Raw genomic sequence first — 116,528 nt, 5'->3', positions numbered from 1 at the left:
TGAGATGCTGATCCAGCTTCCGGTATTCCCCAAACACACCGGGCGTGTCCCCACCTCTGCCTGGCTCATCGCTTCTGCCCAGGCTTTGAAACCCAGTCTCTCAGGCGCTCCCTCAGAAACTGCTCAGTGCCTCAGAATGAGTGACTGGCTCCTTCCTCATCCTGCCAAGGAGCTTGTCCACACATTCCTTTGTCAGGCACAGTGCTATTGTGCTCAGATGAAACGTGTGTCTGTCTCTCGCTCACTGCTGGCTCTCGCGCAGGGCAGGGCTGGGCTGACTCAGGGTTGCATTCTGAGCACCCAGCCCAGTGTCCGCCACACAATGAGTGCAATGAGTAGGTGACGACTGAAGTCTAGCTTTGGGCTCTCACCGCTCGCTTGCCTGTATCCATTCGGCTCCCAGGTCAGCACCAGCTGGGCACTTACCACGTGCGGAGTGCCGCGTTAGGTGATGGGGCCAGACGCCGTGTTTGGCTGTGTATGTAGCAGAGGAACAGATTTCCTTAACAAAGCTAGTACAAGTGAGAATGGTTAACACTCAGGGACTAGAAAGGGCTTGAGGAGTATATTAGTTTCTTTTTGCTGCTCGGACAAGAGATCACCTTAGGGGCCTAAAGATACATAATTACTCCATTCTGGGACTGGAAGATAGAAACCCAAATCAAGATGTCGTGATGGCTGCCTTTCTCTGGGGACCCTGAAAGAATCTGGTGCTTGTGTTTCCAGCTTCAGTGGGCTGCTGGGGTCCTCCACTCAAGTCCCTGAATCACTGACATCTGCTTTCGGATTTGCGCTGCCTGACTCTGCCTCCCAGGCCCTCCCAGATGAGGACACTAGTGACGACACTAGTGTCCCATCTGCAGTCTCTTTTGCTTTATTTACAAGGTATAGACCCCCAGGTTCTGGGGTTAGGACAGACACATGTTTGGGGTTCACAGACAAGGAGGCTCACCTTCCATGGCCCTAAGCCATCCTCATCACTGTAGAGTGCCTACCTGACATGGTCTTCATAGCCACATGGGCAATGGGTGGACAAGCCCAGCCTTCTTGTTCTGTACAAGATGGGGACTGGGGCAGAAAGAATGGGTTACCCGAGGCCACACTGAGCCCGGACTGGACATCATGCTCTTGGTCTCGGGGTCCAGAGCCTATTTCTTGTGTAATGCAGTCAGGATTATAGATCAGACCGTGTGTGAGGATGACGAGGGACCTGCTGTTCCTCAGAGCCTTGCTAGAGAAAGCATGTGCCTGTGGCACACTGATGACGAGACCCAGAGCTCTGGGCTGGAGGACTGGGGAAGGCAGCTGGGCTTCAGGGCTTGAGGGGTAGCAGTTGGGGGCAAGGGAGGCAGAGTGTTACACAAGCCTAGGATGTTGCAAAAGGCTGTCTTGTCCTCACCAAGCTCTTAAAAGAAGGCATGAGGCAGTGGCTTGTAGAGCCAGGGCCAGGCAGCCCTGAGTGCTAGCTCAGGAAAGTTTAACTTTTCCTTTTCCTCTTTTGGATCCTGGCCAAAGCCTAAGTGTGGTACCCCCCCCCTTCACATTGTGCCTTCTCACCGTATTTCTGAAGTGACCCTGCTTTTGGCATATGGCTGCTGCTGACCTCCATTGTTGAACATACAGCCAAAGTCCAACAGGATGGCTTTCTCCTTTCTCCCTTTCGTATCTCCATATCCCTTATCCCAGCGCTGTCAAGATTTACAGCTTGCCTGTCCTGTGGTCTTCCTGATTTGTCTTCCCTTGTTCTCATCCCCTGCCTCCTGTCCGAGGTCTGCCCTCAGTGCCCTTCCTAGGTCCTTTGGGTCATTTCAGCCTTCCCTGCTTGTGCTCCCTGTCAGAAAGGCTGGGGAGTCACAATGAGGTGGACTGGGGAGTCAGGAGCGGGTCAGTGGCTGTTACCCTGAGCTAGCGTCCACCTGGGGGTAGAAGCACCTGACACACCAGCCCTGGACAATGCCAGGTCTCGAGGTCCAAGGAGTTAGCAAGAACAAACTCATCCATCGTCAACGAAACTTCTCTTTGCAACAGACGAAGGTTACAGAAACCACAACCAATTAAAATGCAGAGTTGTGGAGTCCAGTTCAATGAATACACCTACAACATACCTCACCTCCCTCACCTACAGCTCAGGAAACACTGTGGAAGAGGGTGCAGAAAACCTGTGGGAGCCAGAGGAACAGGGAGTTGACCGTGAGATTGTGTCTCCTAGGAATGTCAGAGGCTACACCTAGAAAGTCTCACTAACATTGCTGCCTAAACATGAGCTAAAAAAGGATAACAATAGAGACGCTGATGTTGATGGGGGTCTTGTGGGAGTACAAGGAGGTGGGCCATGAAACCTCAGTCCTACACGAAGAACTAGTTACAGACAGCTAATGAATGTTGAGAGTGGGAGATACAGTCTTCCCCAGGGAAGAAAACACCGATTCATTATCCCATACCAAATGGTCAGCCCTGAAAACATACATACAAGTAACATTATGCAGACCAAGCAGGTTGTATTCATATAGTTACATAAATACACATATATGCAAATAATAGCAATTAATGAAAAGTAGAGGCCGTGAATTTGAAAGAGAGCAGCAAGAGGTAAATGGGAGGATTCGGAGGGAGGAAAGGGAAAAGGGAAATGATGTAATTATATTATAATGTAAAAAAAAAAGACATATGGGTGAGTGCCCCTGGTCATCAATGTCACTTTGGACCACCCAACATAATTCCTGGAGACTAGTTAGAGAGAGACGATGATGGTGGGAAGAGGCAGAGTCAACCCCCCTCCCCAGGGATCCTCCCGGTGACTCTGGAGTGTTCAGAGGCATTAGGGGACCCACTGTCCCTGCCTCTCCAAACTGAGAGCGACACAGGACACATGGCATGTCGTGGGCCCTAAGGAGGTGGAGGGTGTGGTTGCCTCTGGAGCAGCAGACAAATCATTAGTGGGTGGATCTGGGTGGGGCTGGACCTGGTACCGAGCCTGGAAACAGAACGGAGGAAGAAGAGGATTCCACCTGAGGGCGGGGCTGGCAGGTGTGGCTGGCTGGAAGGATGTACTCTGAGGGGTGCCTGACCAGGGATGGGTGAAGGTAGAGAATCTGTGAGTGCCTGGCTGCCCAGCCCATCCAACACCGGGCAAGGTGCTTCCTGGTGAAAGGGTCTCAGTGTCTAGGTTGGGTTGGAAGGAGCAGGTGGACCCCAATGACAAGGGCCTGGGAGTGAAGTGATAGCTTCTAGGTCTTTTTCTCATCTTCCAAGCCAAGGTTCCAGTAGGAGACAAACTAGATGGAACCTTTCTCACTCCCAACCACCCAATCCTAACCTCTGTCTTTGCTCAGGGAGGTTCCCTCCAGCCCAGTCACGTTAACAATTCTACAAGCACTTACTACATACAAGCCTTGATCTGATATAAGATGGGCCTCATCCTAGGGGTTGACCTTGGGGACCTACAGGAGCCAAGGTCAGCTGGGCAGATGTGGCATGACATCCACATCCAGAGCCTGCCATTCACGGAATGAAGTTAAGAAGGCCCAGTGTGAGGAGTCAGCCTTCCCTGGACCCCTGTGTTCAAGTCTGAGGCAGGCCTTCGACAGTTCACCCTGGAGTGTGCTGACTTTTCAGCAATCTTTGGAATGAGGCTGGGAGCCTTGGGTGGTAGTCCAGCTTGGAGTTGGCTCACAGGGTTCTGGGGAACATCCAGAGGTCTCCCATTCCCCCGGGACTTCCTCTAGACTGTGTTTCCACCTGGACTTGGCTCCAGCTACCTCAGTCTGGTGTGAAGGAAGCCCGTGGATCTTGCCCTCCTTCCTGCCCAGCTTCAGTGTGGGCCCAGCTGTTGACAGCTGCGGGGGCAGCAGGGGCCTCTCCCTGCTGGGGTGGAAGGCAGGCCCAGGCAGGAGACTCCCTGGGCCACAGGACTTCTATGGTCTTTAGATGCCTGGACGGGCTTCCTCCCCTAGCAGGGAGAGTGGAAGCTGCTAATGCTGTCACCAGGTTGACCCAACTGCTGCCACTCTGTCACCTCAGTTTCCTCCTAGTGTTGTTGTGAGGATCTGAGGAAGAAGGTCTTCTCACCCCTGTCCAGGATTGCAGAGGGGTGTGGAGAACTTCCTGGGACTCAGAGCCATCTTGTGTTGTCTTTATTTTTCTTCGTGTGAACGGGACTTAAGACCTAGACTAAAGTTCACCCTCTGAGTCACATCCCAAGCCCCTTTGGTGTTTATTTTATCTTTTACGTTTTAGTTTTTTCTTATTTTATGTACCTCAATGCTTTCCCTGCATATATGTCTGCACACCATGTATGTGGCTGGTCCTTCGGAGGTCAGAAGAGGGATTGGATTCCTTGGAACCAGTTACAGATGGCTGTCAGCTACTACGTACTAGAAATTGAACTCAGGTTCTCTGCAAAAGCACAGTTCTCTAAACTGCTGAGTCATCTCTCTAGCTCTTTATTTTGTTTCTTAAAACTTACATTTATGTCGAGCGTGGTGGCACAAGCCTTTAATCCCAGCACTATGGAGGCAGAGACAGGCTGATCTCAGTGAGTTCGAAGCCAGCCTGGTCTACAGAGCGAGTTCCAGGACAGCCAGAGTTGTTGTACAGAGAAACCATGTCTTGAAAAAGCAAAGCAAAGCAAAGCGAAGCAAACCAAACCAAAAAATTTATGTCTTGCATGGTGGCACATTCCTTTAAATCCCAGAATTTGGGAGGCAGAGGAGGGGGAAATTTCCGCCAGAGGTCAGTCTTGTTTATACAGTGAGTTACAGGATTGTCAGGACTGTGTAGGGATGCCCTGTCTTAAAAACAAGACAAAGAAACAACTCAAAATAAAAAACTGAAAACAACACCACCAAAAACACAAAAACAAATAAAAAAAATTCATTTACTTTGTGTGTATGAGTGTGTGTGAGTGTGCATGTGTGTGTGTGTGTGTGAGTGGTTCAAGCCTACCACAGTGCTTGGAGGTCAGAGGATGCCTGTAGGAGTTGACTCTCTCCTTCTACCATGTGGGCCATCAGAACTGGACTCAGGCAGGCCATCTTGTTTGGCGATAAATGCTTTTTACCTACCGAGTCTACCTTCTAGTCCTATGTTTTATTTACTTGTTATTTAAAATTTTGAGACAGTCTCACTAAGTTGCCCAGACTGGCTGTGCTCACTCTGTAGCCTAGGGCAGGCCATGCGTTTGTTATTCTCCTGTCTCTGCTTCTCAAGTAGCTGAAGCAATAGCTGTGCTCCACATCTTGCTCGTGTTGTCTTGATTTTGCCCGTTAGCTGGGTAGGGAGGGCTTGTCCTTCAGTGTGTAAGGCCTCTCTGTACTGTCGAGTTAGAACAGAAACTAAGAAACAGATGTGGCCTGGAAGAGTGGCCTGAAGCCTGCTATCAGGGATAAGGGATGCCGTGGTGCTAGTTGGCAGTTGGTGTGGTGGTGAGGGCGGGGGTGGGGGTGGGGTGGGGGGGGTGAGGTTTTGGATGGGATTTCATGGGGGGGCTAGTTGACTGTTTTTCCAGCTGGTCCCTTGAAGCTGAGGTCTGGGCCACTGGAGGTAGAAATTGGGGACTCTTCCTTCCTCCCAAGATCTTTGAAGGAACGTGGAGAGATGGGGATCTTAGCCAGGCTTTGAGAAAGCTGAAGGCTGGGTGGGCTTGGGTCTGGAGTCCAGGGATATGGTGACCTCCCACCATTGGGAAGCAGAGGAGCAGGAAGCCTGGGGAAGGGCTGCAGGAAGAGGCCTGGCGGACAAGGTTACCTGTGGCTTGGCAGGCCACTCCCCACTGTAATCCAGAGAGTAGCCAGTACAGGGAGACAGCCAGCTCCTAGAGGCGAGGGGGTCTTGGAAGTGTGTCTCTGCCAGGAATGTGGAAGGGCATCTGCTGTGGGCCTTTCCCTGGGAGCGTGGCTGGAGTAGAATCTGCTTCTGGGCCACTCAGGTGGATGCAGGTTCTGTGGGGTTCCTTTTCAACTCCAAAACAGTCTAGATTGCCAGGAAGTCCCTCTTGATGCCTAACCCTATGGCCACTTGACATTCCTCTCTAGTCTTGGCTCTGTGCATCCCCTACCAATAGCTTCTCAGGCCAGGCAGAAACATGATGAAGCCAGTGCCCTACCGTTCCCTCCCAGATAGCTTTTACAGATCTTCCCCTGGTGCTTTAGGTGAGGGGCATTTTCCCAGGAGAGCCCACCACTTCTAAGACAGAAGTCACTGCAGCAGTCTAACCTCTTTCCAGGAGCTCTGGGCCATATGGGAAACCCAGCTCCCTCCCTGTCCCTGAGTGTGGGCAAGGAGCCCAGGCCACCCACGTGCCTCCCTCCCATCTCTGCCTGAGCCCCGGGCCTTGGCCACCCCTGGAGGCTCCGCATTCAGACAGGCTCTGCTCAGACGCCAGTGTCCTGGCAGCGCCTAAATCATTAGCACCGCGGAGATTAGGCCACTAAGCTCCCTGTTGGGTGGAGTGGGTGCCAGGCTGTGGGACCATACCGCTCCCCTACAGGGGTGGCTGCTGGCTCCCAGGACTGGATGTGGCTTCTTTGGGGCACGACTCTCACTCAGGGTCACCCTGGCAACAGTCCTGCTTTTCTGTGGTTTGCCCTCCCCTGGTGCTATCTCTGGGAACCCTCTGGGTCGGCTTTCCTCAGTTGTGGGGCAAATGAGCACCAGGGGCGGGGCGGGGGGATGACACCCTCACTCTCTGGTCTCAAGCCCTGTCTCCATCCTCTGCACCCATTTTCCATTTTGTCACAGCTTTGCCTATGTCAAAAGACCTTGGGAAGTAGCAAGGATGATGATGACATGCACATGCCACGGTGTGCATGAGGAGGCCAGAGGCCAACTTTGTGGAGTCAGTTCTTCCTGTCTTTATGTGGGTCCTGGGGATTGGACTCAGGTCATCAAGCTTGTACACAGTAAATGCCTTTACCTGCTGAGCCATCTTGTCAACCCTGATTTCCTTTTATAGATGAAGAAACAGAGATACGTTTATTGGCTTCCTGAAAATCTGGGGTCTAAAGCTCCCCTTGGCCAGTGGCCATGCCTCTTCTTTGTTAGTCAGGGGTCCCAAAGTCTGAGGCTGTATCTTACCATGAAGGCTTGGAATAGTTTCAAGAGCACTGGGGGCTCCCCCAACTTTGACTGAGCGGCCCTACCAGGACCATCATCTACCAGGAGCAAGCATCCATATCTTTCTCCCTGAGATCGTGGAATGCCAGGTGGGGGGCCAGATCAGCCTCCTCGCTCCTGGGCCTGTGGAGCCTTGTTTGAGGCCCTTCCCTGCTCTTGGGCTAGATTCTTTGGACTCTCCCCCTTCCCTAAGAATGAGCTCAGCTGCCTAATTGAGGTTGAGGATGGAGGATCACCCCACCCTGGGGCTGCAGCTCTAATACCATCTTTGTTCTGAAACAGAACAATGGAACACTAAGAGGTCACTGATGCCCAGGCTGGACAGACACAGGAGGGGGCCTCAGGATACGGGGATGTGTTACACAGGTCAAGCCCAAGCCTCAGGCCCTGGGTGGCTGACTGGAACAGAGGCAAATTACAAGGTTGGGGTTTTGGCTTGAACTTCAAGGGCCAGGGGTTCAGTGTTCCTTCATCCTGGCTATAAAGGGTAGCCCACGGTCTCCATCCACTTCAGACCCTGCTACCTGACCTGCAGATACCATGGCTACCACTACCAGCATCCGCCAGTATTCAACCTCCAGCTCCATTAAGGGCCTTTGTGCTCCTGGCGGGGGCTTCTCCCGGATGTCCTCTGTCCGTGCTGGGGGTGTCTGCCGGGCTCCCAGCCTCTTGGGAGGTGGCAGCTGTGGCAATATGTCGGTCACATCCTCCCGCTTCTCAGCAGGCTTGGGAGGCGGCTTCGGTGGCGGCTACACCTGCAACCTGGGTGGGGGCTTTGGCTCCAGTCTTGGTGTGTCGGATGCCCTTCTAGGGGGCGGTGAGAAGGAGACCATGCAGAACCTCAATGACCGTCTGGCCACCTACTTGGACCGGGTGCACGCCCTGGAGGAGGCCAACACTGACCTGGAGGTGAAGATCCGAGACTGGTACAAGAAGCAGGGCCCTGGACCCGCCCGTGACTACAGCCACTACTTCAAGACCATAGAGGACCTGCGGAACAAGGTGGGACCCCCTACCTACTGTCTGCTGTCTGCCCAAGGTCCCGATCAGACCCACTCTGTCTCCACAGCAGAAGACATCCTCTCCATCACAGACCCCCATCACTTGGCCATTCATCTCTCTCTCTCTCTCTCTCTCTCTCTCTCTCTCTCTCTCTCTCTCTCTCTCTCTCTCTCTCTCTCTCTCTCTCTCTCTCATCTCTAGGAATAACCCTGAGTCTGTGGGGTATCCTGGGCTGTGGATTCTTTGGGAACTCTGCAAGGGGATGGAGGAGAACTCTTCTCTTCTCAGAGAGTTTATCTGGGGTGGGTGATGGAGGAAGGATGGAGCGGTTTCAGGACACTGAAGGCAGCTGCAGGCATTGAAGGGGCTGCAGGCCTTGCAGATATAGAGAGTAGCCTGGTAAAGGGTCTGGGAGGTGGGTGGTGTCTGGTACGGATGCTGAGACATGAGGCTAGGTACCTCTTTCCTCTGGAGCTACTCTCCTGCCCCTTGCCCCTCCTCCAGGTAGCCGTTCTCGGCGGATGGCTTGTCTTCTACCCCAGAATCCTGGTGTTCCTTCAACACTTTGATGTTCTGTCTATGTCCCGCTTCCTACGCTGACTTCAGAGTCTGGTTGTTCTCAAGACTGTGATAGTTGCGGGTCTCCCTTCTCCTCTGATGGCTACTTTGGGGTCTGTTTTTTAATTCAGACTAGCCTGACAAAAGAAGATCGCATCTCTTTCCCTCATGTATTTTCTTGATCTCTAAGAAAATGGCTTGGCATTCTGTAAATGTGGCTGCTCAGGTCTTAACACAAACATGCGCTGAGGGTCTTTCACTGAGTCCTAGTAGAAGGCAGGGATTGAGGGTCACTGAGAGACAGGCTGGCCCCAGTCTGGTCCCAGGCAGCTGTGAGGCCAAGCCAGGCTCTGGGGCAGAGAGCCTGCCCTACAGCGGGCCAGTGAGGGGCTTTGTCTACTCCTGCCCAGGTCCTCCACCTGGCAGGGGATTCTTGTAATCTCCCTTGGAAGCAGAGCTCCTAGCTGTGCCAGATCAGATTCCAGGCTTTGTTGGGGCAGCGGGGAGCCCAGGGGAGTCCTGGTGAGTCACTGCTCTGTGCCTTGGGGTTATCCAGCACCACCTCCTCCTCCTTAGAGCAGAGGCCCCCCTCCCCTGGGTGGGTTTCCAGACTGTACTCCCAATGTTCTGGTTAGGTTTCTGGGTACACAGGTGTGTGTGTGTGTGTGTGTGTGTGTGTGTGTGTGTGTGTGTGTGTGTGTGTACAGGTCTCTGCAGGCCACAGATGGGGAGGCAGAGGAGGGAAACTACCTGACCCTTAGACTTAGCCTGACTAGGTCACTGTATGGAACTTAGATTCCTTTAGGGGGGAGTTGAGATGACCCTAAACACAGGATAGTTCTGATGGGACATCTTCCTCCTGGGTCAGCCTTAAACCATGACAATTTCCACCTAGCTCCTGCTAACAGGTGAGTTTTCCTCTGTATTTCTCTCTTCCCCCAACCTCATGACTCTGACTTGGGATAGCCTTTGACATTTCCAGCAACATCGACAGCAGCAGTAATAGTACATGAACTTCCTGTATCTTCTTGGGCTCTGTCAGGCTCTGAGGAGGGGCTGGTCATAACCTCATCAATCAATTAATTAGTCACATAATTAGTTAGACAAATACACCCTGGGGGCTGACTCTGGGCCAGGCACTGTGCCCAGGCCTGGGGAGTCCGAAGAGAACCAGACATGTATGGCCTTGTTCCCTGAGTGTAGTGGGGGAGAATCTAATGAAAAATGTTGTGGAAAGTGGGATGAGGTTGTCTCAGAGATGGGGAAGTGTTGTGAGGGGATGGGGGAGGGGAACTGGCAGGGCTGAGCCTGGAGGTGAATCAGTTGGGGGTAAGGCCCAGGCATCTTAGACCCCATGATGACAGACGGATGCCCGTTTCTCCATTCATGCTGTCATGTCCCATCACTCGGTGAGAACCTGGGGGTCTGGGCAGCTCCTGAAAACCACAGCTGGGTGTTCAAAGGAGGTGGCCACAGGGACCCTCATTACCCTTCCTAAGCAAGGCTGCATGCAAGCAGGGTACAGCAGAGCCTCGTGGGGGTCTGGGGTGGGTGCTTACTCATGGAGCTCACTGTCACCTCCAGATCCTGGCAGCCACAATTGACAATGCTAGCATCGTGCTGCAGATCGACAATGCTCGCCTGGCGGCCGATGACTTCCGTACCAAGTGAGTCTGTGCCTACCGGCTGTCCCGGGAAACTGGTGGTGGGTTCCTGCTCTGCACAGAACGCAAACATGTGTGTGGACATGCCCCCTACCTTCAACCCTGCAGGTACGAGACAGAGTTGAACCTGCGCATGAGCGTGGAGGCTGACATCAATGGCCTGCGCCGGGTGCTGGATGAGCTGACCCTGTCCAGAGCCGACCTGGAGATGCAGATCGAGAGTCTCAAGGAGGAGCTGGCCTACCTGAAGAAGAACCACGAGGAGGTGAGTCCAGCTTTGGAGACATTGGAGAAGCCTGCTGTGGAGCTGGGACCACAGGGCTTCTGATGGCTGGGTCTGTGTGCTGGGTCCAGTCCTTATCACGGGTGGTATCACCAATGGGTTCCTAGCCTGATGCTGACCCTCAGTGAGCTCTTCCTCCAAAGAGACTTCCGCTCATCCTTGCAGGCTTGGCTGGCTGTGCGGGGACAGTTAATTCACTAATGAGGGAATCAGGCTAACACACAGTGCTAATTATTATAATTAATTATAACAAGGCACATTTGCCCAGCACTAAAACTGATTCATTGCAGTCACTGACAGCCTGGCTGGGAGGAAGAGGTTCTTGCCCTCCTCTTTTGGCAGCAAAGAAATGGAGGCCCAGAGAGGGTTAGAGACATATCCAGTGCCACACAGTGACCCCACCCTGTGCCTATCTGATTTATATCCGTCCACCCACAGGTCTGACCCCACATCTCCGCTACTTCCCGCCACTCCCCGCCCACTGACTCCCTTTTCTAGAGACTCCTGCGTTTTATGTCCACAGAGTGCAGTCCAAGAATGGAAGTCTGAGACCCCACTTGGGCACATGCAGCCGTCTAGTCCTGCCTTGGCGGCTTCCTTCCCAGATCAACACTGCCTATCCTGGGCTGCGGGAGCCTGATTCCCAAGTGTAGGACACCCAGAAAGGGCATCCCTTAACTTTGAGGCTAAGTGAAACATTGCATTTTTCCAGCAGACCAACATTGTTTAATAGGGTCTGACTTGGAGCGATGCCACCATAGGGCGGCTAACCCCTTGCTAATGCTATAGGGTTGATGGCTAAGGGACAAAGCCTGGGGTTAGGGAGCAGGGTGAGGTTGCCTTCTCCTCCCTCCCCCCTCACTGGAGAACTACCGTCTTTCTCTTATTTCATACAAACTGGAAAGGGGGTGGGAGACCGATGGAATCCACAGCTCTCTGAGAACGAGGCTAGTGGTTTGTCTCCAGCTTTCCATGGTCTGCTGGTCTGCCTGTCTGTTTCCCTGGGGAACAGGGTCTGGTCCCAGAATGGCCTTGAGTGATCTCCCACTGTCCTCTCTGCCCAGGAAATGAATGCCCTTCGTGGCCAGGTGGGCGGGGATGTCAGCGTGGAGATGGACGCAGCCCCGGGTGTGGACCTGAGCCGCATCCTGAATGAGATGCGAGACCAGTATGAGAAGATGGCCGAGAAGAACCGCAAGGATGCTGAGGAATGGTTCTTCACCAAGGTGGGTGGCCGTGTGGGGCAGGAGTGCTCACGTGTGGCTGCACACGCTACCTGCTGTTGTGGCCTGGGTCACTCTCAGACTCTCTGGAAACTGCTCAGACCAATGCTCAGGCTTTAAAGTAAATGTGAGGTCTGGAGGAGCTCAGACACCCAAGGTGCTCCCCTGTGGCTATGGCTGCGGCCTGGGGAACTGATCCAGGCCACCCAACCTGGCTCAGCTCCACCCACCACAGGTGTTTGCTGCATGTGTGTGCTTGGATATGTAGGTCATGCCTTGGGTAAACATCTACTGAATGAACAGTGGGTTCTGGGGACAGCCACCAGCACAACAATAATCTCCAGTGCCTGCTTTGGGGTGTTGTAGTTCAGCAAGGGTCCCTTGCAGGTGCTAAATCCACAGCACATGTTCCTTGTGGGCACAGACGGATGTGGGTACCTCTGAGCTCTTCTGAGGCCAGGGAGGGGTAATTCTGGGAGGATAGGGCTCAGGGACAGCTCCCATACCCTGTCCCCTCTGAAAGCCTCCTTTAGCCCCCGTGCTCACCCTACTTTCCAGACGGAGGAGCTGAACCGTGAGGTGGCCACTAACACGGAGGCCCTGCAGAGCAGCCGGACAGAGATCACGGAGCTCCGCCGCTCTGTGCAGAACCTGGAGATTGAGCTGCAGTCCCAGCTCAGCATGGTGGGTCACTGTCCCTGTCCTACCTGATTCTTGTCACTTCTGCTGAGCCTTGCTACACAGAAGCCCCCCTGGGAGAACCAGAAACAACATGTTCAGCCCATCCCGTGGGTCCCTCTACCCTCGTTACTGCCCAACTGTCCTGGAAGCACATATAAGCCACCCAGGTGGGACCACTCTCTGGGTGTCTTCTGTGGGGAAGGTCCAGTTCTTGTCTCACTGTCTATCTGTCCCCTGGGCCACAGAAAGCATCACTGGAGAACAGCCTGGCAGAGACAGAGGCACGCTATGGGGCACAGCTGGCGCAGCTGCAGGGCCTCATTAGCAGTGTGGAACAGCAGCTGTGTGAGCTGCGCTGTGACATGGAAAGACAGAACCATGAGTACCAGCTGCTGCTGGACGTGAAGACCCGGCTGGAGCAGGAGATCGCTACTTACCGCCGCCTGCTGGAGGGAGAGGACGCCCAGTGAGTGGGGGTCTAGGCACCTACCAGGCTGGGCTGGACACTGGGATGTCGCAGTCAGGTTTGAATTCAGAGGTGTGCAGGGGTGAAACAGAAAGGTGTGGTCCTGACCATGAGGATTGTCACCGAGTGCCAACAGGCAGCGTGTAGGCCAGGTCTTGTGGGCCAGGGGCAGCCACAGAGTGACACTGGGCAGAAGAGTGGTCACTTAGATCTTTGGGAGTATTTGCTTTGGCTATGGAGGGAGACATGGGTCAGAGTGGAAGAGGAGAGACATCAGGAGGCTGAGGCCAGCTGACAGAGTCTTGAGAGCTAGGGGTTAAGAGAGAACTCCCTAAAAAACAGCAGGATGATCCAGGCGTTGGTGGCGCATGCCTTTAATCCCAGCACTCGGGAGGCAGAGGCAGGCGGATCTCTGTGAGTTCGAGGCCAGCCTTGTCTACAGAGTCAGTTCCAGGACAACCTCCAAAACAATACAGAGAAACCCTGTCTTGAAAAACCAAACCAAACCAAACCAAACAATACAAAACAAAAACAAAAAAAACAAAAAACCAAAACCAACAACAACAAAACCCAGCAGGATGGAATGCCCGAGTGTGTGTGTGTGAGCATGGCTCACAGTTTTCACTCAATAAACACCGAGGGAGCGTGTGGAGGAGTGGGAATCAATGACCCTGGGTTTCTGGTTTGGATGACTAGCCTGGCGTGTTGGTGACATCACCAGCCAGGACAAGGTGAAGTGCAGGGCAAGTAACACTTTGCTTTGGAGTTGGGAATGTTGATCAAAGTCTCCACAGGAAGCCAAGAGTGTCCTGGGGTCTCCATGCTTAGCCACACATTCTAGCCCTCGTTTCCCAGTAATGGTGAATTTTGTCTACGGTCTAGACAGTCTCTCTTGCTTTAAATGGAGTCTTATTGGGCCCTTCAGGATACGGAAAATCCACCTGTGTAATGTCTCCTTGTAAACCCTGGTTTAGAAGCCACGATATAGCCACAGCATGCCCTTGGCTACTTCTTTTCTCCCTCCTGTTTTGGGGAGCCCGTGGCATTTGATCCTTGGTTTGTGCTGTTCTCTGTGAGCTCCTAGCTATGATTTCCCAGTGTCGGGGATCCCGCTCAACTCTCTTGGGGTCTCCCCAGCTGCTGATCCTCCTCAGCAGTGCTCCCAGGGCCCTGCTGGCTTGTGGCACCTCTGGGCTGACAGGTCCTCTTTCCCTGCAGCCTGGCTAGTCAGTACTCCTCCTCCATGGCCTCGCAGTCCTCCCGAGAAGGTAAGACCATCCTGCCTTGTGGTTCACTGGGGGAGACCAAGGGTGCTACAGGCTAGGTGGCCAGCGTGGTCGGGGGCTCCTGCCTGAGGCCCCCTCTGCCCCCTCCTCTGCCACCCACAGCCGTGGTGTCCAGCCGCCAGGTGCGCACCATTGTGGAGGAAGTCCAGGATGGCAAGGTGGTCTCCTCCCGAGAGCAGGTGCACCGCTCCACCCACTGAGGTCTCCTTCTTCACGTGACAGTGCAGCCTCAGAGGCCGAGGCTGCAGCTCCCTGCATCTGCTGCAGTGCCTGAGCTCCCATGAGCTAGCTGTTGCCACCTGTGTCTGCTTTGTGCTGCCCCTTACAGAGGGGGCCCCCTGGGTTTACCCCAGGGACTGCCAATAAAGCTTTGAAGAAGCCTGGTCCTTGAACTTGTCATTTGTCTCGTCATCGGCTCGGGCAGTGTGGGCTGAGGGGCCGGGGAGGGTTCATTAAGCGTCTGGTATCGCTTGTCACCTGTCTGCTTGCTCTGCCCACTCCATCCAGGCCTGGGGTGCCTTGGAAGTCAAGGGGAGGAGGTGGAAGGATTGAGGGTGGAGGTATGGAGCACCCTGTTTCTAAGAATCTGCCTCTGGGGCTGTCTCCTGGTGCTGGTCCCGGGGAGGGCCCGCAGGCTTTCTGGGTACCACACCTGTTACAGGACATCTGCATTAAAACAAAGGGGCGGGGGTCTGGCTGGGAAAGGTGCCTTTCCCAGAGTGGTCGAGGGCCTTGATGGATGAGGGGGTGGCAGCCTGGCAGTCTCAAAGCCAGCCCAAGAAGCCAGACCGGCTCTACCTGGCTCCCTGGGGGTGTGTGTGGGGTGGGGCAGCTGTGTTGTGCGTGCGGGGGGCGTCCTGTGTGCTTTGGTGACTTGGCAGCTCCTGGGCTGTTGGGGAAGTCTTTCCCAGCTGCCGATGGGGTCTGTCTAGACCTGTCTGGGTGGAGGAACCCACTGGCAGCCTGAAACAAGACCACATTCCGCCCAGCAGGCCTCCCAGGACCCTAGGACCTAGGGCTGGGTTTAGGATGTTAGGTGGTGCTAGGTGGAGCCATGGGGTGGTGTCGTGGTCTTTGTCATGGGGAACCTGGCAGGGGTGGGGTGGGGTAAGAGGGATATCTTTTAGTTTTTCTCTGGGCTGGGACCTGAGTTATCCCTTCCTCCTCTGAGATGTCTCAGGATACAGAAGAGGATAAGGGATATGGAAAGAGACAATCCCTTCATGGTTCCACAGATTTCCCTTCATGGTTCCACAGATTCCCCTTCATAAGGCGCCCTTTCCACACAAGTTCTGTTTTCTCCTGAACTGCAGCTGAATTCTACTCTGCCCAGCTAGTCCTGGAAGCTGTACTCTAGGAAGGAAGTAGGGAAAGATCTAGAAGAGAAGTCTGGCCTTCCTAGAGGACCCAGGGATGGGGGCTGATTCAGAAAACCGGCCAGGGGAAGCCTCGTCCCAGGATGTGTTCCTGGGCGTTGGGGTTGCTTAGAGGGTGACTTGGGTTGGGGGTGCTGTAGCTGAGTGAAGGGCAAGAAAGCCAGCCCACTCCCTGAGTGAGCTGGGCCTGTTTGGACACCGCATTCCTTGTTAAGCTCCGGTTTCCTGCCTGGGTTGGCAACTAGAGTGTTGAGGTAGTTTCTGTGTTGTGTGGTGGGCCTGGTGGGTTTAGGCCCAGATTTCAGGTCAGGATGGGTAACCCGTCTTTCTGATTCTCCAGTTCCCAGAGCCATGCTTTTCACATGTATGGGGTGGCATGTTGAGAAGGGAAGACACCTTGTGTGTGTGTGTGTGGGGGTGCCTAACTCCCCACTTCATTTTCCCATCAAGCTGGGGTGGCAGCTGCCTGGGAGGGCTGAGTGGAGGTGACGTCGCCAGCTCCTCTTGTCCGTATTAGGTCATGGGAAAGCGTAGCTGGAGGGCCTGCCTGAATCACAGGTGACAGGCCCGAGACCAGAGAGAGACACACACGCATATGATCATGACACCCAGCGCAGGGTTTGGTGAAATGAGGCAGAGCCCCAGTGGTGGGAGGGGAGGGGGCCCGTAGCCACCTGGGAGCTGGCGGGTGGCCAGTGGTGATGAAAGCCCAGGGGAATGGAAACAGCAGAGGACCTGTTGTAATCGCTACGCCCACTGGCTGCCCTATAAAGGAGGCGGGCGAGCCCCAGCGCAGCACGCACCCTGGCGCCTCTCTTCCTCCCAAGCCCTCCAGCTCCACATCCGCTGCCCGCTGCCACCATGACCACCACCATCCGCCAGTTCACCTCCTCCAGCTCCATCAAGGGCTCCTCTGGCCTGGGTGGCGGCTCATCCCGCACCTCCTGCCGGCTGTCTGGCAGCCTGGGTGCAGGCTCCTGCAGGCTGGGGTCAGCTAGCGGCCTGGCCAGTGCCCTTGGGAGCAACAGTTACTCCAGCTGCTACAGCTTTGGCACTGGCGGTGGCTATGGAGGCAGCTTTGGGGGTGTTGACGGGCTGCTGGCTGGAGGGGAGAAGGCCACCATGCAGAACCTCAATGACCGCCTGGCCTCCTACCTGGACAAGGTGCGCGCCCTGGAGGAGGCCAACACTGAGCTGGAGGTGAAGATCCGAGACTGGTACCAGAAGCAGGCCCCAGGGCCGGCCCGTGACTACAGCTCCTACTACCACACCATTGAGGATCTGAAGAACAAGGTAGGGTTGCTGGCAGGAGGGGCACGAACCACCCACTTCCTGCTCTCATCAAGGCCTGGGGTCCACGGGGGCTGCCATAGGGCAGCTAGGCTCTGATTTGACTTCTAGGAGCTTCTGTGACTCACATCCTCGCTCGTGGGGGCATCACAGGGTTCCTTTGGAGTGTCGGTTTCCTCCTTGGGCAGTCCGAAGGCCTCCTGTCAATGATGTCTAGGCCATGAGGGTATAGGTGGAGGGCTGGCTCTGCAGAGTGAAGTTGGGTTTGTGAGTGTCCCAGTGAGCAGGGGTTTGGATGGTGGGGCTGAGAGTGTGCTCCATAGCAGTCCTAAGGGAGGAAGTGGGAGGGGGTGGGGCACGAGCCTCTCTTGGGAACTCTTTTAGGGGATTTCTCTTTTCTGGCTTCCTTGGCTTTCCTTTGTCCTCCTCCAAGCTGGGGCTGAGGAGCAGAGCCCAGCTTTACCAGGGTGAATGATTTCTGGTGTGGAGTTCCTGCTGGCTAGGGCTCCTCTAAGCCACCTTTTTAGGGACACTCACAGTGATGGCTTCTGGGGTGTAGGAAAATAGGGGTTCCTCATAGCCTCTCCATGCTTTCTGAAGTTCAGGGACCGTTTTTGCCCCGAGGTTAATTCCAGTATTCTCTAGCTCTGTCCCCCTCCCAGCTCGAGGTCTCTTCAGGTCCCAGGCTGGCATACGAGGAGGGTCTGCACGAGCAGGCCAACACTAGGGTCAGCTCTCAAGTTTCAGCTCACTGCCTCCCTCCTGCCCACCTCTGTCAACAAGGGCAGCACTGTGTAGAGAGCAGGAAGAGTAGTGAATCCCAGCCTCCAGTCAGGAAGCCTGGCTCAGAGCATGGGCCTAGGCCCAGCCACCCTAAACTCAATGACCTAATGGTTCACTGTCTCTCCAGATCCTTGTGGCCACTGTGGACAATGCCAGCATCCTGCTGCAGATTGACAATGCCCGTCTGGCAGCTGATGACTTCCGCACCAAGTGAGTCCCAACCAGAGGGTTACAAACTGCAGGCGGGGGGGGGCACGACTCTGGGGTACCTTTCCTCATCCTGACTTCCCAGAAGACAGGGGTGAAAGGTCATGGGAGCTGGGAGCTGACCCCTTAGTTGGGTGAACAAAGACAGCAACTTCTGAAGAGGGTTGGGAGAGGAGGAGGCAGAGGAGTGTCAGGGCACCAGTGGGCATGGGGGTCTTGCCTTGTGGCAGTCCCTGGGCTCAGGGTTGCAACCTGCTTCCATTCCACCCTCAGATTCCCCCTCGTGAGTCCTTCCAGCTATGGCACAGGGAAGGCAAGGTTGACACCAGGACAGGGACCTGTGTGTTAGAGTAGCCTGGGCTGAAGTCTCTGGTTCTCACTGCAGGTTTGAGACGGAGCAGGCCCTGCGCATGAGCGTGGAGGCTGACATCAATGGCCTGCGCCGGGTGCTGGATGAGCTGACCCTGGCCAGAGCAGACCTGGAGATGCAGATCGAGAATCTCAAGGAGGAGCTGGCCTACCTGAAGAAGAACCACGAGGAGGTGAGGGGCAGGGTCAGCAGGTCAGAGAAGACGAGGAGTGGGTGTCAGAGCCCCGGGGCTGAGCTGTGCTTGAGGGCGTGGGAGGGAGGTCTTGTTGGGCTTAGTCATCCTGTAGGGCTGCCCTTTCTGTGGAACACTAGTTCCTGTGGTCCAGAGCTTCCCTGCATCCCTGCATCTTAGGGGCCTTCTGGGCCTCATAGAGGTTCTCTTCCCTGTCCTTGGATCACTCACAAAGACAGTAGAGGAGGGAGAGAAGAGGAGCCGCTCAGATGCTTGTTTTAATTCCAACCTTTAGCATGGCTTTTGGAGATTGGAAGGAAAGTTTTGGGGGGAAAGGCCTAGACTCAAATGTTCCTGGAAAGTCATTTGTTTAATGAGGGAGGCACAGTCTGATGGTGGGTGTAGAGTCCATGCAGAACACGTACACACACACATACACACACACACACACACACACACACACACACACCCATAGGAGAAGAGGCTGGACAGTTCAAAATGTCTTAGAGAGGGGGGTCAGGCCTAGTTGTGGGCTTGGAAGGCTTGGAGTGTAGGACCAACACTGGTCCAGAGGTCTGCATCATCATCCCCTCTTCTTACAGGAGATGAATGCTCTGAGAGGCCAGGTGGGCGGTGAAATCAACGTGGAGATGGACGCAGCTCCGGGTGTGGACCTGAGCCGCATCCTGTCAGAGATGCGTGACCAGTACGAGAAGATGGCTGAGAAGAACCGCAAAGATGCTGAGGACTGGTTCTTCAGCAAGGTGAGAGGTGTTGCAGTCCAGACAGGTCGCAGGGGCCTGAGCCCCGACAGCAGCATGTCATCTTAGGGGTGCCCTACCCTGGTCAAACTGTGTGGACTCTACAGAGTCAGGATCTCTCGTTGCATCAACAGAGCTGGTGTAATCTAGTCAGTCATTTGGGGGATGAGTGGGAGGTGCCTTGTTGAATCAAGGGGGAAGGGTAAAGACCTTGGGAATTTCCACCTTCACTTAAGAAGCCAGGGGCTGGGCTACATGTCCCGGCTGGTTCTTAAACGTCCTGTTCTATCACCTCCTGCTTGCAGAGATTAACCATAATGTTTCAGTGAACATGTTTCAGGGCTTGGGAAGTGGAGAGCTTGGGGGCAAGACCCATACAGGCTCAAGGGAGGTCAGGAAGGTAGTCACAGCTGAGGGGTGGAGTACGAATAGATCCAAGGTGCCTGCCTGGGCTCTGGACTCTGGGCTGAGCATATGGCATGGAAGCACGGAGCATCTGACTTGGAGAAGGGCCCAGGGTCATCCTTTCAGTCCTGTGTCCTGTTTGTAGACCGAGGAGCTGAACCGCGAGGTGGCCACCAACAGCGAGCTGGTGCAGAGCGGCAAGAGCGAGATCTCTGAGCTCCGGCGCACCATGCAGGCCCTGGAGATCGAGCTGCAGTCCCAGCTCAGCATGGTAGGGATGCTGCCGTTATGCACAGGGATGGGTCCAACCCCTGGGAGCAGGCCTGCCAATCTCACTGATGATCACCCGCTCTCCTGTAGAAAGCATCCCTGGAGGGCAGCCTGGCCGAGACAGAGAACCGCTACTGCGTGCAGCTGGCCCAGATCCAGGGTCTGATCGGCGGCGTGGAGGAGCAGCTGGCTCAGCTGCGCTGCGAGATGGAGCAGCAGAATCAGGAGTACAAGATCCTGCTGGACGTGAAGACTCGCCTGGAGCAGGAGATCGCCACTTACCGCCGTCTGCTGGAGGGAGAGGATGCCCAGTGAGTAGAAGCCATGGGGCTAGGGTTTTAGGGATAAGCAGGCGACTCTCAGACTTCATCTAATCTCTCCGATTTTTGTTTTCAGCCTGACTCAGTACAAGCCAAAAGAACGTAAGTATCTTGGTGACTGAAGGCTGGGGTAGTGGGATGTATGGGGCAGGAAAGCCACTAACACATTGCTGAGCCAGGTTCCCTAAGGAGTGTCAGGGACTGACGGCTAATCCTCAGTAGGCATAGGAGGAGTGAACCTGTTAGGGCTCAGAGCTGACGTCAGAGGAAAGATCAAAGGAGAAAGGCTGGTCTGATGAGGGCATGGAGAGAGGACTGGTTACCCTGGAGACGATAGTGTGATGAGTAGACATCATCTGATGGAGAGAACCTTTTTGTTCCTGATACCCTATAGATGGGCTAGAGCGGTTTGTCTCTGGCAACTCTTGCTTGGTGGGAGGTAGAGCTATTGTCCCAGACCTCCAGGTCTCGGTCTCCTGGGGGGCATTATTATAATTCTGGGGTGTCTAGTATAACAGAGATGATGAGCAACTAAATTTTGTCTTGGGCATCTCCACGTGGTGGAGGAGATGGGGGCACAGTCCAAGCCCTGGAGACTACCAAGGGGTGGATGGATATAGGACTTGTTTCATTCAGTCTGCCTAGCTACGCTCTTAAAGGAGAAAGTGAGTCAGAACCAAGCAGCCTGTCCAGGCGACCATGGCTCACATAGGGATCCCAGGAGAGTGTAGGGTGGCAGGGAGGCAACTGAGGGCAGCAGGGGTGTATGCAGTGTGGTGTTGAGAGATGAGCAGAGACATTGCAGTATCTGGGGTAGGATGCTGGCTTCCACGCAGGGCACTGAGGTCTGAGAGTGGCTTTCTTCACCTGCCCACGGCCCGAGTTTCTGTTTCTCTTGTAGCCGTGACCACTCGCCAGGTGCGTACCATTGTGGAAGAGGTCCAGGATGGCAAGGTCATCTCATCCCGGGAACAGGTTCACCAGACCACCCGCTAAGGACTCAGCTCCTTCTGGCCAGCTCCTTGAGACCAGCCAGAGAGGGGCAGCTTCCCTCTCTGCTTGGTAGCCCGTCACCTTCTCCAGCATCAGACTCCTGCTTTAGCCTCTTCTTGGCATTCCCCTGCTTGATACCATTAAAGCTTGTTGACCTGATGTGAACTGTGTCCTTTGTTCTGAACACTGAAATGACCATGGTGACACTGGGTGGACTGTGTGTGTGTGTGTGTGTGTGTGTGTGTGTGTGGTACAGGGGAAGCAGTCTGTGGATATCCATCAACATTCTTGTAGGTAAAGGTCACAGGTCAGCTTAGACTAGGCAAAGAGAGCTTAGCCTGCTTTGCACCCCCTGAAGTCATCTCCCCCTGATGGGATGGATGGTTCCGGCCAAGCCAGCCTTGGAGTAGAGTCAGCGTGTCACAGGTGACCTTACGTAGCTTTTTTTTTGTCCCGTGTGCAGTCTCATGACCTCGGGCAGTCACACAGTCCCTTCCTTCCAAGGAGTCTCATTTCTCACCCATAAATGGACCGGAAGATCTCAGGTGCAGGAACCTGATTCCCCAGGGATGACTCATCCAATCCCTGGCTCCTCGCTGAGAGAGGAGGTGGGCCAGGATGTGGAGAGGCATACCTACCCATGTGGGCAGGGTAGGTGGGTTGAGGGCTCAGGTTCCTATGGGAGTCTCATGAACCCACAAGAGGGGCTTTTATGTTCTTACTATGGGGATGAGTGGGAGGCCCCTGCTTCCTGGAAAAGGCAGGTTCCTAGCCAGGACGGGAGGAAAGAATGGGCTCTTTCTTTTAATGTCTCCTCACGTGAGCTGTCAGCTAAGAACAGGGGTGAGCTAGGGCCCAGCATAGGACCACGGCAGGGAGCATTGACCCTCTCCCTGGTGGTGGGTACCCTTGATTCCTTACCTGGAGTGGAGGTGAGGGACGGGAACTGAATCCTGGGGAAACAGAGGAGGGGCAGTTCCTGCCACATCTGTACCTAGGACTCCCAGAGTGCCACACCAGATTAATTCTGGTGGCAGCTGTGAGCAGCAGAGTAAGGGACACCTTTGGCACCTAGACGTCTTCTTCTGAGTAAAATCTGGAAGCCACTGAGCAAGACAGCTGCTTTCCTGGTTTTCTTCAAGGACTGGGGATGGCAGAAGAAGTTAATAAAAGGGATTCCCTGTCTAAATTCATGTAGGGTCTTGGGGGCAGGGAATCTTGAATTAGCACCCAGAGATACCTTTTCTCTCTCCCAGTGCCAGTGGTGAGGGTGGAACCTATGGGCAAGGGGTCAGAGTCCCAGAGGCCTGATGTGGTGGGAGCTTGAGGTCAGGGAAGGCTGGCATTGAGCAGCTGGGGATAGTGGCAAGAGCTGATGGACTTTGGATGGGTCACAGGCCCCTCATAGACCCCGGAGGGCCCAGTATGATGTGAGAGGCGACGCGTGGCGTGAGGATGTGGGGTGATGAGAGAGGTTATGCTGATGTGGGAATGCGAGTTTCCTCTTTGGGCTGCGGCAGCATCTGGGAGACTCGATGCTGCCCAGGCTCTATGCCATCAAGCTGGTGCTCTCAGCCGCCCGCCAGCAGGTACAGCTTGGAGGGGGGCAGGAGAGAGGCGTGTTCCCCCAGCTCCTGCTGGACATCTGGCCATAACCAGAAGAACCAGCCTGGGCCAGGATGGCTCACTCTGGAGGAGTGAGCTCATTTGTCTGAACCACAGTTCCAGGAAGCAAGGAGACTCTGGGGAGAGGTGCCCCATTGCGTGGATAGGGCCACTGAGGCTCTGACAAGCCGTGACTCAGCTAATTTCTTGGAGCCTGACTTATCAGGAAAGGACAAGGGGAGGACATGGTTCTGTTCTTCCCTCAGCTGTGAAACAGGAAGGGCTTTCACCATCTGGAGACTGGGGATTCCCTCTCACTGGAATGAGGAGGAGTCAGTGTGGGGAGGACTGTAGACAATCCTGGACTGTGGTCCTCCCCTGAGTGGGCAGATGGTGTGTTCTGTGGGGGACCCCCATGGAACAGCTGTGCCTACAGCGTGAGGTCACATGACCACACTGAGTGGCTCGCTTGGGGACTATGTAAAGAACTTTAGTGGCCCTGTCCCAGGGCACCTCAGACAGTTTGAGGTTACTGGGGATGAGTGCCAGAGCCTGGGTTGGGTACGGAGTGGTGAGCCTCCACGGAGGGTTCACTGTTTGTCCATACCCAGTCTGCCTACACCTCCAGATCCCACCATTCTAGTAGAAGCTATAGGCACATGACTGCTTCCGGCCCCCCTTTCCTGTGGTAGACACAGTCCCATGTCCCAGTAGCCAGGTCTAGCCTCTACTCCCACCACACTAACTCATGCTAGGTTTCTGCAGAGAGATAGATGTGGTGTTCACAGAGCAGTATGTGCCTAGTTCTGCACTTGGTCTAGGGGAAGAAGGGACACTGTCTGGCCTGTGGGGACTCAGGAGACTTCAGAGGTGCTCTTTCTAGTGGACTGCTGAACAGGGTACAGGGGTGGGGCCCTGACAATAAACTCGACCCTCATGCAGTGTGGGTCTCACGAGGAGTTGAGGGGAACAGAACCAGGGTGGCTCTGCCCTAGACCACATCCCGGATAGATAGAGCCCTAGGCTCCCTGGAGAGCTCCTTGCTTGTGACTGATGTGAGGGTCTTTAGCAGGCTTGCTCACAACAGCGGATATCAGCTGTGGAGGAGGGAGAGGAGTATAGAAAGGGCATGGCCCGTGTAAATTCCTTCCGACCCAGGACTAGTCACAGAACCAGGGTCTGGAGAAAGGGCATGGCCCGTGTAAATTCCTTCCGACCCAGGACTAGTCACAGAACCAGGGTCTGGAGAAAGGGCATGGCCCGTGTAAATTCCTTCCGACCCAGGACTAGTCACAGAACCAGGGTCTGGAGAAAGGGCATGGCCCATGTAAATTCCTTCCGACCCAGGACTAGTCACAGAACCAGGGTCTGGAGTGGACATTTGTCCATCCCTGAGGACCTTGCTGTCTCCTTTCATGATTGTGTAGCACCAAGACCTAAACACACAGTGCTAAACCCATCTTGACCAAATTTTCTCACCAGCCAGTACATTTGGAGGGCTTCTCTTTCCTGTGTTTTGAGTCAGTGCCTGGCACACAGTGGGTGTTTTATAGACCTATTGAATAACTGCCACAGTGCTTAGCAGTCTACTTGTTTGATTTCATCTCCACTCTGACAAGCGTGTGAGACAGCGGTGTGATTCCGTATCCCAGAGAGGAAAACTGAGGCTTCCAGAGATTGCCCCGACTCCAGGCTGCTCTCTTGTGGCTCACCACATTTCCACCAGGGGCTGGGGGCTCTGCAACTGCCCCTCTGTCTTATCAGGCACACAGCTCCCAGGACTGCCTCCTCCTTCTCCAGCCTGGGAATCCCTTGGGGAGCTTGTAAAAGAGCCCCAAGACCAGGCTTGTCCTGGGCAATGCTGAAGTAGGGGTTGGGGCAGGCAAGGAGTCTGTGTAGACAGTCTGATGATCTGTCGGGTTTGGGAACTGCTGTGAGATGAGGTGTGGCATTGGACAAAGATGTTCCCTGGCCAATTCAAGTGTGACATGACTTCATACCTGAGAAGGGGTGGGGTGAAGGGCAGGGATGGGGGAGGAGTTCATTGCCTGGAGGGATGCCAGCTTGACCAGACTCAGTGCATGTCACCCGTAGTTTAATAGTTCTGGTTCTGACAACTTTGGGATTAATGTGCATCAGTAGCCCAGAGGCAGTGTCCCCCACTCCTCTCCTATCTCTGACCACCTGAGACCCAGTCACAACTTGGCCCTGCCAAGACCCTCCAGAGGGTCAGGAACAACAGGGCAGCCTCTTCCTTTATAGTTGAGTCCCAAGGGGGGAGTCACACTTCTCCAGAAGTCTCCTGCAGTATATATGGTCTGGGAGTCAAGCACCACAGGACTTTATACCAGAAGAATGCTGTGTTCCTGACTCTGTGAGATATCTATCTGTCTGTCTGTCTATCTTATCTATCTATCTATCTATCTATCTATCTATCTATCTATCTATCTATCTACCTACCTACCTACCTACCTACCTACCTACCTACCTACCTATCTATCTATCTATCTATCTATCTATCTATCTATCTATCTATCTATCTATCGAGTTGGTATGGACCTTAGATTGGCAGCCGGCCCTGGGTTTGAGTCTGTCTCCTTTCATACTGCTAAACCTTGGGGAAATATTTCACCTTCTGCAGTTGGGGCTTGGTGTCCTTTGGTGACCATGATGCCCAGATCCAATCTTAAGGGAGATGGGTCTGTGGTTGAACAAGAATTCCATGTCCCTCCAGACATCAACAGACTGGTACCCACAAGATTCTGAGATCCTTTTGCAAATTTTTGGGTTGGGTGAGTAGTACTGGGTTCCCCCTTCTAGGTCTGCTCCTCCAAACACGTGTTTTAGCTTTGCTCTTACTAGGCAGGAAGCTTGCTCCAGAAGGGTCCAACTAAACAGGCTTCCCAAAGAGAGAACAGAAGGAGCATGGTGGGTCAGCTCAAGGCCCTGAAACAGGGTGTAAAGATAATGACAGTGGTTGACTCCAGATGAGCTAGCTCAGGCTCCCCCAAACAGATATAAGAGATAATGGGCGATGATGGGAGATGTAATTCTGTAAATCTGTCTCTTATTGGTTGTTGAATAAAGCACTGTTGGCCAATAGGGAAGCACATATAGTTGTCATGAGTGGGATTGAATTTCCATGTAGAATGACAAAAGCTTAAAAGGAATTTTAGAAACAAACAAACAAACAAACAAACAAGCAAAAAAAAAAACAGAGAGAAGCACAGCTTCTTGGTAGCAGCATTTTTCTCAGGTGGACTCTGTTTTGTTAGAGACAAGCAGAGACTCACATGGCTCGCTTAAGGGAGTCTTCCTGACTCAGCACAAGCAAAGCAAAACAAAACAAAACAACCATCAAGGTTCTTTTATGAGGCTCTGATAACAATTGAATGGTGTGCACGAGCATCTGGCAGTGGCAGTGACCACATCTCCAAGCCAGCACCATGCTGCTGGATGTCAGCATAGACTGAGGCAGTGAGCTGGAGTCAAACTTACGCCTGCCATCTTGGAAAAACCGCAGTTTAAACAGCCATGGTTTTTTAGCAGATAATACATGTGGCCAGAAAAACATAAAGATTTACAGTAAAGTCAGATTCAGATGAAGAAAAACCTCTAAAGGTTTATAGTGTGTTTAAAAATATACGTAGGATTGGGAGAGATAAAGAAACAGTATAGTGATAAATAAATAGAGAAGCTGGCTGTGGTGGCGCAGCCAGAGGCAGAGGCAGACAAATTAAAGTGCTGGGATTAAAGGCATGCACCACCAACACCTGACTGGTTTGTGTTTTTTATTACCTCTATTTAAAATTTTAAGTCTTGCTTCACCTATTTGATGTTTTGTTGTTGTTGGTATTCTGGGTAGTAACCTGGGTTTCTTCTCCTTCCTATAGTCCTATTATTCTTAAATTTGTTCTTTTCAGAACCGGGTGGGGGTAGTGCTCGCCTTTGGTCCAAGCATGTGGGAGGCAGAGGCAGGTGGATCTCTGTGAGTTCGAGGACAGCCTGTTATACAGAGTAAGATCCAAGACTGGCTGGACTACACATGGAAACCCTGTCTCAGAGAAATAAATAAATAAATAAAAGTAAAAGAAATAGAGTAATAATAATAGATAAATAAATAAGCCATGTAAAGATGGAAAATACACAGAGAGTCTGGATACTGTATGCTATTCTGTTTTTCAGTTTTTTGATTAATAAAGAAGGAAAAACTGCTAAAGTATACTTGATTATAAATGCTGCTGAATTAATCCAACTTATATATTTCAAAAATGCTTTGACTTCTAACTTTAAGTATAAGGACCAGTTACTTGAGAAAAGAGTTTTTGTTTATGTTTCCACAGAAAATGGAAAGCTGTGGAATCCTTCCAGGCTTCAGTGGTTTGATGAACCAAGACCCCCCGGAAGCAGTGGGCCAGGTGTTCCAACAATTAAGACAGCTAATGCAGCCTTACAGACCACAAAAATAAGGACTTACACAGGTTTCTGAATTTTGTCATGATCCCCATGGTATGAACAGCACCTCCATCCAGCAGGAAGCAGTTTGGAATGAGCAATGTCCAAATTCCCATATTGTTTATAAATCTTTGTTTCAATTTGAATGGGGTTGCTTATAATTGGTTAATGATAACAACCAATCTCTTTTTATTAGTAAGAGGGGTATTATGGTATGGAAATGAATACTTGGTATTGGTATGGTTTTTCACTTATTGATGCAAATTCAAGATCAATTTTGTGAGATGTATATTTCTCCTCTTGATTAAGTATTGTGTTTATGCTGATATTTTAAAACATAATGCATAATTAAGTACAGATTATAGATAGTTACCTATAATAGTCAGAACTTATAGTTAGGAAAGTTAGGTTTTCTCCATATACAGAGATATATTTGAGATAGATAGATAGTCTTCAAACCTTTCAAAGACCTTCAGAAAATGGCATTTAAAATGGTTTAGGGTTTTTCTTGACAATGAGAAATGTCTGCTCCTGGTAGCACCAATTATGTTTGAGAGGAAGATGGGCATCGAAGAAACTCGTTATGGAGTTTGCTTTCAACATGACAAGATTAGCCATTTGGGCAAGAAACTGCTCTTGCCTGGACTGCTTGATTCTTGCTGTATAAACTGGACATGTAGGACCCACAGGAAAGTGACTACTGAACTCAAAAAGTCCTTTAGGGTTCCTGCTTCATGGAAGAGTCTACGAGACTTTCTGCAGGACACAGAAAAATGGATGACAGACTGCCAATGCAGATGGACAGTTGGAAATTTCCTGCTTTGCTGAGAAGTCTTCCAGACACACTGTGGCCTATGGACTGAAGATGGATGCCCCACATTACAGAGGAACTTCAGGTGACTGTCCAGGCAGCAAGATGTCTCTGTCAATCCTAGTGTTTATATAATTATCCTTCTGTGGTCTTTGATGGAGTTGAAGGCAGATAGTTATAATCATAGTTTTTCTTAGTTATGATAAAAGATAAGCTATATATAAGACTTTAGGTTCACAAAGATAGGGTAGATGATACTTTCTTTAAATCTTACTAAATGTTAATGGACAAAATATTGTAACTATGTTCTTACTTGATAACTGTTCTTTATATATAATTTGACTGTTAAAGTTAAAAGCTTTCTTTTTATTTAGACAGAAAAGAGGAGATGATGGGAGATGTAATTCTGTAAATCTGTCTCTTATTGGTTGTTGAATAAAGCACTGTTGGCCAATAGGGAAGCAAGATAGGTGGGACTAGGAGTCAAAGAGGATTCTGGGAAAGAGAGGCAGAGTCAGACATCATGTAGCCATCAGAGGTGTAAAAGGTCTGGACTCTTTCTCTGGTAAGAGAAATAATTAGATTAACAATACTTAAGTCAGAGATAGCCAATAAGAAGCCAAGCAAACGGCCAACGGCTTCATAATTAATATAGCGTCTTGTGTATTATTTGGGGACTGCAACTGTGGCAGGGCCCAGGCGGATGGCGGGGAAGGCTACACTCTCCAGGGTGATAGTGAGCCCTGCCAGTTAGATTATATTAAAGCAACTTCAAGGGTTGGTTTCCAGGAGAGCATGAGCTGAGGTCTGTTGCTCTTTACCCTAATAAACTTTTCACTGTAGGAGTGCTTATGCCCTAAAGCTTATTTTTGCATATTATACATAGACAAAATTCAGGACAAAGTGGGCTTCTAAGAAAAGCACACCCCTTTTCTCATATTTTTGGTTGTGAGCCTAGCCTTTAACTGCTGAGCCATCTCTCCAGCCCAGCACACCCTTTTTCTATAAGTGTTTACCCTGGTAGAGGCACATGGCTGGTGACGGTGCAGAGGAGAAAATATAAGCCCCATGCCGGCCAGTGTGGAGGCCGTTGCTGCTCAGCTCAGCCCCGTGTTGTCTAAAGTGTATGTTCTTTCTTCCTCGCTTGCTCTGATTAAGTTCTTTGCTGCTTGATCTACTAATGCCCAATTTGAGTTCTTCTCTTTCCAAAGCCCAACACTGGAGACTGCTGCTGGGGTCCAGACCAGGGAAGATGGGAGACCTTTGCAGAGTATTTCAGCCTCTGGTTGAGTGGCCAACATCCAACAGTGAGTTGTGGTAGTAAAAAACAAAATTTCCTGCCCTTGCAAAGCTCAGCCTCAGGCAAGACTCTTTGGATTCCTGTCACTTCAAGAGAAATGGCAGGGCAAAGACAGGGTCCAGTGCTATGGGTGTTACCTCATGGCATCCAAAAGACCGTGTTTGGGTCCAGACTCTGTCCTTCTTCTCAGGCCAAGACTGTGTCCACCATGGCAAGACCTCCTACTAAACACTATGGGGAAGTAGGTGAGCACTGGACCCACTTGCCCCTGCCTGCAAGGCTCATGGGAGCCTTAGAGTTCTGTCTTTGTGGCTTCAAACCTAGTAGTGGCAATGGTTGGCTCCCACCTCTTTCTTCCTCCTCCGTAGTCGTTCTCACCCACAAGGTTAATTCAGAGAGCAATAAAAAGACATGAATTGAGAGGTGTCGAGGGAGGCTCAGGACAATGGAGAGTCTTCAGGGGCTGATGTTCTGAGGCCCCCCTACCCCCAAGCTCCTGTGTTCTCAAGCCTTCATCTGTAGATTGGTGGTGGGAATGACGCCCTCCTCGGGCCTATGTAGCAAGTGTGACAGTATTCCTGAGCACTACAAGGAACAAGACAGCCCTGTGCACACTGGGTGAACAAAGCCACCAAGCCCAGCCTGGAACCATGGCCACCAGAAAACTGCAGATCAGCTCCTGGGCAAGATGGTTTCCATATGGGGACTCTGAGGCCCATGGCGGGTGGAGTGGAGTTGGGGTGGGGACAGACAAACAGTATTAGGAGCAGGATGGAGTTTCCCCCTACTGCAGTCCACTACGGACGACAGAGGCAGGCCCCAGCAGGTGAGGGCAGGGGGTGGCATGGAGGAGCCGTGTGCTGGGAGTGAATTCTGTCTAGGTGCAGAGTCTCATGTTGGGGGCCAGGATATGGAGGCGGATGTGAGAGGCAGCAAGGCTACACTAGAAGGTTGAAGAGGCTGCCATTGGGGTAGGGTCCTCCAGGCATGTTTTGTGTGTGTGTGTGTGTGTGTGTGTGTGTGTGTGTATGTGTGTGTGACTGTTATGTATTCTGCAGGCCCAGAGGGATGACAAAATCCTCCTGTACTGGGCAGTGAGTGAGGCAGGTTAGGTGTGTGGCTTTATAGGGTATGGTTGTCATGGTGTATGTCACTGTGGACATCCTGGTGTCTCAAAGGCAGCCTCCAAATCCAAATTAGATCCCACAGGAGAGGGAATCCTTTGATTTTTAGAACTTGAAAGGACTTCAGCTGCTTGGCCCAGACTTGTCGCCGTGGAGGGGAAGCAGGCACAGAGAGGGGAGGTGAAGGGTTTGGGCACAGCATGTGGGAACCCCACGATGGCATCCCAAGACAGCCTGGGAGGGCACCTCTGGGCTTCCACCACCTAAGGTTCTCACTGTGGGCAGGGAGGCTTGAGCGGTTGACTCACTGCCCGAGGACGCGGCTGCCACAGAGCTGCCTGCATCAAGGCCTTACTGTTGCTGTCCCCTCAGGCTTCAGGAACAGAAGCCGACTCCTGGCCACACAGCCTGAGTCAGTACTAACTCTGATTTGTGTGTTTTTCTCTCGGCCCCACACCCCCAGAACTGGGTGGGAACTCTGAGCCAGCGCATGGAGAGGAGAGTCCACCCTGGGTTGAATAATCCAGAGTGGGGAGTTGGACGGGACTGAGTGACGAAATCCAGAGGGGAACCTGGAGTCAGCAGTCAGAGGGCCCCGCCTTCCCCAGGTGCATATAAAGGAACCTGGTGTCTGAGGCATCCACATCCATCCTGAGCAGCGCTCTCTTCCCTCTGCTCACTGACTAGCTCACGCTCTCGGTTCTCTCCACACCATGACCACCTGCAGCCGCCAGTTCACCTCCTCCAGCTCCATGAAGGGCTCCTGTGGCATTGGTGGCGGCTCTAGCCGCATCTCCTCTGTCCTGGCTGGAGGATCCTGCCGGGCTCCCAGCACCTATGGGGGCCTGTCAGTCAGCTCCTCTCGCTTCTCCTCTGGGGGAGCCTGTGGGATTGGGAGCAGCTACGGAGGGGGCTTCAGCAGCAACAGTTTTGGTGGAGGATATGGTGCTGGCCTTGGTGGTGGCTTTGGTGGTGGTTTTGGTGGTGGCTTTGGTGGTGGCTTTGGTGGTGGAGATGGACTCCTGGTGGGCAGTGAGAAAGTCACCATGCAGAACCTCAATGACCGTCTGGCCAGCTACCTGGACAAGGTGCGCGCTCTGGAGGAGGCCAACACTGACCTGGAGGTGAAGATCCGAGACTGGTACCAGAGGCAGCGGCCCAGTGAGATCAAAGACTACAGCCCCTACTTCAAGACCATCGAGGACCTGAAGAGCAAGGTGGGTGGCTCTGGTAGCTGAGGTGAGGGACCAGAGCTGCAGTGGCCTTTAGGAAGCCACTTCTAGAGAGTCTGATACACAGGGAAGAAGACTGAAGCCATTTGGAGGCTAACATTCAGAGTTAGCCAGAAGAGTGGCGGAGGGTCCCTTCTGAACACCCCTGCCTTAGCTGGAACAGGGACCTCGACTCTTTTTTTTTTTTTTTTTGGTTTTTGACGAGACAGGGGTTCTCTGTATTGTTTCGGAGGCTATTGGTCCAGCCCGGCCTCGAACTCACAAAGATCAGCCTGCCTCTGCCTCCCAAGTGCTGGGATTAAAGGCGTGCGCCACCACCGCCCGGCCGGGACCCCGACTCTTAAATGCTCTTGAGGCTACTTCGTGTGGAAGCTCAGCTCCTTATCTCTGGGCCTAGGATAGGGGTGGTAGCAGATATAAGTGTGCCCTGTGTGCACATCCTGAGGTGGGTGAAGGAGTAGCCAGTTGTCTGAGGAAGCTGTAGGAGCTGACCTGCCAGCCATGTGATCACCGGATTTGGAGAGACTCCTTTGCCACCTCTAACCTTCTCCCTTGAGCAGAGGGTCCCTGGCTGGCTGGTCAGACCACCTACCTTGTCATTACCACTCTAGATCATCGCGGCCACTCTGGAGAATGCACAGCCCATTTTGCAGATCGACAATGCCAGGCTGGCAGCTGATGACTTCAGGACCAAGTGAGCAGCCATCACACTGGGAAGAGGGCAGAGGGCAGGGGGCAGAGGGCAGAGGACAGAGGGCACAGGGTAGGAACAAAAGAGTAGGTAGGGCTGTCCATCTGCAGCTCTGATCTCTCTCCTCCCAGGTATGAGCATGAGCTGGCCCTTCGCCAGACCGTGGAGGCCGACATCAATGGCCTGCGCCGCGTGCTGGATGAGCTGACCCTGGCCAGAGCCGACCTGGAGATGCAGATCGAGAGTCTCAAGGAGGAGCTGGCCTACCTGAAGAAGAACCATGAGGAGGTGAGGCTGCTGCTGGGTTTGGGGGTGAAAGACTGGTTTGGTAAAGTTCCCAGGAGAGATGACCACCCCCTTGTGACCTTTCCTAGGAGATGCTTGCCCTGAGGGGTCAGACTGGTGGGGATGTCAGCGTGGAGATGGATGCAGCCCCGGGTGTGGACCTGAGCCGCATCCTGAATGAGATGCGAGACCAGTATGAGCAGATGGCCGAGAAGAACCGCAGGGATGCTGAGGCCTGGTTCTTGAGCAAGGTGGGACTTACTTACAGCCCTGGACTCCTGGGCTGGGGGGCTTTGGAGAGGCTCACACCTCGTCCCCTCTCCTGTCTCAGACTGAGGAGCTGAACAAAGAAGTGGCCTCCAACAGCGAGCTGATACAGAGTGGCCGCAGTGAGGTGTCCGAGCTCCGCAGAGTGTTCCAGGGCCTGGAGATCGAACTACAGTCCCAGCTCAGCATGGTATGAAGGATCCTGCCCCAGTGAGGCCCCCTAGTCATCATCCCTCAAGAGGGTCACCTTCCAGTTCCACTTTTCATTTCATGGGAATGAGACTAGAAGTAGTGTCATGGTACCCATTATAGCGATGGAGAAATTGAAGCCAGAATGTTGGGAAAACATTTCTCCAATTACCCCCAGCTCCATGTGTCTATCAAAAATGTGCCCAGACAGAATGCAGAGACATAGTGATCATCACCACCAACCTTTCCCCCTTTCCTTCACTCACAGAAAGCGTCCTTGGAGAACAGCCTGGAGGAGACCAAGGGCAGGTACTGCATGCAGCTGGCCCAGATCCAGGGGCTGATCGGCGGCGTGGAGGAGCAGCTGGCTCAGCTGCGCTGCGAGATGGAGCAGCAGAGCCAGGAGTACAAGATCCTGCTGGACGTGAAGACTCGCCTGGAGCAGGAGATCGCCACTTACCGCCGTCTGCTGGACGGCGAGGATGCCCAGTGAGTTGACTCTTAGTCCCTGTTGGCAGTGCCTCTGCCCCTGCTACTCCCAGCACATCTAACGCTCCCATTTCTCCCCGTTTACTTCATCCCAGAATCTCCTCGCAACACTCATCGGGCCAGTCCTATTCTTCCAGAGAAGGTAAGGCTCCTGGGGTCCACAGACTGATTCTGCGATATAAGGGCCAAACCCCTTCTCCCAGAGTGGCAGTTTGCTTAGTTCCCAGAGCCCTGGTCCTCCTTCCCCTGAGTGGCAGTTTGCTTAGTTCCCAGAGCCCACCTCACTCTTCTTTTTTTTTTTTTTTGCAGTCTTCTCCTCGTCCTCTCGCCAGCCCCGGTCCATCCTTAAGGAGCAAAGCTCATCCAGCTTCAGCCAGAGCCAAAGCCAGAGTTCCAGGAACTGATCTGCCTCACTCAGAGCCTCCTGACCCATGCCAGCCTCATATCCTGGAGGCCTGAGCCAGGACCCTGTTTTCTTAGCGTTGTCCCCAGCTGTCTCCCCTCCCCTCTGCTGGTGATGGGCTAATAAAGCTGACTTTCTGGTTGATGCAAACTTTGTGTGATCTCCATGTTTAAGCTGATGGGAGAGGAGTCGAAGGGACCTCCCAGGACCTTCTCTGGGGTCCCCATACTTACAGAGATGCAGAGAACTGATGGTGCTTCAGAAGATCTTGCAGGAGGCTTCCAGAAGTTCTCCATGCCATCAGGGAGTGGATGGGAGGGGGTGGGAAGAGATCCTGGAGTGTGGATGGCCACTGTGTGAGGCCTTCTACAGAGGATCTTTAACTGTCCTCTTCTAGGGCCCTGCATGGCAGGTGTAGTTAGGGACATTTTGGGGTTAAAACTCCTGGAATTATTGGTATTAAAGGCAGAGCTCAGGATGGGGCCCTGGCCAGGATCAAAACCTCTCTTCTAGCTGTTCTTCCTCCTCACCTTATCAGTTCCTTCATTAGGATACTGTTGAATCCCTGGGAAACATCTGCTACCCATGCCTTCCTCCCCATCTTCACTCATCTCCACGGCTAACGCCATTTCTATAGCCATTCCCCTCTCCCCCAGGAAATGGGATGGGTGTTTCTTTCCATCTGACTCTTGCATTTCCAGTTTCTACCAGATATCCCTTCTCATATGAACCTGCTTAAAGTCAGGAAATCGGAGACCAGCATCCCCTTCCTCAAGGGCCGGGGATGGTTTCTTCTTGCACTCGGCCCTGCCCTGTGATGCTTCCATGAGTCGACTCTTCCTGACTAATTGCACGGTCCACACCTCTCAGGCACTGTTCCTTTTCCTGGCTGTCTTCCAGAATTTAAAAGGAAAAAAGTTAGGCATGTATAGCAGCATGATGTGTATGCGTGTACATGTGCACGCGTGTGTGTATATGTGTGTATGAGTGTGTGCATATAAGTGTGTGTGTTCCACTTGTGTGTAGAAGAACCATTCTCCAACTAGCTCCTAACTCCTTTTCTACCTCCCACTTCCAACCTCAACTCTTGTCTTTTTGGTATTTTCTTCTTGACTTTTAAATGCCAATCTTCTACTTTCATTTCTTGATTACTTAGTTTCATTTTTTTAACCAAACGCTTTCTCCTCTGTCTGAAGGATGAGGATTTAGTTCTCATATGGCATTGACCTTCTCCATTTTCTGAACAGATTCAGTTTTGGTTACATAAACATTTATATTATTATGACTATATATTCATAGTCAAAATGTTTTTATAGTGTATTAAGTCTTCTTGGAATATATATTTGATATTTTGAGACAGGGTTTCTCTGTGTAACAGTCCTGGAACTCTCTTTGTAGACCAGGCTGGCCTCAAACTCATGGACATCTGCCTGCCTCTGCTTCCCAAGTGTTGAGATTAAAGGCGTGCGCCACTACTGCTCCTCAAATAACCACTTTTTTAGATTAAAAATATGTTTTTATTTAAATTAGAAACATGCATGCTTCAAATGTCAATCCCAGCTCTTCCCCTTCTCCCCCCCCACCAGCTCCACCCTACTCCCAGTCCAATCCCCACATCATTCCCCAGGGAGGGTGAGGCCCTCCTTGGGGGGGGGTCTCCAGAGTCTGTCATTTCATCCAGGGCAGGATCTAGGCCCTTCCCCATGTGTGCAGGCTGAGAGAGCATCCCTCCCTGTGGAATGGGCTCCCAAAGTTCATTTGTACGCCATGGTGAACACTGATTTGTTTAGGTTTTCTATGCACATGTCACTCACTTATTTCCTAATTTACTGTTGAATATATGTATCCTCTTAATGTGTTAACATCCTGGGGTTTCCATCAGTTTCATAGTGAAGATATGTCCTCCTGCACCAGTCTGCCATGTGAGCTCCCTCTCCCTTTCTCCTTCTCCCTCCACCTGCCTCTCCCTCGACTATTTTAGGAAATCACACATCCCAGCCCTTTATAAGAAGGGATTCACATGAGTTAGCTGTTTTGTTTTTGTTGTTGAACTTCTCAAGCCTGGAAAGATCTTTTGTCTATTCTCTAACAGATTGGTTGGGTGTAGGCTTCTAAGTTGGACATGGCTTTTCCTCAGCATCTGAGGGGCTTCAATGTCTTCATTGGTTCTTGGTGTTGCTATTAAAAAGTCTCATGTCACTCTGGATATAGATTCTTTGTCCTGTTCTATTCCTGTTCTCTTCACTGGAAACTTTGTAGTGCTTTTTCTCTCTAGTGGATTGGGCTATCACATGTAGAGCCCTGAGGCAACTGTGTCTTCTGCTGTTATTGGGCCTGAGTTCATACTTCCAGCATGGGAACTTAAGTTCTTAAGTTCTGGAAAATTCTCTTATTTCCTCTCTTTCTTTTCGTGTGTATCTCATGCTATTTTCAATTTAATATTTGTCTTTTCCCTGCTACTTTTTGAAAAAAATTCTTAATTTTGTTAATAAAATGTATTATTTAAAGTTTAAAAAAAACCTGCGATGTTTTTGGTATTCCATAGCTTCAGATATTTTGTTGTAGCTCTGGTTGTCCTGGAACTTGTTTTGTATACTAAGTCAGCCTCGAACTCAGAGATCTGCCACCACCACCACCTGCTGTCAGTAGCCTTTTGTTCTTGCCTTAAGATATTTTATCCCTTTGGGATAAAACTGCAGTTTAGACAACTCTATTTCTTTTATTTTCTAGTTTTCTTCTAAGTGCCTTGTTTTTGTTTTTTGTTTTGACTCCATCTTTCATAACAGAAACTCCTCTAAAATTTCTTCTGGTCCTTGGTAGCCAATCACATTTAAGAGAAAGGTTCAAAGGAGCTGATTGGAACGTGTGTACATCAGAGGACTTGTCCTCTAGACCGTTTTAGGGTGGATTGATCTGATGGCAAATATTTCACTGAAGTGCCCCGGATGTTGTACCTGGAGGCCATTTTCCTTGCGACGGGTCTTCTTCAGAAAGGATGTCTCTAATTTCCTGTGTGCATTGTAAAAGCTACCTACCAGCTTTTTGAGAGACATGCAGGAGCAGGGGGTGGGAAGGTGCTAGTCCATTAATTTGCAATGTTTTAACTGACCATTTCAGTGTGTTACTTGACCTCTTGGCCCCCGCTGTTGTTTTCGGTTCTAATCCACTGGGGAATATTTCTTTTAGAGTTATTGTCCAGATTCTTTTGGTCCAAAGTGAGAGTGGTCGGTAAGCTATCAGGCGTGCGGGTGTGTGTGTGTGTGATTATGGAGACTTCTCCACTCTGCTTAAGACCTCTAACCCTGGGCCTGGAGAGATGGCTTAGCCCCTTAGTGGTTAAGAGCACTGCCAGCTCTTCCAGAGGACCAGGGTTCAATTCCCAGCACCCACATGGCAGCTCACAACTGTCTGTAACTCCAGTTCCAGGGGATCTGACATCTTCACAGCAATGCATATAAAATGAATTTAAGTAAGACCTCTCATCCATCCTCCTGTTTCCTTGAGAGACAGTATCTCACCAGGTGGCCTAGGGTGGTTTGAACTTACGATCCTCCTGCCTCAGCCTCCTAGATACTAGGATTGCGTGCGTGTACCACTGCAGCTGGCTACCAGCCTCCTGTTCCCAGCTCACCCTTACCTCACTTTCAGCGGTGTCTCAGGTCTTGATTGGCAGTGACTTTCTGGGCTTCTGATGTGTGATCTGCTTCATTCCTGTTCTCTGCCTGGGTGAGCACTCCATTCTCTTTGTCTACATTCAGACACTTCACTGCTGGAAGCCCCTTTGTCCTTTGGATTTTACTCTTATTCTTTGTCCTCATGGATTTTATCCAATTACAGTCGTCCTAGCTGAACTTAGAAGGTGAAGCTAAACCATGTTTAGCTTGTCACTTTAATCTGAAGTCTCTGCTCTGCTTGGTGAAACCATATTCATCTTTCCAGGTTGCTGAGCCTGATTCATTATTTTACAATAGATAATTTTTGTTAATTGTTCAGCAAACATCTCTTTCTCTTTATGCTCACCAACCCTGCCCTCCAGATTATAGGGTGATCCTATGAGTCATCCTGAACCCTAAACCCCAATACCCCAAAGCAACTGCTGGTAACAAGTTTCTTATTTTAACATGTGCATGAAAACACTTACGTATATAATTATAGACTGAATTCAGTTTGCATTCATTTTTTTCCCATGGTGCTGTGCATCTACCCCGAGAGCCTCAAGGATGCTAATCAGGTAGTCAACAACACAGTGATATCCCCAGTGCCAATTTTTATTAGTATTATAAATGAAACACATCCCTGTGCTATTAAAAGCTTTGTCCATTTTCAGGTGTCTTTCCGTCATTTTTGGCTGCTGTTGCCACAAGAGAGCACAGCAGTGAACATCCTTCTACATAACACTTTCATAAGTAAATATTTTTGGATTATTCCCTTAGGCTAGTTCTCAGAAATGTAATTACTAAATGAGCAGATAGAAATGTTTCAAGGTTCTTGATTTGTATTGCCAAATTGATTTCAAGAGGCATCGTGCCAATCTGCCTATTTGCCAGCAGGAAACAGGAGTGTCCGTTTCAAGTCATGCCCTCCAACTTTGAGCATTATCTTCCGAGCACTTCCTTAAGTGATTCATCTGTCCCTTTTAAAGCTGATGTCATTCAGGGACCCTTACACAGAGACTCAGATGTGGACTATTGAACAGCTGCTGGCCTGTGCACAGGCTCGGGAATTGTTCAGAACGAGATGTCGGAACACAAGCTGTGTGTGTGTGTGTGTGGATCACACTTTACCTGGGTATGGGAGCTTTTGTAAAGAGCAGTTGGCACCACGGTCCTCAGACAGTTTACCTCTGATCAGCAGATCCTTGGAAGCTCACGAGAAAGGCTGCTACTGCATAGAGTAGGAAACAGGTCCTTGTTAGCAAGTTTTTCATTATTGTAATGAACTATGTGATGCTAGGTAACTTCATGAAGGTTATTATTTTGGTCTTTGGTTTTAGAGTTCCATTGGCCCAGAGTGCCATTGGCTCAGCCTCTGGTAATGACCTTCTTGCAGGTAGAATCCCCAAGTGGCATAGGACTTCACTTGGTAGGACACACAGGAGTGCCTCAATGTATGTCTGTGTATCTTGTCTCTATTTTTCTTTTATAGCCACCAAGATTCAATAATGACCCTATTTAAACCTGGTCATTTTGCAAAGATGCCCACCTTACAAATACTGTAGTTGAGTTTAAGTGTCCGGCTTCCTAATACCATTGACATATAACTGTGGGAATTGAGCTCCTGCCTGAGTTCCTCAGGGATAGAGGTGGCATGAACAGTATTCAAATCACAACAAAGCCTAAAATAATCAAGAAGGGGAGGGGCAAGATGTATTTATGGGGCTTGTCAGTTAATACAACTCCTTGAAGAGCTGGACAGTATTTTCCCTGCCCATGGCTGCATTTCGCAGACATCAAACAGTTGTTTTTAGAGGGCAATATTGGGCTGGGGATGTAGCTTTGTTGACAGAGTGCTTGCTTAGCATGCACAAAGCCCTGGGTTTGATCCCCCAGTACCACATAAATCAGGGCCCGCCCGCATAATCCCAGCACTCAGGAGGCGGTGGCCAAGAGGATGAGAAGTTCAAGATTATTTTTGTCTGTGTGATTTGAGGCCGGCCTGGAGTTCATGAGACCCGGGATTTTAACACAGAAGTAGGGCCTTGATTCCAGAAGCTTCCTTTAGACAAAGGAACCTGCTTTTCCACCTGGAAATGCCTGCTGATCCAAGTGCCAAACCAGCCCTAGCTGCTTCTTGAGCTCCTGGGCCAGGATGAGTACGAGTACGCACGATGTGATTTGTGTTGTCACTTGTCTGCTTCAACATGCCCTCAGATTCCTAATGTCTGAGTTGGTGTCAACGTTTGTGAAGCACTGTTTTAGATAATTGCTAAGACAATGACTAGTGTAAGAGTTAATGATAGCCCACAACTCTCCTCTGGTGATGCAAATTAATGAGGGGTGAGTGTGTGAGGTTTGCTTTCTTTGGGCCTTTTGTTTCCAAGAGCTATAAAAAGTTCAGCGTTTCTTCCCAGTGTCTGAGAGGAGAAATCTCTTATGCTAGACTGCCCACTGCTATGGCTTAAGACCTGATGCTCTGTAAAGAAACACAGGCTAAGCCTGGATGTCTTGGTGATGATGGGAGGGGTGGAGCCGTAGGGCTGTGGTTAAAAGTCTGTTCTCTCAGGCTGTCAGGGAACCTTCTCAGAGGAGTTTCTGGAGGGCACACTCATCCATGGGCGCAGGGCAGCCTCCACGGGGAGAAACTGATGTTGTAGAAGACAAGTACTCTTCTGAGTCCTGGGGGGATGGAGCTCTTGACTTGGTCCATCCTCCAGTGTGTTCTCTGGGTTGCTCTGGAGACAGATGTAGCACCGCGACCCTTCTCCCAATAGTTGCAAGTCCCTGATGGGGATCTTGTGCAGATGAAGGTGTGGCAAGCAAAGATGGCAGTTGCTCTGGAGACTTCTGATTCTACCTCTTGTTACCACATCTGGCCTTGGGGGTCCCTCTTCTTCCAACTATGAAATTGTTACGCAAAGTGAAACTCCCTTTCCTCTCCCACTTTTCTCTATGACAAAACAGAAAATACGAGAAAGAAAATCACTTGATGCCCAGAGTCTTAAATCCCCCTAGACTATTCTCCAGTCTCATTATATATGAATATGTACAGAAGATGATTTTTCAAGTTACTCAAGGGCTTCATTTAATGTTACAATAATGGGAAAAAACTAGCCCAGAAGGACTTACAAACCTAGAGCTGTGGCACACCTGTCACTCCAGCTACTCAGGAGGCTGAGGCAGGAGGATCACTTGAACCCAAAGTTATTTGGTTGGTTCACTGGTTTAGTTTGATGTTTTTGTTTCCTTTTTATTTGGAGGTACTGGGATTGAACTGAGAGCCTCGCGCACACTAAGCAAGCAGTATATCCAGTCTTTGAGGTTTTTTTTTTTTAAACTGGCCATACACTCAAGATTTTCCTACTTCTGCCTCTCAAAGGCTGGAATTACAAGCATGAGCCATCACAGCTATCCTCAAATTAGGAAATTGATATGGTATTCAAGGAATTGATGCTCCTTTTTTCTTTCTACTTTTGGTATTTTTGGAGGCAGGGTGTCATGTAGCTGAGGCTAACCTCACACTTTCCTCAGCTGAGGATGACTTTGAACAGATCCTCAGATCTCCATGTCTTAAGTTTTGATATTATAGAATGCATCATTCTGTTTCATTAGCTGATTCTTTAGTTTTCAAAAATTTTGTTTAATTTCTTTTTTATGACGTGTGTGTGTGTGTGTGTGTGTGTGTGTGTGTGTGTGATGGAACCACTGGATTCTACACTGAGCTCCATTCCAGGCCCTGCTAATTCTGTACACTGTATTCACACACACAGCTTTTCGCTTATGTATACCAATGTGTTCTCTTTCCTGTTTTACTTGGACACCTTCTTCCTTCCCTCCACTCACTCCAGCCTCACACCCCATTCCCATGTTAATCTGCACTAATAGCCTTGTGTGTGTCCCGCCATTATTCAGTTGTTCATATAATCCCATACATTCAATAAAAGCTACATTAATGAGGGATAAGCTATTGTTTGCTTCCCACGGGTGAAGGTAACACACCACAGGTGCTTTTCGCGCAGTGTGTCTCTCTCCTCAGCACTTAGAGGAATCTCTCTTTGCCAGCTGACATCCATCCAGGGCTATCTGGCTGCCTAATACTCCACACTAAATCTCCTCTCTCACTCGCTCTTGCTCTCTCTGTTTATTAGTGAGGCTTATTAGCCAATTTAGGCTACACAATGAGACTTTGGTTCCAAAAACCAGTCGAACACCGTTGTGTAGTGCTTGCTCCACATACATGAGGCTCCTGCTTCTGTCTCTAAGTACCTCAGAACAAACACACAACAAAAACACCCAACCAAATCAATTATCCAACCAAACAAAAAGCCAACCAAGGCCAAAACCAAAAAACGTTTGCCTGAACTTACATTCTGGCTTGCCTATTTAAAAGTATTTATTTTTAAATTTATGCATACGCACGTGTATGCACCTGAGCAGATGTATGTGCCAGCAGAGGACAGAAGAGGGTGTCGAATCCCTTGGAACTCTAGTGACAGGCAGTTTGAGCTATCGAGTGGGTGCTGGGAACTGAACTTGGGTCTTCACAAGAGCAAAAAGGGCTCTTAACTGCTGAGCCATCTCTCCAGCTCCTGCCCTGTCAATAGAGCAGATTTTTAATTTGTGTTGTCCTCACTATGACTATACAACTTAAAAATGATGGCCCAAAGAAGCAAGTGAAGCTGAATCAGGAACGCAGACGGTGTAGGAGCAGTGGGGTGACGGAGGCAGGCGTGGGTGTGATGGACCGGTCTCAGTCTGTCTTCTCACCTGCATATCCAGGTGTTATAACCTAACGGGGTTCACATGAGGACCCAAGGCTGCAACAGGTGGGCAAAGCACACCACTTCATTCACCCCTCCCCTCTCCCTTTCCACGGTTTCTCAGCTGGCCCAACCCGTTATTGCCTCACTTGATTCTTGCAGCGAGGCAGCAGATAGACATCTGTGTCCTGCCTTCTAATGCTGAGCCAGAGCAAGCTCCCCCTCCCTGTCGCTGCTGTCAAGCCTCCTTGCCAACTCACCCTCCTGATTCATCCTTTTTACAGGTGGGGAAACTGAGGCTCAAAGAGGTTGAGCAACTTACCCTAGAGTTCATGGCTGGTAGGCGAAGTGACCCCTAGCCTCGCTTGATTTCATTAGGCCCGTGGAGAAGTTAAGTTTGCAGAGGCAGCCTGGTGAATCCAGCCCAAGTCTACTTCAGGTTGTTCCCGGCAGGAGTGGGACTGCAGCGATATGACGCCACCCTGGCCTTAGGGAAACATTTCCTTACAGCAGTAGGCAGGTGAGATGCTCTTTGTCCTCTTGCTTCTGGGCCTCCATTGTGGGGGTAGGCAGTGCCCGAGGTGGCTGAACTCTTTCTCAACAGTCTCGCCTTGCTTGGTTTTCTCTTTCCCACTCTTCCTTCAGGCAAAGTGATGGAGGCTGGGCCCTGGAACTCACAAAGGACTACGTGATGGCTACTGTTTGCTTTTTCTACTCAGATGGTCACAAGAAGGCTTGCAAGTCTAGTTGGTTCTAGGTGGTGGGAATCAAAGCCTCCTACAAGCTGATCTGCCTGGGCTGGGTTCCTCCTGCTTGTCTTCTGAGAGACTCTGAGGAAGAGGAGGGATGAGGAAGTTGAGATGAAGTACGTAAAGCCTTGTGAGTGCTAGCATTTTTTTGGAGAGAGACCCTACCAGAGTAGTTTTACCTCTAAACTATCCTGAAGGAGAACTGTTTAAGTTGGGTCCTATTTGCCCATCAAAAAATTTGATGAATAGTTGTCAGTTTTGTGCTTCTCTTTCTCACCAACTCTAGCATCACTATCACTACCATGCCCATCGATACCGCCTGTCTAACCCCAGTGCCACCATCACCCCCACAATCACTACCACCATCATAATTACCATTGTCAACATTCCCACTCCCACCGCCATCGCCATTACCACCGCCATCACCACCACCACCACCATCACCATCATCACCACCACCATCACCATCATCACCACCACCACCACCATCATCACTATCACCCCCAACATCACCCCCCACCTCCCCCACCACCATCGCCACCACCACCGCTATCATCACCACCACCACCACCATCCCCACTACCACCATCACCATCATCACCACCACCACCACCACCATCATCACTATCACCCCCAACATCACCCCCACCTCCCCCACCACCATTGCCATCATCACTACCACCCCCACCATCCCCACCACCACCATCACCATCATCACCACCACCCCCACCCCTACCACCACCCCCACCATCCCAACCGCCATCGCCATTACCACCGCCATCATCATCACAACCACCACCATCATCACTATCACCCCCCAGCCCCCCACCATCACCACCACCCCCACCCCTACCACCACCCCCACCATCCCCACCGCCATCACCATCACCACCACCCCCACCATCCCCACCACCACCATCACCACTACCACCATCATCGCCACCACCTCTAGTACCCTCAATGTGACCAGTGTCACTATCTGTAGCTTTTCCAAGTTCATTTTCTTTTTTTTTTATTTTTGTTTTTGTTTCCTTCTCTATTCAAATGCATTTTCTTTCTGGCTTAAGTAAAGATGTAAACAAAGTCTTGGGACACCAAAATGTCACCCACGCTAGGATAGCTGAAGGGTAGACGCACCATGGGTGTGACAGCAGAGGGATCATCAGTGCATAAAGACAGAGAAGGGTAACTAACAGAGTTCTAAGGTCAGAGTTCTTTGAAAAAGACCAGCTGATATGGAAACATAAAGGAGGAACCCCCCCAGCTCTCGCAGGACTCCCTGGGGGCAGAGCGCTTGGTACATCTTTTGAAGGCTGGGTGACTTCAACTTTCACTAGATTATCTTCTCACCAAAGCCACCAACTCTTCTCCCTCCCTTTACCTGTGTCTTCCCACCCTTCCCTTTATTTCACTCAGGGGTAGAGGTGTTTTCTTTGTGATTTGTTCCCCTCCTAGTGTGTTTATGACCTGAGCTTAAGACGCCCAGGCAGGCTGGAGCCTGCTTATGCAGACTCTTCAGAGCCAGGGTAAAATCTTCAGGAATTCTGGGAACCAATGGTTAAACATGGTCAGTACTAACAATTAAATATGTAGACATAACTAAAGTAAAATATATCAAAACAAAGGTAGTAAACTCTTGAAACATTACTTGCAATTTATTTTACTAATATCTATATCCCAAGGGTACTTACAACTATTTTATCTGTATAACAGACTGCTATATAATGGCATGCTACTGAACATCTCTTCCCAACTTGACCTTGGTTACTTCAAATTATCCACGGTGGATGTATTTACACAGTGACAACAACAAAAAGTGCACATTGGGGCTAGAGTTATTATTTTATTTTTTGGACTTAGGAGTTGGATGGAAAAGTGCTAATAATGAAAATTATTCTTTTTGTTCTGTTTTGTTGTTTTTAAGACAGGGACTCATGTAGCCCAGACTGAACTGGAACTCACTATGTAGTTTAGGATAACCTTGAATTCCTAATCCCACTGCCTCTGCCTCCCAAGTGCCAGGGGTACAGTCATGAGCCATCATATTTGTGTATTGAAAACTGATCTTAGAAGTGTGTCATGTCTGTTACCATAAAATTGGAAACAATAAAAACATTAGAACCATTTTTTCAGTATTCAGACTTTTCTGATTGCATATAAAGTCATTTAGGGCCTTTTTCTTTATATGTGTGTGTGTTTCCCTGTATGTAGGTCTGTGCACACACCACTTATGTGTTTGTGGAGCCCAGGGAGGGCACCAGATCCCCTGGGGCCGTAGTTACACCTGCTTGTGATCTGCCACGTGAATTCTGGGACTTGAACCTGTGTCTTCTGGAGGATCAGCCAGTGCTCTCAAGTGCTGAGCCACCTCCCCAGCCTCCTTACTCAGGTTCTTGACAAATGATACATGTCTATTGGCATTCAGGTCAGAACTACATTTGGTAACTGCAATCATAAGTTGCAGGAGTTTGGGAAGGTCTGACACATGAATAGCCTCCACCTACCTCTTCTACTAACACAATTTGCCATAAATGTATGGTCAAAGCACAGATTCCTTACTTCCCTGGGTAACTGATTGTTAAACATTTTTTCTGACATTCAACTGACTTTATTAAAATTCAGACCCAGGTACCTTGGTTTGGGCTTCCCTGAAACTAACCTTCAGTACCCAGTCTTGAACCCCAGCCTTTCTGACTGTGGAAACCCTCTTCCTCCCCCAGCCCCAAGCAAACTCCCTCAGTTTTGGGAGCAGATGGGCTGCAAGACTATGGATCTGCTCTCAAATCCCTGACTGGTGGAAAAGACTCCTTTACTTTTTCTCCTTAAGGTAGAACTACTGGGGTGGCTTCCCTCAGTCCTGGTGGCCCAGAACTCCTGACACAGCCATTCTAATCCTGGTGCTGACTCTCTAGCAACTCATCTTGTGGTACTGGAGTTCCCACAGCCCCACCCCTGGCTGGAAATGCCCTCCCTGCTCCACCCTCCAGAGCTCTTCCTGCTTTCTGACCCTGAGTCAATGTTCTCTTTCCAAGAAGTCTTCTGTGTGCTGGTATCCTCCTGACTCTGGCCTCCATTCAGCCAGTGGAATAAAGCTTGTCCATCCTCCACCATTTGTCTGCCTCAATGGCAAAGAATGGGGCTCCCCTAACAGACCAGAGTAATCACAGTGAATTAACATGCTAAGCACCTCCCAGGGGAAGCACTTCTGCAGCGTTCTAAGGCATGAGGTAAGAGGACTCAGGTCACAGAGACGGTAGCAAGGCTGAGACTGGGGAAAAGCCAGGTGACCAGAGCTGACAGAGTGAGCCCTCTTGGGCTGAGCCAACACCATTCCTCGTCTGGGTAATGGCAAATCTTTTTGCATTTTCCTTTCTGTCTGTTACTCCAGGTACGTTCCATGAGGATGTCATGATGACCTTTGTTAACAGCCCACTAGCACCACTTCCTAGAGCCCCAAGAGAGTCCGAGTGTTATCAGGTGGAGACTGAGAGCCTCAGGAGCGCCTTCATCCTCAGTCCTTGCTCTCATTTTCATCAGGCGGGTCCAGCTCTGAGCCGAGAGCTGCAGCCAGGCTCAGCTGCTTGCAGCTTCCATTGGACAGGTTTTGCATCTCCTTTTCTCTGCTCAGGTGCTTTCCTGAGCAAATGGGATGCCATTCTTCACATCCTCTGCTGGTTTGGTACCTCACTGTCCCTCAAGCATCAGCAGAGACCCTCACTCCTGCTGCCCTGGGCTGGGCAGACTCTTACTGCCCTTCCTTCACTCATCTGCTCACCCACCATTCACCTTTCTTTTCTGGTCCGTCCATCCGTCCGTCTGTCCATCCATCCATCTATCCATCCATCCTGGTTTCATTCATTTACTCACTCTTGTGCTCCCCCCACATCAAACCCAGAGCCTTACACATACTAGGCAAGCATTCTAGCACCGGGCTAATCACCTGGACCTCCCCATCTCATCCTTCCATTTTTGTTTTGCTTCATCCCATTTATGCATCCATCTGGGCACTCCCCATCCATCTATCCATCCACCATCCATCCACCCATCTTGACCGCTTATTTATCATCCATTGTATCTGTTCACTTTTCTACACTCCCTTTTCTTCTCTTCCTCCTTGACACCTCGCCCTCTGGCCCTCTGTCCATCTGTCCTTTATTGAGCATTTGCTCAATGTGCAGTGGAAACCATGTCTTAAAGCTGTGTGGAGCGCAGATTTGGCCCTAAGGAGGGTGAAGGATTTGGAAAGGGAGAGAGGAAAGGCTGGGAGGCACATGGACATGTAAGTGCTTTTGATGAGCCTGGCCTGTTGGAGGCTTGGCTCACAGTGGAGTATCATGGGTAATGGGCTGGAGAACAAAAGCTGCATGTTCTCTGTGTTGGCAACCAGTGGGTGGTTAGCAACCAGATCTATTGTTGGATCTTAGTCATCTGACCACCCATGTTCTCAACCTGGGTATGATCCTGGGGTGCAGACAGAGAACCCTGTATATGTTCTTACTCTACCTCTCCCAGACCCTGGTGGCATTGCTAAATGCTTTTTACTTTTGAAGTGGGGTCTTCTGTGTGTCTTTGCACATGTTCCGTTACTTCTCCGAGCCTCACATTCCCATTTGTAAACTTAAGAGGTTGGTCTAGAGCCTAGGCTGAGATTGTGTCTCTTGGGGACCTTCTAGCAAAAAAAACAACAACAAAAAAACCCCCAAAAAACAAAAAACAAACAAACAAACAAAAAACCCTGTCCATGACAAATGAGGCTTAAATCCAGGCTAAGCAAGGTTTGGGCCTTTTGTGAAGCAGCCCCCATGCTGCAGAAGTTGAGAAGTTCCTCACCCCCATCTTCATCTGTAGTATGGGATGCATTCTCTGCCCCATAGGCTTCACAGCATAGTAAGACAGTCTGGACAGGCGTCAGGTGCCAACATGCTTGGCTCAGCCCATTTGCTGAGTCAGGCCAAGCTCTTACAAGGACAGAGGACCTAGATGGACAGGCTGACCTGGGAGACCAGCAACCAGTCAATGGCATAACTCTCTGGAGAAAAGTAGACTCTAGGCTTGGGGAAGTATTCTAGGCTTCTGATTGGCTCCTTACCTACCTCCCTGTCTGCTGGCCTGTTCAGGACCAAATGCTTTAGCCATTCCTGTCCTCCGCAGTAGAGGCTGCTTGGATCCCAGCTTCCCTGAAAATGATAGCCCTTTGTGTTAGGAGACTTCTCTCTGAGGCTTGGCAGGAATGAGGATGGTGGGGGCTTGGGGCCTGGAATAGAAGGAAGGTCCTTTTATCAGGAAAAATAGAGAATGCCAACCTTGGGACTGGGGATCATATTTTACACTTGTGACTGCGGAGGACCAGGTGTATTTCTTTCCCACAGGGCTGGAAGGGGACAAGAAGAGACTCTGAGGGAAATGCTTGGATCGTACATAATAGCATGTCTATAATCCCCAGAACTAAGGAGAAGCTGAGGCTGGAGGATTACTGTGACTTCAAAGCCAGCCTGGCTACACAGAGCCTGTCAAAAGTAAGCCAGTGAGTTGGCGCCAGGACACCCTGCTTGACTTGGGGTCAAGGAGCGAGCCCAAGAATTTTTTCTCTAAACATGGCCCCCTGCCTCTCCTAGGCCTATCCTGGAGCCACAGATTCTTGAGCCCAATGAGTGATAAGAATTCTTTCCCTCCATTGATGGAACCATAAACTAGAGGGTCAGAAATGAAGGAGAAACCAGACTTGTGTGTAGCCTCTAGGTATCTCTTTCACAATATTTATTAGGGTAAAATAGAAATTTTAAGGTAGAGAATTCTAACCCAGGGTTGTCTTAACCCCTGCACACCATCAACTTAGCTGCAACAAAGACACAGCAATGTATCTATCTGTCCTTTGACCTAATAGGATGCTCTGAAGGATGCAGCATCATCTGTGTGGGTTTCCTGGCAAATGCACTTGTCTGGTCACAGGAAAGCAGGAGAACTGGAACGGAGATATTCCACTAGAGAGACGGTCAATAGTGTTCAAAGTTGTGAAGGTCACGGGAGACAGGGAAGGCGGAGGAGCTGCCCTGGACCCGAGGGGGCTCAGGGGACCGGATGAGTGGATGTAGCATGGGATCCCCAGGTATAGTCTGTAGCAGAGGGGGAACACTCTCAGAAATCCCAGAAAAATTCCAGGAGCGCCTGTCATTGACTAATGACATTGTTTGTTCAGTGTTTTGAAAGCTGTGCAGTGCTCATGTGATGGGCTGGGTATGAACTGATTCTCTGAACTCATTTTTTGCAATTGTAAAATTTATTATTATTGTTGTTGAAGAGACAGAGTCTTATGTAGCCCAGGCTGGCCTCAAACTCACTAGGTGACTGACAGGACCTTCACACCGATTCCCTCACCTCCACCCCCAAGAACTAGAATTACAGGCATGCACCACCAAGCCGGCCCCAAGTTTTTCTTTTTGAAAACTTACGAAAATCTAAAGTTATTTTACAGTTAAAAATTAAGAATAGCCAGGCATGGTGTCAAAGGATGGTAATCCCAGCACCGGGAGGTAAGAAGTAGGTGCAGAAATTACAAATTTGGGGTCAACCTGGGCTACATAGGAAGACCTTGTCTCAAACAAAAGAAAACAAGCAAAAAACCAACCCCAAATCAAAATCAAATTAAAAACAAGCCCAAAAAGTAAAACCAGCTCTATCTCAGAGTAACTACGTGTTTGTGAAGGAGCTAAAGTAGGGGGTAGTGGGAAGCCTGGAGCAGGACCCAGGAGCCTGCCCTGCCCCCAGCACCCTAACATGTACAGCCCAAAGCTGCTTTCTCCAGAGAAGCCTCCAGACCGGCCCTGCCCACCCCTTATCATAATTATCTCTGCCAAGTGTTCTCTGCCTCCTCCACAGCTGGCTATAGGCACTCGGTCTACTAACACGGTGCAGAGGGTTTGCATAGTGCCCTCTCAAAGTTAAGGCTACTTGCAAGTAGGGTCTCTGCAGGGACAGACAAGGTAAGGACTGAGATGACATCACACTGGATTGAGGGGGCACTAGATCCAATAAGCGCAACCGTGAGAGATAGAACAAGGTGAACAGGCGCACAGTAAGACTGTGGGGGAGGAAAAGGGAGAGTTTGGAGTCTTGTTGCCACGAACCCAGGGACTCCAGGAGAAGCCAGAAGCTGGTGGAGGTCTGGAAGGATCCTTCCCTAGTTCCCTAGATCTTTGAAGGGTTTGTGGTCCTTGCATCGTCCCTGGGGACATCTGGCTTCCGGAGTTGGGGGATTAGGCTTGCGCTGTTGATGCTGCTGAGTCTGTGATGACTTGGGACAGGCAGCCCGAGAAGTCGGTGACCAGTACTCTGCTTTCTCAGGCTTGCTCCTATACTAGGCAACCTTGAAGGCCTTTTCTCTTTCTTTGGAAGGCCAAAGACTTCTGGAGGCAGGCTCCGTCTCTTCTAGTATGTCTCTCTCTAGACTGCGGGCTTCTAGGACAAGGCTTGTGTCTCTCTTCTCAGCTCCAGCTCCTCCTCTCTGAAGACGCTACCCCTTAGCTCCACCCAGGGCTCAGCACACAATGAGGCAGTGTGGGGGCTGCCTGGCCCAGTCCCTTAAGCTGTTTGGATTGGCATGGGTCTCCCCACCACAGGGAGCTGTAGGAGACTCACTAACCACAGAGTGTTGGCTGCCCAGGCCCCTCCTTCCCTCCCTGTTCCCCAGGCAGGCTGGAGGGAGGGGGAGCTATGGTGCTCACACAAACATGCTTACAGGAGGTAGGGGTATGCCGGGTCCCAGCAGGCAGAGGTGCCTATGTGACACCCATTCCAATTCATTAACCTTTGCTGCCTCAGAGACTGCCTGTCCTGAAAATATCATCACCAACACCATGGGGATAGGAGAGTGCTGTCTTGTTCCTGTCCCCCAACTGTTTGGGCTTTTGGCAGCTCCTTGACCATGGAGTCTGTCTGCTGACCTTGCTGTACTCTACCTGGGGGACCAGAGTCTAGGGTGGGGAGGGCTGGCAAGGGTCTCCTCTTAGAATATGTGTGTTTATCTGACATTCATTCCCTACTATCTTTATGGTCATGGTCCCCTTGGATAAGATGGAGGAGCAGGGTGGGAGGGAAGGAGGAGGGGGAAGAGCAGAGGGAGGAGAGGCTGAGGTGGTGGAGGAGGAGCACCAGGAGAGAGGCTCCTTGGAGTCCCACCGACTGACGGGGTGCAGAGCTTTTCTTGGTGGACAGTGTTTGGTCACTAAAGAAGCTGGGGTTGGATTCTGCATCCTGCCCTTCTCTGTGGATCTCCCTTAATTCTGTCTTCTTCTCCAAGAAGGAGACCCCCCCACTCAACAACAACACACTTTCCAACAGAAGTATCGGTCTCTCAGTCCAAATCCCCTCTGCCTCATCTTGGGGAAATTGAAGGGCTGGGCCAGGGTTGTGGAGAATATTCTCTGGAAGGAGATTAGAAGTGTCTGTCGGGGGTGGGTGGAGCCGGGTGGGGCCCCAGGTTACTCATATCCTTGCTAGTCCTTAGAGAGGCAGATTTGGGGGAGCCCTCAGCCTCAACAGTCTGCCTTAGCATTGTCTTCTAAGCTCTTAAGCCCTTTTGTGGGGAGGGTGTTGACTTCTGTTTTGGTGGCAGGCAGGGTCAGGTGGGGTTGACTGTCTGTGGTACTGCTTCCCTTCTGGGAGCAGATGATACTAAGGAGAGTGTAGGAGCCTCAGCGGGGGTTGTTGGGGCCTGTCTGGGAAGATGGGACATGCCAGGCAGTCCCAGACACGACCACATTCCTCTCAACATGCCTGCTGGGGTCCATGGGCCTGAGGGGCTGGCAGGAGGGTGTGGGGGACAGGAAGTGGGTGTTCTGGGAGTTTTTCAATCATGTTAGACACGGGATAACTGAAGTTTGATATATAAACCTCTGCAGCAGAGGAGATGTCCTCTGGCCCTCGGGGACTCAGGAGTCAGGGACCCTCATGTTCACTTTGACTATGCCCTTGGTGCACTCGAAGGGGCCTGCATTCCTCCCTGACACATGTCTTGGGTGAGCTCCATGAGGGATCGAATGCAGGTGACTGAGTCAGCTCTGCCTCCCACCTCAACTCTCTTGGCATCTGAGGGGTCATCTGGGGCTGCAAACAAAAAAGTTTGCCTTGTCCCAGGCATGTGACCTCACATGCTTTGAGACCAAAATAAGGTCTAACCCTCTGGCCAGACTCCATGCCACACAAAGTTGACAAAAACCTCCCACATCATTGTCCCATTGGACCCCCAGAGCCGTCTGTAGTACAAACAGTGGGTGGGTGCTCTTTGCTCCCACTTTCCGGAAGGGCAAACTGAGGCTCTGAGAAGCATCATATCCCGGGTTGTACCTGACTCTAGGCTCTTTCTCGGTGTCTCTCTCTGTGTCTGTGAGACCTTTGGTGACCTACTAGCTAATGCCACAGGTCTGTGTGCAAGTGTGTGGTAGATTAGGGTCTGTACCAGGGCTGAGGGGAACTGCCTGGAGTCTGAGTCACCTGGATGGTTGAGGCTGTGACAGACCCTTTAGCATGGTTGATCCTTAGCAGGTAGTGCTGAGGGTGGCCATGCTGGTGTACCCCTAGCCAGATGCCTGTCTCCTGCTATGGTGGACTTGCTCTATGTGTAATAAAGGACCCCCCCCCCCACTTAATGGGAACTAACAGGTCAGCAGGTTTATGGTAAGGCACTACTCTGTCATCCAAGTTGAGCCCAGAGCGCGGGTTCCTAAGGGCTGTGGCTCCTAGGGCCTCATGGGAAAGTGTAGCCTGCAGGCCCACCCCTCCCTCTCCTGATGAATCACACCTGGCTGGACGAGAAAGCCCAAAACACTTCAAACAATGAGTTTCCAGTAAAATATGACAGACATGACGAGGCGGAGGAGGGGAGGGATCTGATGGGGAGTTGGCCCTGGCCCGTGAGTGATGAAAGCCAAGGGGAATGGAAACCGCCAGGTCCGCCCCCTACTCACCGCTATAAAGCCCTATCATCGTTTTCTAACTCACCTGAGCAGCACTCTCTTCCCTCTGCCGACTCACTTGCTCATTGCTCGCTGACTAGCTCACACTCTCGGCTTTCTCCACACCATGACCACCTGCAGCCGCCAGTTCACCTCCTCCAGCTCCATGAAGGGCTCCTGTGGCATCGGTGGCGGCTCTAGCCGCATCTCCTCTGTCCTGGCTGGAGGATCCTGCCGGGCTCCCAGCACCTATGGGGGCCTGTCAGTCAGCTCCTCTCGCTTCTCCTCTGGGGGAGCCTGTGGGATTGGGAGCAGCTACGGAGGGGGCTTCAGCAGCAGCAGTTTTGGTGGAGGATATGGTGCTGGCCTTGGTGGTGGCTTTGGCGGTGGCTTTGGTGGTGGCTTTGGTGGTGGAGATGGACTCCTGGTGGGCAGTGAGAAAGTCACCATGCAGAACCTCAATGACCGTCTGGCCAGCTACCTGGACAAGGTGCGCGCCCTGGAGGAGGCCAACACTGACCTGGAGGTGAAGATCCGCGACTGGTACCAGAGGCAGCGGCCCGCTGAGATCAAAGACTACAGCCCCTACTTCAAGACCATCGAGGACCTGAAGAGCAAGGTGGGCTAATAGGGCAGCAGGACCTGCCATTCAAGTTTCCTCCAAGGCTTCAGATAATTTTTAGATTCAGACAGGGCAGCCTCCAGTCCAGATCGCTCTCTCTGTGGTCCTGAACATCCCCAATAGGACTGGCCAGTGAGAAGATGGTGTCCATTCCTGGCTTTTCCCCATGCTTTTCTGAGCTCTAGTTTTTAGCTCACATGAGACTACTGGTTTCCGCCCTTAACATTTTGCAGAGGAAGAAGCTGAAGCTTTGAGAGGTGCCGTGACTTGCTAAAGATCTCACAAAAGGAGGGGCAGAGCTGAGATTGGAGCGCCACTGGCCCTCCTTCTGCTATATGAGGCAGTTATCTCTCCAGCAGAAGGGAGGGGTGAGGCTCTAACGGGACCCACCAAGCTAGACACCCAAACCGCTCATTAGCTCATTAGTCTGGGCTGAGGCTGCCGACGCCCATGGGCTTTGGCAGCAGCTGGCCTTTCCCTATAGCCAGCCAGACGTAGAAACCCACAGCCACAGCCAATCAAGGTCCATATATTTACTCCCGAGCCAGAGAGATCCTGGTGGGGTTGTGCTTCCAGAACCCTTCCTCCCCTTCTGTTAAATCTACTCAGCTCTAGTGCCTTGAATAAACTATGGAAATTAGACAAGTCCCTGGCAGGAACTCCAGCCAGGCTCAGGGATCGGTCTGTCTTCTTTTCATTCTCCCATTTCCTTTTTTCACTAATCCCCTGGGCAAGTTGGGTTTTGTCTCTTGGGAAAGTCCCACCTGAGGTCCATGCCCCGTGGGCTTAGAAAGGAATGTGTGTGTGTGTGTGTGTGTGTGTGTGTGTGTGTGTGTGCAAACGCAGAGGGCTGATAAGAATGTCCTGTATGGAGAGGGGGATTTGGAAGATGAAGGCTACGTAGGAGTCTTAGTGGGACTAAAACACCAAGACCCATGTTAGGTTTTACAGGTGAGTGAAAGCAATAAAACCTGAATTCTAGGGCTTTTGAGTCTGGGGCCAGACCTGTGCTCAGCTAGCTCTTCTGTTGACCGGGAGTCAAAGTCCTGGGTTGAAGATGACTACGTGGGGTTGTCTCTCAGGCTACTGTGGTGAACAGAGGCCCACGGGATGAGGACAGGATTCAAGCAAGAGCAAGAGAGAAAGGCCAGGGCAGCTTGCAGCGACATTTGTCTACAGATGTCCGTTTAATGATGAACCCGTGGCTTTTCCATTCTACAGATCCTTGCAGCCACTGTGGACAATGCCAATGTCCTCCTGCAGATTGACAATGCCCGGCTGGCTGCTGATGATTTCCGTACCAAGTGAGTTTTTAGTGTAGTGGCTCAGAGCTTCCAGTGTCCGCAGGGTGGGGCGTTTTTGGAACAGGGCTTTCTACCAGAGTTGAGTTGTGCCAGGAGAACCCCTTGGGGTGCTTGTAAAAATACAAGTCTGTTGGGCTCCACCCTGGTAATTGAGTTATTTGTAACCTAGGTGACTCTGATCCACAGCCAGGTGTGAGAGCCATCACTTTAGGGAGGGGTGCTCCATACCTCCCCCACCCCTTTCAGTGCAGTAGGCTGTCATATTTGGAGGCCTCTTCCAGCTGGATGCCTAATGATGATTTTCATTCCCTGGACCCTAGGAATGTTCAGACCTAAGCAATCAATGGGCATTGTGTCTAATACTGACTCTCCACAACACCCCTGGGTGCCAACTCTGGGAATAATACACATGGGAAGAAAACAAAGCTTTCAGTGTGGCTGGGATGGATAGCTCATTCCTTTTCTCCTGGATCATCCTAGGTATGAGACAGAGCTGAACCTGCGCATGAGCGTGGAGGCCGACATCAATGGCCTGCGCCGCGTGCTGGATGAGCTGACCCTGGCCAGAGCCGACCTGGAGATGCAGATCGAGAGTCTCAAGGAGGAGCTGGCCTACCTGAAGAAGAACCATGAGGAGGTGAGAGCCAAATAGAAAGCCAGTTTAAAAGGGTCCACAGAGAGGAGAAACAGAATCAGTGTTCAGGCCACCCCTTGCTAGAAAGTCCTGTCAGCCACGAGGCTTCTGACTATGGGACCTTTTCTGCCTTTGCAGGAGATGGCCTCCATGAAAGGCCAGGTGGGCGGGGATGTCAACGTGGAGATGGACGCAGCCCCGGGTGTGGACCTGAGCCGCATCCTGAATGAGATGCGAGACCAGTATGAGAAGATGGCCGAGAAGAACCGCAAGGATGCCGAGGAATGGTTCTTCACCAAGGTGGGTGTCATTTGGAGAGGGAGGGGTGCAGACCACAAGCCTTCCGGGGTTTTCTGGTGTGAACGGTGTATTCTTTTTCACAGACCGAGGAGCTGAACCGCGAGGTGGCCACCAACAGCGAGCTGGTGCAGAGTGGCAAGAGCGAGATCTCTGAGCTCCGGCGCACCATGCAGAACCTGGAGATCGAGCTGCAGTCCCAGCTCAGCATGGTAGGGATGCTGCTCTGCTGCACACAGGGGTTAGCCTTGGCTAACTGAAGGGGCATGACCATTCTCAGTGATCCACCACCCATTTCTCTCCTTCACAGAAAGCATCCCTGGAGAATAACCTGGAGGAGACCAAAGGCCGCTATTGCATGCAGCTGTCCCAGATCCAGGAAATGATCGGCGGCGTGGAGGAGCAGCTGGCTCAGCTGCGCTGCGAGATGGAGCAGCAGAATCAGGAGTACAAGATCCTGCTGGACGTGAAGACTCGCCTGGAGCAGGAGATCGCCACTTACCGCCGTCTGCTGGAGGGAGAGGATGCCCAGTGAGTGCCTGGCCCACCCCCTAGACCATGCTCTTTTTCTTCACAAATGTCCTCCAATGTGTAACGTCCTGCCCTGTTCTGTCTTTGCAGCCTCTCATCCACCCAGTTCTCCTCATCCTCCCAGTTCTCTTCTGGTTCTCAGTCTTCCAGAGATGGTAAGACCCTTTCCCCCATCGTGCCTGGGCTCCAGAATACCTTCAGATCTTCCAGCAGATCTAGAAACTAGATTAGGACCTTATTGGGGGTTAAGATAAGTGTTCTTACTCAGTATACCCCATGAGTCTCTTCAGATAGAAAGAGTCATTTCCTAACTCTCCTCAGGGCTAGGACTGGCGACTTTACCTTGTTCCTTCAATGGGTGTCTGGGTAGATCCGCAGGGATGGAAATCAGCACCACGGACAGCACACACGCGGCCCATCTAATCCATTTGGGTCTAGTTGGATCTTCTAAAGCAATTGGGTTTAGTTGGACAGCACCAGTTGAGTGCTCCAGTCTAAGGAAACAGACTGAACATGACGACAGGGTGCCCCGGCAGCAGTGTGTGTGGGGTGGCAATCAGGACAGAGGGCAGCAGGGGACAGTTCACTCCTCAGCTTCTTGGCTTCTCTCCACTTCAGAACACTCCATCTGTCCACCTCCGCTAACACCTTCTCTCTCACATTCCCCAGTGACCTCCACCAACCGCCAGATCCGCACCAAGGTCATGGATGTGCACGATGGCAAGGTGGTCTCCACCCACGAACAGGTCCTGCGCACCAAGAACTAAGGCGTCTGGGCACTGCTCAGGCTTAGGAGGCCCCTGTGAGGACACAGATACTGCTGAAAGAGGCCCTCTACTGTCCTACACTCTTCACCCTTTACTTGACCCTAACCCTTCTGGCAGTCAATAAAGTTTCTTTTTTCTGAGTTGCACAATCGCTGCCTCCATGGTCATTGTCAGGAGTGGGGGTGAGAGGAATGTGGGAGGCATTGCTTTGCAGCTCAGGTGAGCACCTGGCTTTGGCCTCTGGGACTGGGAGAAAGGGCCCGTGGGCAGGCTTGGCTCAGGTCCCAGGCTGGCTCTCACCACCTAAGAAGATATAGACAGCTGTGTGTACCAGGTCATGGGAGCTCTTAGGGAAGAGGTGCATTTCCTCATTCAGTCATTGCTTCACACACTCACCAGATATGAAGTGCCTTTAGGTGCCAGGCAGTGTGCTAGGTGAAGGATTCCTTTAGAATAAAACTGTAAACTTAGAGCACAGATGTACATGTATCAGACTGTGTATGTGGAGGTTGGAGGCCAACTTTGGGGAGCTTGTTCTCTCCTTCCACGGTGGGTTCTGGGGGTTGAGCTCAGGTTGCCAGTCTTGCATGGTGCTTCTACCTGCTGAGCCATCTCACTGGCCTTAGGTTAAGGATGCTTAATGACTTGTGGTCCTTTAAGATGACTCTGTAATGGATTTACATATTTTCTTTGAATAAGTAGACATCTTTATGTGCAATGTTATGGGCAATGTTCACTAGTCCCCTAAAACTCTGAGCCTAGGCTAAGAACTAATGCTCTGTTGGTGGTCTTAGCTCCCTGATCTGAAGCTGCCTAGAATTGAGTCTATTTTTAGTCAATTTACAGAGGTGATTCTCAACTTCCTTAATGCTGCCACTCTTTAAGACAGTTACTCCTGGTGAGGTGAACCCCCAATCATAAAATTATTTTCATAACTATAATTTTGCTACTGTAATGAATTGTAAATATCTGATATGCAACCCCCGTGAAAGGGTTGGTCAATCCTCACAGAGGTCTTGACCCATAGGTTGAGAACCACTGAGTTTGAGGAAGTTAATGACCCATTTCAAGCCTCAGTTTCCATATCTGTAAAATAGGAATGATGATAGTCCTGTTTCCTGGTCTTGCAGAAGTTGGCTGTAAGCACAACCTATAAGAACATTGTCCAGCACAGTGCCTGGAGAATGTGGGCTTAAGGAGCAGCTGTGCCAGCCATGCTGGGTTCCATTCACAACAAGGGCATTTCCAGAGGCTTCCAGAATACATCAACTGGTTTCTAACCTTGACCCTGCTCTGGATTAGTGGCTTTGGAGAGCCTGGCTCTCAGTTTCCTCATTGCACAATAAGAATGATGGACCCTGTATCTTGTGGTTGATGTACAAACTCTCTGAGTAAGTACACCTTAAGATCCAGACCGACCTCTGAGCCTGATGGGTCACACATGTAACCTAGCACTAGGAAGTTGCCTCCAGGAGGAGGCTATGAGTTTAAGGCCAGACAGGGCTCCATAGTGAGGAGCCTCCCCTTGGTGGATAAGTGGCTGACTAAGGAGTAGGAAGGGGAGGAGCATAATCTGGGTGTGTGACAGAGATGCCAGGGGTGGGGAGGGCTCACTGCTCCCAGCCAGGAAAAGAGTTGACTAACTCTGAATCCATTTCAATAGCTTGTTCACTTGCCTGGGTAGAGTTGAATGTGGGGGTGGGGGATGAAGAAAGACAGTTTGGATGAGGGGGCTAAAACCTTGGACCTGAGATTCCTAAGCTTAGGTCCTGGGTTACATCTTCACCAGCCTTGGAGACTTGGGTCAGGATACCAAATCCACATTCCTCTTTCTCAAGATGGAGGATAAATACCTTCACTGCACAGTGCTGATGGACTAAATGATTTCATGGAGCCCAGCATTTCATGGTGCATAGTGTTCTCTCTGTGGTAGTTCAAGACGAGGCATTATCAATGAAAGGAATGAAGCGTTGTTGGTGTCCCTTGTTCCTACCTACAATGCCAGAAAATCATGACTGACCTATGACCTTGAAACTTTTGATAACTTTTGACCTGAGTCTTGGCATCCTGCAGGGCTGAGCTGGGTGAGCCTTATCTGAATGTGTACATCCTGGAGCCAAAGGAAAGGTGAGAGAGCTGCTTTCTAGATGGGGAAAGGATGGCTCTCAGGCCCTTGAGTGGTGAGGACCATGTGGAAAGGGGCTTCAGGAGACTTAAATGGATGTTGAGCCCCAGATGTCAGGATGCCCGCCACAAGGGGTGGTTTATACTTGAAGGGTCATCTGGGTCGGGCAGAGAGCAAAACACACCCACATTCGCTAGTGGAGATGGAAGCCCCAGAATGCTACGGATTGCTTGTGGATCTCTAGTCATTACTCTACCTGTGATGTTTGAGTTTAACCTCCAAAGGAACCCGCTTTACAGGAATATGGACATATGAGTTTCTTGGGCTCTAGAGTGCTGGGTGAAATCCTGTCCTCACTTGGATTGCCGCCACTGCTTTTGGAAGGAACACACAGAAAAGGCAGACTTGCTTGAGGCCACTTGGCTATAATCAAGCTCAGAATTGGGGAGTGGGGGTAAGTTAAGCAGTGGGCTTGGATTCCAAGGACCCCAGAAACAGAGGGCAGGCATAACCACAGTTCTGGGGGGTCTTCCATGGACACCCTCTTCCCTGATTTTCGCCACCACATTCATTGGGAAGAGTAGAGCCAACAACTGATTTCTACTGATGACTAGTGCTCTTATTCACAGGGCTAACAGGCTACAGCACCCACTAGAGACCTGGCCTCTGCCCCCACCTGTGAAGCAGACCAGAAAAGTGACTCGATAGCACCGCCTAGTGGAAGCAAGAAAGTGGCTTCTGAGTCCTGGGGCTAGCCTGAGGAGGGTTGAGGAGCCACACCCCTTTAATATAATTTGGGAAGGAGCTACTTTCTCTGCCTACTCTGAACGCAGAATGGGATTGTGCTACGTGCATGGAGATCATCTCTCCAATCTCCTCTTCTAAGAGAGATTACCCTGCTCCAAGTCATACTGTTTGAACCTGGCCACATCCAGCTTTCAGGGTCCTTGAGGGAGGGACCATGTGTCCTCAACAGCACCTGCTTGATACAGGCTCTTGATCTTAAGGGGGACCCAGCAGACTGGAAGGATGACCAAATAATCAGAAAGGTAATTGACACCCAAGTCATCCAGATGGTCCAAGAGGAAGGGCAGAAGCACGCCATTGTCACTGAGAGTCAGGATAACGTCTTAGAGTGTGTTGGGCTCAAACCAGCAGTTATTCAGTAGCTCACCCCAGCCTCACGTGAAGTTGTAATCATTCTTTTTAGTTTGCAAATCCTTTTCTTGGTGAAGCTTGCCACCCTCTAGGCATGCTGGCTGTCTGATTTGTGATCGCTTTACTCTTTCCACACCAGGGCATTGGGTCCCTCTCTCAGGGTGAGTCAGTCATCTGTGGGACTTGCTTGATCACTGCTGCTTACCCCTCGCACAGGTGGCTCTCAGGTGACTGACTGCTCCTGATCCCTCCCTTAGACCATGCAGCAGGCTTTACCGTGTGCTTCCCATTTGGCCATCAGTAGCATGTACTTCAATTTTGAGTTTTATATTTACTGGGGGAGTCTACTTTGTTCTACAGCTGCTCAAGGAGATAAGGCTTGTGTATCAATGATGTGTGTGTGTGTGTGTGTGTGCGCTCGCGCACACATACACTCGCATGAGGATGCACTTGCATGTGTATACATGTGTAGGCCAGAAGTCAAGGTTGGGTTTCTTCCTCAATTGCTCTCCACTTATTTATTTATTTATTATTTATATATTTTTATTTAAATTAAAAAAATCTTATTTTACATGCCAATCCTAGTTCACTCTTCCATCCTCCCATGCCCTCCACCACCTCCCATCTCACCCCCATCCCCCAGTTATTTTTTAAAACAATGCCCCTCTCAAGTGTCACCCATTTGGCTAGACCCGCTAGGAATTCCCATCTAGCTAGGAGTCCCCTCGTCTCTGCATCCCCAACACTGGAGACACAGATACGCACCTGCCAAACCTAGCTTTTTTGCCTGGGATCCCAACTCAGGTTCTTGTGCTTGTGGGGCAGGTGCCTTACTGATGGGGGCTTGGTCACCATTTTATCCTCAGTTTTTAGTGCAATGTGTAGAACCCAGTAGGTGCTTAGGGAAAGAGACACCCAAAACTTACCATGGGGAAGCTGGTTTGAGAGTGAGGGGAAGCAACATTCATTAACTGGATGGAAGACTCTGGTGTTAGACTCAGGGTGCCTTAGTCTGGTGGGGTCTAGCCAGGTGAGGTCAGGGAGGTGACTATTCAGCAAGAAAGAATCACTGTTGACAGATATATGCAGGTACCTCCAGTTGTGCTTCAACCCAAAGTGTCTACCTGCATAGGAGGTCCGTGGAGGGGTGGGCCCGTGAGCCAGGAGAGGCGCTTTGAGTCATGTTTGTGCTCCTCCGGCCAGCATCCAGCCTCACGATGACTCAGGACCTTCTGGCCCCATCTGAGCTCAAGGATACACAGTGGTGGGGAGCAAGTGGGGCTCAAAGTGTTGGGTGGCTGGATAAAAGCAAGCAGGAGGCTTCTATAGCCGGAGCCAGGCTGGCCTTGTCTCTTCTCAAGTCCCCATATCTCTAGTACCAGACCAGTTCCCCTGAGACCTTGCAGGTAGAACCCACTCAGGGTTCCTCTCTCTGTCTTTTTGGTCCTCAAAGTCCTTCTATTCAGCTTCATCTATGCTCTGAGGGCATGAACTGCATTTGGGAAACTGGTATGGGGGTCCAGTTGACCAAGAGATGGGCAAATAGCAAGCAAGAGGGTTGAATCCAGGTCATCCAGATGGTCCAGGAGTAAGGAAAAAGAGCATACTTAGCACCGCTCACAGTCAGGATAATGTCCGAAGACGTGTTAGAATTTTCCAATATTAACTGCAGTCTGGACATGGGCTATAGAGACAGAATTTGTTCTTCTGGAGACCTGGGAAAGGGTATCCTGGGCTACATGAGATCTACTCCCTGTTCATTGCCAGGAGTGGGAAGCAGGGATTGGAGGGCGGACCTCAAAGCCCCGGGAGGGTAAAAGAATGAGCCGTGCCACACAGCCAGAAAGAGGTCTCTCACTCAGTCCAGGATAGTCAGCTTCCTTGTCCTTGGCACTATCTTTCCCATGCCAGGCAGAGCTGGAGAAGGGAGAAGACTGAGCAGAACAGCAGTACCAATGCATGTCTGGACCACAGGACTTACCCCCGCATGGTTGGCTCCTCTTCAGTTTGGAAGTAGATGCAGATGTGGAGAGAGGAAGGAGCACAGGGAGGAGAAAGGATGGGAAGGAAGGAGGATGTGGGGAGGAGGGTAGATGACGGGGTTAGGCAGTGGGAGGAGGGAGAATAGGAAGGAGAGTAGATGAGAGGAGGGCGAAGGGGAGAAAATGCCTACACATGGACAACTGGGCTTTCATACTGGGATCCCTCCATCTTGCAGTGTATTTGTGTTCCTGGCAACTCAGCATGCAAAGACTTCCCACGGAGAAACTGAGGTCAAGGCCACAAGGGTAGGGAGAATAAGACTGGTGGTGGCCCAGCCGTGCCTCACTGGCAAGCCACTGATGCCTTCACGGTGATGTCCCAGGAGACTTAGTGGAGAGGACTCTGTTTCAGGGGTAGAGGCATTGGGGCCACACACAGAGATGACCCAGATGCAGGAGAAAGGCCTGTGCCTGCTTTGAACTCAGATGGGAAGGGATGTTTGGGGATTCGTGGATCCAGGCAGAGCATGGTTCAGATAGAGAAAAGTGAGTAGATGCCAGCAATCCAAGAACTTTCGAGTCCGAAGCAGGAGAATCAGGAACTCAAGGTCAGTTAGAGCCTACAGCAAAAACAAGCCAAGCCAAACCTAACAGAATGCATTTGCTAAGACCAGGGTCGCATAAGGGCTTCTCTCCCTGAGGCCGCCCATCCCAACTTGGCCCAACGTGTCCTCCACCAGCTCAAGCCCTGGGACTTGGAGTTTCCATCTAACTGAGATTGGTGATGTCAGTGTGCCTGTGGCAAAGGTGGGGGAAAGGACATCAGAGTGGGTCTGGGCCTCGGATCACATTGAGTGCTCATCTAGGGTGTTTCCAGTGGAGCCTGGCAGGAATGTGGGCAGAGATTTAGAGCCATCAATAAGTGAGGTCAGTGACCAGACTCCCCACTAACCTTGGTCTAAGAGTTTCCCAAGTGTAAGGCTTGCAAAAAATTGCTGTTAACATTCAATTCTACCTACTTGATTGCCTATTTTAATTAACATGCTCTGTACCACCAATTTAAGTATTTACTTCACTCATTTTGGTAAACTAGCTCACCTTTCATTTTAACAAGCATATTTGTAGAGGAAATCCTGTATTTCTACAGAAAGAGGAAAGTGAGTATCAATTGTCATTTACAGAAGCCAATGAGGCAGCACGTCTAATTAGATGCTGTTACTTCCTGGGGCTTGATTTGATCAGCTAGGACGATTGTCAGGTGTGGAGGCTGCTAATGGGACTACAGTGCTGATTGAGATTTCTTTCCTCGAGAATCAGGAGACTGGAAAGTAGCAAAGGAAATGCTTTTCTTACCATCATGTGATCTGCGTTTTTATTGTTGTTTTGATAGGGTCTTACTATATATCCCAGGCTGGTCTCTAACTTGCAATTCTCCTGCCCCAGATCCTGAATTGCTCCACTCTGTTACTGAAGATAGTCTCCAACCATCACCCAGAAAACATCTCTCATGTGCTAGTCTTTATACACCTACCATCCAGAGACCCTCTTCCAGACCCTTGCTGGGAAGAGTTTAGTACCCCCAGCCACACCTCCAAGACTTCAGGCCCTTGTCAACCCCATGCCTGGTCAAAGCAAGATCCCAACAAACAGAAGGAAAGAGAAAGAACTAGTCATTTCCAATGGGTGCCCAGGGCTGGAAGACAACTTAAAATAGGAAGAAAGGCTGGGTACTGGCCTGGAGTACCAGGAGCATGGATCTTGTCTTAAGAGAAGACAGAGGAGAAACATTAGAAGGGTCATCTCAGGGGCAGCTCAAGAGGTCGAGGGGGCCGACAAGATGGCTCAGTGGGGGTAAAGGCACTTGTTGTACAAACCTGGAGAGCTGAGCTTAAACCTCAGAGCCAGAGTGAATGCGAAAGGAGGGAGTTTAATGATTTAAAAAAGGTCAAAGGGCATGAGAGGAGCAAGGAGAACTGTTAGGAGCTGACATCTCAGGGCCAAGGGTGGGCAGCGGTGAGGGGAGGTGGACTTAAGGGGTTGAATGGTCAGATGCAATCGTTCTTAACCACTGAGCCATCTCTCCAGCCCCAGAAGGAATCGTTCTTAAGCCTCTCTCATGCCTCCTTTCCTGGGATGGGCAAATCACACTTTGGAGGAGAGAACAGAGGCCCAGCATTGGACAAGTTATCACACAGCCAGGGAGCAGAGTCTGTACTCTGCCTAGGTTATCTGGCAGCAGGGCCCAGCCTCTTTACAATCTCTTTTGGCACTGGTGACCAGAATAAGTGTGAGGGTCTCTCAGGAGCAAGGGAAAGTGACATCCTGGTATCCCGCCACCCCCAGGGCTGAGCATAAGACAGGCACCCAACCAAGAGAAACTCTATATTCACTGCAGGGCTCTGCAAAAGAACAATTCAGAGGCGGGGGAGATGACTCAAGGGCAAGGCGTTTGCCATGCAAGGACAAGGACCTGAGTTTGATCACCAGCACCTACGTAGAAAGTTGGTCTCAGCAGTGTAATCCTACACAATGCACTGTAATACCAGTGCTCGGAAGGCCGAGGGAGAAGGATCCTTGTGGCTTGTTGGCCAAGTGGTTTTGATGAAACAGGCAGCTCCAGGGTTAGAGAGAGACCCTGCCTCTAAAAATAAGGTGAGAAATTACAACTCTGGTCTTCATGTGTGTATATGCACATGTACACATATGCAACACACACACACACACACACACACACACACACACACACACACACACACACACACACACACACACACACACACACACACACACACAGAGGAGGCCGGACAGGCCCACCATGCTCCTGTTGTAAAGTCATTCAGCAGTAACAAGACTGTATTTATTGGGTTTGCCGTCTTCTCACAGTCTTCCGTGTGAATGCTACATGTTGTTCTGGAACTCTGGAGGGTGCACAGCTATGCACGTATCTCCATCTTTTGGTCACAGCACCGTCTCAGCAAACTGGCATGCTCTAAGAGCAGAGCCCTGTTTCTCCTGTTAGCCTAAGGGATGCTGACAACTGGGTTTCCATTTGATGGGGGCTTCACCAGGGTAGGTGCCGACTTTCTGCTTATCCTGGCAGCCCCCTGTGGGCTTCACAGTAACTTCTGTACCATGGCTGCAGCTCCATCCACAGTGATGACCACCAGGTATGGGCAAGTGTGTTTAGACAGTGACAATCAACCATGAGTGAGTTTTGATCTTAGGTACTGAGAGGGCTGACTCTTAGACCTGCTGTCAAGGTCAGCCAGACAGCAGACTGTAGGATATAGGTTACCCCCTCAGCAACAGGGCTGATTTATGGTGCCCTTGACAGCCTAATATCATTAAATTGCCCCACACAATGGAGAGAGGCTGGGCTGCTGACGGGCAGTCACCAAGGGACGCAGAGCCTGGGGCTTCCCTGCTGCTCCCATACCCTAGACCTTCTCTGAGTCTATGGGGGGGAGCTGGCACAGAGTGAGGGCACACCCAGGCGTGCCACCTTTAGCAGGGGGTATATATAGGCAGCTCCAGGGATGGCTCAGTACCCAGCACCCAGAGACCACTTCCTGCCTACTGACCCCAGAAGGCAGCATCATGAGTTGCAGACAGATCACCTCATCTTTCTGGAGCCGCAGCAGGAGGAGGCAGAGGGGGCAGCAGGGGTAGCATGCAGTCTTCTTTCAGTCGCTCCTCCAGGGCTGGTGGAGGAGGGGGCCGCTTTAGCTCTTCCAGTGGCTTTGGTGGGGGTGGCCTTGTGGCCTGTGGCAGTGGAGGTGGGGGGCAGTTTTGGCTCCAGCTATGGTGGAGGAGCTGGAGGGGGCTTTAGTACAGGGAGTTCCAGCGGTATGTTTGGGGGAGGTTCTAAGAGCTTCGGTGGTGGCTCTGGAGGTGGCTTTGGTGGTGGCTCTGGAGATGGTTTTGGTGGTGGCTCTGGAGGTGGCTTTGGTGGTGGCTCTGGAGGTGGCTTTGGTGGTGGCTCTGGAGGTGGAGAAGGTAGCATTCTGAATACCAATGAGAAGGTTGTCATGCAGAATCTCAGTTCTTGTCTGGCTGCCTACATGGATAAAGTACAGGAATTGGAGGAGGCCAACACCTCCCTGGAGAAACAGATCCAGGAATGGTATTCAAAGAAGGGGTCCAGAATCTCATTTCTACAACACTATCGAAGACCTGAAGGACAGGGCACACACATGGATCAAATCTTTCTCTCTCTCTGTCAGACTTCTCTTCCTTTTCTCCTTTCTCAACCTCTCTCACAAAAGGTAAGATGCTAGAGTCCAAGCAAAGCCATGCCAGGGAATCACCTTTTAGAATCTTCACTTTCACCACAAACAAACTTGTGTTTGGTTTCTAAGGTCTTAGGGACTTGGACTTGAACTTGAACTTTGGTATTTCATTTTGAGTTTGGGCAGAGCAGGGAGGAAGCTTGTATTAATACTAGGGACCTGACTGAAGGGTTCTTTGACCTGGTTTCAAGTCAGCCTTATCCTTCCTTTCCTATTTATCTTGGACTCTGAGGGCCCTTCTTAGTCTTTTCAGGTCCTTAGGACTCAGGTATGTAGGCTGGTTGATCAGTGATGTAGAGAATCTCTAATTGTGAGGATGATACCCATCCATCCATCCATCCACCCACCCATCCATCCACCCACCCATCCATCCATCATCCATCCATCCATCATCCATCCATCCATCATCTATCCATCCATCCATCCATCCATCTGCGCATCCACTGATTCATCCACTAACTTAAGTGGGTGACTACCCTCTGTGTTGCACTGAGCAGCCCACACTCAGCTTCCACCCTAAAGGAGCCCACGGCTGGGTTTACTACTGCTCTCACTCATCCCTCCTGCTTTTACATCTTTGTATTTTTGAATGTGCTGTTTCCCCAGCTGTAGATCTCTTCCATCCATCTACTTTCATGAAATCTTAGCGATCCTTCAGCACATAGTTCAGTTGTCATCTCCTTTCCAAGGTCTTTCCTGGTTTCCCAGGATGGCCAAAGCCACTGCTCCTTTTCATGACCCCTTTTTTGGATAATTTAGACTCTGTGTTCAAAGACGGGCTCTTTGGAATTTGTCCTAGACCCTCCACTGACTTTGCAGAAGATCTTCAAATATTTGCTGAATGACTGAGGAAGGCTGTGTGTGTGCCATGTCACATACAAGCTGATGGAAAAGACCTCTTGCTTCCTGAACACCTTGGATGGAATTATCCCCTCTGTTGCCTATGTCTGGCCTCTTCCTCTCCCTGAAGTTGATCATGTCAAGGGAACATGACTTTTTCATGCAATATTCTCTTTCAGATTGTGGATCTCACAACAAGGCAAAACAGAACACTTCTGGACATAGACAACACTCGCATGACTATGGATGACTTCAGAGTTAAGTAAGTCCTGCTCCCTTCCTTCTCCCTGTACGGATGCTCTTTCTCCCTCATCCCCAGCATTCAGAGCTCTGGAGGTCCCAGGAGGATCTAGTACCCTCTTGATCATTCTCTACCCATGGCTGGCCTGCAGGTTTGAGATGGAGCAGACCCTGTGACAAGCGGTGGATGCTGATATTAATGGCCTGCAGAAAGTGTTGGAAGCTATGAAGATGGAGAAAACCGATCTGGAGATACAGCTTGATACCCTGGATGAAGAGCTGAAGGCCCTTAAGAACAATCATCGGGAGGTAGGTTACTGTGCCCATGGCTTAGTGGGTACAGGGACAACAGAAGGGTGGGAATAGCAGAGGGTGCTGTGGAGCGCTGACAGAGTTCTCTCTTCTTCACCCTCAATGGGGGACACTCCCAGCTCCTCACAGCATGGGCGTTCCTCTTTTGCACCCTGAGAGGACTTGTGGGAGAGGGTTGAAAGACAGCAGGAAGGGTTCTGCTTCAACCTCATGTGCTCTTCTTCCCTGGCAGGCGATGAAGCAGCTGATGGGCCAGAATGATGGAGATGTTAGTATGGAGATAAATGTGGCCCCCAGCACAGATCTCACCCAGATCCTCAATGACATGCGCGAGGAGTACGAGCAACTCATTTCTAAGAACCACCAGGACATTGAGCAACACTGTGAGTCCAAGGTGAGCAGAGTGGGATGCCTGTCCAGTTTTCTAACCTGCTTCCGGGTGTCCTACTTCCTTCCTCCCTTGTCTCATCCCTCCATCCTTCTACCTCTTCATCTCTCAGCATAGCTCTGGATATCTATCCATCCTCCAATGGATGCCACACATTCTTCTTCATTTGTCACGCACGGCTGCAGCTGTGGAGTGGGTGTGCAGGGAGTGGAGGACTCACTATAACCCTGTGTGATGGAAGGCTCTGGTATTGTCACATAGCATCTTCCACAGTATAGAGTTTCATGCCTGCTCCCTTCCTCCCCGGGTCTCCAAAGCTTGGCACAGAGCCTGGTAGATAAAGACAAGCCATTCTGCATGTAAGCAAGAAGTAACATTAGAAAGGTGGTTTTGGGACATAGCACGAAGGGCCTTGAAATCTTGCTGAAAAGGAACAACCTGGCTGGCGGGACCCAGAATCCAGTGATCTCAGCCTTGCTTGGTTTTAAGGGTGAAGATCCTGGTGAGTGAGGCACAGTGTTTCCCACAGATGCTCTTGACTCCGCCTGTTCCTAACTGAGCCTTTGGTTTGCAGATGACCCAGATTGAACAAGAAGTGACCAACAGCGGCCAAGAGATGGAGAGCAGCATGAAGGAAATGTCCCAGCTCCAGCACAGCATCCAGGAGTTGGATATCGAGCTGCAGACTCAGCTTAGCACGGTTGGTAGTCCTGCTCCTGCCAAGGCATGGCACGGGATAGCTTTACCAAATCCTCAGCGGGGGCTAGGATCGGAACATTCCTCCTAAAATCTCCTCTTGCTCCCTAGAAATCAGCCCTGGAAAAAGGCTTTGGAGGACACAAGGAACTGCTACTGTGGCCAGCTGCAACAAATCCAGGAACAGATCAGTCAGGTGGAGGCCCAGCTTGCTGAGGTCCGGGCAGAAACCGAGTGTCAGAACCAGGGATATGGCATTCTGCTAGGCATCAAGACAAGGCTGGAAAAAGAAATCGAGACTTACCACAACCTCCTTGAAGGCAGCCAGCAAGACTTGTAAGTCCTCAGGAGTCTGTAGACTCAGAGTGTGGAATCTTGTAGGAGTCCTTAGGCTTCTGATACCATTTCTAACCTTCTTAATAGAGCCACTGTTGGGGAAGTCTTACGTCAATAAAGCCCTGTTGAGCCAATAGGGAACCAAGATAGGAGGGACTAGGAGTCCAGAAGGACTCTGGGAAGGAGAAAACACAAGGAGATTTGAGATGTAACCGCCATGGGGTAGGAAGCCCGGAACTATTCTCCGGTAAGAGAAATACTTAGATTAACAATTATGGGGGAATTACTTAAGTCAGAGCTAGCCAGTAAGAAACAAGCAAGGCCAACAGCTTCATAATTAATATAGCCTCCTGTGTGTTTATTTGGGACTGATGCGGCTCTGTAACAAGGCTGGCGGGAAGGCTTCTCTCAAGGAAAAAGCTTCTCTTTACAGAATGGTGTCAGAAGTGGAATTGAATTTCCACGCAAAATAACAAAAGCTTTAAAGGAATTTTAGCAACAGAAGCACGGAGCACAGATTTTTCGTAGCAGCATTTTCTCAGGTGGGCTCTGTTCTGCTAGCGACAAGCCGAGATTTACGTGGCTTGCTTACAGGAGTCTTCCTGACTTGGCATAAAAAGAAAAAAAACCCAGCAAGGTTCTTTTAAGAGACTCTGCTAACAATTGAAAAGTTGTACGTACAGCTGGAAGTGGCAGCGACCACATCTCCAAGCCGACACCAGGAGTCACAATTACGCCCGCCATCTTGGAAACGGCAGTTTAAACAGCCGCGGTTTTAACAGATAAGACACATGGCCAGAAAAATGTAAGGATTTACAGTAAAGTCAGACTTGGATGAACAAAACCTCTAAAGGTTTACAGTGTGTTTAAAAATATATGTAAAATTGAGAGAGAAATTAGAGAAGCCGGCTGTGGTGGCGCACGCTGATAGGATTTCCTCCAGAGGCAGAGGCAGGCAGGTTTCCAAAGAGAAACCCTGTCTCAGAGAAAAATAAATAAAAGTGAAAGAAATAAAGCAATAATAGATAAATAAATGAGCCACGTAAAGATGGAAAATACACAGAGAGTCTGGATACTGTACGCTATTGTGTTTTTCAGGTTTTTGATTGCTAAGGAAGGAACAGCTGCTAAAGTACACTTGATTATAAATGCTGCTGAATTAATTCAACTTCTATCTTTTGAAAATGCCTTGACTTCAAAAGTTAAGTATAAGGATATGTTACTCGGAAAAGGAGTTTTAGTTTATGTTTCCACAGAAAATGAAAAGCTGAGGATTCCTTCCAGGCTTCTGTGGTTTGACAAACCAAGACCCCCGGAAGCAGTGGACCAGGTGTTCCAACAACTTAAACAGCTAAGATGATGCAGCTTTACAGACCATGAAAATAAGGACTTATACAGGTTTCTGAGTTTTGTCATGATCCCCATGGTATGAACAGCGCCCCCTTCCAGCATGAAGCAGTTTGGAATAAGCGACGTCCTAATTCCCATCTTGTTTATAAATCTTTGTTTTCGTTTAAATGGGATTGTTTATAATTGGTTAATGATCACAACCAATCTCTTTTTAATGGTAAAAAGGGGAATTATGGTATGGGTATGGTTTTTCATTTATTGAGACAAATTCAAGGTTAATTTTGTGATATGTATATTTCTCCTCTTGATTAAGTATTGTGGTACTTATACTGATATTTTAAAACATAATGCATAATTGAATACAGACTATAGATAGTTACTTATAATAGAATTTATAGTTAGGTAAGTTAGGTTTTCTAGATATACAGAAATATATTTGAGATAGTCTTCAAACCTTTCAAAGACCTTCAGAAAATGGCATTTAAAATGGTTTAAGGTTTTTCTTGACAATGAGAAATGTCTGCTCCTGGCAGCATTATGTCTGAGATGGGCATCGAAGAAACTTATTATGGAGTCTGCTTTCAACATGGCAAGATTAGCCATTTGGGCAGGAAACTGCTCTTGCCTGTACTGCTTGACCGTTGTTGTATAATCAGGACATGCAGGACCCACAGAAAAGTGACTGCTGAACTCAGTCTTACGGGGTTCCTGCTTCATGGAAGAGTCTACCAGACTTTCTGCAGGACATAGAAAAATGACTGACAGACTGTCAAGGCAGATGGACAGTTTGAAATTTCCTGCTTTGCTGAGAAGTGTTCCGGACACATTGTGGCCTATGGGCTGAAGATGGATGCCCCAACGTTACAGAGGAACTTCAGGTGACTGTCCAGGCAGTAAGGTATTTCTGTCAATCCTAGTGTTTATATATTATCCTTCTGTGGTCTTTGATGGAGTTGAAGACAGATAGTTATAGTTACAGTTTTCCTTAGTTATGATAAAAGATAAGCTACATAGAACTTTGGACTCACAAGGATGGGATGGATGATATTTTCTTTAAATCTTGCTAAAATATTGTAACTATGTTCTTACTTAATAACTGTTCTGTTATATACAATTTGACTATGTTAAAGTTAAGACCTTTCTTTTTGTTTAAACAGAAAAGAGGAGATGTTGGGGAAGTCTTACGTCAATAAAGCCCTGTTGAGCCAATAGGGAACCAAGATAGGAGGGACTAGGAGTCCAGAAGGACTCTGGGAAGGAGAAAACACAAGGAGATTTGAGATGTAACCGCCATGAGGTAGGAAGCCCGGAACTATTCTCCGGTAAGAGAAATACTTAGATTAACAATTATGGGGGAATTACTTAAGTCAGAGCTAGCCAGTAAGAAACAAGCAAGGCCAACAGCTTCATAATTAATATAGCCTCCTGTGTGTTTATTTGGGACTGATGCGGCTCTGGAACCAGGCTGGTGGGAAGGCTTCTCTCAAGGAAAAAGCTTCTCTTTACAAGCCACTAGATAAGTTCTTGTATGCAAGGGTCTGATGGACTGTGGACTTCATCCCATGTGTGTATGTTTGGGGGGGCACTCAGGGTCTGATGGATTGAAGACTTCATTGTGTGTGTGTGTGTGTGTGTGTGTGTGTGTGTGTGTGTGTGTGCACGCGGGGTTTTGAGTCTTGGAAAGGGGAATGGTAACAATGAGAGAGAGGGATGCCTCAATTCACACTGGAGTCTTGATTCTTCACAGGTTCGTCCTTTTATATATACCTATGTATTTTCCTTTATCCTTAGTGAATCTTCTGGTGCTGGACAAATTGGCTTTGGAAGTGGCAAAGGAAGACGAAGAGGAAGTGGAGGCAGCTCTGGGGGAGGAAGTGGAGGCAGCTATGGAGGAGGAAGTGGGGGCAGCTATGGAGGAGGAAACAGCTCTGGGGGAGGCAGTGGAGGAAGTTATGGTGGAGGAAGTGGATCCAGGGGAGGAAGTGGAGGTGGCCAAAGTAGAGGAGGTGGCTCCAAGGGAGGTAGTGGAGGCAGCCATGGTGGAGGAAGTGGTTCAGGAGGAGGAAGCGGAGGCAGCCATGGTGGAGGAGATAGAAGGTCCTCTCAGTCCCAGTCCTCAAAATCTGCCGACTATGATGATGAGTCAAAAGGTAAGGGGTTACTGAATGTACAGTCCTGTGCACCTAGGCGACTACACTTTTTCTGTGTATCTTTGGACTTCTTTGGGGGAACTGTGGGTTCTGAACAGGAATGGATTTTAGGAAAGTCTCTAGTGCACTAGTATAGACTCACTTGGTTCTTAATTGGTCATTGGTTGGAATTAAATCTGCACATGGCCTGGGTCTCAGTAATTACAGGAGATGTGTTGAAAGTTGTGCACTGTCATGTACATTTCTACTGCAGCTTATAGATAGGTTTTACTTATAGAAAATGAAGTTCAGAAGAAGCAAGTTTTTCCTCATAGCCATGCAATTTCCAAATGATGGGTACAGCACTGTGGGGCTCCATGGCCGGTGTCTTTAGTCATCATTAGATGGGCATCCTGGACCAATGACAACACACAAGAAAAGAGATCCAGGGGTCTTAGTCAGTGGTCAGTTAGCACAACCAGTGCATGGTAAAACTGTTGAAGGGAACACATCATTGGTGCCATCATCTGTCTCTAAGAAGGACTCATGCAGGTGAGGTGGCCTCTAGGTCATGAATAATTTCTATGTACAAATTGAATTTAATGCAGTATGAATTCAGTATCTGGGTTGGAGAGATAGCTCAGCAGTCAAGAGCACTTGCTGCTTTTGTAAGGACCTGGGTTCAATTCTCAGTACCCATGGTAGTTCACAACCATCTAGAACTCCAGTTCCAGGGGATCCCATGGCCTTTTCTGACTTCTGAGAGCACCAGGCATACAGACAGTGCATACACATACATGGAGGCAAAATACCCATGTAAATAAATAAATATAATCACCGAGTTTTAAGCTATGGTTTCATCTTCAAATAAAATCCAATATGATGTTATAGTAAATGTCTGGCTAACAACACTGCAATGTGTAACTCAGAGAAGCCTTTAGGTATAATGGAGCAGTTCCTTTACAAGGTATCTTGTGTGTTTTGCATGTATGGAACAGTTCCTTTACAAGGTATCTTGTGTGTTTTGCATGTACAATTGCTTTGCAGGAGCATGGATGTACATCTAGGTGTGAGGTTGGGGTTACCTTTGCCTAAGTAGACCAAGAATGTACTGACAAGGCTGTGGGATGGTGAAGGGGGCCGGTCCATGGACTCTCCATCCTCAGAGTTGCAGCAGGAGAGACTGGGAATTTGATGGGGCCATAGGCAGGTTGATTTCTGTCCTTCCATCTCAGGGTTCTCCAGCTCTATATGAGATTCAGGATTCTTGCTCCTAGTTCCCTCATCTTTCTTTAAGTCTCTAACCAAAGTCTCTTTGCTTACTGCTGTCTCCTTTCCACCCCTCCACAGGCTACCAGATGGGATACTAGAGCCCTGGTCAACTTTCCCCACCCAGCCCCAGCTGAGACTACCCCAGGAGGGTAGGACCTACATGAAGCGTGCTTACTGTATCCTGACATTGAGACTAACTGGCAACAAGCCTGAGTCCCTTTTTGGAACTGGATGGAGTTGGCATTGTGCCTCTGGACCTCTATTGGCTGTGTCCCTTGCTGGGGAAGCTTCTTGTCTGGGGAGAACTTGATTCTTCAGTGTGTCCTGGGGGTGGCCCCACTCCCTTCCTTATCCTGACTTCTTAATAAAGTTCTCCTATTGCAAATTAAACTTGGACTCTGATGTGTTTGTCCTCTGAGATTAAGTAGTGTGATGTTTTGATCTCAGTTGTGAACTTGATTTGACTGAGAATCTCCTGGGAGGTAGTAATGCCTCCCAGGTGCGTCTGTGAATGCATCTCCAGGGATAATTAACTAAGGGGATGAAGATCCATGTTGAATATGGTGACACCATCCTGTAGGCTGCGCCCATGGATGGAATAAAAAAGGTAGACAGCCAACAAACACATACACTCTGTCTGTCTCCCTACCACGCTTTGTGCCATGATTTAAGCTATCACACACTCCTTAAACTTCCCCTTTATCCTTCCTTCCTTCCTTCATTCCTCCCTCCCTCCCTCCCTCCCTCCCTCTCTCCCTCCCTTCCTTTCTTTTTTTCTCCCCCCCCTCTTTCTGAGACAGGGTTTTTCTGTAACTTTGAAGCCTGTCCTGGAACTCGCAGAGATTGGCTTGTTCTCCCTCCTGAGTGCTGGGATTAAAGACCTGCGCCACCGCCGCCTGGCCTTTTTATGTTTTCTTTTCTTTGTTTTTGCTAAAGATTCATTAACTATTTTTATTTATGTACATGCTGTGTGTGCCTACCTGTGGAGGCCAAAAGGGTGTCAGACCCTCTGGGACTGGAATTGGAGGTGGTGGATAGCCGCCTGATGGGAGTGCCGAGCCCTGAATCTGGGCCTGCTGCAGGAGTAGCAGATGCTTTTAACCTCCGAGCCATCTGTCCGCCCTCTTTTCATGTCCTCCTGGAGACCGCACCTGCTTTGCTTGTGCTAAGCAAGCACTCTACCACTGAGCTATGTTCCCCAGCTCTCTGGAGCCCAGGCAAGATTTGAACTTGTGACCTTCCTGCTTCAGCCTCTTGGGATTTATAGGCTCATGGAGACAGATTGTAAGGTCTCTACGTTAGGCATTAAGTCACAGGACTAAAAGCCTAATGTAAACAGCATCTCAGGAGGTCAGAGAGAACTAACTGAACTTATTTTTGAAAAGAGTTTGTTATTTTTTCTGTCAGTTCACTTGCATTAAGAATAAAGCAACTCACAAGGAAGTTCCTTAAGTGGTCATTTACTTGCCTTGTGATTCTGTAGTTGGCAGTTTAGATGGAGCAGTTCTTTTTTTTTTTTAGGCCCAGCTGCAAGTCATCTAGGTGGCTCTGTCTTTGGGGTTGCCTGGGAGCTGGCTGGGCTATTGAGGATGAACGGGTGATTCTCAGCTCCCAGTCAGGCAGCTTGAGCCAGTGTCCCAAGGCACCTGGCATTATGTGGTGAAATATAGGCATAAATAAGGTACGGCTAGGAAGAGTGCAGAATGTCCCACAAGAGTACCCAAGGACTCCGATTGGCTCAGATGGTCATAACTCCTTCACCAGCTAGGGACAGACCTCCCCTTTAGACGATTCTTCAGATACTGTGGCTGCATATCAAGCCACCTGCAATGGTTTGGATTTGAAATGTCTCCCAAAAGCTTTTTGGTTGAAGCTTATCTCCAGATAACCTCACTGGTAGGAGGTGGCGGAACCTTTAGAACAATGGTTCTCAACCTTTCCATTGCTATGACAGTTCCTCATGTTGTGGTGATCCCAACCATAAAATTATTTTCATTGATACTTCATGACTCTAATTTTGCTACTGTTATGAATCATAATGAAAATATCTGATATGCAGAATATCTGGTATGTGAACCCCATGGGGGGTCACGCCCCTCAGGTTGAGAGCCACTGCTTTAGAAGAACGGGGATAATAAAAGGAAGCTAGATCATTGAGTGCGTGTCTTTGAAGGGGGATATTGATCTCTCTTCCTTGTGCTTTCTGACCACCTTGAGGTGAGTGGTTTGTTTCACTGTGCTCTTATCCTAGTTTACTGTCTAGAGGCCCAACCACCTAGCGCCACGCTGCTAGACACTAGAATCACTGAGCCAAAGTAAGTGCTTTCTCCTTTGAAGTTGTCTCAGGTCTTTTGTCACAGTGATGGGAACTAGCGCACCATATCAAAGCTTAAATGTGTGTCCATCCTTTCAAAAAATGCCCGTGTGTTCATGTGTATGTATATAGATGTGAGTGTGAGTGATCATGTGAAGGTTAGAGGACAAGCCTGGATGTCATCCATAGGAACACCAGTCACCTGCTTTGAGACTGGTAGCCTGCCACCTATAGAGTGGGCTAAAATGTACAACCTGCAGTCCTATGGCAATGGAAATAGAGGAAGGCCAGGTGAAGTCCTCACTGAATCCGTGTTGTTGACATGGGCATGAATACATCAATGATCCTGTCTCAGAACGGCAACGCCACTCCACTCCCACCTTCCTGGAGGTGAGGCTCCAAGAGAAATGGCAAAGCCTTCTCTTCTGATCCATGTGAAGATGCTGATACTGTTTCCAGAAGATGTTTGCGGCAATGTTCTCCTTCCAGAAATTTACACCCTGAAGACTGCCCCCCTACAGACAGTGCTCCTGCTCAGATGAAACCTCTCCTTGCTCCAGTGGTATACCAGAAGTCCTGCCTCCTCTTTTATCTGTATATAATTACCCCCACCTCAGTCTACAGTCGTAGTGCTGATGCAATAACCCTGCCTCCCTGTTCAAGTATTCATAATAAATGTGCTGATCGGCTCAGGGACTGAGGTTTCTCTAGCGGAGACTCAGTCTGTCTGGCCAGCTCTTCTGTCCACCACGTGGGTCCCAGGAATCAAACTCAGGTGGTCAGGAGGCAAACATCTTTACCCATTGAGCCATCTTGTTGGCCCTGAGTCATGAGGTTTCAGTGATTGTTGAAGGGGCTGTATGGTGAAAGATACAGAGGATCTCCTGCTGAAGACTCTTATCAGAAAGACTTTCAGCTCGGCAGCTGCAACAAACTGACATCTTCCAAAAACAAGAAAGCATTTGGAAGCAGATTTTTCATCAGTCTCTAGGTGAGAACTCATCTTGATTTTAGCCTTTTGCTAGCCTGCAGTAGTTCTGTTGAGTTATAGTTAAAGACTTTGCTTAAGCCCCCGAGTTTGCAGGATTTGGTAAGAAGAAATAGAAATATGGACCTGGTGATGGTTAGTGCTAGGCTCAGGTGTGAGAACACGTGGTTCCCAGTTGATGGTGCTATCTAGGGAGGTTATGGAACCATCAGGAGGTGAATCCTTGATGAAGTACGAGAGTTCATAGCCTGGCCTGGCTTCTAGTTTGTTCTCTCTGCTTCCACTCTGCCACCAAAGATTTGATCTCTCAGCTTCCTGATCCAACCTTCCCTTGCCCTATGGATTCTCCCTCTGGTACTTTAAGCCCAGATAAACTCTTTTTTCCATAGGATGCTTTTGATCATGGTGTTTTATCACAGCAGCACAAAGTAAGTAGTACAGGTGGCATGCCACACCCACCGTGGGGGGCAGTGTTATTCCATGGTCAGGGAATCCTGGGCTGCATGAAAAAGAACTGTGGAGGTTTGAATAAGCATGGCCCCCATAGGCTCAGATATTTGATTGCTTGGTCTCAGGGAGTGGCACTACTTGAGAAGGATTAGATGTGGCCTTTTTGGAACAGGTGTGGCCTTGTTGGAGGAAGTGTGTCACTGGGGGTGGGCTTTGATGTTGCTAAAGCCCATGCCAGGTCCAGTCTCTCTCTCTCTCTCTCTCTCTCTCTCTCTCTCTCTCTCTCTCTCTCTCTCTCTCTCTGTCTCTCTGTCTCTCTCTATCTCTCTCTCTGCCTATGGATATAGATCTCAGCTACTGCTCCAGTACCTGCTGCCATGAAACTGTGCCTCCCCCCACTGATGACAGTGAACTAAGCAAGCCCCACTGGAATTCTTTCTTTTGTGAGAGTTGCTGAGGTCCTGGTGTCTCTTCACAGTGATTAGATCAGTGACTAAGACAGGAACTAAGCATCAACTTGTTTGTTCCTCTCTGCTTGTTGTTTGTAGATGGATGGGACCAGCTGTTTCAAGCTGCCTTGACTTCCCTGCCAGGATAGATTGTACCTTGAACTGTGTGCCAAAATGGTCCTTCTCTCGTATGTTGCTTTTGTCGGAGAATGTTATCAGAAAAAGAGGAAAAGAAACGAAGATGGCCTATTTCTTTCCTACCTATTTCCCGTGTAGGAAATACATGAAGACATATGCAGACAGAAGCATGCCTTTGTCTCATAGGAGGAGAGCGTGTGCAACTTGCCATAGGCTGGGTCAGATCCCTGGGGGAGGGGCTAGTGAAGGGGCAGGGCACTCGTGGGTACACAGGCTCAGAAATAGACAAGACCTTGGGATCCATGCAGGAGGAAGGAGAGTGGTATCTTTTGTATGGTGACACCTAGCAAGCTTGAACAGGGAATTTGGGGTCCCTCCCTAGTGCTTCACCTCAGCTTTCTAGAGATGCCCTATGCCCTTTTCTGTGTATTTCTTTTCCTTCCTTTTTTTCCACAGGGTCTCATGTAGCCCAGGCTGGCCTCTGAGCTGAGGGTGACTTTGAACTCTGACTCTTCTGCCTTCATCTCCAAATGGTGGGATTACAGGAGTATACTATCACACACAGCTGCCTATGTATTTTTCACAGCCAGAGTTTAGAACAGCATTTCTCAACCTATGGGTCTCGACCCCTTGGGGGGGGTTAAATGACCCTTTCACAGGGGTCAAACTTCAGATGTCCTGCATATCAGATATTTACAATACATTTCATGATAGTAGCAAAATTACAGTTATGAAGTAGCAATGGCAACAATTTTATGGTTGGGGTCACCACCATGAGGAGCTATGTTAAAGGGTCTCAGCATTAGGAAGGTTGAGAACCATTGGTCTGGATGGTGTCTTCTAGGCTGTCACTGTTAGGAAATGAGAGAATAGGGATCTGCAGGAAAAGTACACTCAATGTCCCAGTTTATCTAAGTACTCAGAGCCTTCCCTCTTCAGGATCACAAGGGTTCTCAGATTCCTGACATTCATCTGAGCAACCATTTAGATTTCCTCTTATACTCCCACACTGGAAGCTGATCATCTGATCTCTATGTTTCTGTACCAATTAATTCAGCTTGCTCAAAAACCCACCCCAAAGCCAGCCTTCACATTCTGCTCATAGTATCTATGTAGGGGCATCTTGAAGTTCCCCTGTTGTGCAAGCCTTCCTCCCCAGACTTGAACTTTGAAATTGGCCTCCTCCTCCAGGCATGTAGATTCTGGCTTAGATATAATTTTCCGACAGCTCAGGGTGGATCTTGGGAATAATTTGGAGGTTGGGGTACTGTGAGTCAATTAATTTCCCTAAGATAATGGGAAATGTTCCAGACAGTGCTTTCAGTTTGTGGCATCATCTGTATCTATACACATACACATACACATACACACACAAGTGTATGAATGTGTGCATTTGAAGTGATGAATGCACACAGTTGTGGGCAGTGTACTGTGGTACAAGGCTGGAGGAGGAGGGCAATGGAAAATCAACTGGCCAAGATCCGACTTGGTGAAGGTGACGTCTAAGCGAGGCTTAGAGTTGGGTAGGCAGGTATGTGGCCAGGGATTACTACAGGCACATATCTCAGGTAAGAAAACCCGAAGGTGAGGATGTATTTAATGTGTTCAGGGGAGACTAACATGTAGCTGGATTTTCTGTCCCACCTAGTCTCACAACCACTTTGCCCCAAACAAACACACAAAGACTAATATTAAGTATAAAATGTTTGGCCGATGGCTCAGGTTTCTTATTGGATCACTTGGTCTTAATTATTAATCTATTAATTATTTCTATTAATCTATGTATTGCTACAAGGCTGTGGTTTACCCGTAGTCTGGCATGTTACTCCTTTGGCAGCATGGCGTCTCTTGGTGGCCTCTCTCTGCCTTCCTCTCCCCAACCTTCTCCTGATCTGATAGCCCTGCCTATGCTTCCTGCCTGGCTACTGGCCAATCAGTATCTTATTTATCAACCAAATAAGAGGAACATATATACAGGAGGACGTCCCCCCTCACTAGTGCTGTCCCAGCAGCCAGAGCAGTGTAAGAAAACTCAGTGGGAGCTGATGAAGTCAGAGTGGGGGAGATCACACATAGCCATAGAGAGTTACCTAGGGAACCTCAAAACACACAGACAAAGGCAGACAGCTCTGAGACGTGAGGAGAGGAGCCTGCCTGTGAGGGTGCTGCTTGGACAGGGACTTTCAGGAGAGCTGCCCAGCCGGGAACCGCCATGTCAGCCTCTACGTGATCAGGAAACAAATGCTCACCAGGGCAAAATAAAGGGGTGTTGAGGTCTTTATGGCTGCTGGGGTTGGTGAGCATGAATAACACACAGGGCTCCGAGCAGAGGAGTGACATGCCATTTGAGAGGACGCTGGGACGGAGGTGAGCCGGAGAACAGTAACTGGGGGGGGAGAGAGAGAGACAGAGAGACAGAGAGACAGAGACAGAGAGACAGAGACAGAGAGACAGAGAGACAGAGAGAGAGACAGAGACAGACGGAGATGGAGACAGACGGAGACAGAGACAGAGAGAGACCCTGGTGATGATGGCTGGGTGTGGTTAGATTATGGACATAATCTGAAAGCAGAACCCACTGTCAGGATTTCTCAAAGGACTGCATGGCACCAGAAAGAAGTGGGGGACCAAGGCTATCTGGGAGTCTTAGAGTAGCTGTGATCTTCAGGGAAGGAAGATTAGGATGGAGGACACTGGATTGGAAAATGAGGAGCCAGCTTTGGTTGTGAGGAACAGTCTGTTAGACACCCAAGCCCAGGTCCCAAAGGCTCTTCCATCATCAATCACACCCGTCCCTGAATTCTGTACCCATCAGGGTTTTCCCTTGCAAGATTAGGAGCCACATCCTGAAGCAAGGTCACTAAGTGCCATTAGGTGAGTCCCAGAGCCTTCAGGAAGAATTCTCAGAGAACGGGGCTGGAAGGCAGCAGTCCCAGGGAACCTGACTTTCGGCACCACCTGCAGGCATGGATTCGGTAGCGTGTCCCACTGCATGTCACCGCTGAGCCACAGCACTACAGCCAGTCTGTCTCACAGTCACTCCTAGAATAGATCGCAGTGGGCACCTCCTCCTCCAGGACATTAGTACCTGACCTGCAGGCTTATGCAATGTGTTGGGCTTGGAGAGTCTGGCCATGAGCCTGTGCTGCCTAGAAGGCTAATTGATGGCTACCAGACTTTAGGTGAAGGTTCCTTTTGGACAAGCTGTGTGACCAGGATTAAGAACAACTATGTATAAGAGGAAAGGACAAGGACTGACACTGAGTACCTACTATGTGGATGGTGTACAGGCCACTGTGCAAAGAGAACACACATGTTCCCTCATTGCATTCTCACAGAAACCTCATGATATTGTCCATATGTTCTCTTAAAATTATTCATCTATTGTGTATGTGTATATGACTGGTGACCTTGCACAGATGGATATTTTACTAGGTCTTCTGTTTCCCCCCAAAGGCCCTGGGTCTGCCAGTGCTAGAGGGAGGGTGGGTGACCGATTGAACAGCGGAGGAATGAGGGTAACAGCTAGATTGCTGAAAACCATCAGGACTCCCTCTTCCTGTTATTCTGACACCCATAAATCTTCAGGGCTTTGATCTCTGAGTCTCCTCCCTTTGGACTCTCCTACTTGTTAAGGCTGTGACTGGCTCAGCCAACTCTCATAGCCTCAGGCTCTGATGCTCTCTCCGAATCTCATGCCCAAACACGAATGATGATACGTGCCCGGTATCCCAGCACCCAGAAACTAGAGACTGAAGAATCAGAAGTTCAAGGATGACTTTTGCTAAACAGTGAGTTTGAGTCCAGCCTAGGATACTTGAGACCCTGTCTCAAAACTAAACAAAACAATGGCAATGACAGCAACAACAACAGTAACAAAACCCTTATGGGATGTTTCGTCTATCAGGGGTTAGAGAGAGAATTATGGCCTGAATAGGTAGGTTCTCCACTCTCATAAACTCACAGCCCCATGCTGGAGGCAGCTATGTGATTAGTGGGTTCTGAATCTTATAGCAGGTGCCTTTGGGGATGTAGAGGATGAGCTGTAAGATGTGACGAGCTCTCCTGACTCAGTCACAGTGGTCAGAAAGGCTTCCTGCAAACTCCACTTGTCGCAGAATCAGTATAATGGGAAAGAGGGAGTCAAGGGTACTTTATTGAAGAGAGAAGTCACTTACAGGGGAAATGCTCTATTGGTCTCTGAGCTGCGGCTAGAATCCAAGAGAGAGATTTATTTTCTCTTTTCCATTTTATCTCTTGCCTGTCCCACGTACCCATGTCCATGCCCCTTACAGTATCTTGGGTATGTGTGTGGGCTCTCCCCTACACCACGTCAAGAGGGTAATGCTGCTATTTACCTGTGGGAACCAGAGCCTGCTTCTTAGTGCTATTGGGTAGAGAGCAGGGAGGGGCTGGTGAGAGGGAAGGAGGCATGCTGGAGAGCCTGAACTCTTTCTAAACATTCCAAAGGCCACAGACAAGACTATGCCATCCCTACACTCCCCTTTGTCTTTGCCTGCGGTGGAGGGCAAGGCCCCCCATTGGCTATGAATTGCTCACTATTTGTGGTGGTTTGAAAGAAAACAGCTCCCAAAGGGAGTGGCGCTATTAGGTGTCGTCTTGTTAGAATAGATATGGTCTTGTTGGAGGAAGTGTGTCACTGTAGAGGTAGGCTTTGGGGTCTCATATATGCTCAAGCCATGCCCAGTGAGACAGACTACTTCCTGTTACCCAATGGTCAAGTTGTAAGAACTCCCAGCTCCTCCTCTAGCCCCATGTCTGTCTGTATGCCTCCTTGCTGCCTGCTGAGATGATAATGTACTAAACCTCTGAACTGTAAGTGAGCCACCTCAACTAAATATTTTCCTTTACAAGAGTTGCCGTGGTCATTGTGTGCCTTCACAGGAATAGAAACCCTAAGACACTGTTTTTGTATCTACCAGCCTTCTTTGCTGTGTACCACTCTGGTGGAGGGTGATTCTGGTAAGCACCACAAGCGGTCTCTGTTCTGGTGCAGGGGGTTAGCACCAGATCTGGGGGCATTGCCTGGCATACTTCCAGCACCATTTTGTCTGAGGAACCCCAGGGCTGGTGGTGTCAAGTGCCCCAACAGCTCCCTGTGCGTGCTTACCCTACCCCACCTCTGGGAGCCCCCTCCAGCCAAGCACTGTGTCTTAGTTGGGCTCTTTTCTCCAACAAGGAGTGTGGTACGTTGATGACAGCTTTGGTCATCATCATTGTCATTAGTGTTCTTTGCCTCTACACCAGCTACCTCACCATCACAGTGACACCTCTTCTGTCTAGGACTGAGCATTTATTGGTGTCATTGACTTTATTTTCCACAATGTTCAACTTCACAGCCAGCAAAGGACCTGGTTTGGTCTGCCTCCCAGGCCCACCCTTATTTTACTTGTTCTAAAACAACCACAGGACACCTATTGGGTACAGAAGTAGACACCTCCCCCTGAATAGGAATGGGGTGGAAATTCTCTTCCTGGGAAGTAGGCAGCCACGTGGGAGTAGGGAATCCTCCTCCCACTTATTTCTCATCTCTGGGCTTCAGATTCCTTGCCAGAGACTCCATTTATGGAAAAGAATGGAGGCAAATGAAGAAATGAGGGCACTGGGGTGGGTTGTCATCGCTGACTTTCTGAGCCACGGAAAATCCATGGTGTTGACCAACTCTTTTAATTGAGACAGGATCTCTCACTGGTCTGGAATTCACCAAGTTTACTAGTTATATGCCATGACACTTGGTCTAGCTTCTTCTTCTTCTTCTTCTTCTTCTTCTTCTTCTTCTTCTTCTTCTTCTTCTTCTTCTTCTTCTTCTTCTTCTTCTTCTTCTTCTCCTCCTCCTCCTCCTCCTCCTCCTCCTCCTCCTCCTCCTCCTCCTCCTTTTCCTCTTCCTTCTCCTTTAAATGTGGGTTCTGAGGGTTGAGCTCAGTAGATGCAAAGCAAAGATTTTTCCCAACTGAGCTATCTCCCAATCTAGACATACAGTAACCTGGAATGATCTCTTCCATCTCGGCCGTCACAAGCCCCCATCACCTTTGGGGCTTCTCTCTCTTTTCTCAGACACAAATATGAATAAAACCAAGTTCTTTCCTGCCACCTGAGCCCCCCTCCCCAGGCATGACTTAATATATACTGGAATTTCCCAAAGGTGCTTCCAGCAGGTCTAATAGAAATCTTGGGTAAATACCAAGAAAACAAAGGGAATTAAAAACCCTTAGCAAATTGCCATGTTTAACATGTAAACAATGAGTGGTGGAGGGAGACAATTGAAGAAACCCTTTCATAATAGACTGAGCCTCTTCCTGAATTTTTTGGGCCTGTGAATTTTTTGGTGTTAATAAAACATTTCTTTGGGTGTTAATAAATAAGAAATAGCTCTGGGGGCTGGAGAGATGACTAAGAACACTTGCTTCTCTTGCAGAGGACCCAGGTTCAGTTCCCAGCACCCACTTGGTTGTAACTCCAATTTTAGGGGGATCTGAGGCCCTTGTCTAGCCTCCATGGGCCCCCTCTCTCTTTCAAAACATACACTAATAAAAAAGTCTTAAAAACTGAACAAAATGAATTTTTTTATAATTAGAACTCCAGGGAGGAGTGCAATCATTGTTTTTATTTGAATTCATTATGGCATTTATTTAACTTCTGTTTCTCCTTTCTTCTCCTCCTTTTTTATCTTTTTGAGACAAAGTCTCACTACATGGTCCTAGCTGGTCTGGAAGTTGCTGTGTAGACCAGGCTGGCCTGGAACTCATAGAGAGCCACCTGCCTCTGCCTCCTGACTGCTGGAGGCGTGCACCACCATGCCCAGCTCATAGAGAGCCACCTGCCTCTGCCTCCTGACTGCTGGAGGCGTGCACCACCATGCCCAGCTCATAGAGAGCCACCTGCCTCTGCCTCCTGACTGCTGGAGGCGTGCACCACCATGCCCAGCTCATAGAGAGCCACCTGCCTCTGCCTCCTGACTGCTGGAGGCGTGCACCACCATGCCCAGCTCATAGAGAGCCACCTGCCTCTGCCTCCTGACTGCTGGAGGCGTGCACCACCATGCCCAGCTCATAGAGAGCCACCTGCCTCTGCCTCCTGACTGCTGGAGGCGTGCACCACCATGCCCAGCTCATAGAGAGCCACCTGCCTCTGCCTCCTGACTGCTGGAGGCGTGCACCACCATGCCCAGCTCATAGAGAGCCACCTGCCTCTGCCTCCTGACTGCTGGAGGCGTGCACCACCATGCCCAGCTCATAGAGAGCCACCTGCCTCTGCCTCCTGACTGCTGGAGGCGTGCACCACCATGCCCAGCTCAGAGAGCCACCTGCCTCTGCCTCCTGACTGCTGGAGGCGTGCACCACCATGCCCAGCTCATAGAGAGCCACCTGCCTCTGCCTCCTGACTGCTGGAGGCGTGCACCACCATGCCCAGCTCATAGAGAGCCACCTGCCTCTGCCTCCTGACTGCTGGAGGCGTGCACCACCATGCCCAGCTCATAGAGAGCCACCTGCCTCTGCCTCCTGACTGCTGGAGGCGTGCACCACCATGCCCAGCTCATAGAGAGCCACCTGCCTCTGCCTCCTGACTGCTGGAGGCGTGCACCACCATGCCCAGCTCATAGAGAGCCACCTGCCTCTGCCTCCTGACTGCTGGAGGCGTGCACCACCATGCCCAGCTCATAGAGAGCCACCTGCCTCTGCCTCCTGACTGCTGGAGGCGTGCACCACCATGCCCAGCTCATAGAGAGCCACCTGCCTCTGCCTCCTGACTGCTGGAGGCGTGCACCACCATGCCCAGCTCATAGAGAGCCACCTGCCTCTGCCTCCTGACTGCTGGAGGCGTGCACCACCATGCCCAGCTCATAGAGGCATCAATTCCCATATACTTGGGCTTTGTGGCCATCATTTTCCTCTCCCTTTATTCGCTCCTCACAAATGTAAATGCTTAAACTTACATACAGTCTGGTGTTTTGCTACCCTTCTTTCTGTGAAATGTAAATATTTTAAGGGATACTTAGATTATAAACATAAAAGCATTTCTCATCTAAAAAATAAAATAACCAGGGGCTGGGAAGATGGCTTGGTGAGTAAAGTGACAGCATTCCATAATCAGTGAGCTCCAGGGTCTGTGAGAACCCTTGACTCAAAAAAGAAAAAAAAAAAAAAGGTAGTGTCCACTGCCGCCTGAGGCCATGGTGACGTCTGGGCCGGTGCTGCCACTGAGGGCTATGTCTGGGTCCGTGGTGGTCCTACTGTAGCTGGTGATGTCCATGGCCTATGTGTCCACAGAAGGACATTCAGACGTCCATGGTCTGGGTTGTTACTTGAGGCCAACTTGATGTCCATGGTCCCTGTTGCCTCCAAGAGCCTTGTCTGAGTCTGTGACACTACTGCAGTGGGGGCCAACTCACGGTCTGTGTTGTCACCAGAAAACACATGAAAGCCCATGTTCTGTGTTCCTGCTGACTGTAAGGAGCAAGGAAACTACTTTTGCAGTGATACTGATGATTGCAGATGCACAGTTCAGAAAGAGGGACATGGAAGGCTTCTGTGACAACCCCTAACCCCCAACGCCCCTCCCTCCACCCAGTAACAGCCAAAACAAGAAGCCACCCAAGAGAACTGTTGAAAAGTGAGATAAGGGTGCTGAAGTTAGCTCTCCTCAGTTGATGGCTTCCGGCGGGGTTGCTGGCGGGGAAGGACTCAGTTCTATTTAAGCGGCAGGCCACTGAGAGTTTGACCATGCTCCAGTGAGTACATAGAAAGCACAAACTGGACTTGGTTTGTATTTTAATTTTAATTTTTTGGTGTTTTTGGGGGGAGGTCACAGGGTTGGGGTGCGGACATGGAAGGACCAGAAAATGAGTGTGATGGGGTTCATGATGAGAAAGAAGGTGGGGAGCAGTAGAGGAAGACACTTCATGCTGACTTTTGGTCTCCACATGCGCGCACACAAGCGAGCACACTTGCAGTGAATGCAGCACAAACACACACACACACACACACACACACACACACACACACACACAGCCTTGAGTGCATGTCTAGCAGGAAATGTGGAAATAAACGAACAATGCTTTGTAGGACTCTCAAAAGGCTTCAGCTCCTTGCAGTGCCTTTTGAGTTTCTGAGAAGGAAACAGTACCCAGAGGTCCCCAGACTTACCTGAGCACAGGGTGCTCTACTGTACCCATCTGGGGATCAATGACCTCCGAAGGTTGTTGTTGGGGCAGCCAGGGTGTCTTGGCTCACTTTGCTCAGCTGGGCCGGGTATTTCTAGGCTGCTCAGAGTCCCCAATGAAGATCACAAGGTCACCCACAGTACCTGAGAAGCTCTTACCCATAGCAGTGTGCAAGGGAAGACACTTATGTCTCGACTTGTCCTAGAAATTCATCATGAGGAATGGTGGGGAGAGACCTCCCCTCTGCTTCCCCTGCCCCAAATTCTCAGTATCTCTGTCCCCCCCAGCAAATGATCAGACAAGAACCGTGTTATTGTCCCAAGTGCCCAGACCAGACCATCACTCTTGGTTTTCTCTGATGTCCTCACAGTCATGCATGTCGCCCCCTGAGCTGGCGCATTCCCCTTTGCAACAAGCGCAACAAAGGCATTGCTGCTACCGTGGAATTTCCAGAGGAAAAGTTTCAAAGCCCATTAGATGCATCAGGTGCAATCAAGTAGACAGAGGTCTGCTTTAGAGCCACTGCTCCCAGAAGGCTACACTGTAATCCATACCGTGCCCTTCCAGGTGACAGTCCCTGTTCCCATGGGCACCCCATGCCACTTGCAGGTGACACAGCAACCACGTCCAGTGACCACAGGCTGTGGTGGGGGAAGATTGACAAACAAAGCTAGCAGGGATAGGTAGCGCCTGGATTCGAGCTTTAGGCACCTGGTTAAAACCTAAGGGGGAGGGGCTTACACAGGCTTCTGGATCTCATTGGGTATGCGTTCCTAGTCTGGGCTAGAGTTTTGCTGTCCAAGGGTGGCCCTGAATTCTACTCCCAGCAGAAATGAGACATGAGAGGACTGTAGTTTTGAATATACTGTTGAATATACTGTGTCTCTAGCAGGCTGGCTACTCCTAGGCAGGAGGATCAGCTGTCCTGGAGGCAACCTGGGACAGGCTAAAGGCTGGTGTGGACAGGATCCAGCACTGGCTGCTTCACAGCTATGGCTGCAGCGCCCCCTTGTGGACACATTATACACCAGGAAATTGTCAGATAAACTAGTTTTACAGCTGGGAGGGAAGTGCTCTTTCTTGGAAGACAGCACCTCCCCCAGACTCCTGTTGACCACAGAAGAAGATGCATAAGCCCAGGCTTGCACAGGTGGAACTTTGAGCCTCTGGCCTTCCTGAGTTCTTCCTCTTGCAATACTATGGGTTCAATCCTCTTTGCTGCCCTAGGAAGGCCAGGAAGCAGTCTGGAGTGTGGGTTCTGCTGCTCCCAGACAGGTTTTCTCTCATGATTCCTCTGGTCAGCATAAGGCTGGCTCAGCTGGACAGAAAAGGAAGCTGAAGGAGGAAGAAGTCGGCTCGGCTGCTGAGTGTCATGTCTCCATTGACCTCCAGGGGGTGCTGTGGAGCTGAGTTGGCCCAGTCCTGACCGCATCTGGGAAGACAAGAGGCATAAGGGCTAGTGTTCTATCACCTGGCTGCAAGGCTGTCATTGTCAGTCTCTCTGCAAACACTCCCCAGTCTGCACAGGGATGAAAGCCCAGTCTGATTCTGGTTTTGGAGGCCCAGAGTAAAGCATAGTTTGGCCCAGGGCTTACAGGGTGGGTCATGCAGTCGGCCTGTGGAGAGCCTAGCAGCTGCCTCTCTGTCTGGAGCAGAGATTGGCCTCCAAACTGCACACCCCTACCACACACATCCCAAGGCCAGGCTGCCGGTAAATGACAGCCTACACCTTAGGGCTTCGGACTCTAAGGGCTGTCTTTCCGCTTACGTGTCTACTGCGTTTGCTTAGGGAGTCTGTGAAGGTAGTGGAAGGCAGGGGCTCTAAACAGTCAGTGCTACAAACATGTGAGCCTCTGTTTCCTCATCTGTGAAATGGGTGGGAACCATTTCGCTTGGAAGTCAGTTGTAAGGCTGTAAAGAGACAGCGGATGCGGGTCAGGGTAGCTAGGTTTCTACGTGTGGGCTCATTCCTGGAGATTGGACGGAGGCAGTCAGAACCTGTTGTTACTCCCTGAGGCAGGCAGAGAGGTTATGAGAGGCCATGTCCTGGGCTGATGGGGCTGGGCCTTGCTACAGCACTCAGATGGCCAGGAATCCGTGCAGGGATTGAGGCCTGGCAGGGTGAGGGACAGGGCAGGTAGGAGGGGTGTTGGGTGAGTCACTCACTCCCCAGCTCAGCTCGGTGGGATGCGGAAGGAGCAGAGGCTCTGCTGCCTGGCAGCACCCGGTACAGACGAACCAGGTGGGGGAGGCAGCCTTGGGGAAGGGAATGGCACCCTGCCAACCACACCCACTGGCCAGGCCTTGCCTACCCTGTTTAACTCACAGGGTGGGGGCAGGGTGAAAGAGAAATGTGGCCTGGAAATCTCAACATGTGAGGCTGTGTGGGGCTCTGAGATGAGGGAGGGCTGGTGGCCTTCTTCTTCCTGTTTTCCATGAACCCTGATCATCAAGGCTTCCTTCCTTCCTGTGAGCTGGAGAGGAGGGAGGATGCTCATAGCTGCCCCCACCCCTTCTAAGATACGGGCTGCAAGTACCAGGTTTCATGTAGACTTTTGGACACACTTGGCCCCGGAGGTACTAGATGGAGGCTTAGGGTACCTGAGTGGGCTGTGAAATGAAGCATATCTTGATCAGAGAGGGAAGCTCCAGAGGTGGAGCACAGCAGGGTTCAGAGGAGGGAGGGAGCCTGGGCAGTGGGGCTACCTGGCAGAAGAGAGTCTGGGTGACAGGCCACTGCTTTAGCAAGATAGCACAAACCCCGACGCAAATGCACCATCTCTTTGTTTTTGAGGTGGGTCTCTCTAGTATCCCAGATTGCCATCAAATTCAGGATCCCCCTGCCTCAGATCAACTTTCTGAGTCCACCATGCCTGTTCCAAACTTGCTGCCTCACAGTTCTGGCGATGGGTGGGTGGTGGTTTACAAGTCTGAAATGGGTCATACTGTTAAAATCAGAGTGAAGGTAAGAAACGCCTTCCTTCTGGAGGCCGAGCTGGGGAGGGCTGAGAATCCACATTGATGGTTAACTGTTACCTTGACTGTTTTGAGAATCGATCAGGAGGCAAGGCTTTTGGTGTGTCTGGGAGCTTGTTTCCAGAGAGGTTTAACAGAAGCACGAGGACCCATCCTAAATGTGGGCAGCACCTTCGGGGAGGGTGAGGTCCAGGACTGAAAAAAGCAAAAAGACAAAGAGTAACAGGCTCTCAGACTTTAGTAGCACCCAAGATCTTAGCACAACTAACTCCACCATGAAAGCACCATTCGGGCCATAAAACTTGGGCACATGGACAGCACCACCAGCCAAAATGAAAACAAAGATCTGATTATTAATGTCCATAGTTCTGGGAACGTCTCTAAATGTACTAACCTTGCTTTTTGGCTTCTGTAGCTTTGCTTCTCATTAACGACTGTTCTTGTTTACTGAAGTATAACAACCCAGGATATAGTTTTTTTGTGTTTAAAAGCTCATCCCGAGAAAGGCTCGAGACTCTCTGGGATTTTGACAACCGGTGTAGTTGCCGGCCAGCTAACAAAGGTGTTCTGTTGCTTTAAATTCATGTTGGAGTAGTCTTGCCTAGTGGACACCCCTCAACAATCGAGCTTAAGCTCTAGTACATGGATTTCTGCTTCTTGGCTGTGGATGCAATGTGACCACTTGCCTAATGCTCACGCCTTCCCTGCCACCGTGGACTGCCCCCCCCTCAAACCTCAAGCGGAAAGAAATGCTTCCTTTGCCAGAGTGCTTCTGGTGGTTGTTTTGTCATAGCAACCAGGAAAATAACTAACCACACCACTTCCTTGTTTGTCCAGCCTCTAGAGCTGTTTGGATTCTTTCCGTGGCTGGAGGGCGCTTCTTCACAATGCATCATCTGGCCCCTGTTTCCATGACCACATCTCTTCTCTCTTGTTTCCATGACCACATCTCTTCTCTCTGATTTTGATAGCCCTCTGTCTCAGCCTCATAAGACCTTGTCACCATATTGCACCCAAGCAGATAGTCTACCCCCTGTCTCAGGATGTGTAACTTAATCACCTTCCGAGCCCCCTTTGGCTGAGTCTATGGGCTGGCTGCACTGTGCAGGGAGATGGAGGTATAATGCTGAGGTCTCAGACAGCCCCGGGAGGTGTGTATTCACGGGACATGTGCATCTCTGGGGGGCTGCTCATCTGCAGATGGCACTGGAGGTGGGCAACGCTGACACGTGGATGGCGAAGGAGGGGAGAACCAGCTGGTGGGAGAAGCAGCTGAACAAAGGTTGGGCGTGAGGGCGAAAGTGGCCCATGCCAGCTCTTATGGGTGATTGCAGGAAGGCTCGGCTTTGGGGAACAGGGCTGTAAAGCCTACTAGTCATGACCAGCAGCTTGACCCAGGCAAGTGTGTCCTGAGGGTTAGGGTAGGGGCTAGGGGGAAGCACCACATCTAAGGTCAGAGAAGTTTGTTTTGTTTTGTTTTGTTTTGGAGATGGGGGTCTTAATCTGTAGCCAGGCTGGCCTGGAACACGCGGCTGATTTTTCTGCCTCAGCCTTCTGAGTGCTGGGACAGCAGCCATGAGCTGCACGCCCAGCTTGAGAGAGGGACTGTATACTAACTTTGAAGAAGGAAGGGGACACAAGCCACAGACAATTGGGGCTCTCCGAAGCCAGACAGGTGATCCCCAGTCCTACAGCCTCCTGAAGGACACCTTCTGAAGATGCCGTGATTTTAGACATAAAATCAAGACTGACTGGGGTTGGTGGGCTGGGTGTCCAGAGTGTCACTGTTCAATGCTGATCCCTCTCTGACTCTTGTCACTGTCTATCCAAACATGCCTTCCAGCGCCACCACTGCCCACAGGTTTAGAGGCAGCACCCATCCTTTCTCCAGCCTTCTCGGTCTGAGGCCTCTAACAGTCTATATTCTGACCCCAAGCTGCATCCGAACACCCCACTTCTTTTTTCCATGCCAGGCTGCTCCTCTCTGCGTGGCTCAGGGCTTGAATTGACGGATGACCAGAGAATGACAGAGGACAGACGCACAGACACGTGTATAGAAATGAGATCCTGCAGCACTGAGCTTGCGCTGATGAAAGGCGCCAGCTACAGACAGCCCTGGAGCCTCAGCGAGTTTATTGTGCATGGGACAAGGAGGAGGAGGAATTAGCAGTCCCCGCAGCGGTGTCTGTAGGAGAGCAGAGTCAGCCGGTAAACATCTGCGGGGAGGCAGATGCTTTCCCTACACTCTGTCAGAATTCACACATGGACCCGAGGAAGGCTTCGCCAATTCCCACGGGCCTGAGGAATTCGAGGTCTTGTCAATCATGTACATTCACTCAGGACTCCAGCTGCCCCTTGCCTGTTCACCTGGGGCTTCTCTTCCTCCCTGCACCAAGCTCCTTCGGGTAGCTTTCTTTGTGTCAGAAACACCTTCCTCATACCCATCCCAGCTCCCTCCTTCCTGCTGCATAGTGAGCAGAGAGAGTAGGTTCCCTCCAGGCTTTGTGGGAGCATCCACTCCTGCTGTTTGGTTTGTCTCTGTTCTAGCATGATGGGCACTCAGTCCCCGCACTGGTGACGGTAAGAAGTAGCTATCAAACACTGAGGCTGACTGTGGGCTTTACACATAATTTTTCACTCAGCTCCCTCAAACACTGCAAGGTCAGTGCTTTTAGCCCCATTTTAGAGATGAGGAAACTGAGGCTGTGTGTGTGTGTGTGTGTGTGTGTGTGTGTAAGTACTGGCTTCACAGGACACACTTTTAAGTTAGCAGACCTGTCTCACACCAGGACCATTTTGACTTAAGGCCTGTGTGTGAAACCTGTGCTGTGCTGAGTTTATCATTGCCCACATATTGTAGGGGAGGAAACTAAAGCTTGGGGAGATTATACAACTGGGCCAGGCTAATGAGTGGCACTCAAACCAGGTGTGGTGCACTCCAAAGGTCAAGCTTGTCACTGCCTTCCCACATGGTCACTTATTAATCTTAACTGCTATGCCGCATGGCCTTGGCTTTTTAACTCTTTGTGTGGCTCTATCTCCCACCACTAACCGTCCTTCCCTGTAGGGAGTTCACTGGGGCTTGGATCTGCAGCCCATTTGTCTCTGTGCTCTGTACTTGGTGCAGGGGCTGGCTCCGAGTGCAGGCTGGCGCAGGAGCCAATGGGGGAAATGAACCATGCTTCCTGTGTGCTGCTTTGAGAAAGCAGGGAACTGTCAGGGAGGCCCCTTGCAGCTGCTACATCCAGAAGGGCTGAGGCTGTGAACCCCTTCTGAGGCCAGGCCTGGATCCCAGCTCTGCTCAAGCTTCTTGTCCCAGAGGAGTGTTTGAGCCTGGTGTAGTGGTGCATGCCTATAACCCCAGAAATTGGGGGACTGAGACAGGAGAATCAGGAGTTCAAATCTAACCTGGGCTACAGAGTGACACCCTGTCGGAAAAAGTAATCAAATCAAATGATTTGATTGGCATTGTTCTTACAAACATATTACAAATATGGAAGTGATCGTGCGTGTATAATGCAATTCGGAAACGCAAAACTACGAAGTGTATAGAGTTGAATGGCAGTCTCTTTGAATCCAGCCTCCCAACTCCCCTCCCTGAAGCATTCCTGGGCCGTCAATTTCTGCAGTAGCCGTCTGAAGATGCCGGCATATTTGCAGACATAGCTGTGTATAAGTGCTCCCCTAGAACACTTTGACAGCCAATTCCAGGGCCAGTGGCTCGGTGGGTAAAGGCACTCATTGCTAAGCCTGACCACCTGGGTTTGATTCCCAGGACCCACATGGTGTGACGTGGCTGGTGTTCCCACACCTCCATCCTCCATAATAAACAAACGCACTAAGAAATATCACACATGGTAACTGACGCTGTGCTTTCTGCCATATTTCTTTCCCGTTTCATACAATACATTGGACAGCTTCCCTACTGGCATCGCACAGAGTTGTCACTGCTCTTTGGTGATTGCCTAGTACTCCAGTGCGGAGGGGTGGGGCACAGTGGGAGGTATGCGCGGGTGTTCCTGGGTGGGGCACAGTGGGTGGTGCACACCGGTGCACAGGGGCAGTGCAGAGTGGGTGGTCAGGCCTTTCCAGTCTTTGACTGATACAAGCAACACTGCAGCGAATGTTCTTGAACACGTGTCATTTTACAAAGGTACATTCGAATGGTTCAAAAATTACCTTTAGGGAGGGTGAGATGTCTCAGTGGACAAAGGCGCTTGCTGCTAAACCCAACAATCTGCGTTCCATCCCTAGGACCCACATGGTGGAAGGAGAGAACCCCGTCTCCATACATGTGCTGTGCTCATCCCTACAATAAATACATGGAAAGCGTTGCATTTAAACCTTAAAAGATTGCTTTTTAAGAAAGAGAGGGAGAGTGGGAGGGAGAAGGGGAGTAAGGGAGGGAGGGAGAGAGAGAGAGGGAGAGGGAGGGAGAGAAAGAGAGAGAGAGAGAGAGAGAGAGAGAGAGAGAGAGAGAGAGAGAGAGAGAGAGAGTCTGTGTGCATGCGCACGTGCCCATGGAAGTCAGAAGAGAGTGTCAGATCCCTTGGAGCTGAAGTTACATGCTTGTGAACCACTTGATGTGGATACAGGGAACTGAACTCGGGTCCCCTGCAAGAGCAGTGTGTGTTCTTAACTGCTGAGCTATCTCTCAGGCCCACGTTTAAAATTTTGATACACAGCCAGGCAGTGGTGACGCACACCTTTGATCCCAGCACTCAGGAGGCAGAGGCAGGTGGATCTCTACGAGTTTGAACCCTGAGTTTGAGGCCAGCCTGGTCTACAGAGCAAATTTCAGGACAGCCAAGGATGCACAGAAAAACCCTGTCTCAGAAGAAAAAGAAAAAAGAAAAAAGGGAAAGCTTTTCTCAAAACAATTTTTTTGATACACACTGGAATGTAGTTATACTGGTTTTTTTATCACAGTCAAGGAAATGCGTGATGTCCAGTTCCCTAAATCCTTAACAAATACAAAGCTATCAATATCTTGTTTCCTTCACCTATATATTTACTTATTTTAAAGTTTTTGAAACTGAGTCTTGTTATGTAGTGCAGACTGCCCTTAAACACCAACTCTCCTTCTTCCCCTTCCCAGGCGCTGGGTTGCCAAACTCACACTGCCACGCCCAAACCACTGCACCTGCACAACCCTTGCCATGTCTGACCAGTGAAAAGTGAGATTTCCTGGCAATCTGAGTTTGCATGTCTCCTCTTGACAGTGAAGCTGGGTATTTCCATGTCTTTAAGTGCGGTTTGCATATCCTCTGGTGGGAGCTGTCTTCATAGTCTTTCCCTCCATGGCTGCTGGTGTCTTTCTTGCTTGTAGGCGCCTCACTGGGCTTGAGGATTTCAGCCTTCGGCCCATGACAAGGATTGTGAGTATGTCCCCGTGTTGTCACCTCCACGCTTTATGTTGAAAGAGGCTGCACATTCTTCACTTTCCATCTCTGCCTCTCGTTAGTTACCTCCTTGTCTTATCTCCTCCAGTGTGATCCCTCATATTCCCGTGAACTCTCACTAGTGTTATCTGGTTTATGGCTTGCAATATCCTTGCGAGGTGAGAGGTGACACTTTCAGGAGAGGCAGCTTTCACCCATGCCTCCTTGCATATCTGCACGCCTTGCAAACAGAGGCGCCGAAAACATGGGTTAGTGGCAAGCTGCTTGCTCTGTGAATGAGTGTATGTCTCTCTGGAGTAAATAGCACACAGCTTTGCCTAAGGCTCATTACAGAAGAACTCATTTCCTGAAGTATGGTTTTGTTTTGTTTTGTTTCTTTTTTACCTGTGATGCAAAACCCATGGCTTATATCACATTGCCGGGCCAAGCTTTGCATGGTGCTCGCCGGACAAGAGGACTTAATGCAAACACGAAGCTCAAGCACCTTGGGGCCTTGACAGGGTCTCATAGCATTGTCCAGGTTTGCTTGGAACTTACTAGCTGGCTTAGGCTAGTCTTGAACTCATGGCAATCCTCCTGCCTCAGTTTTCCAAGTACTGGAATTACAGGTGAGCCATCACACTTGGAAATCGAGGGGTTTTGTGTCTTCAGTGAACATCTGTAAAGCTATAGCAAAGCAAATTGTTAGCTTCCAAAAAAAGGTCCCACCTTTTCAGTGTGTGATGATTCAGTAACTGGGCAAAGGAACCCAAGGTCACTCTGGGGAGGGGGTACTGGGTGTGCAACTGGTTCCATAGTCCACATCCTAAACTTGGCTAAGCTAATGTGGCTTCCTCTCCTGATGCTGATTGCTGGTCTTTCCCATGTTTCTCAGTAGCTTCACAGGTATTCCTGGAATCTCTGAGTGACTTCCTGAGTTTAATAAAAATTCAGAGTTGTTAGCCAGATGTAGTGCTGCATACCTGTAATCCCAGGACTTGGGAGGCTTGAGGCAGGAGGATGAGATCGACTTGGGTTACAGAGTGGGAACCTGGTCTCAAACCAAGCAACGAAACAAAAACCAAATACAATTAGAATTATTAAATATGTAACCTCATTTACAAAAAATGTAACTTGTGACAATCCATATTCTGAAAATATCCCTTTCATTCAAAGAGACTGGAACTTCTGCTGGACCTCACAGCTGAGTTAATGATACACCCTGAGGTCACTTAAGACTTAAGATGGCCATCCTATTATGTGCTCAGTCTGTTTGTTCAACCGGTCTTTAATAGAACACTGTAACAACCAATCTTACTTGGCTTGGCTTTTCCATGTAATCAGCTTTTACAATGTAAGTTAATGCATAGTTGTAACCTTAAGTTATACACTTCTCTGTGCCCCTGACCTAGAGTAACACACATGCGAGGTGTGTCACGGGAAGCAAATGCTGGGAACAGCAAATAGGTCGAACGCCATCTTGTTAATGTGAATCCCACCTTGAATATTAGATACAGCATGGCTATAGGTTGACACATTGGCTTGCGGCGATGGTGCATTACGCTTCGTCTGGGTCGGTTGACGTCAATGAGTTAATCCCTTGAGAAACTCTGTTAAAGATTTCTGTCAAGTGTCACTCATTCCTTCCCCATGTGAGTTCAGTGTGCTCAACAAATACCGAGCAAAAGCCTTTGCTGGGATCACAAGGACTCAGATAAAGGGACAGACAGCAATCAGGCAGGCACAGATTTCATGTCCCCAGCTTCAGGATGCTCACACCTGGCTGACTGACTCACCTAAAGCTTCGTGTGTGCTGCCTTCTGGCTTTTTCGGTGGGTGGGTGGGGAGGTAAAATCCAGTGACTTGAGCTTCCATGTCTGCAGCCTCTGCGGCCCTTGTTGTTTTTTTGGCACAATGGTTACGTCTCAGGGTGCAGGGCCAGATCTGCCGAGCTTAAATTCCACTCCTGTTCCTCACTGAACTCAGCAGACACAAAGGACTTAGGTTTCATGGTCACCACAGCGGAGAGGAGCCGGGATGATTCCAGCAAGCTTGTGTGTGTCACCCACAATGGCGTCAGTTCACAGGGAGGGCAAATGTCTCCAGCCTGTGTCTTCAGGGTCATCTGTCACCAGTGTGGTCACCCCCTGAATCACTGACTGAAACTTCCCTCTCTTGCTCAGGTGTCCTCCTCCATCCAGCATACTCTTCCTGCTGACCCAGGCCTGGCTCCCAGCTCAGACAGCCTCTCTCCCGAGTCCCCACAGCTCCACCCTGCCCTTCTCTGTACCTGGCCTGTTACCAGCTTCTGTCAGGAGCCTCCAGTACTTGCCTTTCTCTTCATGGAGCTTCCGGTATCCACGGTGGGAAATTATCCCCTGTGGACAGGCAGCCTGGGTTCAGAGGAAGCAGCCGAGCCCCACTGTGTGTGTGTGTGTGTGTGTGTGTGAGAGAGAGAGAGAGAGAGAAAGAGACAGAGAGAGAGAGAGAGAGAGAGAGAGATCCTTGTTCCCTCTCACACAGTTTTCTGATCTATAAACCTGAGGTTGTGCTGATGTAGTGAACCGAAGTAAAATATTGCAGAAGCTGGATTTACAAAACGAACAAGTGATGTTTTGTGTGTGTGCATGTTTGTGTGAAGAGGAGTGTGTATGCGTATGTATGAATGTGTGTGTATACTTGAATAAGTGTACATGTGTATCTGTACATGTATGTATATGTACTTTTGCACATGCATGTGTTTGTGTGAATGTATGTGTATCCAGCTGTGTATGTGCATGTACACACATGTGCAAGTGTCCTAGCATGTGTGTATATGTATATGTATGTGTGTGTATATGTGTCTAGGTACAGGCCTGTGTGTATGTGTGTGTGTCTGTGTATACATGTGTTTGTGCATTTATATATATATTAGCATGTAGTGCATGTGAACATATGTGTGAATGGGTGTGTGGGTATATATGTGCATCAGTATGTGTGTTTGTGTATGCATATGTATTTATTGGTGTGTATGTATGTTCAAATAAGTGTCTATTCACATGCATGTGCGCTTGTGTGTGAGTGCATGCATTAGTATTTATGTGTGTGTACATGTGCCTTTATGTATGTGTATGCATGCATATGTGCATATTTGTGTGTCCTTTTATGTATGTATGCCTGTGTGTATGTGTATATGGATATATTTGTGTGCATGTGTGCATACATGTAAACATGGGAATGTGCAAATATAAATCCATTATGTGTGCCCATAGGGGGATGTGAGGGTGTTTTCATCAATGCATGAGTTTCAGTGTGTGTCCATGTGAAGATGTGTTGGTGTAGGTGTGTTCTGGAGTTGTGTGAGCTTAAGGCAGTGAGTGAACATGTTAGTGTTTGTATGAGTATGTCAGTGTGTGAACATGCCAGTCAGTGTGTGTGTGTATGTTTATATCAGTGTGAGTGTGTGTCAGTGTGGAAGACCCTATCAGTTTGTATGAGTGAGTGCGTGTCACTATGTGCTAGTGTTCGTGAGCGTTTGTGGAAATGTAAGTGTGTAATGTAAGCATGTGTTTTGGTATGAACATGCGAATATGTGTGTCATTGTGCAAGTATGAATAATGTGTACCAGTGTGTGTGGCTGTATGTGTGAGTCAAAATGTATGTTGATGTGTGTTTTATCATGTCAGAGTGCGATGTGCCTGTATGTGTTGTGTGCATACATATGCCAGTCTGAGCGTGTTAATGTGTGTGTGTTAATGCGTGTGTGTGTGTATGTGTGAGAGAACAAGTTTCAGTGTCTGATTCTGAGCATGTGTCAGCGTATAAGTGAGGCAAGGTATGAGCATGCGAGCATGTGAGTTGTTACTGTTTCTCAGTGGTGAGTGTGAGCTTGGGCTTCAGTGTGTGTGACAGTGTGTGTCCACATGTTAATGTTAGCAAGTAGGTCAGCAAGAGTGAGTGTGTGCCTCAGCGTATGAATGCAACAGTGAGTGTGAATACGTGCTCATGCGTGAGTATGAGAGTGTGAGCACCGATGCCAGGAGAGCAGTGTATTCTGAGTATGTGTGGAAACGGGTGTCAAATGTGTGTCTGAACGCATCACAGTGAGACCCGAATGCTTGCGTGGTTGTGTGATGTAAGTCAATGTGTCTGTCAGTGCGACCACGTGTCAGTGTCGGGGTGAAGCTCCATCCTGCTCTCCTGTTACGCACTCCAACCCCATCCCCCTTCCCCCACTTCCTTTCCCTCTCATGGTCACTTCCTAGTTTCATGACCTGTACCTCCTCACATAGGCTCACATGAATAAAACGAAAATCTAGGACCCACATGCGAGAGAAAACATGGTATTTGTCATTTGAATCTAGGTTACTTTACTTAACACAATGGTTTCTCAATGCAAGGTGAGGATAAGGACAAGGAGACCCGGGTTGGCAAGCGTGGGAACGTAGGATCCTCTCCCTTCCCCTCCTCCCTTTCCTCGTGTATTCTCACTTCAGCCCTCCCCTCCCTGGCTCAGAACCAGCATCCTGAGCCCAGCAGGCACAGGTCTGGCTGTGGGAAGTCTCTTTGGCTTGTGTGTTCTAGGACCCAAGTGCAGGCTGTGTGTTCACTGGGGTGGCTGGCTGGTTAGGATGGGTATCTCTGGTGAAGGTTCATAATCCTAAACCTTTGCCTACTCCCAGACTGTGTGAGCAGAACACTCCATACCTGACCCCAGGGCATTTCCCTGGAGGATGCAGCTACCAGGCAGGAATGACCCAGGGGAGACCAGATGAAGCTTCTGAAATGTGGGTCCTTGGTGGATCCCTGCTGTCCCTGATGCTGCCTCAGTAGTACCTGGTCCTGGTGAGGGTGAGGCTGCTGTGGAAAGACTCGGCTTGGAATGGGTGGGAGATGCTCATAGGAATCCATGAGCTTTTGATGTCTGTTAGCGCTCCGTGTGCCCGTGTCTATGAATGGGTATGCCTCCTTCCAAGGTACAGTGTGCCCTGTTCAAAGTGCTTCTCGGACACCAAGCCCAGCATGGGGCAAGCACCTCACCACTTGCTCTTTCTCTGGGAGAAGACACCTTTGTCTTCAGGTCCCAGCCCCCAGCAGTCTGCTGCTTCCAGCTCCAGGAAGCCAGGTTCCTGAGTGATGAATTATATTGAAGTTCATAGCAGCCAGGAGCAGCTAGGCCTGGGGTGCAGTATTCTGTCTTTACAGTCACCGAAGTGTCTACCAGCTGTTCGTAGGCATGCCCCTTCTCCTCCACACCCTCTGCCACTCTGGTCCCACTTACGAGCTTGCAGCCAGACTGGGTTTTTCTCCTCTGAATACCTATTGGACAGATGATGTCCCGCCATTGCCATGGTGGGCATCAACACTGGCAGACAGAGAGCATTGTCCTCGGAGAAGGGAACCTAGTTCTGCTGAGGCCCTGCCAAAGCAGATCTGGGAATACCCCAGGGGCACCGCCGTCTTCCTGGGGTGGGGGTAATTGGATTCATCACACACTCAAATCAGTGCAAATGTCAGGCAGGGTCCTCACGGTATCCTCCAGGTCTCGGCCGTCTCCCACCAGCTCCAGTCCTTTTCATACCTCATGGTCTCCAGGTTTCGTTTTTACCTCCTGTCCTGAAGTCAATGCCATAGAGAGCATATGAGGGCTCCCCAGTGCTCCCCTTTCCTTGAAGAAGGACATTCATCTCCTTAACGAGATGGCAGAGCCCCAGTTCTCCGACCCAGCCTCCTGTGGCTTCACCTCCTGCACCCCGACCTGGCTCACACTTCCCGCTGGTGGTCTGGGAGATGCTTCTCTAACACACCTGGCTTCCCTCCCACACGGGGACTCTCCAGGCGAGGCGCCCCCAAGGAGAGAAGAAGGCTCCTCACGGAGTCTCTATTCCTAGGTCACCCTGACCTCCCTCAGTGGCCTGGCCTTCAGCCCTGCCATCACCCCGACTTCCCACATGCCACCCTGGGAATGAGTTCCAGCAGGCAAGGAAGCTTTGCCTGGGTCTAGAAGGTACCTGGTACAAAGAAGGCAATGCTATATTCATTTCTAAAGGGTCTCTTTCTTCCTCTGCCCCAGCAAATGACTGCCGAGTATGATGAGCCCTGGGGTCAGCCTGGGGCTAGAGTCTATCTGAGCTAGAGGCCTATGACATGTCAGGCTGTTTCAGGGGGCAATGGGGACAGAAGGAACCCAGCCCAAGGGTCTCAGCAGATATGCTGCCTCTGAGTGGAGCAGAACCACAGGGAACTGGTGGCCCAGGTAATGGCGGAGGGAGGGGGCCAGGGAGAACAGGTACGTGTGTGTGTGTGTGTGTGGTGTGTGTGTGCATGTGTGTGGTGTGTGTGGTGTGTGTATGTGTGTGTGTGTGTGTGGTATATATCTGTGTGTGTTTTGTGTGTGTGTGTTGTGTGTGTGGTGTGTGTGTGTGTGTGTGTGTAGAGAGAGAATTCGGCAGGCCACAGACCTGGACTCTCCTGAAAACTGGGTGCTTGCTTCCCTCAGTTCAAGGTCTTCACCACATTGTAGGGGCTCTCTGGAGGCTCACTAAGGCACCTGGTGGCCAGGAGTTTCTTTTGTCATAGATTAGGAAGTCCACTGAAATTCCGGGACAGGACTGTCACCTTCTTTGGTGGGCTTAGTCTTAAAATGTAAAGCTCTTGAATTCAGAGTCCTGGAGTCTTTGTCTCTAGCAAGTCAGCATGTCTCACCCCCCCCCACTCTCCCCCCCCCTACCACTCCCCAGGACAGGCCCCAGTGGAGGGAAGACGGCTGACTAGGGAGAGAGAAGAACCTGCAGGCAATCAGGGCAGCTCCGGGTTACCATTCTTTCCGAGTCTGGCAGACCCTGTACCTCCTTCCAGGTCACAGAGGCCTTGGCCTGGGGCAGGTCAGGGCCTCCAAATAAGGCCCACATAGAGCAGGGGAGGGTGAGGCTGAGCTACCTCTGGCCGAGGAGAGCTGGGCCTTGTGTGGAGAGGAGCCTGTCCCTTCTCAGGTGACATCCACTCTACCTTTCTAGAATGTGCAGTGTGGCACCCCATGGCTCCCCCTCTTCCCTTCCTCCCTCCCTCCCTCCTTTCCACCTTTGCTCTGGTTCTGGTCAGACTGCTTTTTTCTCCCCAGGGCTCATAAAGGAACACCACGGGCCATTCTGACTCACAGCATCTGCCCTGTCCCCTCTTCCAGATCCCTCTTGCAGGAAGTACCTGAGATGAGCCATTATTGACCCCTGAGTTCCCAGGATACCACTCACCCAGTCTCGGTATGTCCTTGAGCAGACAAGACAGGAATGGAAATTCCCCGTTCTCCAGCAGACAGACCGTAACTGTTTGGAGTCTGATCCAGTGGCTTCTCACGCCTTACACTAACAATTAGGACTTAGCCCCCAATGGCCCCCAGTGCCTCACCTCAAAGGGCTGGTCTCAGAGAGATGAGTGGTATTATCAAATTTACTGCCTCAAGATAAAAGCTGCTCTTTTGAACCCTGTTCCAGAAAATACCACCCCACACAAGTAACCCACTAGGCCAAGTTAGATCAGTTCTCTTCCTGATGGAGAAGGACCTCATTCCTCTGCTCTATTCTTTAATTAAAAAAAAATATATATACATATGTGTGTGTGTGTATTTTGCCTGTAATGTATGTATGTCACGTGTGTGCGTGGTGCTCTTGGAGTGTGAAGAAGGCATTGGATCCCCTGGAACTGGAGTTACAGATGGTTGCGAGCCACCATGTGGGTACTGGGAACCAAACCCAGGTCTTCTACAAGAACAAATGCTCTTAACTGCTAAGCCATTGTGCTAGCCCTCAAATTGTGTGTGTGTGTATGTGTTTCTTTATTAAGGCTTCTATGTCAGTTATGGTCTGGTAAATAAGTTTTACCTGAACCTTGGGTTTCTTGTTCCTGCACTGGGAGGAATGTTGATGGTTTGTGGTCTAAATATTATTAGCTGGATAGCTCTATATGACAGCCCATGTGGTGACTCCAGTGCCTCAGAGATTCCTCAGTTCTCTCATACAGTCTCTGCAGGGATGTCTTTCAGGTGCCAACATGGTGTCTGCTGGCTGCAGGCCCACGCAGGTTACACTGTGGCCTGTGCCAGCTTCATTCTTGTGGGGTTCAAAAGGACTACCGGGAGCCTTCCTGCCCAGTGTGGGAATGCCCAAGGGGACCGATAATGTGAATATTGCTTCTGACTCTTGGGGAATCAGAGCGGGAAGGCGTCTTCCTCTGGGTCAAAGTGCCAGGGGCCTGAAAAACTCCTACTATCAGATGTTTCCAATCCCCTCTTGACTTTATCTGGACTTTATCTTCCCTGTAAAACCAGCTCCAAAGACCCAGCACTGGCCAGGGGATCTCTCCTTCCCATGCCTGTTCCTCTTTCTAGAATACCCTGCTTCCTTACTAGATCAAGACTTATGTGATGCAGGGGTGCATTTGGTGAGGGAACAGGGTGATACTGTATTGAATGTAGCAGTTCTAGTGTTTCTTTGTGTGTGTGCATGTGTGTGTATGTGCACATATGCGCATAGGCACAGAAGCCAGAGCCAACTGTGGTATCATTCATTCTTCAGTTCTCCAGGAGCCATTCATATGTTTGCATGCATGCATGTATGTATGTATGTATGTATCCTCTATGTATTTATGAGACAAGGTCTTTCATTGGTATGGAGTAGACTAGATTGGTTGGCCAGCAAACCCCAGGGACCCACCTGTCTCTGCCTTCTAGCATGGATATTACAAGTTTGCACTACCATGCCTGGCTTTATTTTCCTATTAATGGGACTTATTTGGATCTGTTACTTACTTTTCTATTGCTGTGATGTAACGCCACAAGGAAACCTATAGAAGGGAGGATTTATTTGACTTATGGTTCCAGAGGGGTAAGTGTCACTCATGGTGGATAAACAGGGCAGAAAGCTGCAGACCTGACATCTGGAGCAGAAGCCGAGGGCTCACATGTTGAACTGCAAGCATGAAGCAGAGAGAGCAAACTGGGAATAGTACAAGGCTTTGAAACCTCTGCCAGTGACATAGTTCCTCCAATAAAGCCATACTTTCTAAGCTCCCTCCCAAACAGTACCAGCACCTGGGCACTGAAAATTAACATGCCCAAGACTTACAAGACACCCCATTCCAACCACCACAGGCTCTAACCCAGGATTTCATGCTTGTATAGTAAGCATGCTCTTTACCAACAGAGCCATCCTCAGCCCTGAATATAGCCAGATCTACAAGTCAACTATACAGTGTTTCTTAGACAGTATTTAAATAAGCAAACAACACGCAAACACATTCTTGCAAAGATGAAAACCACATAGACCGATTTCAGCTTCTGCCCTCCGATCAGCATCTCCCCAGAGAAATCTCTCCAACCAGTCTGTCCTTTTCTTATCGACGTGCTTACATCTGTATTCATACGGACCTGCAGAAAAAAAGCCATCTTTCAACCATATGCCAAGGGACATTTGTCATAGTGTGTGTCATGGCCTCCCTCTGCTTTTATTATACCCAGCAACTCGTTCTTAGGCTTTTCCAAGTCGCTGTATGTTGACATTACTCATTCTATTTGATTTCCGCCCCTGTCCCTCCCTAGATGTTATGTACTTAGCTGTCTGCTCACTTGCAATTGTTTCTGTCTTTTATTGCAACCAGGCTTCAAAGACCCTTCCTTTTGTGTGTTTTCCTGAATACATTGCAAGGCATTCTCTGGGAGCAAATAAGAAGAGTCAACCAGGTGGCTTGTGGGAGTTTTTAAAAATAGAAGACCCCGAGAAGTTACCTGTCAAAGGATTGTCAGTTCATCTCCCTGCAGCTTTCCCAACACTTGATGAGATGAAATTCTGTAATTTTTGACTGGGGGATGTGACTCAGTCCCTAGAACGATTGCTTAAGGTGTACCAGGCCCTGCATTAGGTTTCCAGCACTGCATAAACCAAGTATATTGGGGTATGCCTGAAATCTCTTATACGTTTGGTTGTGAGCCTAGCCTTGAATGGCTGAACTATCTCTTCAGCCCACCTGACATCTCAGTACCTGGAAAATAGAAGCAACAGGATCAGAAGTTCAAGATCATCTGTGACTACACAATGAGGTAGAGACAAGCCTGGGCTACATGAGATCCTGTCTTCAAAACAGAAAACCAACCAACCAACCAACCAACCAACCAACCAACCAACCAACCAACCAACCAACCCAGCCAGCCAACCAACCAAACCAACCACCCCTTTGCATTCATCACTGACTTGGGAAAAGTGAACCTTGCACATATTCCTGGACTGGAGAGAGGTGGTCACTTGGCTTCTTTCATTGGGGATGGGGTTTAAGTGGGGGGCCCGGTGCTGCTTATAGAAACTTCCAGAGATTTGGTGTTCTGGATTCCCCACCTCCTCTGGGTTTGCTGCTCTTTTCTCTTCCTACACCTTAGGTCTTGGAGTCTCTCCTACTACACCTCCCGTTTTCGAAAAGATTTCTCATCTTCTGCAGCCCCTTACTCTCTTTAGGCCATCTCTCTTGTCTCTCCATGGCTTTAGAAAGAGGCTAACGCTAGACATGCATATCCAATCTACTCTCTGTCTTTTTCTTTTTTTCTTGCCCCTCCTTGTTTGAGAGACAGATCTTAGATTATAGCCAGGTTGACTTCAGACACAGCAATTATCCTGCCTCAGTCTCCCAAGTGCTAGTATCACAGGTGTGGGCCACCATTTCATCAAAGCAGGCTCTTAGTGACAGGAAAAGCTTGTGTTCACACCTATCTCAGAACCTAGCAACATGCCTGGTATGGATGAAGGGGTTTGGTGGATGTCCAGTGAATGGCAGGGTGAGAGGAACCCTGAGTGCTCGGTGTTGATGGTCCCTGGGGAAGAGGATGGTCCCTTAGGTAACAGGCTAACTTAGTCTACGGCTGAGTTTGTGAATTTTCCTCATGTCTACCTTTTTTCTCTATAGCACAACTCTATCTCCTCTGCTGGGTAAACTTGGAGGAACTGTGCTCCAATGGTCCAGTGACTTACCAAATGACTGTACATAAGTAGAAAGGACTAATAAGGACCTCCATGGGTGACACCATGACCTCCTCAACTGGACAAGGCTTTCTCCAGGCCAGTGGAGGAAAGCACCTTGGCCTCTGTCCAGTGAAATCAGAAAAGCCATAATGGCTGGGACTGTGGCTCCAGGGGGCTAAAGATCTGTGCTTGAAGCCTAGGTTCACATCTTATCCATGGGACTTTGGTTCAGTTGCTAGCCTTTTGAGCCCAAATTTTCTTGACTATAAAATAGGGACAAGAATACAAAATTTACCAGATTACTTGAGGAAATCTATGCAATTTTTTTGCACAATGGCCCTGGACAGTAGAGGTTGGCAATGCTCATGTTCTGTCACCTTACCACCTTCATTATTGTTTTGTCACCATGCTGTCACTGTCATCATCACACACTTCCATTCTACTTGGGTGCTCTCACTCCCAGCAACCCCCAAACCTTTCTCTGTCTTCTCAGTGATTAGGAAAGTTTCTTACCCTTAGCAGTTCTCCTGGGAGACACAGAAGTCTTTGCTAAGTGGAAGAAACTTCTAGAATATGTCTTGATGGAGATGTAGGGTCTCTACCCGACAGCCAGAACTTAGGAGGTGATTTCAGTGCTCTTCAGTATGCTCGTGACCTAAGACACCTTACCTTCTCTGGACACTCTTGGATTGGATCAGCCTTTCATGTCACTTGGGGGCTATTGCTAAGAGTCACTAGGCAAAAGAGCCAATGGTCCATTAAACACAGTTAGACAATAAGACTAGTAATTATAATTATGACAACTATATACTATTTAATACTAATAACATATGATAAAATAATAACAATGAAGCTATTGGAGTGCTGTTTGCCAGGCACCCTGATTAAGGCCTTCACAAGCTGCTTAGCTCTGGGTTGGACACCGTTGAGACCAGAGAGAGGGGGCAGGGTTTTCTCTCTGGCTGGGCCCTCAGTGACAGGACCCCAGGCCAGTCTGGGGCTGATTGTTGATACCATAAAGAGTTATTTGTGGGCTGCGCATTCTTAGAAGGGTGCACAGAGCCTTTCACACTCAGAATCCCAGGCTGTGTGGGGCTGGGGTCAAGAGGTTGGAATCTGGACATCTTGGCTGTGCATCTCTGGCAAAGCTACTGCCTCTAGTGGAGTGATTTCCTTATCTTCAAATGGGCAGAGATTCTTGTTTTCTTTGGGCTGTTGTAGTCTCCAAAGAGGTATGAAAAGGCTTTGTAAGATTGTGTTCAGGGTAGTGTCACCCTGGCAGGAGTTGATAGAAACCTCCTTTGAATCCGAGGGAGTTGAGAACACAGTGATCTTCCTGGCACTGTTGTCCCTCCTAGTCTTTGTTTCTGGATACAAAGTCCCTTCCTGAGACCCCTTAGTCAGGCTGGAATATCAGAGGTGCTGCTGGGGCTTAGAAGTTAGTAACAATCTGGTCAATCTCTTCTTCCACCTCCCCCAGGGAGCCGGCCTCCTCCTCAGGGCCAGATAAGGAATGACTCACAGTGGCTCGATAACCCTAGCCACTAAAACCTTTATGAAGATTCAACCACACCCTTTTCCTGACTGGTCTGGGGCTCCTTAGAGTCCTTCTACAACCGATTCCTTAATTTACAGTCACTCACGGTTATGGTAGGGTGGTGTGTGTGTGTGTGTGTGTGTGTGTGTGTGTGTGTGTGTGTGTGTGTGTAAGTACTGTTGCTGCCTTCTTCCTGGAGAAGATGGTGGCTAGAAGACAGTGTGCTGGGTTTTAGAGGAACAATTCTTCATTTAGTCACAGAAGACCAGCTGATACAACGAAGAAAAGAGCCGACTTTGAATACTCTTCATTCATCTTCATTCATTTCACAGGGGGAAACTGAGGCTTGGAGATAGGGAGTAGCTGGCCCTTCTCCCTGCCCTAGTTCCCCCTTCAGGAGGCACGTGATCTCTGTCCTGAGACAGAGACAGCTTTGACAAAACTAGACAGTACCACTACTAAGGACTAGTGAGATGGGGTGGGCAGGAACTTGGGGGGTGAAGCTGTTCAAGTGTCTCCACAGTGCGTATCAGGGAGCCTGGCCCAAGGAAGAGATCCAGAGAGATCTGGAATTGTCACACTGCGGACTGGGTGTGCAGAAGGGCTCCTTCCATTCTAGAATGGTCCTCTTTGTGTTGCTGATTTTAGTCACTCTCTCCTTCACCTCTGTTCTAGGAGTGTCCGAGGGCCACTGGATTCAGGCTGCACCATCGCAACACACTCTGACCCTCTTCAGGACTGCTCAAGGGGCTCCATTCTATTTATCTCTCTGGGTGGCAGGTGCCAAATGCCTTATGGGCAAGTGATCGGCCTCTGCCAGATTCAGAGTGCTCATCATGGGACTATTGAAGAAACTCAATAGAGGTCTTGTTAAGTGCATCTTGACCCTGGGGTAGGGAGGGTGGAGATGTCCCGGTGGGGGTGGGGATGAGTTTCTGAGCTGGATAAAACCATGTTGGCGGTTAGGATTAAGCACCTACAGTACTGTGAAGAAGCACTTTGGTGGCCCAGAGTTTCCTGCAGCTGTATCTATTGTCATCTAGGGCCTTGCATGGCTACAGCAGGGTGGGGCAACTTTGTCTCAGACAGTCAAGGAACAGGAATCTGTCGTCATCAAGAAGGAACTAATGGGGAGTTAGGGTGGTGGTCTCTGCCACCAGGGGATTCTGAGAGGCTGTTATTTCTAGCGGTGTGTAGAAATCTGGTGTGCGTGTGTGTGTATGATCACAGGATGAAGGGATTTATTAACATAATTCCAAAGGGGGCACTCTCAGAGTGGTCACTGAGTGGGAGCTCAAAGGGGTGCGATTCTGAGGGTGTCAAATTCTCGGAGGTTTTAAAGGGCCAGGGTGATACTGTCATTCCGGAAGTCAGTGTTGTTTAAGCCTGTGTAGTGGGGGGGGGCTAAAGAGCCAGAATAGGGACGTGCTGTCTTGGCAGTAGCTTTGGAGTGGCCTGGGGTGGGGCAGCTCTGGGGAGGACTGGGGCCTCTGGCTCCTGGGAGGGGAGAGGCAGGGTCAGAGTCGCCAGGAACTGACCAATGGGGAGATCGCCCATATTTGTACTCAGGAGCTTGGAAATTCCCGCCCCTGCAATCTCTCCATCCCCCTCCCGCCTGGGGCATAAAAAACCCCAGGTGAGGGCCTTGCCACTCCTCCTGCGGTCAGTTGCTCTCAGGTCTGTGTCCCCTGTCGCTTCACTGCAGTCTTCCTCCTCACTATGACTTCCTATAGTTATCGCCAGTCCTCAGCCGTCTCTTCCTTCGGGGGTTTCGGCGGAGGCTCGGTGCGCTTTGGCTCAGGGGGTGTTTTCCGTGCACCCAGCATCCACGGGGGTTCGGGCGGCCGCGGTGTGTCCGTATCCTCCACCCGCATCGTGTCCTCGTCCTCTGGAAGCTATGGCGGAGGCTACGGAGGAAGTTTTGGTGGGAACCTGGCTGTGTCCGATGGGCTGCTGGCTGGCAACGAGAAGCTCACCATGCAGAACCTCAACGATCGCCTCGCCTCCTACTTGGACAAGGTGCGCGCCCTGGAGCAGGCTAATGGCGAGCTGGAGGTGAAGATTCGCGACTGGTACCAGAAGCAGGGGCCCGGACCCTCTCGTGATTACAGCCACTACTACAAGACTATCGAGGATTTGCGCGACAAGGTGGGCAGCGGCGGGGCCCTGGGAGGTGCACTTGCTGGGGTTGGGCGGCAGGGCGGGGAGGTGGTGGAAACCCAGCCCGCGGGCGGGCAAATCCGTTACAACTTCGTGGGAGAACCCGCAGGGTGGGGCAGAAAGTCTGGGCTGGACCCTGGAACTCGAGTGGAGGCAGGGTGGAAGAAAACAAGACGGACAGGTAAGTGGGTGGGGCCTTCAGAGCCGGTGGGGACGCCCTTGGAGAGAGAGGGTCCAGAATATCCAAAGAGAGAGCAACACGACACAGCTGTAGGCTGCCTAGAGATGGGGACGCGGAGCCGTAGCCTCAGCTGGGTGCTGCAGGATATTAGTGTGTGGGACTCTTGGTTCACCTGAGCCAGCCGCCCTCTTCCGGGAGCTTTCAGAGTTCTTTTCTCGGGCAGTGCTTGTCTGGTTTTCTTCACATCGGCGCTCCTCCCACTCCTCTCCAGCCCAGGCGACCACCCAGGCTTGCAAGGAGCTATGCGAAGAATGTGAGAGCTGGGGGCTGCATAGCAAAACCCCCATCTCAAAAAAAAATTCTAGTCAGGCATGGTAGCTCAGGCCTGTAATCCCAGCACCCGGGAAGTAGAGGCTATTAGCAGTGGCTCTCAGCCTTCCTAAAGTTGCAACCCTTTATTTAATACAGTTCCTCACGTTGTGGTGACCCCCAACCGTAAAATTATTTTCGTTGCTACTTCGTAACTGTAATTTGTTGTAAATATCTGTGTTTTCTGATGGCCTTAGGCAACTCTTGTAAAAGAGTTCGCTGACCCCAAAGGGGTTGCAACCCACAGATTGAGAACCACTGAGCTAAAGGTTGAATTCCTGGCCATGCTTGTTTAACCTGAGGCTAGTCAGGGCTACCTACACGAGTCCCCCCCCCCAAAAGCCCCAAACAAAAAACCCTAACATAAAAAAAAACAAGAGGAAAGAATAATTAAAAAATATTTTAGCAAATGAGAAGAAGAGATGATGGCCCCTACTTATGTGGACCTCTCTCCTGGAGTACCAGGTACGGAGAAGGCAACCCTGAGGTCTGTGTGAGCCGCAGGCCTGTCTTCCCTTCCAGGGAAGAGCTGTGTCCTGAAGAAACATACCAGAGACCAGGGAGGCATTTAACAACTCCCTCCCCACCAGTTCTCCCAACATGCAGCTCTCCAGAGCATTTCCCAGTGCTGTGTGAACCCAGCATGGTGTTGGGCACAGACGTTTCAGATGCCAATCAAACAGCGAGTGGAGTGCTTTTTTATTTTGAGTTTTTAAAACTTTCCTTTTTAATTTATTCTTTGTGAGAATAGTGCTTTTTAACTCGGCTGAAGTCCTAGGCAGCACCCTCTTCCTTCTGGCCTGTCCCGTTTGCCCTCCCTCATATCCACAGCAGACGTACCTAGAAGCATTTCTTGCTCTGTTGTGAATGGTCTCCTCTGAAATTTATATTCTGCGCTGTTTTCTGCAATACCCGGCCCCTCCCCAGTGCCAGTGTAGCTGCCTGTGGTGGCTTATACCTATAATCCCAGCATTAGGAAACTGAGGCAGGAGGACGATGAGGATAATGACAGCTGAGCTACACTGAGAAAGCACAAACCAGAGGAAACTAAGTCAAACCAAGTGAAGCAAAAACATAAAACAGCAACAAAATCACGCAAATGGCGATCTGGTGACTCGATGAGCGGTCACGACCTAATCTTTGAAAACACAGAGCCCTGGTTTTTAAATCAGTGGACGATTTGAACAAATCCCTCAGATCAGGGAGTCTCCAGATTGGGGAAACTCAGGATATCCAGTTCTGTACTGGGTGGTACCAACGCACGAGTGAGTCTAAGTGACTGTGAAGGGTAGGTATCCAAGGTTCCTGGCACACTTTGACGATCAATGAAAGGTGCCCCACCCCACCCCACCCCACCCCTTAGAAGGCAGAATGTGCTTTGAGTGTGGGGTATAGACTGGGATAGGTGATTTTTCTTCTTCTTCTATTTTTTTTTTCAAGACGGGGTTTCTCTGTGTAGCCCTGGCCTTCCTAGAACTCACTTTGTAGACCAGGCTGGCCAAGAGCTCAGAAATATACACCTGCCTCTGCCTCCCAAATGCTGGGATTAAAGTCATGCACCACCACACCCCAGTGGGATAAGTGATTCTTAATGCCTCTTGTCTCAGGTTTATAGACCTTTCAGACCTGCACAGGGCTTAGACATATCCTTCTGAACTTGCCTCTTTGCCTGACTCCCTTCATCCAGCCTCTTGTACAGTGTGTCCCTCTGGGGCTGTAGACCCATGCCAAAGCCTCCCAGAACAGGCTGGTGGGTAGTATCGAGGGAGTGGGACTGTTCATTCATATCTGTCTCCTTCTCTGGGAAGAAAGTGGATAGGTAATACTGGTTTGTCAAACTGGTGCCCACTGCCGGCCTCCTTCCTCCCTTCCAGATTCTTGGCGCCACCATTGAAAACTCCAAGATTGTCCTGCAGATTGACAATGCCCGCCTGGCTGCAGATGACTTCCGAACCAAGTAAGTAGCCCTGCTTTGGGGACTTCAGAAGCCAGGGCAATGGGTTGGGAGCAATCCCAGGCATTTGTCAATGCAGTGGAGGGCTAGACTCTGCCCTTCCCCACTCCAGCTGGATTGAAGCAAACTCCCCCCCTCCTAAATTCTGGGGAAGTTGGCAGACGCAGAGCCAGCACTAGCCTGACTGCCGCTATTTCCTTGGAAAGGTTTGAGACAGAGCAGGCCTTGCGTCTGAGCGTGGAGGCCGACATCAATGGCCTGCGCCGGGTGCTGGATGAGCTGACCCTGGCCAGGACTGACCTGGAGATGCAGATCGAGAGCCTGAAGGAGGAGCTGGCCTACCTGAAGAAGAACCACGAGGAGGTGAGTCAAGTGGGCCTTCTGCCCACAGTGTCCCAGAACTGAGGGACATTATTATCTTGGACTCACTGACCATGACCTTATTTCTTACATTATCAGTACGGCCCCGGCTTGTGATCAAAGTCTCATAGTCTCAGCAGGGCATGATGACCGTCACATCTACTCTACATTGCTGGCTCCTAGACCTGCACCTCCAAATAAGCCCTCTTTGGCTCAGGGCCTGGGGGAGTGGCCTGGTCCAGATCCAGCATGTTTAGGTCTTGACATGCCCACTTCTGTGGTGTCTCTGCAGGAAATTAGTGCCCTGAGGAGCCAGGTGGGTGGCCAGGTCAGCGTGGAGGTGGATTCAGCTCCAGGCATTGACCTAGCCAAGATCCTGAGTGACATGAGAAGTCAGTATGAGGTCATGGCGGAGAAGAACCGGAAGGATGCTGAAACCTTGTTCATCACTCGGGTATGCAGAGGATGTTGGTACCCTGTGGAGGTGGTGAGGAGAGAGACCCTGAACTCGCCCACACAAAGATAAGCCCTGTTGCTTATTTCCTCCTTGAATTATTTTGGTATAGACCGAGGAGCTGAACAGGGAGGTTGCCAGCCACACGGAGCAGCTGCAGATGAGCAAGTCGGAAGTCACCGACCTCCGACGTACCCTCCAGAGCCTTGAGATTGAGCTACAGTCCCAGCTCAGCATGGTGTGTGTCTCCACCCTATGCGCTGCACACGTGCGCCCTTCCAACCTCAGGTAGCTCGGCTGGTGTTCGCGCCTGCCTTCAGGAACCTGCCTCTGCTGAGTCATGTCCCCTTTCCCTCCCCTCAGAAAGCCGCCCTGGAAGGCACGCTGGCAGAGACAGAGGCCCGCTACTCAGCCCAGCTGTCACAGATCCAGGCTGTGATCAGCAGCATCGAAGCCCAGCTGAGCAGTGTGCGCGCTGACACTGAGCGCCAGAATCAGGAGTATCAGCAGCTCATGGACATCAAGTCGAGGCTGGAGCAGGAGATTGCCACTTACCGTAGCCTGCTTGAGGGCCAGGAAGCCCACTACAACAACCTGCCCACCCCCAAGGCCATCTGAGCTTTTCCTGGGCTCCGGCCCTGTTGCCAGTGAGACTCCCCTGGGGAGGGGCCTGACTGGGGTGACACGTTTACTCCAGCTCTTTCCTTGATTTGCCAATAAAACTATCCTCCATGGGAAGAATGACGCTTTGCTTATTTCAGCCCATGGAGTGATGGGTCATGCCTTAGTCCCTTGTTTTATTTGAACCAAGTCCATCCTGTGCCAGGATAGGGAGTGGGAACAAGAACACACTGCTATGGTGATGGTGATTCCCATTGGTACATGTCACTTATCTAGCCTGCTCTTTGCAGCGATCTTGTCTCCATTTAAGAGAGCTAAAGTGGGGCTTAGCGAGGTCCAGTGGTTGGTTGCATGTGTAACTGCTATAATACGCGGCAAAAGTGAGGTGTGTGTGTGTGTGTGTGTGTGTGTGCAGAGGTCAACATTAGATGTCTTCTGTAATCACCGTCTCGTGTTGAGAATGCAGATGTGTATTGCTACACCTGGTTTGTTCTTTTTACATTTACTTATGTAGAATGTGTAGGTGTGTACGAACAAGCGTGCTGCTGTGTGGATGCGAAGGTTAGACACCTCTTAGGAGTCACTTCTCTCCTTCTACTCACATGTGTCCTCGGGACCTAACGCAGGTTGTCAGGCTCGGTGGCCCTTGCCTTTACCCGCAAAATCATCTTGTGGACCCACACCAGTTTTTCCCGTGGGTGCTGGTATTTGAACTCAGGTCCTTATGCTTGTGCAGTAAGAAACTCTGTTGCTGGAGCTTCATTCCACCCTCAGAAGTGGGCTTTGAAACAGGCCCAGACTTAGTTTTCTTTGCACTCTACTCCCTCGGGTTGGGGTGTGTGTATGAAATGAATGCAGTTTGAGCATCTACTATGTGCCACTAATAGAAACAACCCCAGAGATAGGATGAGCTGCATTTTATACAGCAGGGAATGAGTTCAGAGACATTAAACCTCTGGTGGAGGCCACACGCCGCTATACAACGCAATCAGGGCCAGCATCAAAGACGTCCTGTTCTCAGCCTCTGTGACCCAGGTGGTCTCTTAGAGTTGACATCATTTCTCATAGTCTTGTTCCATATGACATCTCAGGATAGGGATCTCCCGAGGCATTTTGTCCTGACACGTTATTTAACCCACACTGGGACTTTGGGGCTTGAACATTCTGTTTAAAGCAAGCCTGGAGATGGTGTCCTTGTCGGCCTATGCCAGTGTGCAGGTACCAACACATTCGTTACACAGGAACCCTGTATAAGCCCCTTAACACCCACCAGCTCCTACCTGGGCCCAGAGCCTGGAATGGGTCTGGGCTGTGACCTAGACCTCCCACCTGGGTCCCCAACCTGACTTGTCTGGAGCCTGCTCTGAGCTCACAAAGGAACAAAACTGCAGCTTCCTGGTTCAGCTCTGCCCCTGGGTGGGTATGGTGACCCTGCGGTTTACAGTTCAGCTGCCAAGAGCTGAGGCCAGTTCAAGGTAAACAAGGGACCCATAAAACAAGGCCTTGGCTGCTTGGTGCTGGCTCTCAGGACAGCTGGCAGGGGCCTGTGGGGGAGGGGACAAGTGAAGGACCCTT

The 116,528-nt window shown here is 50.1% G+C and overlaps 5 protein-coding genes and 1 long non-coding RNA gene across 9 annotated transcripts; 5 read left to right on the top strand and 1 right to left on the bottom strand.

Annotated features, from left to right (window-relative positions):
• The first annotated feature begins 5,500 nt into the window (after positions 1-5,500).
• LOC101827825 (keratin, type I cytoskeletal 42) lies at positions 5,501-14,651 on the top strand. 2 transcript variants are annotated; one of them, XM_040749689.1, is made up of 9 exons: positions 5,501-5,541; positions 7,925-8,115; positions 10,258-10,340; positions 10,446-10,602; positions 11,685-11,846; positions 12,402-12,527; positions 12,770-12,990; positions 14,209-14,258; positions 14,379-14,651. In XM_040749689.1, the coding sequence occupies exons 2-9, from the start codon at positions 7,945-7,947 to the stop codon at positions 14,474-14,476; spliced, it is 1,068 nt and encodes a 355-aa protein (XP_040605623.1). In that variant the 5' UTR covers positions 5,501-5,541; positions 7,925-7,944; the 3' UTR covers positions 14,477-14,651. The 2 variants fall into 2 exon arrangements, with proteins under 2 accessions (XP_040605623.1, XP_005087429.1); XM_005087372.4 differs by lacking the exon at positions 5,501-5,541 and having other exon boundaries at positions 7,654-8,115.
• Positions 14,652-16,275: 1,624 nt separating this feature from the next.
• LOC101827565 (keratin, type I cytoskeletal 17) lies at positions 16,276-34,224 on the top strand. Of its 3 annotated transcripts, XM_040749688.1 has the most exons (9): positions 16,276-16,945; positions 17,853-17,935; positions 18,318-18,354; positions 32,610-32,729; positions 32,816-32,977; positions 33,058-33,183; positions 33,451-33,671; positions 33,767-33,813; positions 33,981-34,224. In XM_040749688.1, the coding sequence occupies exons 1-9, from the start codon at positions 16,514-16,516 to the stop codon at positions 34,073-34,075; spliced, it is 1,323 nt and encodes a 440-aa protein (XP_040605622.1). In that variant the 5' UTR covers positions 16,276-16,513; the 3' UTR covers positions 34,076-34,224. The 3 variants fall into 3 exon arrangements, with proteins under 3 accessions (XP_040605622.1, XP_005087428.1, XP_005087427.2); XM_005087371.4 differs by lacking the exons at positions 32,610-32,729; positions 32,816-32,977; positions 33,058-33,183; ... (1 more) ...; positions 33,767-33,813; positions 33,981-34,224 and adding exons at positions 19,077-19,238; positions 19,786-19,911; positions 20,001-20,221; positions 20,307-20,332; positions 21,132-21,382 and having other exon boundaries at positions 16,342-16,945; positions 18,318-18,474; XM_005087370.4 differs by lacking the exons at positions 16,276-16,945; positions 17,853-17,935; positions 18,318-18,354 and adding exons at positions 31,178-31,735; positions 32,362-32,444 and having other exon boundaries at positions 32,573-32,729.
• An 18,993-nt stretch (positions 34,225-53,217) lies between these two features.
• LOC101827027 (keratin, type I cytoskeletal 14) lies at positions 53,218-57,493 on the top strand. Its single transcript, XM_005087369.4, has 8 exons — positions 53,218-53,808; positions 55,033-55,115; positions 55,596-55,752; positions 55,888-56,049; positions 56,133-56,258; positions 56,357-56,577; positions 56,668-56,732; positions 57,247-57,493. The coding sequence occupies exons 1-8, from the start codon at positions 53,317-53,319 to the stop codon at positions 57,342-57,344; spliced, it is 1,404 nt and encodes a 467-aa protein (XP_005087426.1). The 5' UTR covers positions 53,218-53,316; the 3' UTR covers positions 57,345-57,493.
• Positions 57,494-66,206: 8,713 nt separating this feature from the next.
• On the top strand, positions 66,207-74,851 carry Krt9 (keratin 9). Its single transcript, XM_005087397.3, is given in 12 exon segments — positions 66,207-66,247; positions 66,249-66,387; positions 66,389-66,753; positions 66,755-66,794; positions 67,918-68,000; positions 68,131-68,287; positions 68,523-68,684; positions 69,253-69,378; positions 69,486-69,500; positions 69,502-69,710; positions 72,852-73,210; positions 74,540-74,851. Coding segments are annotated over 12 exon segments (1,716 nt in total). The 3' UTR covers positions 74,560-74,851.
• A 12,726-nt stretch (positions 74,852-87,577) lies between these two features.
• Positions 87,578-91,682, bottom strand: LOC121141506. The gene is made up of 3 exons (XR_005878440.1): positions 91,352-91,682; positions 91,018-91,152; positions 87,578-89,413 (listed from the first exon to the last, which is right to left on the bottom strand). It is a non-coding gene; the product is annotated as an uncharacterized LOC121141506 (long non-coding RNA).
• An 18,801-nt stretch (positions 91,683-110,483) lies between these two features.
• On the top strand, positions 110,484-115,119 carry LOC101826766 (keratin, type I cytoskeletal 19). Its single transcript, XM_005087368.4, has 6 exons — positions 110,484-111,002; positions 113,439-113,521; positions 113,725-113,881; positions 114,171-114,332; positions 114,445-114,570; positions 114,696-115,119. The coding sequence occupies exons 1-6, from the start codon at positions 110,574-110,576 to the stop codon at positions 114,948-114,950; spliced, it is 1,212 nt and encodes a 403-aa protein (XP_005087425.1). The 5' UTR covers positions 110,484-110,573; the 3' UTR covers positions 114,951-115,119.
• Positions 115,120-116,528: the final 1,409 nt, after the last annotated feature.

The sequence above is a fragment of the Mesocricetus auratus genome, unplaced genomic scaffold (genome assembly GCF_017639785.1).
Source record: "Mesocricetus auratus isolate SY011 unplaced genomic scaffold, BCM_Maur_2.0 Super-Scaffold_100007, whole genome shotgun sequence".
NCBI lineage: Eukaryota > Metazoa > Chordata > Mammalia > Rodentia > Cricetidae > Mesocricetus > Mesocricetus auratus.
The sequence above is the reverse complement of the archived record's forward strand: the minus strand, read 5'-3'. Positions and strand labels throughout refer to the sequence as shown.

Excerpts from the sequence above, each read along its gene's own strand:
- LOC101827825 (XM_005087372.4), top strand. The coding sequence starts at position 7,654 with ATGGCTACCACTACCAGCATCCGCCAGTATTCAACCTCCAGCTCCATT. Across the intron at positions 10,603-11,684 it reads TGAAGAAGAACCACGAGGAG|GAAATGAATGCCCTTCGTGG; the intron begins GTGAGTCCAGCT and ends CTCTCTGCCCAG. Across the intron at positions 14,259-14,378 it reads CTCGCAGTCCTCCCGAGAAG|CCGTGGTGTCCAGCCGCCAG; the intron begins GTAAGACCATCC and ends TGCCACCCACAG.
- LOC101827565 (XM_005087370.4), top strand. The coding sequence starts at position 31,232 with ATGACCACCTGCAGCCGCCAGTTCACCTCCTCCAGCTCCATGAAGGGC. Across the intron at positions 32,730-32,815 it reads TGAAGAAGAACCATGAGGAG|GAGATGCTTGCCCTGAGGGG; the intron begins GTGAGGCTGCTG and ends GACCTTTCCTAG. Across the intron at positions 33,672-33,766 it reads CTGGACGGCGAGGATGCCCA|AATCTCCTCGCAACACTCAT; the intron begins GTGAGTTGACTC and ends ACTTCATCCCAG.
- LOC101827027 (XM_005087369.4), top strand. The coding sequence starts at position 53,317 with ATGACCACCTGCAGCCGCCAGTTCACCTCCTCCAGCTCCATGAAGGGC. Across the intron at positions 56,259-56,356 it reads TGCAGTCCCAGCTCAGCATG|AAAGCATCCCTGGAGAATAA; the intron begins GTAGGGATGCTG and ends TCTCCTTCACAG. Across the intron at positions 56,578-56,667 it reads CTGGAGGGAGAGGATGCCCA|CCTCTCATCCACCCAGTTCT; the intron begins GTGAGTGCCTGG and ends CTGTCTTTGCAG.
- LOC101826766 (XM_005087368.4), top strand. The coding sequence starts at position 110,574 with ATGACTTCCTATAGTTATCGCCAGTCCTCAGCCGTCTCTTCCTTCGGG. Across the intron at positions 111,003-113,438 it reads TCGAGGATTTGCGCGACAAG|ATTCTTGGCGCCACCATTGA; the intron begins GTGGGCAGCGGC and ends CCTCCCTTCCAG. Across the intron at positions 113,522-113,724 it reads GCAGATGACTTCCGAACCAA|GTTTGAGACAGAGCAGGCCT; the intron begins GTAAGTAGCCCT and ends TTCCTTGGAAAG.